Below are 103,696 nucleotides of genomic sequence, written 5' to 3' on the forward strand. Positions count from 1 at the left end.
CATGAATAAAAGTAACAGGTTCCTTTTTTAGGTGCATCATTATATTAAACGTAAGTACTTCAATGTAGACTCAATAGTTGGGGGATTTGATGTACTGATACCATTTTGTTGCAACAGTTTTAGTTTTCCTATGAGGAGATTCCTGTCCGTGAACTTTCCTTAAATCATGACACATCAGTTACCTCAAAGTTGGAGTCCAGTCTCATTTTGAAAAAGCAAAGAATTAATTGGTAGCCTTTGCTTTATTTGGCATATTTATTTGCATTTCTTTATTTTTGTAATGACCCAATTTATCCATGGAACTATAAAGGATGGCTTTGGGTGGATAAGGGGTCAGTGGAGAGCATGAGGGAGAGCGTTTTCTCCTGTTCCCTGGCAATGACACTATGCCTTTTATATTTCTATTTTTCGTGTGAAATTGTCTGCACTAACACCCAGCTCGTGATTATTAGGTGACTGAAAATGCATTACTAGGAGAAATGTTGTGGTTTCAGAGTTTATTCCTTTTGTCTCTTACAAGGTTTTCTTTCCATTTCTTCACGAATGCATGAGTACCTCCAGAATTTGAGATTCTGAGAACATGTTCCATGAGTAAACACATTGCTCACTCTCAAAGTACCAACTGGAAATTTCACTCTACGACAAGGACGCATAAAGGCCCCCTGTCCTATAGGAAACGACCACTTGATGGTCTGTTTCAGACAGACTCCCCTATAGGTTCTTTCCATGAGTATCCTCAAAGAGAACCCATGTTTCATTCAAAAAAGTAGAGAAAGGTATGCTGGAGCAGTTTCAAGGGCGTCGCTGGAGCTGTGAGAGTTGAACTAAATAGGGGTAGGGAAGAGTAAGGTCATTCAGTGGGAACAAGACTATGATCAAAGGCCCAGAGTGGGAGGTGGCCGTGGTATGTAACAAGGACAGAGGTTCTTCCTGTTAGACGAGCTGATGGGAAGAAATGCTTGTTTTCAAAAGTCATAGGAGATAACGGTAGGAAACGGACAGGGGGACCCAATTGTTGCAGTCCTTTAATGCCACACCAAGTTTACATTTTCTACTCTAGAAAAAGGAGGAGCAGTGGAAGTTCCCGAACTTGACTGTGGTGACAGAATCAGCGTCTGGGGAATCTTAGGAAGGACATTGGAGAGCCCAGTTAGATAGATTACAGCAATGAAACAGGCGTGAGGTTGCAAACACTTGGTCAGTCATGATTCCACCTCCGATGTTGTCTTTTCAAGTATTTAAAAAAATATTTTCTGACTGTGAGAAGAGTCACCATGTCTTTGTCATTCACAAATTGCTCCAACACCTTCGTTATCCTCACATATTTCATTCCGGCATAACCTCCTTATGTAAGACTTCCACAATTTTATTAAATAACAAAAGTGGTATTGGATCTTTTTTTCCTCTTCTTCCCTAGTTCAATAATTTTTAAAGCTTAATTTCCAGAAGCAGGGGAATATTAATTTTAAAGAGTCAGCATTTGCAAACATTCTTGGAGGAAGTCTGCTCTTGGTTTTGAGAAGACATTTCAGTGAGCATATTTGCCCAAGGGAAACATCAACACTCTACTCTGAAATTAAGATTCTAAACACGAGAAATATTTTTAAATTTTTAATAAATTTTCAAAAAGTTTTGCAAACTAATATAAAACATCATTTAGTGCAGAATTGCATCCCTGTGAGGTTGATAATGTCACCTGTGTTTAACGTAAATCTCTTCTTTTTCCTTCAACCAAGCTGCAGAGGAGAGAGTGGAGTTTGACTCCAAGTTATGAGGACATTCCCAAAAGCACTCCTATATGGACCAGAAAAGATGGCAGGCTGGGGACATCCAAAGAAAGAGAAGACCCATTCAAGTCTCCCAGGGAGGGGCATGACCTCTGGACTCCAGGAACATTAATAGTGGCAGCATCCAAATATGTTCTTGTCCACATTGTAATGTTCCTTTGTTTCCCCCAAGTCTGGATAAAAATCTAGAGCCTGGACTTGGCTGTGCTTTGGGAACTAAGGACGGGCCTCGGTCTCCGCTGGCCGTAGGGAGCACAGAGAGGACAATAGCCACCCAGGGAAGGCAGGTAAAGGATGACAAGGAGTCACTATCAGGGTCTCCCGGGGCAGCAGCTGCCTGGGTCGTGAATGACCACCAACACAGATTATTGGAAAGTGTAAGCAAGCTCTCCTCAGAATCCCCCACACATAATGGGGAGAGGAATCAGGCGAACGAGTGCACACCGTAGAAGCGGTAACACAAGGTGCAGAACACTGAACTGTGACCCTGGGATTTCAGACCCGAGTTGCCCTACCTTCTCTCTCCTGCCCACATTAAAATTGGTCACTTCCCTGCTGCAGTGTGTCCTAAAGAGCTTCAACCGTCCGTCCCTGGAGTTTGGAGTTTCCACACGTTTTAAGATTCACCTGACAATTTGTCAATATGTCCAATTTCCCATCACTTTTTCAGAGGAAGTTCGTTCAAATACCTGTGTTAACCTTTGTTGCTTGGCTTCAACCTGGTCTTGCAAACCTGAGGGTCACTCATAAGGACAGCAGCTAAAAATTAAAAATAGTCTATACGGCTCCCACATTTGCTAAATTTTTATAAATTTTGTTGTCAAATATTGTGAAATCCTATTTAGGATTTATTGATTGATTCCCAACTATCTACCTGACTTTTTGTCTTTAAAGAATGTCATTAAATTAGCTAAGCATATGTACCTGAAACTCAAATCGGGTTTCCCTTACATTTGGTAAGTTTTTAAGAATATGTGATGCTAATTAGCTTTTATTATAGTCACCATCAGCATATGCAGTTAGGAAGGTTACCCCTTCTGTTCTCCACTGAAGTGCTTCTCAGCAGAAATCCTCCACACCTTTTTCAAAAGTCTCTAGTGACAAGTTTACATTTGGAGGCCTTCAGTCACCCACTTTCACCCTCGTGCTCAAAGCTCTCAGGTGACTGTCAACTAATGGTGTGTTTTCACCATGAATCTTGATCTTCTGGCATAGAACATTCTGAGATTTGGTTCCCAGCAAATCTCATGACCTGGAAATTTACATAACTGAAGGCTTGATTTTGGATTGTGCTCTGAAGTTTAGTTTTGTTCCACCCCAAGTAATTAACACAAGCTTCTTGAAAACAGAAGCTAGGTCTTACTTAGCCTTCGTTTGTTCTCTTTTACTCACATAGGGTGGGCAGTTAGAAGAGGGACTCAGCGAATGTATCGTCAGGGACTGATGCTCAGGAACTTCCCTGAGACTCAGAACACTCAACTTGTAACACCACTGCCCCTGGGCGAGGTTTTGGTTGTGTCTTGCCCAGGAACTAGCAAGTAGCATGCGCAGAAGGAACCCTCCTGTTTTTAAGGTTGGCTCTGGTTAACTCGTTCACTTGGTCAACATTTACTGTGTACCGACAATGAGCTGGGCCCCCAGAGCTGAATAAGACACAAACCTGCTGCTCCATGAGGTCAGGATGTAATAGGGGAAGAGACACTTTCATCGATCGTGACTACACAGTGTGGCAGGTTCATGATAGAGGTCAGCATCTGTTTGTAAGGCTTTTGTTTCATTAGTCACTGAGGAAGAAGCCATGTTCTGGGCAGTTAAGGACATATCGATTGTCTTCCCGATCACTGTTTTTTAACTGAAGGCAAAGGCTCATGAGGCAGTGGAGCATGTAGATTCAGTCATACCTGGGGCGGGACGCAGGTTCCACCCCTTACCAGCTCTAGAGCAAAACTCTCTGGTCTCTGTTTCCTCATGTACGAGATGCAGGTCTCATATGGCAGATGGGAGGATTACATTAATTAAGACAATGAATGTAAAGTGTTCAGCACAGTGTCTTGCACAGAATGGGCAAAGTCATTATTATGTGTGCTTTGTGCTCTCTTCACAAATAACTACCACATCCAAAGTATTGTTACCTCCTATTGGGGAGGTTCCTATGAATTGTTAGTAGACAAAATATCAACTTCAATATAGAAAGTAAGGAAAAAAATGAAAGGAAATAACAAAATCCTCCAACATGAACTCAGCAATATGTAAGGGTCCCCTTAGCTCAGTTGCCTATCCCTGCCGCATGCACCCAGACCCCTGTGATCAGACCACCCTGGATCAGATATAGCCCCATCCAGAGAACCCTGAAATAAAGAAGCCCCAAGGACTAGGTTGCATGGAATCTGAAGTGATGCTTCATCTGAAAATAGCCTTTTATTTATTTTGAATTACCTCTATTTCATGAATAGAAACTGTCAGGGCAAATTAGATACTCAGTAGATACTGTCCCTAAAATAATGCATTATTGTGACTGGGATGAATAATCCAGTGATAGTAATATAGGTACAGATAATATATTTTATCAAACAAAATAGATGGAAGATCGTATGTCCTGAAAAATAATTTCAGCTCAGAAATGGGCCCAAATGAATCAAGACATTGATAGCAATAATGCATGAGAAGAGCTTAAATAAGTTTCATGAAATGGGAAAAAGCAAAAATATAGGATACTTCATGTGTGATTTCATATATGAATACATAAGCAAATTGCTAAAATGAATATTGTAAGCAGGGAGTTCTCTCCTCCCACATTCGTATGTTTCCATAGACTATAGAGTCCAATCTGAGCCACTGGAGCTATCAGTTCCCACTTCACCTTTGCCTCTCTGAGCCTCTTATTCCCACTCGGTGCTTGAAGTATTTCATGTATTTGGCTTCTTCCTCCACTACTCTTCTGCCTGTGGTTATTTCTGTCCTTCACCTCTTATGGTGCAGGCTGTTCTGGGGCCAGTGGTGGGGCCTGTGGGGGTGGGGCCTCCGGGGGTGGGGCCTGCTCCTGGGGTGGGGCCTCTGGGGGTGGGGCCTGCTCCTGGGGTGGGGCCGCCAGGGATGGGGCCTGCTCCTGGGGTGGGGCCTGCTCCTGGGGTGGGACCTGCTCCTGGGCTGGAGCCTCCGGTGGTGGGGCCTGCTCCGGTGGTGGGGCCTCCTCTGGAGGGGCTTCCTGTGGTGCCTCCTTTGGGACATCCTCTGGTTCGATCTCCTGTAAGGACTCCACAGTCTCCTCTGAGCTCAATACTGTGGAGCCCCCTGGCGTCTCTACTGACTCAATTCCAGCATTGAGGCTAATGATAAGTAATAAAAGTAACAATAATACTATAAGAAATATAGGGAGTATGAAAATTATCATGCCAAGACGTTTAACTTCATTCCCACGCTTAATTGGACTGCGACTTTCACCTGCACTTAGATTTTCAAACATTGTTTTGCCAGGAGGACCACTGTCCACACTACCCCCATTTCCAGGATCTCTGCAGTCAGGAGGGGCATAGCCAGCCTCACAATGGCAGTGCTTTAAATTGTTGCAAACTCCTTTCCCATTACACATTTCTGCTGGTTCACAGTCATAGTTGAGCACAGCGTGATCAGTGCAGGAGTAATTCATGCACACTTTGTGTGGGGCACAAAGAGTGCCAGTGTGCACATCTCCATCATCAGGGATATCAGTAGTGTTATATGCATCCATGCTCCAACAGAAGTCATTTTCATGAGCGACCTGGATCAGTGAATGTCCCGGTTTGACTCGTGGTACCCGTCTAATATTTGTACATATAAGTTTCCCACAAAATAAATTATCATCTACACACTTAACATATCTTGACCTAGCCAAGGTAGGACGGCCACAGTTTCCAAATCGGTCCCCTTTGCTGTTCATTGAAATGTAACAGTCTTCTGGCGCAGACCTTGCAGGGTGCCCATATATACCAATGCATTGATTATCAGGGTTCTTACACCGACCCCCAACACAATAGTGAATTAAATCACATGATGTACCATCTTGCTTATAGCTGTCTGTGGGGCATTCTCCAGAGGAACCATTACAATACTCTGGGAGGTCACACTCTCCCAAAGGAGGACGGCACATGAATCCTGTATTTCTCCATTGGCAAGCGAAACAGCAGAGTCCATCACTACACTGTGCATGCTCCCTCAGGTTACATGTTTGGTCACAGCACGGGTGACTGGCACAGAAAGAACCACAGTCACACTGCTCATCGCCTTCCACCACACCATTACCACATTCAGCATTCCTACGCATGCGGCCTTTGTGCTGAGGCTTGTTGAATAGGCAGGCGCCTTTGAGTTCAAGGAGGAACTGGTAGAAGTCATCAGAGCTGCAGTTGCTGAAGCCACTTTCTTTAGTGATATTTTCATGCATGAGGCAAAAGCGTGTATCTTTACAAATGCAGGCCGAGTGGTCGTGCTGAATACCCAAGTTGTGCCCCAGCTCATGGACCATGAGCGCTGCAAACAGGAGGACATCTTCATGATGGAAGGATTCAACAGCTGCTGCAAAGCCGCTTGAACAGGCACCGTTGAGAAATGCCTGTCCCATATCCTCTTCAGGACGATGTCCAACAATCATGTGGGCGACATCATGCTTCACACGTTGGAAGAGCTTCTCTTGTCTCCAGCTATTGAAATTCTTGAGTGTAACTTGCAAGTCCACTGGGACCTCTATGAGGTCCCCCTCGGTCCAAATCTCCATTCCAGCCAGCACCACCTCGGTGTTTATTCCCCTAGTGAAGCTGTTGGCCAGAGCAATGATGTCCATCACTCTCTGGACTGTCTCATTGATGTTACTGCCCCACATTTGGAACCGCTGGTTGTTGACCACGACAAACATCTCCACATACTTGGTGTGTGACCACAAGTAGGACAGCGCCTGTGGACTGTGAGGCTTCCTGCTCCCTTGTTGCTGGCTGGTGGACGCCACTTGGCTGTCTTCGGAAGTGACACTACAGGAGATTCCAGCTTCGTGTGCCATGGTGTACAACACGTGTTCAAACCGTTTTGAAGAGTCCATGGGCTCAATGCCATAGGATTTTCCCCCCTTAATCAGGATGCCCCTGAGGCCTGAGCAGGTGTTGACAGAAACAAAAGAACCTGGGATGCCTTCTATGTAGCCTTCGTAGTGACAGTCACGTGAGATGAAGGGCATTTCTTGTCCCAGGCTGCCATTGTGGTAGCTGAAGACTGGAAAGTTATCCACAAAATAGTCTCTCTTCACCTTCAGGTGAATCAGCTGCTTCTGGCCCTGCATAAATAGCATGTAAGATGCCTTTTCCACTGGGTCTTCCCTTCCCTTGACTGTCAGCTGCTTGGGAATAATTATTTCATAGAAAGTGTAATATACAGATCCCAGATCACAGTACATGCTTGGCAGAAAAATCACTAACAGCAACATAATCCCTAACCTGACACATGAAGAGCCTGGTGCTGGCCCCAGTCTCAAGTTCATCTTCTGCTGAGCCCAAGTCTGAAACTTTATCTTACCCTCTTTCAAGGCCACTTGGTTTTTCCATCGAGAAGGCAGTACAGAGGCAGAACCTCTCATAGAGGCTGCCACTGACATGTCCCCAGTGACTCAGTTGATGATGCAGGGCCTGTGTCCATCAGCAGCAGCTCTCTCTGGCATGCTGAGCCTCAGAGACTCAGGTATTAACCCCAGATCTATGCTGACTCCCTTATAAGTAGCTGCTGCCCGGCTCTAAGTCTTACAGACTTCGGGGCTATGTTTTCATTCTTGCTTCTCTCTCTCTTGATCTTCAGTAGTTTCCTTACTGTATGACTTTCTCCCAACAGCAACAGCTTTAAGGTTCCTTGGCTAAGTTCCCTTCACCCTCACAGGGAGATATACCAAGTACAAGCTTTGTAATGATTTAGCCAGTACCGAAACTCAGGCAAATTATCCTTATCCTCAGCCGAGGCCACGCTACTCCTGATATCCGTTAATCTGCTGATTCTTTGAAACCCAACATTCTGGCAGGAGGTTGGGGGGAGGGGACAGGGATTCTTTGGGGATCTCTGAGCAGGACAAAGTTCTCTGTTGCCCACTGCCTCTTTTCTTCATTTCTGTAGTATTCAGGGTACAGTTTCTCAGTCCAACCTTCTTTTGTCAGTGTCTGTTTTTTTCCTTTAATTCAAGAAAAATTGTATGTGGATGCACAGATTCTCCCTCATTAGCCTTTGTTCATAACAGATGAGTTCAGACATTTTATATCTTCATATAAACATAATTTTTCTCTACAAAGAAGTTTTCCTCAAAAAATCAAAGATAGAACTACCATATGATCCAGCTATTCCACTGCTGGGTATTTATCCAAAGAACTTGAAAACACCAATGCATAAAGATACATGCACCCCTGTGTTCACTGCAGCATTATTCACAATAGCCAAGACTTGGAAGCAACCTAAGTGCCCATCAAGGGACGAATGGATAAAGAAGATGTGGTATATAGACACAATGGAATACTACTCAGCCATAAGAAACGATGAAATCCAGCCATTTGTGACAACATGGATGGACATTGAGAGTATTATGCAAAGTGAAATAAGTCAGAGGGAGAAGGTCAAATACCGTATGATTTCCTTCATTAAGTAGTTAGATAATAACAACAATAAACAAACACAGAGAGACAGAGATTGGATTGGTGGTTACCAGAGGGGAAGGGGGGAGGGAGGAGGGCAAAAGGGATAATTCGGCACATGTGTGTGGTGATGGGTTGTAATTAGTATTTGGGTGGTGAACATGATGTAATCTATGCAGAAATAGAAGTATAATGATGTACGCCTGAAATTTATACATTATAAACCAATGTTACTGCAATAAACAAAAAATTTTTTAAAAAAAATAAAAGAGCAAAAAACAATAAAATAAAAAGGAGATAATACTCATCTTTCAGGATTGATATGAGAATTAAATGTGATGATAGCTGTAAACTGCTCAGCACACAGTGCCTGGTACATTCTAAGTAGTCAATAAATGGGAGCTATTATTATTAAAAAAAAAAAAGTTGTTTTCCTAATACATAGGCATAGTAAGTGTTAAATGAAATGAGCTCAGTTTCCCTATGGAGGTATATAAGTGACTAGGATCAAAGTTCAATTCCTCCCAACTGCCTCAACATAAAGACAAACTCTGGTGTAAAAACAAAGTCTGATTAACCAGGTTATCTAGTCACCATTTCATCAAGAAAATAAAAATGGACTCTATAAGAACTTTTAAAAGATTTCTTCACTTTTTAAACTAAAATTGAACTGTAATATCTTGATTTCCTGGTATATTTAACAGTACAGATTTTAAAGGGAAAAAAAACCCTATCTATCCATATTTCTTGCCCAGCCAGTTATTCTCCTGTGCATTCTAAGATGCACTAAAGTAAGACTCTACATCTTTTATCTTTCATAAAAATAACTTTATATTAAGTCAAATATTTACAATATAAAACCTTTAAAATAAGGTTATGTTTAAAAGTAACACTCAAAAATGGGGAAATGCCCTATCTAATTCAAAAAGGAATGGTATGGCACCACAAAATCTCAGATATGAGCATGAAAGCAGATCAACTCATTATCCCCAATTACTAATATTTAATTCCTAATACAGATGATAAAATTTATCATTAGCATCTAGCAAGAACATTCATACTGTCATATCACAAACCATTAAAAAAATTATACAAAAAAGATGAAATGATTTCTGGCTGGATTTCTTTTCTCCTTGTATTTTATATAAGAGTAAAGCCTCAAAATTATATAATTTGGAATTTATCATAGGCTTAGGGTGTTTCCCTGTGTCTTAACCAAAACAGACAGGGCAAATTAAGTCATTTTGTAGGATAAAAGAACCAAATCAATAATGAAAGAACACTTCTACTTTTTAAATAAATAAAAATATAATTAAAATTAAATATCCAATTTTCCAATTCTCAAATTGAAACACATTTTCTTCAATAAATACAGGCACACGCAAGCATTCACACACAAGATCTGATTTAAATCATTTGCCTTCTTTAACCAATAATTCCTTCAACTTGTTCTTTCTCAAATGAATACAAGCACAAAACTCTTTTTAAAAAGCAGTTCCTCCTATATATATGTTTGAAACAATAAATTTCTGACAGGTATTCTCCTATGCTTATACAATATATTAGCCAGAAAGACACACAAGTTGTTTTACATCAAGCAGATGTATAAGTACAGTAAAGTCTAATGGTATTTGAGTGATAAATAATGGTTTTAGTAAGCAGAGGGTTAGCAAATCATGTGGGAAAACTGGAAACTAACCTCCTGCCTGCGAGAACTGTTCTTAGAACGTGAACTTTCCACAGGTACAGGTGTTAGAGAGACAGGCCAGAGAAACAAGAATGATTTTTTTTTACTTCCAGTTACATGCAAATTTTGCTTTCTTAATAAACCTGACTGGTATGTGAAAGCAGAATTTGCTCCTAGCCTACAAACAAACTCCACAAACAAAACTCCAGTTTGAAGACCAAACAAAGACCACAAACAAAACTCCACTTTGAAGTCCTTTGGGAGCTATTGTTTTGTCAAGGAGCTCTGTCCAGGGTAGGACCCACTCTGGAGTTATAATGGCAGTGTATTCACATACTTCCAGCGTGGTGCTCATCTGGACGTGTCTGGACACAGCACTCATTTTAGGGGCCAGATTAGTTCAGCCTGAAGTGACTGAAACACAGGCAACTGCTGGTCAGAGTAAAAGGAAGCATCATTTGGAGACCCTTTTAGATCATGCCTAAAATTCACCACACATTGAAGGAAAAAAACCATCCTGAGCCTTTAGAAGACATGCAGATAACAAATCTGAGAAGTTAATGGTAGACTGCGCATGCTAGAAGGTTCCTCTGAAGAAAAAGAAGAGTAACAAAGTTAATTACTGCCTTCCTCTCCCCAGCAAATACTGAAACCTCTGCCCTAAGAAAAACGAGTGTCAGTTGTTCTACAAACAAGCGCAGAGTTTTTCCTGATTGTAAGAAGTGATTTGTAAGACCTGAAAAACAGAATAATTTAATTCAACCCTTAATTCAACTCTCAGCTAAGTTTTTTGGTCAGTAAGTAAGAAAACATTTTTTCTCTGCTGCCTAACTCATAGATTTTGCTACATTTAAAAGTACTGAACGCTGCTTACAGGGTATCTATTTTTACCAGTTATCAATCAGCTAGGATTAGTGAGCCTTACCTCAAAAAATACCCTGAATTATAAATTCTCCAAGATGAAAGGGAACCAATGCAATAAGCTAATTCTTAGAAGATACTTTGTGTTTTTATCATATATTCCCACAGTCAGTCATACACATATGAGCATACTAATCAAATGTCACCCTGAAGACATACTCAGCAAAGTGGAGGAGTTAGAAAATAAGTGAGCTCTGTGGGATTGATTTTGATTGAAGAGAATGTGATGGAATAAAACTGAATAACTGAGCCTACTGACCTTCTTCCTCTGCTCTGTGAACTGGAGTTTGCCTATTAGAGCTCTATTTGCCAACACAGGTACCCACCAAAAACTGCTCAAAAAATAAATAAATAAAAATGGTTTGTTATGGAAGCCCATATGCACAACAGAAAACTAGAATAGCATCCAGCTTTGTTTTCCATTGAAACAGCTGATCTCTGGGCCAGAACCATGCTTCCTGAAAATAAAAGGTACTAAACAAAATAAATGCAGTCCAGGGAATGCCAGCGTGAAACCCAGGCAGAAACATGACAGAGAAAAAGAGCAGCTTTTAGAGAAAAAAACTGGACCATTTTAGATGCTAATCCAATGGTCCAGTTTTTATGATATGTAACTTTCTCAGAAAAATCATCCCGTGGAGGAGGCCAGAAGAACGGGAAAGGAAATAAGAAGCAATGGAGCTGGTGAGGGCTGTGGGGAAGGTGAGAAGACAAAGTAGGACCTTAGGGGAGGGGAATCTGAAGCTCTGGTTAAACATGAAAAGAATAAACTCAAAAGATAATCCCATTAGAGTTAAGAAACACACCAATACCCTGTAAAAAATATGACGAAAAAAGAAATGTTATCACTTTTCCCTAGGGAATTAGGGACAAGAGAAATGAGGGCTCAGCTCCCTGTCTCTTCCATCATGGGAGTTGGCATCCTGTGAGTTCCAGCAGGCAGTCTGCAACATGGATCCACGAAAATTTCTTGGCACCAGAGCTAATCTACTGATAGTAAAGAAAATAAATACACAGGGCAATTGAAACCAGATTCCACAGTACTTGATTCAACTGTTTACTAAGCAGAAAGGTCAGTATAGTTGGTCCTTTGTCTACTGCTGGCAAATGGTTTCTGTATACATTACTACAAAAAAAAAGATCTTGCTTGACAATACCATCTGTCATCTTACAAACTTATGACTAAATAGTCCTAAAGTCATAGTGTATCTCTAGGAACTGAGCTTTTCTTAAAAACAAATAAATGAACTATACTATTAGTAAATCCTGTATCTAAATCTATACAGTATCTTTAAGCAATGTGGAAATGAAATTATGATTTATTAATTTACATAAAAATTACTTTATACATTAAAGAATAATATTTCAAATTGTTAAAAAACAACATCCGAAGCTGTCATTATTGAGATTCATGGGACATGGTTTGCTCTTCTATCACTTGCTTCACAATTTCTGCCAGTTTTAGTCGATCTACTTTATCTGTGAATCCACGACCTGAAACCCAAGAAAGAAAAATGTCAGTTTCCAAACTGTTTGGGAGGTGATGGATTCTTGACAGGGACCCAATAAAATATACCTTACCAGTATCAAATTCACCCTCATCAAGTGGGGAACCATCCCCAACACTGATCAAAAGCAGTTCAGATCCCCCATTTAAAAAAAAATTTTTTTTAAATTTGTGGTGAGGAAGATTGTCCCTGAGCTAACATCCATGCCAATCTTCCTCTATTTTGTATGTGGGACACTGCCACAGCATGGCCTGATGAGCAGTGCTTAGGTCCGCGCCCATGATCCAAACCTGTGAAACCTGGGCCACCAAAGTAGAGCACGCAAACTGAACCATTACGCCATCAGGCCGGCCCCAGATCTCCCATTTTTTAGGTAGCAATTGAGCAGTTTCATTTAACCCAGCAGTAAAAATCCAATCTTCACTACAACAGCACAGAAGGAAACCACAAAGAGGGAGAAGATCTTTGTATTATGTATGTCTGACAAAGGACTCGTATCCAGAATAAAGAACTCCTTCACATCTATGAAAAAGATACAACTCAATAGAAAAATGGGCAGAAGAAGAGGCACTTCACAAAAGAGGAAATCTAAACAGCCAATAAATATTTAAAAAGTGCTTAAGCTCAAACGTCATCAGGGAAAGGCAAAGTAAAATGACATTTCAATACCGATACATAATAACCAGAATGACTAAAATAAAAAAGATGATAGACAATAGCAAGTGTTGCTGTGGATGAAGAATAACTAGAACCCTCAAACACTGCTAGTGGAAGTATTATTGGTACAACCACTTTGGAAAACCAGTGGCAGTACCTACTAAAGCCAAACAAATGAATACCCCCATGAACCAGCAATTCCAATCCTAGGTACATAAGAGAAATGAGTTCATCAAAATATATACACAAGAGTGTTCCTGGCAGGCCTTTTCTTAATTACCAAAACCTGGAAACAACCCAAATGTCCATTCAACAGTAGAACAGATATATATATATCAAATATATATATTGATTTAGTCAACAAATATAATGTTGACTAAAAGAAGCCAGACACAAAAGAACACAGACTTGTCTGATTCTATTTACCTAACATACAAAACCAGGCAAAATTAATTTATAGTGCTAGAAATCGGGATCATGATTACTCTTGGGCATGGGAGGTAGTGACTAGAAGAGGGCCCACGTTCCACTACATGTTCTAGGTGCTGCTTACAGGGGAGTGTTCACTTTCTAAAAATTCATCCAAAGTGCACACTTCAAGAGTGATCACTTTTCTGTATTGATATTTCAAAATCTTAAAAAAAATCCCAGGGAAGCTAATCTCCTCCAAGTATGGGAATGGCCAGGCTCGTACTTTGGATTTCTCATGTCCAAGAACCAAGCCAGGCAATGAAGTCAAAGAGTTTGCTCCCTTCTCTGAGCATCCTGGAGCTTAAGTTTAGTTTAGTCTGCTAAATAGAAAGACAATACAAAAAGCAGTTCAAGAAATACATCTCTACTTTGTTTGCCTGGGGAAAAAAATTCAGTGAGCAGCAGATCTGGCAAACTCTCTACTCTTTAGTAAAACAGCTCTTCTCTAAGATAAGTAGATCAGCAGGTTGGACTCCCTGGTACTTTGCCCTCTTTCTCCCCTTCAGACTATACTGCTCCTTAATGACCTAGTCAACAGCCCAGGTATCTGGGAGGAGTTCTGAAATCTGAGGGGTTTTTTGCCCAAGTGGTGTGTGACAAGGGCTCTGCAGTGTTAAATTTGCAACACACAATTTATCTGAACTCTGGAAAACAAGTGAAAGGGCCAGATGTCCAGACATGCTTGGGCAGTTAATGTAGGGCTAATGTGGAGTCCCACAATACTCCACTCACTCTCCAGCCTCACTTGGTCTGAAAACAGCCCCGGCTTGGCCCCCAGAGATCCTACACATGTTCTATACATAATCACTTTTCTGCATTCCTGGGGAAAGGAGTAGTTCAGGCTCCTACCATTCCAGCTGAAGCTTTGCAGAGTATCTCTTAGGAGTTTGCATTCCCGGTTATACTTCCAAGCCTCCTGCATTACTTCATTCAGCTTTTCATCTTCATTCTCTCCTATTGATAAAATTGAAGAAGTTACGTTCTTCTGTAGCATTATGGGATTTTAGTGTCACAGATGGAAGGACATGATGTTCAACTTATTGAGAAGTGATGATTAAAAGTGCAAACTTTACCAGACACTGTCGTTAGTGCTAGTCCCTACATTACACGTACACCACTTCTAGTCTTTGAGCTCTTTCACTGTGACAGTCTCACACAAATCCTCTGATAGCCCCAGAGTCTTAGCACTGGGGAATGGGAAATAGGCAGTGTCAGACTCTATTGCTGAGCAAAAACACCGGGTTAACCCAAGAGACTAAGAGAGGAAGGAAGAACAAGGCTGAGTGGGCTCCCTTCTTTCTCCTAGGCTCATTTCTTACTTTGGAAGGCTATCTTAGGTACACTATGTGAGTTCTCTTAAAACACAAAGAATCTAGGAAGACAGGTCAACCCAACAGTTTTCTGGCCTACTTCTTGAAGCATCTCAATAAAATCTGCTGAGAAAAGCCCATCACACCCCAATGAGTGGAGAGAGAACATACTGCAAGAAAGCTGTCACTCAAAAGGACCCATGTATAAGTCACACTCTGCCCATGATACGAATAGCAGCAGGGGCCGCTTCTGAACTTGGAAGGTGTTCTCTTTATATTCACAAGTTAATGACAGCCTTGCACTCTAAAGGTTCTGGAAATGATGTTTCCTGACCTTCCCAACTTGATCCTGACCCTGCCACAATTTCTATTCTCCATCCTCTATCCTGTGCCCTCGTTAACAAACTAAGAAAACAGAAAATTATATGCTGTGCCTGACACTGGCAATTAAACCTCAACTAGAAATTTCACAGAAAACCAAAGGAGGGGGAGAACTTACCACATCTCTGAGTTCCCACTCACTGTCCACTATTTTTAGTGGGCACAGACTAATTTATATACTTATTTTCTTATAACACAAAGATGAAACAGACAACCTCAAATTAAACCACTCCTTTTATCATGTGCATGTGCACTTGTGTGCACACGCACGCACACACACACACACACACACACAGAGCATTCGTAAATGGCGTGACCTTTACCAGCCTGGGGGAGAATACACTGAGCAATCACATCTCGGAGCTTTTCCAAGGCAACATTTGAATCCTCGGCTCCATTCTCACGGTCATGGATATAAACACAGTCCTTTGGCTTGGTGCTTTAAAAGTTTGAGAGAGAGGTAATAACAAGGTGAGACCTCAAAACCCAACTCTCAACAGATGTTAACTCTAAACATAAGGCAACAGATTTTTCAGATAAAATAATTAACTATAGAGTATCTCCAACTTCTGATGCTATTTAAAGAGCTTATCCTTTCCATCTTCTTAAGAGGCAGAAAAAGGGCAGACCCCTGGCTGACCTTTTAGAACCCTACACTCAGCCACATCAGCCATGAAGGAAAATGGATGAAATAAGCTCAGTTACCCAAGTAATTTCCTCTTCCTCAGAATGGGGTTGTTCACAGAGTGCAGGGGTTTGAGGCTGACTTTCAGATCCTGGATTCGCATGTTGGCCAACTGTTCTGCGTGAGCCTGCTGGATTCCTGCAACCACCGCCTGAATGCAAACATTGTCGTCAGTTTTTCCACATTCATTTATGGGCACCTAAAAAGCCAATCTAAGAAAGTGGGAGGAGAGGCTCAAAGAACTAAGAAGGCAATTTCATTCTTATGCTGGCAGTAAACAGCATAAGGTAAGGCAGAGGACTCTTCCCCATGGATCAGCAGGGCCCAGGGAATACCAGGGCAACAAAAGGGCCACACAACAGTTAGCTAGCCCTTCTTCCCTGCAGGGGGCACAAAGGCAAGTAAGAAATACTACCAAGGCTCCTGCTCACAGTCACTGGCAAGGGCAAGTGTAAGGAGAGGCGTACATGTACAACAGGGAAAGGCTGGCAGGCTACTACCTGAGAAGCCTCCCAGAGTGGCATTTATTCACTGGCCCCACAGTGTAGACAGTCACCTCAGCCCTGAAGCTCAGAATCCCAACCATTTCACACGTTGAGCATCGTAAACCTTTAGGAACTGATCTATAAGCCAGTCAATTAATTTACAATGAGAAATAACTATCGTGGAGTCTAGAACTCTTGAAGTCTGTGTCTTTATGACCAGTGCGTGCTTTCACTAGGGGCAGACCAATGAGGGAAGGCAAATAATCAGCAGAAAACTTCTTACCAACAAGATGATCCCACTTTTGTATTTAAAAAAAGGACAAATTCTGTGAGTATGTCTGTGTCTCCCCAGAAAAAGATCAGGAAGGGATACATCAAGCCATAGATTACCTGACCTCTGAGGGGTGAGTCTGAGGCAGGGGAATGAAAGGGAACTTTTGCTTTTTATTTTATATACTTCTATATTGTTTGAATTTCAACAACAAAAGACCAAAAAAAAAATAGTTCCTTGGTAAGCATGCAGTTAGATCAGGAAGAGTTTGAACTCAATGAAGGGAATGTAATGGCCAGCCCGGTCTACACTACCCTGGACCCTCACATCTATCTCCTCATCAGTGATGGCTCAACCAAAAAGATGGAAACAGCTCAAGGTCATGAGCTCAGGCTCCATCTCCTAGGGAGGGCTTAGATAGAGACTATTCAACATCTGCATATGTGGCTCTTTTTCCTACATTTCCAAAGTTGACCAACCCACATCATGACCATATCATTTCTTTAAAAACAGGAATATACTGTCACATTGCAGTTCCATCTTGTAGACTTAGGAACCACTCTTTCTCATTAAGAAGATTCTACATAGCCATACTTGGCTTCATTATGCATTAATTTTAAAGTAACTCCAGATGGCAATCTTATTTCTTCATTTCCAAGATCCTAAGGAAAGCCACAGTGTAACCACCATGTGCTAACAACCAGAGGATCCAAGTAATCCCTTTGGGTTTTGGACTGACCAAACCACTCCTGGCCTACTGAGCATATCTAAACCAGGAAGACAACCACACGGCAGAGAAGTCTGTTCCTTCCAGCTTTCCTTTCTCTCCCATACTCCAGCTAAATTAAGGGAGGTCTAGCATTCTTTTTTCCTATTCGTTTATTCTTTCTCACCCTTCAACCCCATCCCTTGAGAGTAACACTCAAGTCTGTGTTACTGTCTTTACCTCTCAGCCACACTCTGGTCCCACACCACACATCTCATCCATTTGAATGTCCATCTGCCACCTTCAACAGTATCTAAAACCTAAGAGATGTCCCTTTACCCAAACCAGTCTCGTTCCTGATTTCCCTCTATTTGTCAATGGTATCACCACATATGCCACCCACTGTCCCCTTATATCTAGCAAGTCACCAAAAATTGTAGAAATTTGTCTTCAAAAATATTGAGCCTATTTATTCATCTCTACTTCTCTGCTCCCAGAGCCACCCCTTAGCTTCTAGGTTACTGTAGAAGTCTGAGGTTGGCAAGTCTGCAAGTCTGGCTGACCATCCCTAAATACCTTCCCTGTGGCAAATCTCTTATCAAAAATCTACAATGGCCTCTCAGTTACATCCTACTAAGACTTAAACCCCTCTCTCTACTTTCAAAGCCTGGCCCTGCCACACCTATCTCACCAACTTCCCATTAATGAAGCCAGGCTGTTTTTCCCAGTGATGCACTTTAGCTTCTAATATTTTGCTCATGTTGTTCACCACACTTGGGCATTTAAACTGTCTACTAAAATTCGTGAAGGCCAGCTCATGGCCAAACATGTGAAAGAGCTCAGAAACTGCCACACAATAGTTAATAAATGTGAGGGGGGTTGCCTGCTCTTCAAGAACCCTTCCCTAATTACAGCCCTTCAGGGATGTTCTCTTTTTCTGAATTCCCATAGCATTCACAGAAAATTTAGCATGCAAAGCTCTCATGTCTGAAATGTTCCCTCTTTGTTCCGTGTTTATTGGTCTTTCAAACGAGTCTTGTTTAAACCCCTTGGGGGAAGGGAGGATTTCCTATACTGCTCTGTGCCCCCAACCCCAAAGCACAAATATGGAGGATATTCCTTTGAGTGTTTCCTTAGTGTATATTTACTAGACCTTGATCTGCTCTTTTACAGAAAGAAACACTTTATTTCCAATCCTGATTTTCAGGAAACCAGAGATGTTTCTCTGGGAAAGACTGAGTGTTCTGCATTGTTTTGCCTTTAACCCCTCACTGAGTTGAGCCCCAGCATGCCTTCTCAACACATGCCTTTTCAGCCAACAAAATAAGCATCATTCAAAACCTTATCCATCATCAGTTGAGCAGAGGGTAGCACATTATCCAGGGCCTCGGTGGAGTTGAGCCAGGGGTGGTCCAACACTCCCTCGATGGTGAGTCTTTCCTCTGGTTTGACCTTCAAGAGCCTGTGGAGAAAAGGCCAACAGGGCTGCCAGAAGGCCAGGAAGTTCTGGTCTGGTCTGGCTCTAACCAGCTCCAGCTTCTGACTTTCTACCAATGCCTACAAACCTAGACTTTCCATCTGCAGGGCAGGGGTGGGGTTCAAATCCCTAACCACTAGTTGTGAGGGCACTGTGTCCCTGGGCGGTCCTTTCTGTACCAGACAGTGAGATAAAAATGGTAGTAAAAGGCTTGATCCAGTGATACTTCAGACTGAGTTCTAGGTTCAATGAGGTAATCCTACATATGACTTATAGTTCCTGAGACTTTGAACCTCTATAGTGATGTTTCTAGGACAGTGGGCTCTAATTTCCAAAAGGGACTCAAAGTGCTCTTTTGGCTGATAATGGCTGCAAAATTAGTTGAGGGGTCATGCGGTTCTGAAAATCCGATTACTACTTGGGATAAAACTCTTAGATGTGTCACCATATAGCAGGACATGAACCCTTTATTCTAAAGACATTCAAAAGCTAAAACTCTAGAGTCTCTGAGAAGGGGATGGCACTTCTTTCCAAGCCTAATGTATTGCTCTGTCCTGCTGCTCTTTGATCATACTTCTTTACCTCTTGTCCATTCATACTGACACAATCCCTAGCTCACCTCAGCACGTTCCCAGGGCTTTTTACAGCACCTCCTTCCAACCACATATCCTCCTATTCCAAATGTCAGAGTCAGGACAACATGCCTACTTGCTCTTTCAGGTTCTCTGCAACCTTCTGGATCATTCTGAAAAAACAGCTTCAGATTCTAAAGAAAAGATTATTTGGAAAAGAATCCCAAAGCTGAAAAAAGGTAATCAATGTTGCTCTAGGGACAGGAAATCTATTCTATAGAACTGATAGAGAACCACTTGGAGGATACTGATGTTTTGGTTAAATAGCTGAGAATACAGCATGCAGATAGCATGGGAAGACAGAGGATGATTTAATCATTACCTCTGCTCTCATAAAAAAACTTTTACTTGTTTATTTTAGAAACTAGTCCTTCTTTATATATATATACATAGGCCCCTAACCAACAGGACAAGCTCACTTTTGAAAGGGAGTGATCCCCATAGAGAAACAGCTGTACTGTCAGGAGACAGTTCCCAGTTAATGCTTATCTTCATTGCATACAGATGAAGAAACTGAAACCAAAAAAGGAGAAACTGCTCAGTGAAGACCAAGCAGTAGGAATATCAGAACAGCGCCCAAGTCCCAGGCAGCTGAGCCTCCCACAGGAGAGCGGGAAAAACAAATACACCTCAGATTTAGGTCTGACTTCTTACCTAGTCCTCCAGCTACCAAAGGACTCTGAATGTCAGCTCTCCCTCATCAACTCACTAGCCCTAATTCTTCTACATCTTCCCATCTTAATACATGTCAGAGCAACCACCTAGCAGTGGGAAGGCTGAGGAGCGGAGTCCAGACCCTACACAATCAATCATATACTCCCACAGCAGCCAAGAGATGAAAAGCCGAAAGAGTCGTCGTCGTCTTAGTACCTCACTTCAGTTCCTGGTGTCATGTCCGTCCCAGATGACTGGCTTACATGCCAGAAGGGCACACTGGGGGATTTACCATTTAAGGTCCTGAATTAATGCTCACAGAGTCACTGGCTACCGAGGAACCTGGGTTCACAACCCTGGGAACAAATTCTAGGAATGCAACAGGAGGAAGCAAAGCTCCATTTTCGCCAAGGTGTGGACACTGAGAAGTCTCATCTCAGGCTCCAGGGATAAGATTTCTGTGATGCTAAAATGGGAAGGAGCATGCCTGAGAAACAAATGACTTTTCTCTACCCAACACACCCTTGTGCTCCACCACCTTAAGGCCTCCTTGGCCTCCCCGCCCAGCAGCCCAGGGACTCACTTTCTCACAACATCTTTGGCCATCTCTGAGATCTGGCTCCACTCTTCCTCTGGGAACTCAAAACTGCCTGTCATGATCTTTCTCCGCATATCCTTTGGGATAGTCCGACTGTGGTGTTTGGAGTAAAAAGGAGGGTATCCACACAACATCACGTAGATAATCACCCCTAGGGACCACAAGTCACAGCTCTGAAAGCAAAAAGAAAATGGTCACTCATAGCCGAGGCACAGTCCCAAAATAAAGCCCCCAAGGACCAGCCCAGAAATAGGCCCTGACATACACAGGCTGATATCTCCAAGAATCACTTAACAGAGACCCGAAAAGTTTGAGTAAGTCTTAAGAGAACTAACTTTTCTCTCCATATTTTTTATATGCCACCAACACTACATATATATACACCAGCATACAAGCCAGTCTGGGGTAAAATAAAGAGTCATTTTTATTTTCACTGCTTAGGCCCAAGCTGCTATCTGATCCTTGGGTACAGGTGTAGGATACTTTGTCCCCAGTCAGAGAAGTAATAGATATAAGCCTACTGGTTGTAAAACATGTACTCTGTCAACCTGGGCTGGGTTGAGAGTGCAGGAATAAAGCAGCTAAGACACAGGCAGGCTGACCCCATAATATAGCACAAGTTATTTCGTAAAGCCCAAAGCAATTTGACACAGATCAGAGAGGCAGTGGAGGGAAGAAGAGGTCTAAAAGCATTGCTTTGGCCACAAAGGACTCACTGTGCCCATTTGCAAGACCGAACACTATTCTTGGGGGAGATATTCTGAAAGAAAGAAAACTGCCACCAACTACAATATCTGTAGGTATAAAGGTGACTCTGTGGCCTGTAGTCACAGCATGACTATTAATAAAGACAGACATGATTATTAATAAAGGACTCCTATTTTAGTTAAATGCAGCTCCACCTGCCCTGGAAACTGGGTCCTCAGAGGCTTCAATTCAAGCCTTTCTTGAATTGCAGGACAAAAGCAGTGTCTGCCTGAAAAGGGTGGCCCAGGGAACCTGCCACTGTGTCCACACACTCTTCCTCACACCATAGCTGTGTGCTCTGCTCTGAGAGAAACCTGGAAGATGGTGTGTCTCAGGTACTCTCACCCATGTTTTGCCATCATACTAATAGATATTTGTAGATGACATGACCCATGCAGTAGAACATAATTATTAAATTATAGAGGTGAAAAGGAGTCTTAAAGATAGTTCAAATCTCTCACTCTACACGAGGAAACTGATATTACAGAGATCTTATCACCTGTAAGGTCATCTGTCAAGAGTGAAACCAAGTGACCTAACCAACGTCACGCAGCCAAATAGTGGTGAAGCCAGAGCAAGTCTCCCAGCCTACTGCCTCTTTTTTTTTCAATTAAGGTTGACGTATTTATTTAATTTTTGAAAATTTAATTACATCTTATTATATATTTTAATTTAAAAAATTATTTGCAGGGGCCGGCCCAGTGGCCTGGTGGTTAAATTGGGTGTGCTCTGCTTCAGCGGCCCAGTTTTGGATCCCAGGCACATACCTACACCACTCATCAGCCATGCTGTGGCGGCGACCCACATACAAAATAAGAGGAATATTGGCAACAGATGTTAGCTCAGGGCAAACCTTCCTCAAGCAAAAAGAGGAAGACTGGCAACAAATGTTAGCTCGGGGCAAATCTTCCCCAGCCAAAAAAATAAAAAATTATCTGCAAATGTAGCATTCAGTTTTTATTTAGTTGCCAATATAAAGATTATATCTAGACCACCATATATACACATTCAAAAGTAACATGAACTATTTACTATTTCAACATGTTACTTATCTGCAGTATTTAATTTTTATGAATGCCATGCTAATTCATGAGTACCACTAGATTCACAAAATGGAACAGGAAGAGAAGAAAAAAATAGTACTGGGAAATAATATATCATACAAGAACCCACTGCATTCATGCTGAGGAGATTTTAGCGAGTAAGTTAATCTGTTATCTAAGAGCTTCTAGCACTCAATTCCTGCCTGCAGTGGGAAGCAAGGAGTAGTTTCTGACTCTGATACTGTAATCAGCACAGCCCTCAACCCTTTACCACATAAGGGCACAGCTGCCTATAGTTTTGAGTTTGTAGGGCAAGAAGGTGTGGAGCAGTGATTACTTGGGGACTGAACAGCGTTAATCATGAAGGTAGATGTTTACAGTTCTGGTCACGCTGTGCCAGTACCAAGTGCACGGTCCTGAGGGGCAGAGGAGCCTGTGTGTTCTTTGATATGTATGCATGTGTGTTAGGAATATGTGGGGCCCTCTAAAGTGTGGGACCCAGGAAGAGCCACCTACTGCCTTTTTATCATCCTCAGCTCCCTCTCTGTCATCTATATCCAGGCTTGAGTCCCCAAGCAGCATCATTTTTTTCAGATCTACTTGGCAACTCTAGGACCTCCAGGAAGAGGCTCTAAACCTCTGTGCTTTAGAACAGAGATGCTTGATGTGTAGATTACATATTAAGAACTGTGATAGTATCAGGTAACACTTAGGAGCACTTACTATGTGTACTAGACACTGTTCTAAGTTGGATATTTTATGGGGTAAGAAAGAATGGTACCATAACTGGCCATGGGATGTTCTCAGAAATAGCCTCTACCTCCAAAAAGCAAGACAACCACATCTTTTAATTGTGGTCACTGGACTGTACAGGTAGCCAAATAAATAACCTACAAGTGACCATAGCCCTTGGTTCTTGCTGCGAAACCTAAATTGGTAAGAACCTCATGTCATACTTCATCAGACAAAAACTTGAATTCCAAATACTCTTCTGCATGTGTGGCTACTTCCAGCCTTTTGGGCAGGAATGTTAAGGGCTTAAGAATGGAATTGGCCATATACCCAGAGGACCACAAACCCCTCCTAGAAGAGGGGCTCTACCTGAGGGGTGATGGTAAGTATCTCCTCCTTACCTTGTTATAGGTGTAGGGTGTTGGCGAGGTAGGTATGATGCCAGATTTCTCCTTCTGATGCCTCCTCTGTGCCTCTAGTACCTGTCAGAGTCAGACCACAGGGGATAATTTACTGAAAATTATACCAGTGACCTGCAACTTGAGACAGACTGCTGGAAGGCTGAAGAGGATAGACACTGGCAGTCAACAATGAAAAAAACTCCACATAAACACACTTTCAAAACCCTTTTTTCCCCTCTTACAACCAGCAATTTATCAGTGTTTGCCCAGATCAAGGACATGAAGATCAAGTCCCTAGAGGAGATTTAGCTCTTCTTCCTGTCCATCGAGACATCTCAGATCACTAACATTTTTCTGGAGACGTCCCTTAATGCCTGTGTAACAGCAGAACAGTGCTGGCCAGCGGATCAGGTTCAAGGTCCTTCTTGCCACTGGGGACTCGAACAGTCATGTCAGTCTGGGTGCTAAGTGCTCCAAGGAGGTAACCACTGCCATCCATGGGGCCAGCATCCTGGTCAAGCTCTCCATTGTCCTGTGCAGTGGGACTTCTGGGGGAACAAGACTGGCAAACCCCACACAGTTCCTTGCAAGGTGATAGGGTGCCGCCACTCTGCTGGTATGCTTCATCCTCTCACCCAGACCTAGTGCTATTGTCTTGGCCCCGGTGCCCATGAAGCTGCTCATGGCAGGTAATGACAACTGCTACACGTTGGCCAGGGGCTGCACTGCCATCTTGGGCGACTTTGCCAAGGCCACCTCTGAGGCCATCTCCAAGATCTACAGCTATCTTATCCTCAACCTCTGAAAAGAGACTGTGTTCACCAAGTCTCCCTATCAGAAATTCATTGGCCATCTTGTAAAGACCAACACCAGAGTCTCTGTGCAGAGCACCAGGCTCCAGCTGTGGCCACCACAGAGTGTTTTTACACAAAAAGAATAAAGTGAAAAGAAACTACCATTTATGACAGCATAAAAAATATTAAGGATAAATCTAACAAAAGACATGAAAGACCTGTACACTGAAAACTACAAAATATAGCTGAACAAAACTAAAGACAAAAATAAATGAGCCAATACAGCTTGCTTATGTTTCGGAAGGCTCAATATTGTTAAGATGTCAATGCTCTCATATGGAACCACACCTCTAAAACAACCCTACACAAAATCCAAGCAGGCTTTTTTGTAGAAATCAACAGCTGATTCTAAAGTACATATGGAAATGCAAAGAAATTTGAATAGCCAAAACACCTATGAAAAAGAAGAACAAAATTGGACAGCTAACACTACCTTATTTCAAGAATTATTAAAAAGCTACAATAATCAAGACACTATGGTATTGGTGTAAAGACAGACAAGGAGATCAATGGAACAGAATAGTAAATCCAAAAATATACCCACATATATACATTTAACTGATTTTTGACAAAGGCTCAAAAGCAATGTGGTGGAGAAAAGACAGCCTTTTCAACAAACGGTGCTTGAACAACTGGATATCCAAACTCTAAAAAATGAACTTTGGATCCATACCTTACATATTATACAAAAATTAACTCAAAATGGATCATAGACCTAAATGTAAAACCTAAAATTATAAAACTGGTAGGAGAAAATCTTTGTGATCTTGGGTTAGACAAAGATTTCTTACACAGGAAACCAAAAGCGGAGTCCATAAAAAATTTTTTTTAATTGATAAATTGGCCTTCACCAAAATAAAATCTTCTGGGGCCAGCCCAGTGGTGTAGTGGTTAAGTTCATGCAGTCCGCTTTGGCGGCCCGGGATCGTGGGTTCAGATCCCAGGTGTGGACCTACATACCACTCGTCAAGCCATGCTGTGGCGGTGTCCCACATACAAAATAGAGGAGGATTGCCATAGATGTTAGCTCAGGGACAGTATTCCTCAAGCAAAAAGAAGAAGATTGGCAACAGATGTTAGCTTAGGGCCAATCTTCCTCACCAAAAAATAAAATAAAATAAAATAAAATCTTCTGCTCCTCAAGAGACACTGTTAAGAGAATAAAAAGATAAGCCACACATTGGAAGAAAATCTTTCCAAAGCATATATCTGATAAAGGACTTATATCCAAAATATATAAAGAACTCTCAGATTCAGCAATAAGAAAACAAACAACCCAATTTAAAAAACAGGGAAAAGATGTGAACAGACTTCACCAAAGAAAATATACAAAAGGCAAAGAAGCGCCATGAAAAGATGCTCAACATTATTAGTCAGTAGAGAAATGCTAATTAAAACCACAATGAAATACTACTACATACCCACTAAAATGCCTAAAATTTAAAAGACTATCCATACCAAATTCTGGTGAGAACGTGGAGGACCTGAAATTTTCAAACACTGCTGATGGGAATGTAAAATTGTATAACCACTTTGGAAAACAATTTGGCAGTTTCTAAATAAGTTAAATATATCTACCATATATCTAGCAATTCCACTTCTAGGTATTTACCCAAGAGAAAAGGAAATAAATGTCATATAAAAAATGGTACACAAGCATTTATAAAAGCTTTATTTGTGATAGCCAAAAACTGAAAACAACCCAAATGTCCATCAATAGATGAATGGGTAAACAAACCATGGTATACCCACATAAATAAATGCTTCTCAGCAATAAGAAACAGAAGAACTGTGCCGGCCCCGTGGCTTAGCGGTTAAGTGCACGTGCTCCACTACTGGCGGCTCAATCCGGGGGTTCGGATCCCGGGTGCGCACCAACGCACCGCTTCTCCGGCCATGCTGAGGCCGCGTCCCACATACAGCAACTAGAAGGATGTGCAACTATGACATACAACTATCTACTGGGACTTTGGTGGGGGAGGGGAAGGAGAGTTGGCAATAGATGTTAGCGCCAGTCTTCCTCAGCAAAAAGAGGAGGATAAGGGCCGGCCCCGTGGCTTGGTGGTTAAGTGTGCGCGCTCCGATGCTGGTGGCCCGGGGTTCGGATCCTGGGCGTGCACCGAGGCACCACTTCTCTGTCCATCCTGAGGCCGAGTTCCACATACAGCAACTAGAAGGATGTGCAGCTATGACATACAACTATCTACTGGGGCTTTGGGGGGAAAAATAAATAAATAAAATCTTTAAAAAAAAAAAAAAAAGAGGAGGATTAGCATGGATGTTAGCTCAGGGCTGATCTTCCTCACAAAAAAAAAAAAAAAGAAAGAAACAAAAGAACTATTGATACATGCAACAACGTGGATAAATCTTAAAGTAATTATACTGAGTGAAAGAAAATCCCCCAAAAAGAAAATACTGTATGATATGCTACTTTATATCTAAATCTACAGAAAATACAAACTCATCTATAATGACAGGAAGCAGATCAGTGGTTGTCTGGGAATGAGGGGACAAAGAGAGGGGCAGGGAAGGATTACCAACGGGCCTGATACAACTTTTGGCGGTGATGGATATGTTCACTACTTTGTATGATGGTTTAATGAGTATGTATAAATATATATGTCAAAACTTACAAATTGTGCAATTTAAATAGGTATAGTTTATCATGTATCAATTATATCTCAATAAAATAGCCTCTTTAAAAAAAGATGGCTTCCTTTATAAAACAAGTCTTGAAAAGAATAAACACCAGCTATATAAAAAACAGATGACACTCCAGCCATGATAGATTAACAAGTACAACTTGGCGTTCCCACCATATACAACTAGAATATTGGGCAAAATATAAGAAATAGCTGTTTTCTGACACTGAACAATAGGCAATACAGGTCAGTGAACCCTGAGAGATAGCAAGCAAATGTGCTAAGCCCTATGATCTGCTAAGAGGCACTTTCTGGAATGCAGTGCAGGGAAAGAGAATCTAAACAGGGCATAGGGGCTCACAGAGTTCAGCAATGTGGCTAAAATTTGTGGAGCAGAGTACCAACTGTGGAAAAACTACACAAAAATCTGCATAAGGATCCCTTTGAGTCTTTGGCTAAATAGTAAGCTGCATACAGTAGAGCAAGACTCGGGCCAGCCCCGTGGCTTAGCGGTTAAGTGCGCGCGCTCCGCTGCTGGCGGCCCAGGTTCGAATCCCGGGCACACACTGACGCACTGCTTCTCCGGCCATGCTGAGGCCTCGTCCCACATACAGCAACCAGAAGGATGTGCAGCTATGACATACAACTATCTACTGGGGCTTTGGGGGGAATTTAAATAAGTTATTAAATATATTGAGGTACATAAAGGTGAACATGAACAAAATGAGAAGAGAAACAGATGATATAAATCTGAAATGAAGAAATTCACAGATTAAACAATGCAGAAGAAAAGAGTAGTGAAATCGAAAACCTAGCAATAGAACCTAGCCAAAGTGAAGCACAGATAGAAAAAAAAGATGGGAAAAAAAAAATATTGGAACCTCAGTGTCCTGTGTATGATCTAACATACATGTAATTAGAGTCTCAGAAAAAAGGGAGAGAGAGGATGGGCAGAAAAATACTCGAAGAAATGTGTGAAATATTTCCTAAATTGATAAATACTATAAACTGACAGATCCAAGGAACTCAACAAACCCTGAGAAAGAACAACAAACACCTACCCACACCATAATCAAATTGCTGGGACTTCTGTTTCTGTCCAGAATGTAGAAAGCTGGAGAGTGTCACTCTACCCAACCCCCAATAGCAAGGAAAAGCCAGATAAACTAAAAAAATCATCCCTATTCTTAAGCCCATCAGAGACCAGAGGTCTCATGACAATGAGTATTCTACAATCTAAAAAAAAAAGTCCCTTCCAAGAAGGGACAAGATGTGAAGATTGGCTCACCTGTGACAGAGCCCAGGAGGAAGCACTGTAGCATGCCATATGCGTAAAAGGAATCCAGCTAAATTTTTAACAAATTGCTAAAGGCAAAGTGTGGGCTAGCTTGAGGGGCTAGCAGACCCCCTAGGAGCCGTAGAAACAAGGAGAGTTTGCACCCACTCACGGGGTCTTCTGCGTGGACTTCCACCAGATGCTCACGAGACTCAAGAAGACATGACCTGCCCAAGACTGAGGCTGGTTCAGAAAAAGATACCTCCCCACTCCTCGCTCCTGTCACCCCCACCAGGCTAGCAAGCACCAAGTAATAAGTAACAGGAGTCTACTGCTAAGGGAGGAGAGACTGTGAAGCGAGAGCCCCTCTGAGGCACATGTGCATAGGCAAGGCCAAAGCTGAAGGTGGAAAAGGAACATTAAAAAAAAAAAAAACCCTGTAGCACCCCAGCCCCCACCCTAAACACAAGGTAACAAGAGAAGAGTCCCAAGCTGGTGGTGCACTGAAGATAACTACAGCAACAACAAAACTCAAACTCAGCTCAACTCCTGAGTAGACTGATTGAATCCCCTACCCCCACAACTAAAGGGCTAACAGCAAAAGCAGCAAGCCCACTTCCAGACATAAATACTATTCACCTCCCTCTCTACAGATCCTAAAGATATTTAAAAGGTTAGTAAGAGATTATCATAATTTTATACCAATAAATTCAACAACAGTCAAATTTCTTGAAAGACACAAATTACTAAAACTGGCTCAAGAAGAAATACAAAAACTCAATAGATCTATATCTATTTTTTAAATTGATTACATCATTAAAAATCTTTCCACATGGGCTGGCCCCGTGGCTTAGCAGTTAAGTGGGCGCGCTCCTCTACTGGCGGCCTGGGTTCGGATCCCGGGCGCACACCAACGCACCGCTTATCCGGCCATGCTGAGGCCGCGTCCCACATACAGCAACTAGAAGGATGTGCAACTATGACATACAACTATCTACTGGAGCTTTGGGGGAAAAAAAAAAGGAGGAGGATTGGCAATAGATGTTAGCTCAGAGCCAGTCTTCCTCAGCAAAAAGAGGAGGATTAGCGTGGATGTTAGCTCAGGGCTGATCTCCCTCACAAAATAAATAAATAAATAAATAAATAAAACTGTTAAAAAAAAAATCTTTCCACAGTAGAAACTCCCAAATACCAATCTTACATAAACTGTTTCAGAAAATAAAGGAGGAGGACACACTTCCCAACTAATTGTATAAGGCTAGCATTACCCTGATAGCCTGAAACTAGGCAAAGACATTACAAGAAAAGATTATGGACCAATATCCCTTTTGTTAAAAGACACAGAAATCCTTAACAAAATATTAGCAAATCAAATCAGGCAAGAAGATAATATATCATGGCTAAGCGAGGTTTATCCCAGGGATGTAAGATTGGTATAACATTTGAAAATCAATTAATTCATCATATTAACAAAATAAAGAAGAAAAAATATATCATCAGCTCAATAGATGCAGGGAAAGCATTGGACAAAATTTTAACATATTCTCTTTCAGTAAACTAGAAATAGAAAGAAGCGTCCTCAAACTGATAAGGGACAGCTACAAAAAACATAATAGTAATATCATACTTAATGGTTAAAGATTGAACATTTTTTCTATAACATCAAAATCAAGGCAAGGATGTCTGCTCTCATCATATTCAACTGGTGGTCCCACCCAGTACAATAAAGCACGGAAAAGAAATAAAAGCAAGGGCCAGCCCCATGGCTTCGTGGTTAAGTTCGTGCGCTCCGCTGCTGGCGGCCCGGGGTTCGGATCCCGGGCGCGTACCGACTCACTGCTTCTCCGGCCATGCTGAGGCCACGTCCCACATACAGCAACTAGAAGGACATGCAGCTATGACGTACAACTATCTACTGGGCCTTTGGGGGAAAATTAAATAAATAAATAAATAAATAATTTAAAAAAAAAAGAAATAAAAGGCAAACATACTGGAAAGAACAAGGTAAAACTGTATTAACAGATGACATGATCTTGTATGTAGAAAATTTTAACAAATCTACAAAAAATCTACTGGAATTAATAAATGAATTTAGTAAAATCCCAGCATACAAGGGATCAAAAATCATTTGTATTTCTATAAACTAGCAAGAAACAATTGGAAAATGAAATTGTTTAAAATATTTCCAATAGCATCTAAAAACATAAAATATAGGAATAAATTTAAGAAAATCTGTATAAGACCTATACACTAAGAAATATGAACATTTCTAAGAAAAAGACCTAAATAAATAGAGAGAAATACCATTTTCATTGATCGGAAGATTTTATATTAAGATGTCAGTTCTCTCCAAATTCATCTATAGATCAAACACAATCCAAATCAAATCCCAAGAGGTTTTTCTGTTATAGAGAAGTGAATTCTAAACTATGGAGAAATGCAAAGGATCCAGAATAGTCAAAACAATTTGGAAAAAAAATAAATTTGAAGGACTTATTACACTACCTAAGGTCAAGACTTAATATAAAGCTACAGTAATCCAGATGATATTGCCGTAAGGATAGACATATATATCAAATAAACAGAATAGAATCTAGAATAGACCAACACATATATAGTCAATTGATTTTCAACAAAACTGCAAGGTAATTCAATGATGCCAGGATAGTCTTTCGGCAAATGATGTGGAAACAACCTGACATCCAAAAAGAAAAAAAAAGAAAGAAACTTGACCCTGATTGTTACATATACACAAAAAAATAACTCAAATGGATCACAGTCTGCAATGTTAAAGCTAAAACTATAACCTTTAATAAGAAAACATGAGAAAATCTTCATGTCCATGGGTATGGAAAGACCTCTTAGACAGGAACAAAAAGCCTAACCATCAAAAAAAAAATTGGTGACTCAGATTCAACCAAAATTAAAAACTTCTGCTATTGAAAAGACCATTAAGAAAATTGAAAAGCAAGCCACAGACTAAGAGAAATATTCATAATGCATATGTGGTAGGCAGAATAATGGCCTCCCAAAAATGTTCATGTCCTAATCCCTGGACCCCGTCAAAGAGACTTTGCAGATTTGATTAAACTAAGGATCTTGAAATGGGGTTTATCTTGGATTATCCAAGTGGATCCAATGTAATCGCAAGGGTCTTTATAAGAGGGAGGCAAGAGCGTCAGAGTTAGAAAGAGAGATTGGAAGAAGCTACACTGCTGGCTTCGAAAATGGAAGATGCGACAAGCCAAAGAATGTGAGCAGCCACTAGAAGCGGGAAAAGGCAAAGAAATGGATTCTTCCCTAGAGCTTCCAAAAGGAACACAGTCTTGCTGACACCTTGAACCATTTCAGACTTCTGACCTCCAAAACTGTAAGGTAATAAATGCATGTTGTTTTAAGCCAATAAGTTTGTGGCAATTTGTTACAGAAAGCAGTAAAAAATTAATACATATATATGACAAAGAACTCGTATCCAGAATACAATAAAAAATTCTCATACCTCAATTACAAAACCAACACAAAAAAAGGACAAAATATTTGTATCCATAGTTCACAACAGAATGTTGTACCCATATTTCACAACAGAATAGCCAAAAAACACATGAAAAAATACTCAACAACAGTAGCTATCAGGAAAATGCTATAATTAAATCCATAATGAAATAACACTACGTACCTACCAGAATGACTAAGATTATAAATACTAACAAACGTGAGTTGGTGCTAAGAACACAAAGCAACTGGAACTCTTATACTTTACTGGTGCATAAGTAAAATGGTACAACCATTTTGGAAAAAGATATTATGTAAGAGGGGAAGAATATGTCCCCCAAAACTTGTAAATGAATGTTCCTAGCAGCTTTATTCATTAACAGCCAAGAATGGGAAACAACCCAAAATGGTCATCAGTCAGTGAATGGATAAACAAACATGGCTTAGTCATACGATAGAATACTACTTAGCAATAAAAAGGAACTAACTACTGATACATGCAGCCACATGGATGAATTTTAAAAACACGCTAAGCAAAAGAAGTGAAACACAAAAGCTACAGGAATTCCATTCTTATGAAATTTTATACAGGCAAAACTAACCAATAATGACAGAAAGCAGATCAGTGCGTTGCCCGAGGCTAGGGGTTAAGTTGGGAGGAGACTGACTGCAAAGGTGCACAAGACAGCTTTTAAAGTGATGGAAGTGTTTTCTATCTTGATTGTGGTGGTGATCATGCAGGAGTATCTCATCAAACTACACTTAAAGTAGGAGTATTTTATTGTATACAAATCATACCTCAATAAAGTTGATTTTAAAAGAATAAAATGCCTACCCCAAATTAAGCAGCTTGTTGGTTTCTGAAGCTGAGTTCTCCCCCTCCCATTTGTAATACACGCCTACTTGTGCTGTAGAACAAAAGAAACAAGAATCTACAGGCAGCTTAATGATACATCTTATGGCAGAAACAGCACATGCTTACCTGAGGTGCTACATAGTAAGGGGTGAACTGGGGTGTCATCAAGTCACCTTGGTCAATTTTGGCAAATCCAAAGTCACACAACTTCACTGGGGCATCCTGAAATAAAACAAATGGGAGTCATTGCTCCAGAGTTCTCAGTAAACATTAAAGGAAAATCCAAAAGCAAGACATGTTACCTTGCACTCTCATGAGTTACTGGCTGAGACCTGAGCCAATCAGTAGCACATCCTCAGGTCTGGCGACAATGGTTCATATTAAGGAATTGTTCTTAGTAATACAGAAGTAAGGAATTTTTACACTCACACTTAGCCTTGTTTTATAACTTATAAAGGCAGCACTGAAATCAAGAATTCAGTCAAATGTCCCCTAACTCTATCTATTGGCCCATTATCTCTCCTCAATTCAGGATGCTGCTTCCCTCTTAACATTAGCTTCATGATAGCCAGAGCAACTTATGTGATGGGACATGGTGCAAGGGGTGAGGCTGGAGAGGAAAACACACCTTATCAGGGTTAACAGCAAATACAACTATTGAGTTTCAAGGTAATATATAACGGCATATATAATAGCATATAACCCTTCCCAAAGTCCCTCCAAATAATATCCAAAACTTTAAGTCCTACAAATACATATCTGTATCATCCAAAATTATCAATGCCAGGGTATGATACAATTTCTCTGAGCCTCTAGCAAGGGAACAAGTAGGAAAAGTAAGCTCTTCACCATGGATTCAGAGCACTCCAAAAACATACATATCTACACACCCATTCCTGAACTATGTTGAAATCGGCAGCACTAAAATGCAGAAAAGCAAGTCATCTCACCAAAGAGTTATCCTTGAAGAGCAGATTTTCAGGCTTGAGGTCTCTATGTGCGATGTTTAACAAGTGACAGTGCTGTAGAGCCAAAGCTATCTGGAAAAGGACATAATGGAGCAACCACATCTTAGAAAAGAGAACTCTTCAATGCCCCTGGTTTAGAGAATGCAGGACGTTAAAAAAATGATCCTTAATTAAGTCAATTAAGACTATCGTCAGTTTTCAATTCTAAAGCAGAAATTAAGCAAGACTGTGTACCAAGAAACAGAAATGAATTAAGCTTAGTTTAACTGCAACCTGTATTTTGTTAAACAAAAAGAAAAATACAACAGTAAAACAGTTCTTTGTCAGAATAAACTGATAGTTAAATCCTGTACGAAATGGGAAAAATGAAATGCTTCCGTCTGCATTCATCTGAGGTGACAAGCACTGCAGAGCAAACACTGTGCAAGGCAGTCTGCAGCAGGCCTGGGCTCCCCTAGCAGGCAGCAGGTACTACCACCTGGCTCTGGGGAGAACGGCACTCTCCAGAGAGCTCAACTTCAAGTTCTGCCTTCAAGAAAAACGGAAGGCAGCTGACTACATTTTTCCACCTGATGTTCCAATTTGCTCATCCCACTTGTTGAAAACGTTGCCTGTTCAGGTGGATTTGAAGGGTTTTTATTTTACAGAAGAGTATCAGAGCTCACCCTTTAGTCCTAACATTTGAAAAATACAAGGTGTAATTTTTTAGATTAAATAGAAAGAACAAATTCTACCTGTTCTTCAACTCTCAGTATGGAATTGTCTTGGTATTTCAAATATTAGTTCCTCCCTACCAGAAAGGAGGCATCAAAAAATGCTTGAGGCTCATGGAAAATTTGAAAGAATTTTTTATTAAGAACCAATTGTGCTATGCTTCCTGCTTTTCTTTGCCTTGCTTGCTTGGCCTCAAAATAAGCCTTGAGGGTTTAGCTTTTCACCTCCTCAAGAGGTTATTATTTCCAGTTGGATTCCTAGTATTGTTTGTGACATAAACCATTTCTCTAAGCAATAAAATGTGATGTCAAAATAGAGAGAATATAATCAGGAATAACCCAGAATTACAAAGACCTATTAAAATACTACAGGATTTTAATAATAATACTACAGAATACTATTAAAATCTGATGAGAGAAAGATGACTCATAAGCAAAAAGTATCATATACACAATTGTCTTAGAACATATGTTTATACCATACAATCTTTCAGGTGGTATCAGCAGCATTTTATCTCAAAGTCCAATAACAGTGCTTGGAAGCTGCATGTCTAAAATATCTACAGACTGCAAAGGAGTAAGATTACCTTCCTTCCAGAGTTTATTTAAATCTGATAATAGACAAACAACTGACAACCACTTAAGAATACAGTCCCCCCCCAAAGAAAAAAAGGGGTCACATTTTCACATTTCTCCTGTCAAGGCATCTTTTCTGATTACATAACAAAGCAGGCAATGAGAGATCAAATAGAGCTTTTCTTCAAGCTTTCTTTTATTCCCCCCAATGAAATTGTGCTTGTTAACCAACACTGTTGGCGGTTTGATCGGTACCCGGGGTTAACTTGCCTGCTTTGTTACTTGGCTGGCTTGCTTCTCTGTAAAGTGCCGGTGCTGGCTGATTCTGTGAAATAGCTCTCCCCCTTCCATCATCTCCATTACAATTAAGAGTCGAGCCCTGTTTGAAAGCATTTGATTTTGTTAAGTTAAAAAAAAAAAAAACTGAAACATCAAGTAGCTAACCTAAAGATACCTCACCTACAAAGTGTGTAACTACTTCCTAAGTGTAGTCCTACCAAGCCCCTCTGAGTTAGAACCCTTGTCACTACCAACAAGACACTAAGGATAAGGAATATCCCTGACCTAAAACTTTCGAAGAAGCTAAAATGGAAGTAAAAGAATTAGTTTTGAAGACAATGATCCTTTTGAAGATACTATACTTGTCATTACTAGATCTTCTTAAAGAATGACTTGTTAAAGGGTGACTAGAACTTGTTAAAGAGGGGGTGATCTTTTAAGTGACATGTTTTGTATATATATTTTAGGGCAGCTAGACTGAAAGTGAATTGAAAACAGAATATGACTTTGTGTAGTTATCTGGCTGGGTGCTGGGCTGTCCTGGTTATTCATTCTCATTCTGTGTGTGTGTGCATGCATGTGTGTCTCTCTCTCCACTCCCCGCCCCCACTCCACTAGTATTCTGTGACCAGTAGCATGCCCAGCAAGACAGCTGGACGGGGTTACACAGCTATTAAATAAAAGCAAAAATTTTCATCTTGTTTTAAAAAAAAATCTGAATTTCAGTTACCATTCTTTGATATAAATGCTTCCAGCTTCCATCCAAATGCTTTCACCAACAGAGCACAGTTGTAAGAAATAATCATTTGATTTCCCACTTGTTTTTACGTATCTCCACCTGGAAAACTCCTACCCACCACCTTCAAGTCCTAGCCTCCACATCACTGCTCTGTGAGACATCTCACCCCCCAGCCTACAGTTAGCAGCTCTCCTCCTTTGTAAGCTCAAAATATTTTAAGGATGCCTCTCCTCGGTGCCTATCATATTGCGATGATGATAGGTTTACATGTCAGTCCCCTCAGCAGAAACCATACCTTATTTAATTTTGAATTCCCTGGAAGAGAGTTAGAATGCCACCCAATGGGCTTGCCAGATACTTGGTGGCTAAAAGAATAATACTGATTTAGTCCTTTAAAAGGAATGTCAGATTAAGCCATCAGGGCTTTTTCCCATATCAACCTCTAAGACACTGCCTAGAATGTTTGGTTCCCTTTCACTAATTTGAAATAGAATCTGTTTTAATTCCACATTACATGCTTTTTTAAAAAAGAGAAAGTAATCACAATAATCAGGGGGCCAGGAGGGTGGGTGGGGTTTAGATGAAACAAGACTGGCAATGAGTTGATACTGTCGAGGTTGGGTGATGGGTACTTGGGGATTCATTACATACTTCTGGCTGCTTTTACAAATGTTTGAAATTTTCCAAAATAAAAAGTAAAGGAGAGAAGAAAGAGAAAGCGGGGGGTGGGGGGGGGGGGGCCAAGGCAGAGAGGGAGGGAGGGAAGGAGACAAAGGGGTGGGGAGAGAGAGGGCACAAAAGAGAGGAAGACCCCACTACACCTTGGCCTACATATGGAGAGATGGGCATGTGATGATGACCCTGTGCAGTCTTACCTGGGGCTGGACTCATGAGGAAACTGTACACTGTTAGCAAACACTTCAATAATTTGAACTATATTTGAGTGTGTGGCACACATCATGTGCAGACGTACCTTAAAGAGAACAGAGGAAATGCTTCTGTACATAGGGGATGCCAACATTTTCTCTCCAAACTTCCCCCCAAAACTGACCACACTAGGCACAAGGGGATAAACTATTACAGTAAAAAAAACTTTATCACTTGGAATTATGTAAAAAAAAAAATTTTTTTTCATATACAGATTATCTCCTTAATGCTCTTTCCATGAATAAAACCTCAACAACAGATTTACTTTCTACTGTCCTATCTATTAGCAAATGAAAAATTTGGCAAATAATTCATTTTATTTCAGAAATTATTCATATATCTCTAAGCAAAAGAATAAGTTGTTCACTGCACATGTTGTTAACATGTCATCACCACATCCAGATAATCTGACACAATGTCTATTTTTAAAAACTAGAAACCCATCCTCAGAGCCCCCGTGCAGCCAGCACACTTTCTTTTTTTTTTTTTTTAAGATTTATTTATTTATTTCCCCCCCCCAAAGCCCCAGTAGATAGTTTTATGTCATAGCTGCACATCCTTCTAGTTGCTGCATGTGGGACGCGGCCTCAGCATGGCCGGAGAAGTGGTGCGTTGGTGCACGCCCGGGATCCGAACCCGGGCTGCCAGCAGTAGAGCATGTGCACTTAACCGCTAAGCCACGGGGCCAGCCCGCCAGCACACTTTCAAGATGCTTCACCAGACCCTCTTTGTACTATTTTATCTCCACTCTTCAAGGACCTTTTCCAATAAGCAAAAGCTGAAGTAAACCTGAAAACTTCAGGGTACAAGAATCACATTAAGTGAAAAAGAGCAAGAGGTGGTTGAAGGGAAATAAGACTAACAGCCTTTGGTACTGATAGACAGAAGACTGCTTTATGATGATAACTTGAATAGGGAAAAGGGATAAGTGTGGACATAAAACTCTTTGTGCATCTCTGCATTCTCTCCAGGAAGCTGCCTTACTTATAAAAAGAATAATTCTTAGGCACTTCAAATATTTAAGCAAGTCAAGGCAATAAAGGACCATACCTCATTTCTAGCTTTTGGACGATCAAAAAGAATTTTCAGTGCAAACCGTTCTTGGGTAGATTTCTTCACACAGACTCTAGATTTGGAGAAAAAATTCAATCAGAAATCATCTATGTTACAGTGAAAACTAATTTAACAAATTTGTTCTTTGAAAATTGTCCTTCTAAACAAGAATATATCCAGGTTCATCAGAATAAACTTGCCCCCAGGGCTAGCAGGTGGAAAGGCAGAGAAGCATCTCACCCACCCTTCACAGGCCTCAGATCCTGAGCCACATGAAATCAACTGGAGGCTGGCCAAGAAAGAAATAATGGCCTCTGCTGGCTACAGGTGACTCTCACAGCATCTCCACAGTATTGACATCTTAAATGAGTCTATCACAGACCATGTGACTCGGTCACTTAAATATATTTCTAAATGGAGGAGGAAAAGCCTATCATAAATACCTCCACTTGTTAAATTTAGGCTATTTTACAAATCTGGCATAGCTGATGCTTCTAATTTAAGATGTATTTCAAATGGCCCTTTTCAGAGCAATTTTGTCATAATTTGCACATAGGTTTCTTACCTAACTGGACCACTAATTCCAGCTCCCAGCTTCTGAGTCCAATTGATATTGTATTCCTCTAAAATGGAGGTTTCCTATTAAAATAAAAAAGGGAGGGGGCAGAGAATGATTCTCCAATTAAAAAGCTGAATAGGGGCCGGCCCCCTGGCCAAGTGGTTCAAGTTCCATACACTCTGCTTTGGTGGCCCGGGTTCGTGAGTTTGGGTCCTGGGCATGGACTTACTCCACTCGTCAGCCATGCTGTGGCAGCGACCCACATACAAAACAGAGGAAGACCGGCACAGATGTCAGCTCAGAGTGAATCTCCCTCAAGTGAAAAAAGAGAAAGATTGGCAGCAGATGTTAGCTCAGGGCGAATCTTCCTCAGCCAAAAAAAAGCTGAATAATTAAGCAGACATGGGACAACAGAAGAATTTATCACTCAACATCTCATCTTCTGAGACAATCTGATAAGCAGAGCTTTGTGTTCTGTAGGGCTTTATAATTAGACATTTTGTCTAAATGACTAGGTTAGGCATTGTTTTTTAACATAAGGAACAGCAAAAACTTTAGGATAAAAAGAAATTCTTCAGCTCATCTACAAGGTCCATTTGAGTAGACAATGTGGGGTTTTTGGGGGGTTTTTTGGAGTGTAGGGGGAAGATATTCTCTCAAAATGCTTACTACTGAATACTTATTTGCTAAAATGGTCAAGTGGGTTTTCTGAGATTTCAGAAAGACTGGTCTGATATATGCTGCTATGATATAGAGGCCTATATCCTTGAACAAGTTAATCAAATTTTTGGAATAACCAAATAAATTGAGACTTAAAAGTGCAAATAAAATAGTAGTAAATTTATCTAATTTTCAACAGCACCACTTTGAGTACAAAGATATTCTGTGACATTCATTGCATAACTGTATTTTCTGTAGTTTTCAATAGTTTTTTTTTAAATAGTTTTCAATAGCTTTCAGTAGTCCCAGATAGAGCCTCTATAGTTTTATGCAAGTTTTTATGGAATTCCTGTCTAGTCACTGTATGTTGAGTTTTTGTTGCCATATGCTTTTAGGCACAAAAACTATATATTGAAATGTATAAGCTAAAATTCATTTTTCAGAGTTCCACAGGTAGAACAGGAAACCACCTGCAGATCTTGAAAAATTAGGCCAAAACTCATGCGACTTTCAAATTGTTTTGTTGCAATGAAAATCTGATAGACCATATTTGGCACTAGAATCCTGATTCCTAGTGTATGAGAATAGGATATTTGTCCATGTAACACACACTTATTGAGCAGTTAGTATATGCTAGACACCAGACTAAGTTCAGAGATAAAAACCGAGCTTCTGCCCAATGAATATGCAAGTGTATAAAACAAACTTAGAATAGTGTTCCTCTCCACACCTTTCTGCTGCCCAGGTCATGATAAAGGTTCTCATCATATAGTAAATGCTCAATAACTCTGGAATGAATGACTAGAAAGGTGGACTAAAGCCTGATGATGGAGTGATATTGATATTGATTTGGGAGAGACCAGCAAGATCATTACACAAACTCACTTCTGAAAAACTGTACATCGAGGATAAGGAGCTTGTCAAGGTTACACAGTGAGTTACAAGCACTAACAAGACTAGAATCTATGGCTTTGGCCTCTTCTCCAGCACCATTCTGGCTATTGAGGGTAACCGCCCAGGCCCCGGCATGAAGATTAGGGACAAATCTTGCCCAATCAGGGAGTTCCCCAGGCTCTGTCTCCACTCACCGCCTCCTAAACAGAATTCAAACCTACACATTTAACCTGTCTACCTCCTTCATGTTTCCACTGCCTGGCCTGTTGGATTTAGAAGTGTCTGAGAATTCTGAGAGGAATACAGGATTGGGAAAGAGGGAGTTGGAACACGGTCTCAGCTTCATGGTAGAGGCAAATCATTTGCCAAACCTCTCCTCTCCTCTCCTCAACTCTAATGAAAACATACACTCATAGGAGACTCAATGGAAACAGAGATTTGTTCTATGGAATTGTTATAATCATATCAAAGGACTGTTCATATGCTCAGTTCCTGGGATGTGAACATAATGTTACAACAAATTCTTCACTGTACTGCTGCTTATTAAGATGGTAATCTACCTCAAGGACAGCGAAGATAGTTGAACTTGTAGAGCCTCTGACTGGAGTTTTGACACTTGGTTTTGCAGAAGGTAAGAGAGGTACTAACAGACCTCTCTACAGCCCTGATTTCTGAACCCCATTTTTCTTACACCTCTTACCCTCTTTTCCAGTTTTAATTCTCGCACTTTTGTTGATGGTGCCATAAACACTAACCAGTGCTAAGGCTTCACTAAGCCCAGCTGGGCAAGAGAAGTAACACTCGCACACTGTCAACTCTTCTATGTGTAGATGGCATATTTTCTCACGTATTTTAATGACAAAGGAGAAGGTAGGAAGGCATGGGTCAATTAAAACACTTTACTAAAGGAAATTATGGACTACTTAAAAGTAGTCCACATTGACTGGGTTCTGCTAAAGAAATATATACATTGCTTTCAATTAATAAGGATATAGATATACGGAATGAATTCTTGAGAATCCTTCTAGACCAGGGGCAGCAAATTACAACCCACAGGCAAATCCATCCATTGCCTATTTTTGTAAATAATAATACTGACAAAATAATAAGTAAATAAAATAAACATATTTATAACAAATATAAAAATAATAAAATTAAAAATAATATAGCAAAAAAATAATATTTACTGGATTAAAAAGAAAGATCCAACTATATGCTATCTAAAAGAGACACTTTAGATTCAAAGATGCAAACAAATTAAAAATAAAAGGATTCTGGGCCGGCCCCGTGGTTTAGCGGTTAAGTGTGCGCGCTCCACTGCTGGCGGCCCGGGTTCGGATCCCGGGTGCGCACCGACACACAGCTTCTTCCGGCCATGCTGAGGCCGTGTCCCACATACAGCAACTAGAAGGATGTGCAGCTAAGACATACAACTATCTACTGGGGCTTTGGGGGGGGGGGAATAAATAAACAAAATCTTTAAAAAATAAAAAAATTAAAAAAAATAAAAGGATTTCAACATCTGGTGCTGGGAAAACTGGACATCCACATACATGCAACAGAATGAAGTTGAGAGTCCGGCCCGGTGGCGCAAGCAGTTAGGTGCACATGCTCCACTGCAGCAGCCGGGGGTTCGTCGGTTCGGATCCTGGGCACACATTGACACACCGCTTGTCAAGCCATGCTGCGGCGGCGTCCCATATAAAGTGGAGGAAGATGGGCACGGATGTTAGCCCAGGGCCAGTCTTCCTCAGCAAAAAAAAAAAAAAAAAAAAGAGGAGGATTGGCAGATGTTAGCTCAGGGCTGATCTTCCTCACAAAAAAAAAAAAGAATGAAGATGAACCCTTACTTAACACCATATACAAAAATTAACTCAAAATGGATCAAAAACCTAAATGTACTCTTAGAAGAAAACATAGGGCAAGAGTTTCACAACATTGGATTTGACAATGATTTCTTGGATATGACACTAAAGGCAGAGGCAACAAAAGAAAAAATAAACAAAATGGACTTCATGAAAATTTTAAAATTTTGTGCATCAAAAAACACTATTGACAGAGTAAAAAGGCAACCTAGAAAATGGGAAGAAATATTCGCAAATCATACACCTGATAAGGGATTAATATCCAGAATATATAGAGAACTCCTAAAACTCAACAACAAAACCCCCAATCAACCCAATTCAAAAAATGGACAAAGGGGGATGGCCCGGTGGCTTAGCGGTTAAGTTCACACGCTCCGCTTTGGCAGCCCAGGGTTCGCAGGTTCGGATCCCTGGCGCTGACCAATGCACCGCTTGTCAAGCCATGCTGTGGCAGCATCCCATGTAAAGTAGAGCGATATGGGCACGGTTGTTAGCCCAGGGCCAATCTTCCTCATTAAAAAAAAAAAAAAAGACAAAGGACTTGAATAGACATTTCTCCAAAAATAAACGAATGACCAATAAACACGTGAAAAGATGCTCAACATCACTAATCATGAAGAAAATGTAAATCAAAACTCCAATGAGATACCACCTCACACCCATTGGGATGGTTACTATCAAAAAAACAGAAAATAACAAGTGTTGGAGAGGATATGGATAAACTGGACCCTTGTGCACTATTAGTGGGACTCTACAATGGTACAGCTACTGTGGAATACAGTATGGTGGTTCCTCAAAAAAATTAAAAATAGAATTACCATATGATCCAGCAATTCCACTTCTGGGTATATAACCAAAAGAACTGATAGCAGGGGGGCCAGCCCAGTGGCGTAGCGGTTAAGTTTGCACGTTCTGCTTCGGCGGCCCGGGGTTCACCAGTTTGGATCCTGGGCACGGACTTACTCACGGCTCATCAAGCCATGCTGAGGTGGCATCCCACACAGAAGAACTAGAAGGATATACAAGTAGGATATACAACTATGTACTGGGGCTTTGAAGAGAAAAAAAGAAAAAGAGGAAGATTGGCAACAGATGTTAGCTCAGGGCCAATCTTCCTCAAAAAAAAAAAACGGTCAGATGGCAGTGTGGCACCTGAGACCCTGGAGGTACAAATGAAGTAGCCCATACGACCTGCCTCTCTGGCTTGGGGTACAAATGTGGTCATATCTTAAAAAAAAAAAAAAGAACTGATAGCAAGATCTTGAAGAGATATTTGTACATCCATGTTCACAGCAGCACTATTCACAATAGCTAAAACATGATGGACGAATCGATAAGTAAAATGTGGTATATACATACAATGGAATATTATTCAGCCTTAAAAAGGGAGGAAATGCTACAATATGGATGAACCTTAAAAATATTATACCAAGTGAAATAAGCCAGTCACAAAAAGACAAATACCATATGATTCCACTTATATGAGGTACTTACAGTAGTCAAAAGTATAAAGACAGAAAGTAGAATGCTGGTTGCTAGGGCCTAGGGGGAAGGAGGCAATGTGGAGTTACAGCTCAATGAGGATAGAGTTTCAGTTTCACAAGATCAAAAGAGTTATCGAGATGGATGGTTGGTGATGGTAGCACAATGTTATGAATATATTTAATACCACTGAACGATATACACTTAAAAATGGTTAAGATGGTAAATTTTGTTACGTGTATTTTAGTACAACAAAAAAAGATGAAAAAAAAATTAAAAGAATGGAAAAAGATACACCCATAAGTAACCATAAGAGAGCTGGAGTAGCTACACTGACAACAGACATAGACTTTAAAAGATGTTAGAGAAAGAGAGGCATTTTTTTTTTTTTTAAAGATTTTATTTATTTTATTTTTTCCCTCCAAAGCCCCAGTAGATAGTTGTATGTCATAGCTGCACATCCTTCTAGTTGCTGTATGTGGGACGCGGCCTCAGGATGGACGGAGAAGTGGTGCCTCGATGCGCACCCGGGATCCGAACCCGGGCCACCAGCATTGCAGCGCGCGCACTTAACCACCAAGCCACAGGGCCGGCCCAGAGAGGCACTTTTTATGTGCCTCTTATCATATCTTCATCAGGAAGATATGATCATTATAAACATATATTGCATCCACCTAACAACAGAGTCCAAAAATACATGAAGCAAAAATTGACAAAATTTAAGGGGAAAATAAGACAATTCAAAAATAATAGTTGGACATTCAGTACCCCCGCTCTTGACAGAAAGAAAAACTAGACAGAAAATCAGCAAGGATGTACGAGACAACACTATCAACCAACTTGACCTAACTGACATCTATAGAACACTCCATCCAACAACAGGGAAATATACATTCTTCCCAAGTGCACATAGAATATTCTCCAGGATAAGCCAATGCTAGATCATAAGTCTCAAAAAATTTTTAAAAATTGAAATTATATAAAGTTTTCTAACCACAATGGAATTAAGCTATAAATCAAAAGAAGAAAATTGACAAATATTTAGAAATTAAGTAACACACTCCTAAATAACGAATGGGCCAAAGAAGAAATAACAAGGGAAATTAGAAAATATTTTGATCTGAATGAAAATGAAAACACAATATGCCAAAATTTAGGAGATGTAGCTAAAGCAGTGTTTAGATGGAAATTTATAGCTATACATGCCTACACAAGAAAGAAAGATCACAAATCAATAACCTAAGCTTCTACCTTGAAACACTAGAGAAAGAAGAACAAACTATACTCAGAGCAAGCAGAAAGAAGGAGCTCATAAAAAACTACAGCAGAAATCAATAAAATAGAATACAGAAAAATCATTGAAAACCAAAAGTTGATTCTTTGAAAGCTCAACTGGGAAAGAGAAAAAAACATAAATTATTAATATTACAAATGAAAGAAGGGACATCACAGTCGAACTGAGAGGAATCAAAGCATTCATTACAAGGGAATACCATAAACAACTTTATGCCAACAAATGAGACTACTAGATGATATGGACAAATTCCTAGAGAGACATAAATTACCAAAACTGACTCAAGAAGAAATAGAAAATCTGAACAGACCTATAAGAAACTGAATTAATAAATAAAAAATCTTCCCACAAAGCAAAGTCTAGCCCCACAAGGCTTCAGTGGGGAATTATACCAAATATTTAAAGCACAGTTTCTCAACCTCAGTATCACTGACATTTTGAACCAGATAGTTCTTTGTTGTAAGGTTGTCCTGTGCATTGGTAGGATGTTCAATAGCATTCCTCTCCTCTACCCATTAGAGGGTATCTCTACCAGTGTTGACAATCAAAAATTTCTCCAAACGCTGCCAAATGTCTCATGAGAGGCAAAAATCACCCCCTGTTGAGAACTATTGATTTAATGAAATAATACCAATCCTCTACAAACTCTTCCACAAAATAGAAGAGGGTTTAGTACCCAACTCATTCTGTAAGGCTAGTAGTACCCTTATACCCAAGTTAAAGGCATCACAAGAAAACTACAGACCTGTATCTCTCATGAATACAGATGCAAAAATCCTTAGGAAACCGAATACAGAAACATATAAGAATGATTTTACATCGGACTAAGTGCAGTTTATACCAAGAATGCAAGATTGGTTTAATATCTGAAAATCAATTAACTGTATAGATGGTCCCCAACTTACGATGTTTCAACTTAAGACTTTTTGACTTTACGATGGTGCAAAAGCGATATGCATTCAGTAGAAACCGTACTTCAAACTTTGAATTTTGATCTTTTCCTAGGCTAGTGATATGTGGTACAATACTCTCTTGTGATGCTGGGCAGCAGCAGCGAGCCGCAGCTCCCAGTCAGCTATGTGATCACAAGGGTAAACAACGATACACTTACAACCATTCTGTACCCATACAACCATTCTGTTTTTCACTTTCAGTACAGTATTCAATAAATTACATGAGATATTCAACACTTTATGATAATATAGGCTTTGTGTTAGATGATTTTGCTCAACTGTAGGCTAATGTAAGTGTTCTGAGTGCATTTAAAGTAGGCTAGGCTAAGCTATGGTGTTCAGTAGGTTAGGTGTATTAAATGCATTTTCAACTTACGATATTTTCAACTTATGAAGGATTTATCAGGACGTATCCCCATCGTAAGATGAGGAAGATCTGTATACCACATTAAGAATAAAGAACAAAAACCATTTCATCAACTCAATAGATGAAGAAAAAACATATAACAAAAGCTTAACACCTATTCCTGATAAAAACTCTCAGCAAACAAGGAATAGAAGGAAACTCCTCAATTTGACAAAGGGTATCTAAAAAAAAAAAAAAAAACTTACTTAGTGATAAGTCTTTAAATGCTTCCTCCCTGAGATCAGGAACAAGGCAAGATGTCCACTTTTGCCACTTTCATTCAGCATTGTACCTGAGGTTCTACCCATGGAATAAGGCAAGAAATTAAAAGCATACATACGGTAAAGGAAGAAGTAAAACTGTATTTGGTGAAGACACAATTTTTATATGTACAAAATCCTAAAGAACCTACCAAAAAAAATCTAGCATAAGCAAATGTAGTAAAGATGCAAAACACAAAATCAGAATACAGAAATCAACTATATTTCTATACACTAGTAACAATCCAAAAAAATGAAATTAAGAAAACAAAAATTCCATTCTTAATAGCATCAAAAAAATAAAATATTTAGAAATAAATTTATCAAAAAAAGTGCAAGATCTGTACACCAAAAACTACAACACATTGCTAAGAGAAATGAGAGAAGCCCTAAAGAAATAGAGAGCTATACTATGTTCATGGATTAGAAGATCATATTGTTAAGATGGCAACTGTTCCCAAATTGATCTATAGATTCAGTGGAATCTGTCAAAATCCCAGCACACTTTTTTGTAGAAATTGATAAGCTGATTCTAAAATTTATTTGGGAATACAAAGAACTTCCCCAACTTAATTTTGAAAAAGAACCAAGTTGGTTCTCACACTACCCAATTTGAAAACTCACTATAAAGCTTCATTAAGTAGTAGATAATAACAACAACAAACAAACACATAGAGACAGAGATTGGATTGGTGGTTACCAGAGGGGAAGGAGGGAGGGAGGAGGGCGAAAGGGATAATTCGGCACAAGTGTGTGGTGATGGGTTCTAATTAGTATTTGGGTGGTGAACATGATGTAATCTATACAGAAACATAAGTATAATGATGCACACCTGAAATTTATACAATGTTATAAACCAATGTTACTGCAATAAACAAAAAATTTTTAAAAAGCTTCAGTAGTCAAATCAAGTGTGGTACTGGCATAAGGATAGTCATAATGATGAATGGAACATAACAGAGAATCCAGAAATAAACTCATACACTTATGATCAATTGATTATCAACAAAGGTACCAAAATAATTCAATGGGCAAAAGACAGTGTTTGGAACAAATGGTCCTGAAACAACTGGATATCCATATTAAAGACAAACAAACAAAACTTTAGACCTTTATATCATACCAAACACAAAAGTTAATTCAAATGGATATTAGACCTAAATGAAAGTACTAAAACTATCTAGAAGAAAACATAGGAGAAAAATCTTGTGACCTTAGACTAGACAAATATTTCTTAGCTATGACACCAAAAGCACAATCCATAAAAGAAAAAACTTTGATAAACTGGACTTCATCAAAGTTTAAATGTTTTGCTTTTCAAAAGAGACCATTAAAAAAGATAAAACACAGATTGGGAAAAAATATTTGTAGATCATATATCTGATAAATGACTTTTATTCAGAGTTTATAAAGAACTCTTACAACTCAATAAGAGAAACTCAATTTAAAAATGGGCAAAAGATTTTTATACAGTTCACCAGAAAAAAATACACGAATGGCAAATAAGCACATGAAAAGATGCTCAACAGCATCAGTCAGTAGGGAAATGAAAATTAAAACCACAATGAGATACCACTAAAATGGCTAAGATAGAAAGCCTAACAATACCAAATATTTGTGAAGAGGGTAAAAAAAACTAGAACCCTCAAACACTACTGGTGGGAACTAATAATGATAAAGCCACTTTGGAAAAGTTTCAGTTTCTTAAAAACTGAAATGTTTCTTAAACATAAACTTAACTGAGCATACTACCCAGTAATTCCACACCTAGGTATTTGCCCAGAAGAAATTAAAATATTCACACAAAAACTTGTACAGACAAGTTTTATTTATCATTTTATTCATAATAGCTAAAAACTGGAAACATTCTAAATGTCCACTGACTGGGGATGGATAAAAAATAAAAAGATTACTCAGTAATAAAAAGGAATGAACTACTAATGCATGCACCAACATGGATGAACCTCAAAAGTATTATGATATGTAAAAGAAGCCAAACACATAAGGCTACATATTATACAATTTCTTTAATTTGGAATTTCTAGAGAAGGCAAAACTATAGTGACAGAAAGCAGATCAATGGTTTTCTGGGGGAGGGGGGAATGGGAATAGAAGCTGACTACAGAGGCAGAAGAAACTTTCTAGGCGAGATGGAAATATTCTAAAACTGGATTGTGATGATACTTGCACAACTCTATAAATTTACTAAAAATTATACACTTCCAGTGGGTGAATTTTATGGTATGTAAATTATACTGCAATTTAAAAAAATGTTTTTAAAACCAAGGAAATGAATTTTCACTAAGTTCATCAAATATTAAGAACTCTACCATATACAATAGAAAACAAATATGTAAGACAATCCCTAATCTCAAATACTCATTCTCCAGGTTTAGCTAAGTGTCTTGGGAATAGTGAAGTCATGAGGCTATGGGAGCAGAGACAGAAATGAGAAGACAGAGCCTACGGCTGTAGCCATTTGACCTTATCCTAATATCTTGTTAAGAGTAATAGGATGAGATCTTCAAGTCCAATCAGCCCACTCTCACTCAGGTAGTCAGGCAGCAGAAGTTTAAGTGCTGTGATTAGAGCCCAGGAAAACAGCTTTTCCAGCTGAACTCTAGAGATCTCAGTTCTCACATTTGAGGGACGGCCTCCAAAAAGCAAAACAATTAATACAACACAATACCACAGACCTAAAGTTTTATTTGATGTGATGAGTCTTGCTTCCAAGGGAATATCCTAGTCAGTACTGGTTGTCAAATCAGATATTTTCAACTTCACTAATTTGTATTGGCTGGACACACCCAAATTAGTAGGAAGAGTCACTAATGACCTATCAAGCATGTGAAAAGCTAAAAAAAAAAAAAAAATTTATGAAAATGAGGTTGGAGGAGAGTGAACAAGTGAAGAAAACTACCACTCTTTCTAAACCCCTCTTAATTTGCTATATGCTAATATTCAACGAGCTCTTACTAAAAGTTAGGCATTGTTGTAAGCACATTTAGATATATTTGCTTACTAAATCCTCAAAAACATCCTATGAGCTGGGGAGTGTTTTTATCCCCCTTCTATGGATGAGGAGATTAAGGGACAGAGAAGTGAAATGACTTAAGGACACAGCTAATGAATGGCAAGGCTGAGATTTCAACCCATTAGTCTACCTAGAGAAACTATTGTAACTGCTAATTAACATTGCCTCCCCATTTATATATTTGCCCACTAGAACTATGTCCTTCTTCTGCTCAAAACTCTCCCCAAGTTCCCCTTCTACTCGGGGTCAAGGCCAAAGTTCTTAGAATGGTCTACAAGGCCCTATGTGCTCTGGCTTCCCATTACCTAATATATTCTACACTGACCCACTGCATTCCAGCCACCTTGCTATTCCTGGATCACACAAGACCTGCACCTACCTCAGGGCCTCTGTACTTGCTGTTCCCACTGCGTGTAATATTCTTCCCTGAGACAGTGGAAGTTTGCTCACTCATTCCCTTCAGAGCTCTACATGTCACCTCCTCAGAGAAGCCCTCCCTGACTATCCTTCCTAAAATAGTATTCCCCACCCTTTTTATACTCCTTAATGATAACCACGTGACAATGTTTATTACCTAATTCCACCACCTAGAATATAACCTCCACGAGAGCAGGGACATCTAGGAGTCTGGCTTTGCACCAGTAGTGCCTAAGACAGCACTTGGCACAAAGCAGACAATATTTGAATTTAAAAATCTGCCCATATGCTTTACTTCACAACCCAGTCATACAACTTTAGGCAACAATTCATGACCCTGTACCAATAAAATCCAAACCAAAAGAAAAAAATGGATATATCAAAGCAGTCTTTTAGAATCTTTATTTCTATTATTTAAAATTTTATCTTCCTTGGGCTGGTCCCGTGGCATAATGGTTAAGTGTGCAAGCTCCCCTGCTGGCGGACGGGGGTTCGGATCCCGGGTGCGCACTTCCGCACCGCTTGTCAGGCCATGCTGTGGCAGCATCCCACGTAAAGTGGAGGAAGATAGGTACGGATGTTAGCCCCAGGCCAGTCTTCCTCAGCAAAAAGAGGATTGGCACAGATGTTAGCTCAGGGCTGATCTTCCTCACAAAAAGAAAAATAAAATAAAATTTGATCTTCCTTAATGTGTATATTTTGATGCCTCCTTTAAAACGTGAAGTTTCTTTGGAATGATTTCTATAAACTTTACTACCCAAGAAATTGTTAGAAGTGTAAGTTCTTAATTAGTTACTGGTAATAGTGATTGTGTCTCGAAGAGGAAAATAACCCCAAGTTGCCAATGGATGCCTGTCCCTCAAGAGAAAATGAAATTCTGAAATGCACTGAGTTGACTAACACTGCAAAATAACTAAATAATGCATATCAAACTTTAAACTTCAGTGTTCAATTTATATAAGATTCTGATTTCCTAGCTACAGCTAGATAACTTTGATTTAGTACCTTGGCGCCTCAAAGTATGCCTGTTAAAAAAGGAGTGAAAAACAGGTTTTAGAAACTTGTCATTTTATTTAGATAATTTTGGAACACACATATTTGCTTTTCTTTTGGTTAACAGAGCAGTAAATCACAGGACACAGTTAGCTGTTCCTAAACTCAATGCTCCCTGGGAGAGGGAAGCGGAAAGAGGAAAAGGGAAGGGGAACACAGGAAAAGTGAGAACCACCTATTTGCCAAAGGACAGGTTTTGTAAGAAGGCGAACCACCTCCTGAAACTGCAGATTTCCAGGCTAGTTTCAAACAAATGGGGAGCGACGGGTAAAGTCCAACTCTCCCAGTGCTGTTGCAGCAGATCATCCGGAAGCAAATGCTGGCGGCACTTGGGCAGTGATCCAAAGTCGAGTACTAGGGCCCTCTCCGTCCCACTCACATCAAGTACCTCAACGCCACTCACCTTCCCTTCTAGCTAAGCGCAAGCACCTCCCGCTTTAACCAGGGAAGTACGAGGGATTCGAACATCCCTCCCTACACAGACCCTTCGCCCCAGGGCTGTACAACGCAGTCCGCGGAATCCGGGGAAGACCGAAACCCGGGAGTCGCTGGAATCTCACTGAAGTTCTCTGCGCTTTCTGAGGCTGGAGCCGAGAGGAATGCCACAGGGACAAAGCGGGGAGGAAGGGGGCATCTCCCCCTTACCTTGATGGCTTTCTCCATGTCGCTCTCCTCCGACATGCTCCGAGAGGCCCCTACGGCCGGGAGCGGTGGAGGCTGCGCAGCTGCCCGGTCCCACCGCGGCCGAGGGAGCAAGGGGCTCGGCGCTCGGGCCCTTGGGCCTCGGGAAGACGGGCAGTGGCCGCCCCCGGGGACCGGCGGGGATGAGGGCCCCGGAGCCGGCTCGGCTTCGGCGGGTGGCTTTAGGCTGGCGGCGGCGGCGGCCCCCGGAGAGCCTTTGTGCTGGGCCCCGCGCCGCCGCCTCCCGGCCTCATCCCCGGCCGGGGAGGCAGGCTCCCGGGGCAGGGCGAGGCGGGGAGGGCCCCGGTCCGGGGCGCTCTGCAGGGGCCTCGCGGGGCCGCCTATTAGGCCCTGGCTCGCCAGGTCCTGAGGAGGAGCCTGCGCCTCCGCCTCCGCCGCCGGCACCGCCGCGAAGCCGAGGCCGAACCCGCTGCCGCTTCAGCGCCACACATCGCCGGGACACCCGCGCCGGGCAGCCCCGCCAGCCGCCCGCCCGCCGGCGCTGTGCCCCGCCTGAGCTCGGGGCCGCCCCTCCTGCCGCCCGACTCCGTGCCCCCACGGCTCCACGCGACCCTCGCCGCCGTCCGCTGGGGTTTCCGGGCCGCCCCCGAACCACGCAGTTGATTTGCAGGCGCCCGCCAGGGCCTCCCCAAGGTGCGCCACGCCCAGGACAGGCCCGCGGGGCCCTACGCAGCGCTGGCGCCGCGTCGATGACGTCACGGGGCGGGCCCGGCGGGGCGGGGCCTTTAGAGATCTCCGCCGGGCTCCAGGAACTGGTTGCGGAAGTGCTCGCGCTCCTTTTTTTCCTCCCCGAGCGGAAGAGGAGATTGATGCCGCCGGAAACACTCTGCGGGAGGGAGCCGGAGCTGTCAGCGCGTGATAGAGAAAAGGAAACAGGCCCCGGGAGGGTCCTGCAGTAAGAGAACAGAATTATGTATAATAATAGCGCTAATGGTTATGAATACGGAGCGTTAATTTTATGTGAAGCTCTTATCCTCCATCAGTTCCTTTCTTTACAAAGTAGGCATTTGGCTCTGTGAGGTGAGTATGTTCTTATCCCCCGTTACAGATTAGGTAACTGAGGCTCAGAGAGCCCAGCTCGCTTGCGCGCAGCTGAGACGTGGTCAAGGCGGAATCGGAACCCAGGGTTGTGCTCCTTACTCTGCACCAACAGCCTGCCTTGCGGGGGCTTTGGGCTGATCACCTCTTGGTGGTTCTTCATTCATTCACTTGTTTACTGGTCACCAGTATGTGCCAGGCCTTCTCGACACTGGGGAAACACTAGGAACTAGACACGGTACTTGCTCATGGATCTTACTTTCAGGAAAGGGAAGCAGAAAATAAACAGGGAAAAACAGAGTTTGTAGATGCTGAGAAGAAAGTGAAACAAGATGCTGAGGTAAGAGAGTAACTGGATGAGGGGACTTTTTTCCGTTAGATGATCAGGGAAGGTCTCCCAGGAGGTAACATTGAAGCTGAGACCTCTGAGGAATGAGAAGGAGCGGTCTATTGGAAATTTGAAGAGATTTCTGGGCATTGGGAACAGCAAGTGCAAAAGTCTTAAGGTGGAAATAAGCTGAATGTGTTCCAGGAGCAGCAAGAAGGTCATTGTAGCTGGAGCAGAGTGAGAAGGAAGAGAGAGTGATAAAGGAGGAGGTTGGAGAGGTGGGCAGGGCTGTATCATATACACCCTTAGGGGTCATGGTAAGGACTTTGGATTTTATTCTAAGCCATCACTGAAGAGTGATGTGATCAAAGTTATATTTTAAAAGATCACTGCTGTATAGAGAATGAAATATGGGCAAGCAAGAGTGGAGACATGGAGAGCTATTAAGAGGCTATTGGAATAATCCAGATGAGAAATTATGATGATGTTTGAACTGAGGAGGTGGCAGTAGAGAGAGAGTAGATGGATTTATGATATGTTTTGGAGGTAGAGTTGACAGGACTTCCTGAAGGATTCAACTTCCTGAAGGAAGGTGAGAATAAGAAATGAATTGAGAATAACTTCAAGGTTTCTGGCTTAATTTAAGCAATTGGATGAGTGATGGTGCCATTCAGTGAATCAAACATTGATGAGGATGAGGGTTGGGGGGGAATCCAGAGTTCTTTTTCCATCCAGGTTAATTTCAGGTTCTTGTGCCATAGACCAAAAGATAAGTCAAATAAGTAATTGGATATATATTGTGGTGCAGACATAGTTGTCCTCTTTGTTGGCTATATGCCTACTGTACATTCCTCAGCCCCCTTAAAGTAGGTGTGGCTATGTGCCTATGCTCTCCCCAGTGGAAAGTGTGCAGAAGAGATGTGCATAGTTTCCTGGCTTGGCCCAGAAAATCCGTCAGCAGGTAGTCTTATTTACTCTGCCAGTTGGAAGATGATGACCAGCTTCTGGTGAATGCAAGGCCTCAAGATGGAACATTACTGGGTGGAGGAGAACTCTGCCCCATCGACCTAATCTTACACCCAGGACTGTTACATGAGAAAAAAAAATAAACCTGTATTTTATTGAGCTTTTACATATTTGAGTCTTTTTGTTATAGCAGCTTTGCCTGTGCTACCTAATACAAATAAGAACAGTGATCCTGGGCCGGCCCTGTGGCTTGGTGGTTAAGTGCACGCGCTGCAATGCTGGTGGCCCGGGTTTGGATCCCGGGTGCGCATCGAGGCACCGCTTCTCCGTCCATCCTGAGGCCGAGTCCCACATACAGCAACTGGAAGGATGTGCAGCTATGACATACAACTATCTACTGGGGCTTTGGGGGGAAAAAATAAATAAAATCTTAAAAAAAAAAAAAAAAAGGATGTGCAGCTATGACATACAACTATCTACTGGGGCTTTGGGGGAAAAAAAAAGGAGGATTGGCAATAGATGTTAGCTCAGAGCTGGTCTTCCTCAGCAAAAAGAGGAGGATTAGCATGGATGTTAGCTCAGGGCTGATCTTCCTCACCAAAAAAAAGTTAAATGTAGAATTACCATATGATCCAGCAATTCCATCCTAGATATATAGCCCAAAGAACTGAAATAGGTATTCAAACAAATACTTGTATACAAATGTTCACAGCAGCACTATTCACAATAGCCAAAAGGTGGAAGCAACCCACATGGCCATCAACAGGTGAATGGATAAACAAAATATGGTCTATGCATATAATGGCTATTATTCAACCATAGAAAGGGGTGGAGTACTGATTCATGCTACAAAATGGATGAACCTTGAACACATGCTCAGTGAAAGAAGCCAGACACAAAAGCCGCATAGGGTGCGATTCCGTTCATATGAAATGTCCAGAGCAGGCAAATCCAGAGAGACAAGCAGCACGCTGGTGGCTGCCAGGGGCCGGGGAGAGGGGTACGGGGAGCGACTGCTTAATGGGCGCAGAATTTCTTTGTGGTGTGATGAGAAGGGCTTGGAACTAGATTGAGGCAATAGTTGCACGAAATTGTGGATGTGCTAAATGCCACTGAGTTGTACACTTTAAACTGGTGAGTGGTGGGGGCTGGCCCCGTGGTGTAGTGAAGTTCACGTGCTCTTCTTCGGCAGCCCAGGGTTCGCAGGTTTGGATCCCAGGTGGGGACCTACATGCCACTCGTCAAGCCGTGCTGTGGCGGTGTCCCACATACAAAATAGAGGAAGATGGACACAGGTGTTAGCTCAGCGACAATCTACCTCAAGTGAAAAGAGGAAGATTGGCAATAGATGTTAGCTCAGAGTCAATCTTCATCGCCATAAAAAAAAAAGGTTAGTAGTCAATTTTACGTTATGTGAATTATACATAAGAATAAAAATAAGAAAAAAAACCCAATATGATGCTTAAATAACCCCATTACTCTCAAAAGGATCTTTCTTTTTTAAACTGAATTATTTAATAACAACTTAAAAGTCTGTTTAAAGTATTAGCAGACCCAGGCTAGTAGGTGAATTTTCTAAGTGCTTAGAACAAGGGTGGCGAACTTCTGAGTCTTAAATGTTTCATCACCTGACATCTTCGGTAATCTGCTTGAGTAATTGCCAGGGAAGCCTGTCCGCGCTGTTTTCCCCTGGTGGCTTGGGATAGCTCTCATTCCAAGTGGAGCCTTTGAAGATTTGAGACGACAAAGCAGTTGAAAACCATGCAGTCTTTCTCCCTCCCCTCCTATTTTTTTTCCCTTTAGTGAGGTTTCTTGTCCAATTTCAAAAGCATCGTGTATGTCATTATTTTTTAAAAGTTGAACAATGTAGGAGTTAATTCAGAAAGTGAAAATCTCCTACAGTTCCCCACCAGAGGCCACTTTGGTTAACAGTTTTCCAGTACTCTTCTCTGAAACCAAGTTTGCATTTACCTGCCTGCCACATAGCACCTTATAACTACAGGCAGCTTTGGGGGAATCACAGCATATCTCCTTTCCAAAAACTCCACAGAACCCAAGCTTTACTCCATGATAGGAACTAACACCTCTACGGTAACTTTCACCTCTCTTATCTCATTAACCTCCTAACAGCCCTCGGAGGTGGGCACCATGATTATCATGATCCCCATTTTACAGATGAGGAAATGAAAACTAAGAGGTTAACTAGACTCAATCAGTTTTTAGTAATTCATCCAAAAATATTTACTGAGGACCTACTGTGTGCCCAGCAATGGGCTGGCTCATTCAGCTGGCTAAGCGGCAGTTAACTCTAGAACTGAGGACAGACCCTATTCTCTTGCCACTACATTTCCCTCCCAGGCACCCACTGCCATAGCTGAGGTGAGGGTCGCTGCAATGTGCTACTGCACCTTCCTCAGGGGTCACATCACCTCCTCAGGATGAGAATAAAATCAGTTGGTCTGAAGGTCTGGCCATGCCTCTTCTAGTGCAGCACTTCCAGAACCTTGCTATGCAGACAGATTCCCAGCAGATCTTGTTCAAATGCAGATTCGCGTTTACTGGGTCTGAGCTGGGGCCTGAGTTTCTGCATTTCTAACAAGGGCCCAGGTGACGTCGATGCTGCTGATCTCTGACCCATCCTTCGACTAGCAAGGTTCTCATGCTCCCTTAGTCACCCTCTTCAACCTTGAGAGTCCGTTTTCCACACCTCCATATCCCAGGCCCACGTTTCCTGAGTTTAGAATAGCGCAGTCCTGCAATAATGCCCCAGTACCATTTCTTACATATCACTTCGAGCTATTCTAACACACATTCACTGAGCATCTGCTCTAGGGATACAGAGTTGGGCTCTACCATCAAAGGCTTCACACTCTAAGGAAGGAAGCAGATCGAATACAGCATAATATAGCAATATGTAGAAGTGTGTAGTAAGTACAAAAGTAGTTCAAAGGAGGAAGCAATACACTTGGGGCTGGGGGTAGGATACCCCGTGTCCTAAAGGAAATGAGCTCTGAGTACCATTCCAAAGGCGACATGGGGTAGGGACCAGCCCTGATGATACAAGATATTGTAATGAGTAAAAGGAGCTACACGTTTGCTGGAGCAAGAATGGACGAGAAGCTCCAGGATCCAGTGCTCGGAAGAGCTGTGGGGTTATCAGATCCACAGGATAGCTGGTGCTCAGTTGCAATCAAGCTGTGCTCAGGCTGGGACAAGTCCTGGAATCCCTTGGGGCAGTTAGAGACTCGGGAACATCATCAGGCAGTACACAGATGCTTTGCTCCATTTTATGGAAATAACAGACGCCCAGAGGCCCTATGACCCTCACACTCCAGGGGGACTCCGCCTCCAGGTTACGTGAAAGTTCCAGGAACGAACTGGAAATCACCATGAGAAACCCACTGGAATACTGGTTTTCTGTTGTGATAGTGTGTTTTCTTTTTTTAACTATGATTTTTCAAAGTGAAAATCTCCCTATTGTGTTTGCTGGTTATAAAAGTAATATAATCTGAACATCCATTAATAGGAGGTTGTTTCAATAGCTTATGATCTGGGCCGGCCCTGTGGCTTGGTGGTTAAGTGCGCGCGCTGCAATGCTGGTGGCCGGGGTTCGGATCCCGGGTGCGCATTGAGGCACCACTTCTCCGTCCATCCTGAGGCCGAGTCCCACGTACAGCAACTAGAAGGATGTGCAGCTATGACATACAACTATCTACTGGGGCTTTGGGGGGAAAAAATAAAATAAATAAAATCTTTAAAAAAAAAATAGCTTATGATCTGTTTATACATTAACAGTGTAGCCATTGAAAGGAACGGGAGAGGCCTATTATACGCACTGAAATGAAAAACGCTCATAGTAGAACAAGTGAAAAAAAGGAAGTTACTAAACATTCCGGATAAAGGCCAACTTCTCATTGTAATTAATAATTAATGAAGGATTGTATGAAAGAGAAAGTGAAGTCTAATTATTGACACACAATTTAGTGTTCTTCAGATGTTTTTATAGGCACTTGTAAATGTGTGTGTTTGTTGTATGTGAGATAGTCAAGGATGTGCAGACTAGCAGGAACTACAGTTGTTTGTGGCAGGAAAATTATTTGTCATTTACAACCACCACCGTTCCCCAAGAAGGGTTCCTGATTTGCTGACAAGGTGGGAGTGTGTGAGAGGGTGCAGACTGTACCTGGCTGGTTTGCTGTGCATTAGGGAAGGATGGGGCAGGGGAGTGGAGGGAGATAGGAGGAGGAGGGCTGTGGAGGGAAGAACAAGGAACAGAAACCCCTGGGCTGGGGAATGGGGGTGCTCTTGAGGAGAGGATGCATGTCTGAGGGTGGGGAAGGACAGGGATGACAGGCTGAGCCCCAGGTGATGTGTCACTCTCCTTGACCCTCCTGACATCTGCAATAAGGCTTGCTTTCAGGCATCTATTTGCTTTGGAAAGGATTTAAAATTCTGAGTCCTGTCTCAAGGTTAGCACTGGGCACTATCAGAAGCTGCCAAGTAGGGCCCAGTCACATCTGAGTTTCTGTTATGTGATTTTTTCTTTCTTTTACAAAAATGGAGGTCTAACCCAAGAGAAATGAAAACATATCCACACAAAAGCTTGTACAGGAATGTTCTTGGCAGCATGATTCATAACAGCCAAAAAGTGGAAACAACAGATGAATGGATAAACGAAACGTGATATATCCACATCGTGGAATAGTATTCAGCCATAAAAAGGAGTGAGGTACTGAAGCATGCTGCACCATGCACGAATCTTGACAACGTTACACTAAGGGAAAGAAGACAGACACAAAAGGTCACATACCGTATGACTCTATTCATGTGAAATGTCCAGAACAGGCAAATCCCTAGAAAGAAAGTAGATTAGTGATCGCCAGGGGCTGGGGTGGGAGGAGTGGATGGGATCAGGGGATGACAGCCAAGGAGTACAGGTTTCTTTTTAGAGCAATGAACATGTTCTAAAATCTGTTGTGATAGATGCACAATTCTGTGAACGTACCAAAAAAAACTGAATTGTACACTTTAAATGGGTGAATAGTATGGTAGGTGAATTATATCTCAATAAAGCTGTTTTAATAAGGAAAGGGAGGGAAGGAAGGAAGGAAGAAAATGGGAGCCAGCTGACCTTTCTCGAGATAAACCAGTGTCTCTCCGACTTTAATGCACATACCAACCCCTGAGGACCTTATTAAAATCCAGATGCTGATTCATTGGGTGTGGAGTGGAACCTGGGATTCTGCATTGCTAAGAAGCTGCCTGGTGATTCAGATGCTGCCAGTCGGTCCTGAACCACACTGAGGAGTGAGTGTAGACACCTTCAGGGTGCCCATCACCCAACAGCCCCTGCTTAGGGGATGGGGTGGGCCTGTCTACACGTGAGCTCCACGTGACCCTGTCCTCCAGCCACAGCTGACTGGCTCAGGAATGGACGTCTGGCCCGGGCTGGGCCTCCCATCGGAGGCTCCTGGGAATCGAGACTGGAACGTGAAGCCAGTGTGGGTCACGTAGTCCAGGCTGAGGCAGTTAACGTGGTGAACACCAGCCTGCAGAGAGGAGAAGGCTGCAGAGAGAAGCAGAAGGGAGCAGCGTTCCTGTCCCTCCCTGTGCTTCCTGGTCCACACCCTTCCCCAAACGTCTCCCTTCTGCTTCACGCTCAGAGTGATGTCACACCCCTCTGAATGCCTCCGAGTGCTCACTGGTTTCTTGAGTGGACACGTAAGCTGTTGGACGTTTCCTGCTGTTACAGACAGTGCCCTTTCCTAACAGGCTTTGCACGCTTGTCCAGTAGTTGTCTTCGATATGTCTTTAGCAGTGGATTCCTACCAGAAAGGTCATATCCAGTTATATTCTTTTATAGTGTGAGAGCATGCACTGGCTTTTTTTACCTATATTTCTGTTCCTCAAATATATCATAGTAAAATTGGACAATCTGTGAATGGAAAGTTCTAGCCTTTGCTGAACTTGACTCAGCTCAAATCCTTCAGCCTCTCAGAGTTGGAAGGGACCCCAGCAATCATCAAGCCCAACCCCGTGCCCGCAGTGCAGCTGTGCATTTCCACAACATCCCTGCTGGCGCTCCTCAGGCCTCGCTGGGACACTTCCCTTGACCTGGCCTGAACCATCCCACCCACAGGGCTGCCCACTGCAAGAGGACTCCTGCGTGCTTCCCTCCCTGTTTGCTGACTGGCTCAAGTCTCCCCTTTGGGAGCCACAGAAACATCATCCCTCTCCTGGGACAGCTTCTCAGATGTCTGACTTGGCAGCCTTTTAAAAAATTATTTTCTTATTGTGGTAAAAAATGTATAACCAAATTTACCATCTTAACCATTCCTAAGTCTACAGTTCAGTAGTTTTAAATATATTCACATTGTTATACAACCAATCTCCAGAACTTCTCATCTTGCAAAACTGAAACTCTATACCCATTAAACAACAACATCGCTTGGTAGCCTTTTGAAGCCCAAATGGAAAATGGGATTCTGAAAGGGCACCATTCCCAAAGAATTATAATATCTCATTTGATAACTGAGTCCCACTTTCCAGCTAAGATGCGCGACACAGAGATTACCTCAAATGTACAGGTACATGACATTTTGATATAGCTTTATTTTATTTATTTATTTATTTTTTAAAGATTTTATTTATTTTTTTTTCCCCCCAAAGCCCCATTGGATAGTTGTGTGTCGTAGCTGCACATCCTTCTAGTTGCTGTATGTGGGACTCGGCCTCAGGATGAACGGAGAAGTGGTGCCTCGATGCGCACCCGGGATCCGAACCCGGGCCACCAGCATCGCAGCGCGCGCACTTAACCACCAAGCCACAGGGCCGGCCCTGATATAGCTTTAAAAATAAACCATCATTATTATTATCACTATCACCATTACTATTGTTATCATTATCATTACTGTTGCCAGGTCGCATACAGAACTGCTGTCCTTGTCCCACCGCTGCAATGGGATTGGAGAGAGGAGTCCGTGGGAGTCGGAAATGAGCGCACGTCGGGAACTGTCTTCGTCCGCGCCGGCTGCTGCAACAAAACCCCAGAGGCCGGGCGGCTGTAGTAACAAGTGTATGTCCCCAGCTCTGGACAGTGGAAGCCCGAGAGGAGCGCGCCGGCGCGGTTGGGTGAGGGCCCCCTTCCTGGTTCATAGCCAGTGTACGAGGGTCTCCAAGGGAGCGGAGGAGGACCAGGAAGTGTCACCTGCTTCCCCAGGATAATCCTGTCGCTCAGATATTTCCAGCGTCAAAATCTCCCACAAGTATTGTATCAGTGTGCAGCAAGTTAAATTTCCTGAATTTGGTAAGTGAACTGTGGTGACGTAAGAGAATATCCAAGGTAAAAGTTCAACTACAATAAAGTATTAAGAGGTGAATGGGCATGATGCCTGCAACCTACTCATAGATGGTCCAGCAAAAAAGAAAATATATATAGGAGGTGAGAAGGGGAGGAAGGAATGCTAGAGCAAATGGGGAAAAATGTGAAATAGATGAATCCGGGTAAAGAGTATATGAGAGGGGCCGGCCCCGTGGCTTAGCGGTTAAGTGCGCGTGCTCCGCTGCTGGCGGCCCGGGTTCGGATCCCAGGCGCGCACTGACGCACCACCTCTCCGGCCATGCTGAGGCCACGTCCCACATACAGCAACTAGAAGGCTGTGCAGCTATGACATACAACTATCTACTGGGGCTTTGGGGGGGAAAAAATAAATAAATAAAAATTTAAAGAAAGAAAAAAAAAGAGTATATGAGAGATGGTTGTACTAGTCTTAAAACTTCTGTAAGTTTGAAATAATTTTAAAGTAAAAAGCAAACAAACACGAATTTTTCTGAAGGAAGTTTTGATCCCTCTCATATTAAGGAGATGAGGGTTTCCATGGGGAAGGATCAAAGAGCGACCGAATGTAATTTTTTCTAGGGCAGTAGTTCTCAAAGTGTGGCCTCCAGACCAGCAGCATCAGCATCGCCTGGCACTTAGTAGGTGCACAATAAATATTTCTTCTTGGGGCCACAAAACTGGGAGCCAGATTTATATTTCACTGAAATGTTTTTTACCATGTGTATTTATTTCCTTTTCAAAAAAGGTTAATAAAAATCAATATAAATAAATCAATATCAGCTCCCTTTTATCTTTCACAAAATAGCTGGATGAGAGCTGGAAATGACTGTAGGGATCGTGAGGAAATGGAGGCCCAGAGGTTACACAGCTTGCACAAGTTACCCCAAACAGCTCTGTGACCCTGGCTGCTTTACTTTTTTTAATTGAGGTGAAATTTACATAACATAAAATTGACCCTTTTAAAGTGAACAATTCAGTGGTATTTAGTACATTCACAATGTTGTGCAACTATCATCTCTAGCTAGTTCCAAACCATTTTCATCACCCCAAAAGGAAACTTGGTATTCATTAAGTAGTTACCCCCCTTTCCCCTTCTCCCCAACCCCTGGCAATCACCAGTCTACTTTCTGTCTCTCTGGATTTACCTATTCTGGACATTTCATAAACGTGGAATCATATAATATGTGGCTTTTGTGTCTGGCTTCTTTCAATTTGCATGTTTTCAAGGTTCATCCATGTTGTAGCAGGTGTCAGGGTTTCATTCCTTTTTATGGTTGGATAATATTCCATTATGTGTATAACCACATTTTTTTTTCACATTTTGTTTATCCATTCATCTGTTGATGGACATTTGGGTTGTTTCTACCTTTCGGCCAATGTGAATAGTAGTGCTGTGAACATTTGTATACAAGTTTTTGTTGGAGTCTGTTTTCAATGATTTCGGGTAGGTGACTCTGGCCTCCTGCTTCCCTCACTGCATTGCCTGCCAGAGGTTGCCGGTGTACAGCTGTGTCGTTTATAACACCATCTTTGACAGACCCCAGAAGGTGGGTCTATCCTATCACCTCTTGGAGAGGATAGCACTGCAGTTGTAAGTATTGCCCACGAGGTGGCGCCTACACCCAGAAAACACCTCCTGAGCCCGGTTCTCCAGGTTGCTATAAGATCCCGGGGTCCTGTACTCGGCCAGGAGCGGCACAGGTCCACTTGGGCACTCGGCAAGGCTAAAGGCACAAACGGCAGCTTTACACCCAATACTCCTGTGACTGACCCATATCCAAATACTCAGAGAGATCAGGTTGTGCATAACCTGAGAACTGTTTTTGCTTCAAACAGCTATTGAGGTTCTAAGTGTTTCCTGTCACTAAAAGCACAAGGAGACTGGTGTCTAGGATGTTCAAGTCAGCATTACAGACATTTTTTCATAGCTAGCATTTCCTTTGTTATTCAACAGTTTAAGGAACAGATTCTCTTACAATGACAGTGAGTCTGATTCACAGGGCTCAGAGGCAAAAACATTACATTTGGGGCCAGCCTGGTGGCACAGTGGTTAGGTTCACGCACTCCGCTTCAGTAGCCCAGGGTTCGTGGGTTCGGATCCTGGGCACGGACCTACACCGCTCATCACGCCATGCTGTGACAGCGTCCCACATACAAAATGGAGGAAGATGGGCACAGAAGTTAGCTCAGGGCCAATCTTCTTCACCAAAAAAAAAAAAAAAATCCTGCCTTTGAGGAGCTTGTATTCTAGTGGGGGAAGACAGACAATAAACAAGATAAATAGGAAAAAATATATATATGGTAAAAGCTGGTAAATGTAAGAAACAAATTATTAAAAAAAAACATTACATTTCTCTGATTTTTCCCATTTGCCCCTAATGGGTTCTTGGCAACACTGTTTGGAGCACTATAGGGATCCCACCAGTGGAATATCCCGTTATTGCCGACTGGTCATAAAATCCTAGTCTCCTCCCTGAGGCACACTTATTTCAGGTATGAACAGTTGGGTTGTAGAATGATTAGATTTATTCATATATTATGAATATAATATGAATGAATATAATCAAAATAATTAGATTTAGTTGTATTTCATTATTTTAAATTTAGTAACATCGTTTTACTTTCGTTTTTGTAATGCTTTCTCTTTAAGGCAGTTAAATGCTATCTTTTTATGTATGGCAGTAAAGTGTTTTCTAAAATTTTTATCTAAATAAAAGAGCTGATTTAAAGAAAAAAGTAAATAATAGTACAGGTATATGCACGTTTGACAAAAATCGTGAAGCGCTATTCAAATAAGTCAAACTAGTCTTTAGTGGAATAGGGATCGTTTATCAAACATGTGGCTTAGCCCGAGGGAAATGAGGCCAGGGGTCAAGCGACGAGCTTCACCACCCCCCTCACAGTATCTACAAAAATTAATACAGGTGTGTTTTTCCTAGGAAAAGGTCCAACTTTTCCTCAAATTCTTAAAGGAATCTGTGACCCAAACATGATCACAAACTATTACTGCGATTCAACTCTTTTTGCTCCAATTCCACTGCTCACCAAGGAATCTTTTCATTCCTAATTTACTAACAATACTAATTGCTAATTTGCCAAGTACCTTGACTAAAGGAAGGCAGTGTTCTGGATAGGAGGTTCAGGAGATCTGGTTAACTTGGAAATACACACCTCACTTAAAATGAGCAAACCGACATCTGGTTTCCAAATTAACCTCTTAACGAAATTGGTCCAGCATGAACCTGTCTCCTGTGGTCTGACCAAGTTTTTTTAACTTAAAACACTGAGACCCAACCTTGGACGGCAAGTGTCTTTTTCCCGGTTTACCTCTCCCCCTCTCTGAGGGCAGGGGCTGGGGTCTTGCTTAGGTGTCATCCCTAGTGCCTAGCACAGGGCCTGCCAGGTGGACAGGCCAGGGAGATCTGTTCATTACACACAGGAAACAAAAGCTCTTTACGCACAGTAGGGGAGGGGCAGGAGTTGTACACAACATGGCACTCAAAGAGGGGACGGGAACACCCGTGTGGTAGCATTTCCTTGGGTCACTGAGATGGAAGAAGTTACTCAAACAGTGAAGAGCAGCACTGTTTTTAATGAGTTTTAGTCCAGAATACAAAGCAAGGTGCTAGCTGTTGCCTCAATGTTAATACAATTTTAAACAATGGCTTTTTCTTCCCCCATAAAGGCAAGTTACAGAAGCGAACCAGGTGGACAGGATGAGACATCTGAATCTATGTTTGAAAAATCACCCTGAAAGCTAGTAGCACTTTTTACCCCACACCCACCCCATTTATTAATTCAAATTCTGGGACTTTCTTGATCCAAGAGATTTTGTGGGAGAATTTCCCTTTTGAGACTTTTAGCGTGCAAGAGTCATCTTTCTTGGTTTTGTTGCTCATCTCATTGAACTTTCTGTCACTGGAGGAGTAAGGAAACCGGCCTGGTTCTTTATGAGTTCTTCTGAGGAACTTTGATTGTGACCTGGAAGAGGGTGCAGAGAAGTAGTTAAATCTTCACGTTTCCCTGTGGTCTGCAGGCACCCTGTGCTGGGTGCTGCCTGCCTAGGAGCAGAGGGCTTTCCTTACTTCTAACATCTCCATGGCCCACTGGCCAGTCCCAGGAACCGCCAGGGCTGTGTTCTGCATGAGATCACACTCTGCCTCCCCTTAACCCAGTCATTTTTGACTGTCATGGGGTGGAGGGGGGTGGGGGTGCTACTGGCATCTAGTGGGTAGAAGTCAGGGATGCTGCTCACCATCCTACACTGCACAGGACAGCCCCCTACAACAGAGAATTATCCAACCCCAAGTGTCCATACTGCTCAGGCTGAGACCTAATCTAGATCCATATTTTCCTCCAAAAGAATCAAAGCAAGGAAAAAATAATGTGCTGAAGCTCACAGGTGTCTCAATGTGTTAAGCGGGAAGATTCCAGATTCAGATGGATTTGGGGTTAAATCCCAGCTTTACCTTCTGTGTGCCTCATTTCCTCAGCTATAAAATGGGATAACAACAGTATCTCCTTCATGGGGTTGTTGTGAGCAGTAAATGAGATAACACACATGAGAAAATCCAGCACAAATTCTGGCACAAAGCAAGCACTTGGTAAAAATTAGCTTAGGGGCCGGCCTGGTGGTGTAGCAGTCAAGTTCGCGCGTTCCGCTTCAGCGGCCTGGGGTTCACCGTTTCGGATCCTGGGCACAGACCTATTCACCCCTCATCAAGCCATGCTGAGGCGGCATCCCACACGGAAGAACTAGAAGGACGTACAACTAGGATATACAACTAGGTACTGGGGCTTTGGGGCGGAAAAAAAGAGGAAGATTGGCAACAGATGTTACCTCAGGGCCGCTCTTCCTCAAAAAAAAGAAAAAAAGTTTAAAGGAAGAAATTTTCTCATCAGACCCCCTTGCAAACTTGACTTCTCCTCTGGAAAATCTCTATTGTTGTTAGTATCATCACTTGAGTTCCCAGAGCTCAATATACAGGCATCTTTATCATGAGCACTAAGCACAGTGCCTGGTGTGTGCTGGGCTGAATCAGCTTGGCCTCCTTCCCCTGCATCCTATACCCCTCCCAGCCATCAAGTCCTGCCCCTTATAGATGTTAGCTCAGAGCCGGTCTTCCTCAGCAAAAAGAGGAGGATTAGCACGGATGTTAGCTCAGGGCTGATCTTCCTCACAAAAAAAATAAATAAATAAAAAGTCCTGCCCCTTCTATCTTCAGAAGCTTCCTCCCGTTCTCCCCACATCTCAGTTCCTGAGGCCTCCAGACTCAGCAGCTCACCCCTGATTCCTCCACGAGTCACCTCCATCACGCCTCTCCTTTCAGGCTCTCCCACAGCCTTCCAGTCAGTCCTTAGATACTGCAGTTCCTCGGGGCTCGGTCCTGGCCCTCCCTCCCACCTCACTCCACACCTAAATAATCTCGTTCATAACTATCGTTTTGATGAACAGTCACAGGCCAATGACATCTCAATGTCAATTGCAAATCTGGGTTTCGCCTCTTGTATCTATTGGAAATTTTTCAATAAATAAGCAAACATGTTTATTTTATTCCAGTGAGCTTCTTGAGAACAGAGTTTGAGTCTTATTGGTCTCGTTCTTCTCAGGCTTACCACTGTAGGACTGAATGAAGATCACTGTCTGCCTTTCTCACCTGGCCCCCCCTTCTCACCCTGCTCCCCCTGGCTGGTTTGCTCGCCCTGAGCCTTCTCTTTTCCAATCCTAGGAAAGCCCAGCTCAGCCCATTTATCACTTGCAAGTGAGAAATACTTGCATCACTTCCAAGTATGTTTTCTGGTTAAACTGTAATTAGTGTTCATTGTAGAGAGAAGATCATTTTCACTTCAATGTCTTTCTTTCCTGTCTTTTTCATATGTATAAATAAAGATATCTGAGTATCTATATATATGCATATATAGTTTTTAAATTGGACTTATACTGCATCTATTACTTTGTATCTGCTTGTTTACTTTAAAGGATGAGCGTTTCCCATATCAAATATTCTGCAAGCTATTTTAATGGCTATTTAGTATTCCATGATTAGGATGTTCCATAATTTACTGGGCATTTAGGTTACAACTGAGTTCTCCCTCTTAGAGAGATAATACTGTGATGACTATTTCTGGAAATAACACTTTCCTTATATTTCTGCTTAGTTCTTCAGGCTATATTCCTACCACTGAAATTGCAAAATCCCTATGGGTTGGATTTGGGTATATTTACAGCCCTTGGCATCTAATGCCTCGTAACTTGATTCTCATTAGAAGCTTTTCCTCGCTGTTTCGCCCACTGGGTCTCTCCTTTCTCTCAGGTTTTACAGAGCGTGGTGTCTAACAAAGCCCAGCGAAAGACTATGTGGGCAGAGTGGTCATCAAGTGTTGGGTATTTCTCCCAGGACAGAGCAGAGACTGAGTCTTTGCCCTCTTTTGCAGCTTCTCTGGCTTAAAACAAGAAACTAGTGATAAATACTGATGGACTCTCACGACAGAGAGGGCTCACAAGGGGCCCATACTCACAGTTTTCACTTCGGTATATGCCTGCAGACCATACTCTCCCAGCTCGCGGCCGTTCCCAGACATCTTGTAGCCACCAAACGGTGACTGGGCCCCAAACACGTCATAGCAGTTGACCCTAGAGTTTGAAACAAGATTTCAGAAGTAACTTCTGGAGAACCTATGTCATACCCCACAGACGGCCTGTATTGCTCTAAAATTTTACTGAGAAAAAAACGGATGGGTAGAACCACAGCAGTAATCAGCAATGTAGGAGTCGAAAGCATGCCACGTGAAATAAAGCTGTAAATCATCTTCGTCCTTCCTGATGTGGTCACAGATGGACATCAGTAACAGGGTGCACCACAGGACATCTTCCCATTTTAATGAACCGTTTTTTCTAATTCGGTGCTAAACTTCTTTTGCAATTTTTAAAATTTATTAAATTTTAATTGAATTGGAAACTCATCATTTTAAAGTGTACACTTCAGTGGTTTATAGCGTATTCACAATGTTTTCCAAGCTATCACCACCAATTCCAGAATATTTCTGTCACCCCAAATAAAGACTAGTTCTATCACCCCCAAAATATTATCATGAATAATCTGCTGTGAACATTTGGGTACACTTTTTTGTGCGGACTTATGTTTTTATTTCTCTTGGGTATATACCTAGGAGTAGAATTGCTGGGTCCTATGGTAATTCTATATTTAATTTATTGAGGAACTGCCAGACTGTTTTCCATAGTGGCTGCAACATCTTACATTCTCACCAGCAACGTGTGAGGGTTCTAATTTCTCCATATCCTCACCGACACTTGGCATTTTCCGTATTTTAAAATTACAGCCATCCTACTGGGTGTGAAGCAGGTGCTAAGCTTTTAAGACCAGTGTTACACAGGTGTAGGCCCTCAGCCCTGGTCTCCGGCAGAGCTTGATAAGGAGCCCCAGTCATCCATCTGCCCAAGAACAGCTGCATGGCATATGCACTGAAGGGCAGTTTAATCTCCTGGAGCAGCGGGGGCAGGAAATCTCTAACCTATCGCTGTACCACACCCCGGCCCAGGAGGAACTGAGCCCAGCACCCCTGGGATGTGAGCACTGGATTCCAGAAGATCCTGGCTTTGGGGATCCCTCCTGGGTTGTGGGGGCTGCAAGGGGGCTCTTACCACACAGTGCCAGCCTGCAGGGCTTGGGACAGATAACTGGCTTTGTCCAAGTCCTTTGTGAAGACAGCTGCAGCCAGCCCATACTTGGAATTGTTGGCTCTCCCAACAACTTCCTCTACGGTCTTGAACTTCAGGATCTGCATCACTGGCCCGAAGATCTGGGGTGAGAGAGCAGAGTGGGGGGCGTGGCAGACATGGAAGCAGCTGCTGTCCAGCTTTTGCAGCACCGAGCACATGATTCCAGATGTGGTAACGAGCCCCCAGACATACCCTCACAGTTCAGAGAGAGACGACAGCCCCCGAGCTCACTGAAACAAAAGGGAGGCAGGCTAACGGGCTCTGGTTATTGTCTGTGTGCTGCATGCTTTACACACCTTACCTTATTTCTAAACAGGCCTGCAAGGTGGGGTTCCTGGCACGCCACACGTAGATTTAGCGTCAAAGAATTTAAGTCAGTCGTTCAGCAGGGCACACACTAGACACTGAAGAACCAACTGTAAACAAACAGGGTCTCTACTCTCAAGACATTCCAGGTTATCTGGTACTTTCCCTGCCCTATTCCCAGAGTGAGCCATTTCTTCAAGGGGTCCTGGGTTCTTTCAGTGGACAACAGTATTCAGAAACCAAGACGTCAGAGCTGGGTGTGCCTGTTGCTCTCAGGGTGTGGCTGCTCTCAGCCCTCTCGGGACAGCACTGGGGGGAACGGGCTGTAAGTGATCACAGTGTAATCAGTGATTAGAATGTGCCCATTCCAAGCAGTGTAATGAGTGGTGGGAGCCCAGAGGAGATACCTGGTTGGACTTAGTGGGGGAGGAGGGGTAGCAGGGAAGGCTTTGCAGAAGTGACAGGACAGAAGCAGAAACTGGCCAAACCAGAGTGGGGGAGAGGAGCAGGGAGGAGGAGGGAACCGGAGTTCCAGGCACAAGTGCCCCTTCTACAAGGTCCCCTTCTCCACTAAAAGGAACTGGGACTTCTTGGAGAAATGGCTGACTCCAGGACTGGCGACTGTCAAGACGGAGGTGGGAGAAGACTGCCAAGAGCTCAGCACAGTGGAGCAAGGACTGTGAGACGGGGCATCATGTGCTTCGGGCACTGGCAGGGCAGAGGCACCCACCTCCCCGCCCTTCCAGAAGGCTGATATTTGAGATTTCAAAAAACAAAGCAGCAAAGTGTTCATGATGGGAAAAGAGGCCGAACGCTGTTGGACTTGCTTACTCTGATGTTGCAACTAACATTTTATTTTGACTTATATATGAAAACGGATGACACTATAATATTTTCTCTACATAGGGCCCCTAAAGGGCTTAATCCAGCTGGGGGAGGTGAAGCAAGTCTGAGCTCTGCAAGGGCAGAAAATTTTGGATACCTCTGGATCCCCAAGGTCTGAGACTGGCACACAGTAAGCATCAGGTAAATATTTGTGAAATGAAGGAATGCAACAGAGCTGCTGCCCTGTGTCACGAGTGCCGAGGAGGAGAACACCAAGGGAATCTTGCCGTGTGGGGAAATCAGCCCTCTGGTCTAGTCCAGTGTCTTACTTATTTGAAGACTGTGAGAAAGGCCAGGCAAAGTCATTCTTTGACTCATGGCTTGGAGGAACCAGAACACAATGGGCCTGTAGGCTATGCCAGCAAATTTAGAAGTTCTCCCAGACAGCGGGTAGCCATAAGAGGCTGCAGAGAAGAGTGACAAGATCAAATGTGAACTGTAAATAATCTGTCCTAGGCATAGAGCCAGGATTTGGCCCAAAGCCATTGTCAAGATACTGGACTGAACTGTCCGTTTCTCCTCCTGAGAACATTCCCCAGGGTGCTGGCCCCACGCTAACCTCCTCCTTTGCGATTGTCATGCCGTCTTGCACGTCTCCGAACACAGTGGGCTGGATAAAGTAGCCACGGTCAGCAGCCGCCCCTCCACCACACAGCAGCTTCGCCCCCTCTTCCTTTCCAGATTTGATATAGCCAAGGACCTTCTTAAACTGAGTTTCATCCACCTGTGAGGTAAGGAGCCCAGAGTTACAGAGATGCTAGAGCCAGACCTTTCCTAGCTTCAGGCTTAGCGCCACACAGGCAAGGAGACAACTGGGAAATGGGCCAAGGTCATGAATAAGCCAGGCTGGATGAGGAAACATGAAGGGCCAAAAATGTAAGAAAAAAAGTTCAACCAAGCTCATCAGCCCTCAAAGAAATGCATTTCAAACCCAGTTTTTATTTTTCAACTATGACATTACTAAAATTTATTTATTTTTTTGATGAGGAAGATGGTCCCTGAGCTAACATCTATGCCAATCTTCCTCTGTTTTTTTTGTATGTGGGACGCAGCCACAGCACGGCTTCACGAGTGGTGTGTAGGTCCTCACCCGGGATCCGAACCTGCGAACCCCAGGCCGCCAAAGTGGAGCGCGTGAACTTAACCCACTATGCCACCGGGCCGGCCCCTGAAAATTTTAAATAGTAAGAAAATACATTGATGGCAAGGGTATATTACATACACTGTAATATTGATACACTGTTAGAAGGAATGTTATACATCAATTATATCTCAATTTAAAAGATGGACTGTAAGCTGGTATAGCTCTTTTGGCAGGTGGTTTATTAATATTGGTCGAAAAATTAAGAACCCATACCCTTTGACCCAGCTATTGAACTTCCAGGAATTTATTCAACATGTGACAAAGGGACTTGAATGAGGATATTCACTGGGGAGCACTTTGTAAAAGCAAAAAACGGAAACAATTCTAAGTATACATCAGTTGAGGGGCTGGTTAATATAACTATGGTTCATCCATATTCTGTGTTGTCATCAATAATAGATCTGTGAACTGTCACAGAAAGACAGCTTAAGATATTCTGTAAAGGGGGAAAGCTTGTACAACAATACATATTATATAATCCTATTTTTGTTAAAACAAACATACAAAATGTAACTCTGTGTGTGTGTATGTGTGGTTACCTATGGGTAATGGACATGGAGGGGAGCAAGGGGGTCTTATTTTTCACTTTAAATACTTTTTTATTAAATTTTTTATACAAATTTGTATTACCTTAATAATTAAAGAGCCACAAACCACAAAGAAAAACAGGACAGAAAAAGATATAGGGATCCATAGCAGCACTATTGACAATAGCCAAAAAATGGAAACAACCCAAGGATCCATCAACAGACGAGTAGGTAAAGAAAATGTGGTACATCCATTCAATGGAATAGTATTCAGCCATAAAAAGGAATGGGCTATCAAATCACAAAAAGACATGGAGGAAACTTAAATGCACATTGCTAAGTAAAAGAAGCCAACCTGAAAAGAAAAAAAAAAGACAGTCTGAAAAGGCTAAATACTGTGTGATTCCAACTATATGACATTCTGAAAAAGACAAAACTATAGAGACAGTAAAAAGATCAATGGTTACCAGGGGTTGCGGGGAGAGAGGGATGAAGAGGTGGAGCACAAGGGATTTTTAGGGCAGTGCAACTACTCTGTATGATACTGTGATGGTGGATACATGTCTTTATACATGTATCAAAACTCATAGAATGTACAACACCAAGTGTGAACCCTAAGGTAATAAACTATGGACTTCAGTTAATAACACTATATCAATATTGGCTCATCAATTATAACAAATGTACCACACTAATGCAAGATGTTAATAATAGGGGAAACGGGGTGGGGGTGGGGGACCTAGGGGTATATGGGAACTCTGTAATTTTAGCTCACTTCTATAAACCTAAACTGTCAGTTAAAAAAAAAAAGGCTGCCTTGGCCAGCCCTAGAGGCTGGGGAGTGGATCCCAGCAGTGCAGCACCCTCAGGACGATGGGGCCTGCAGAGAGGCACCCCTGGGCCCCAGAAGTGGGCTCAGGGCCACGTGGGCAGGGACTTGTGGGAGATGAGAGCATTCCTGACCCCTTGGACGCCTCAGGCCTGGGAGGGGGTGGCTGGAGGAGGCCACCGCAGGGCCCTGTGGAGAGTGAGCCCAGGGCAGGCTGGGTCTAAGGACAACGCTGGAAAAAGGACCAGGATGTGAGAGGAAATGGTGGAGAGAGGCACTATATTTCTTTTTATTATAATTATTATTGACTATAGCTCTATTGATTAAAATGAATACACTCTCATGGCAAAAAAAAAAAAAAAAATTTTGTTTAAATCCAATGGGTCAGAAGAGTATAAAGGGAAATCAAGTCCCTCCACCACCGCTGCCGTGGCCCTCTGCCCCACTCCCCCAAGATAACCACGGTGAACATCCGCGTGTGTCCAGGCTCATGCATTTTTATGGTGGCCAAGGTCCAGGGACCATGCCTTCCCTTTTGCACAGACACTCTTAGTATTTATTATGTGTATGTAATCTACAAAATGCTTTCCATGGTTAATTTCCACTGCACAACCACCCTGTGAGTTAGGAGGGGCGGGTGTTAAGGATGAGAGAATGGCGGCTCAGAGAGGGCATGCGGTTTCACAGACACACAACTGGTCTGTGTTGTGGGCAGAGCTGAGACTTGAAGCCAAGCCTGCCTGACTCTGGGTCCAAGGCCCTTCCTGCTTCTCCATGCTGGCTCAGGACACCCAGACCTCCCGCCAGCTGCTGGGCGTACCTGTGGCCCCTGCTCAGTCTGGCTGTCAAAGGGGTTCCCGACCACACGAGACCTGGCCCGGGCGACGCTCCGCTCCACAAACTCGGCGTAAACATCCTCCTGCACAAAGGTCCGGGAGCCCGCACAGCAGCACTGGCCCTGGTTGAAGAACAGGGCAAAGTGGGCCTGCTCCACAGCCCAGTCCACTGGGGAGGCAGAAAGGCAACTGTGAGGAGAGCGCCCTAGTGGCTGCCTCAGCGCCTGCTGGGTGCCAGGCCCCGTGTGGGCACAAAACAGACCCAATCTCCCCCTTCTCGGAGCGTGGACACACAAAGAGCAGCGGTCATAACCCACTGTGGTAACGGAGCCGAGGGTGGCCAGAGCACCAACCCAGCCGACCTGTGGTGGTCAGGGAAGGCTCCCTGGAGGAGGGCAAATCTGGGAGCTCCTAAGCAGGACCAGGAAAAAGGATGTGATGGAGGAAGAGCAGTCTGGTCTGAGAGGAAGCGTGCGGCACAGGTGGGCAACTAAGTAGCTCAGCCTGGCTGGATCGCAGGGAGCAGAGAGGAGGGAAGCTGGGAGAGGGGCCGAGGCCAGCTCGTGCAGGCAGAGGGCCGTGTTGAGGAGTTGGGCCTTCACCCTGCGGCCCTGGGGGCAGAAATCGATTCCAGGGGATGCTGAGGACTGGGGAAGTGAGGAGAACCACTGTATGGACAGCTAGTGGCTGCCTTCAATGCCAGAGCTCCTCCCCATGAAAGCTTACTATCAGCGTCTGACATGATGATGTTGGGGCTTTTTCCTCCCAGCTCCAGGGTCACTTTCTTGAGGTTACTGCTCCCCGCTGCAACCTGGATTAGGTGGCCAACCTGTAGGAAAGCAGAGACAGAGACACGCTCTCAGTGGGGGTAAAGAGCCAAGTGCTCTCAGAGACACAGACAGAGGACCCCACCACTTGAGGGAGCAGCTGGATTACAGCAGACCTGGAGAATTTCACCAAATCTGGCCATCACTGCCCCACCCCCCGAGCTCCTAGGATGACAGTGACAGTAACAAAATGAGCAGAGTCACAGCTGTGTGGCTTCTATGTACTAAGCACCTCGTACAGAGCAGGCACTGTGCTAAGTACTTTGTGTGCATTAAATTCAATCCTCGCAACGACCTCAGAGGGTAGGGTGACTCTTTTCCTTGATTCAGAAATGCAGGAGCTGCGGCTCAGCGTGGTCAAGTCACTTGCCAAAAGTCACACAGCTGGTAAATGTGGAATTGGAATTCACACTTGGGCACCCTGAGTCCAGCACCAATTCAGACCCCCTATCCTGCCTCCTTCCCGTGGTGTTTTGAGTGTGGTCCCCCAGCACATGACACCCTCCGTGAGGGCAAGAATGAGTGCTTCTCACCTCCATATTCCCAGAGCCTGGCACAAAGCTACCTCCGTACTTATTTGTTGAATGAACACCTGTGTCTCACTCAGGAAACCATCCCCTCTGCAAGATGCTCAACATCCCCTTGAGGCATTAAGGTCACTGGTGACTAAGCAAGGAAAGAACCACATTATCTTGGCCACTGTCCTGCCCTCCCGGAACTGCCCTCGCTGCAGACAGACTGAGTGTTTGAAGGCATCTTTATCTCAGGGGGACTGTGTGAAGATCACATTCGCTACACCATTCAGTGTGCCTTAGCTGAAGTCATGCGATGAAGCCTTCCAAAAATTCAGGGATAGGAAAAAGTTACCTCTTTAGAAGGAATTTTTTCCCTGATTTCAAGGAAATTATGTTAAGGAATTACCAGGGATCTATTCATCTGTGTCTCTCTGGGGCCTGGCATGGAGCAGCATAATAGTAGCCCTCACTCACTCACTCATTTGTTCACTTATTGAGCATTCACCCTGGGCTCCACCTTTGCCGAGCACTTCACCAGCTTTGTCTCACTCACTCCAACCTGGTGAGGTGGGCACAGTTATCATCCCCGTTTTACAGATGGGGAAACGGAGGCTTCAGGAGGCTAAGTGACTTGCCCAGGTTGCACAGTTAGTAAGTGCTGCTGAAACAGTTAGTTATCTTCTCCGCTACACCATACATATTGTCTCTGCTGCAGAAATACTGCCATCCTCATTTTAAAGACAATGAACAGAGCCCCAAAGACATTCAGTGAATCACCCCATGTCATCACGGCAAGGCTGGGATTTGAACTCATATCCTTCCAGACCCCACGCTCTTTAACTGCCAGGGCAGTACAAGTCAAGGAGCCTGACGTGGCAGAGGAGCTGTGACCTTTGTGAAGTCTAAACAGTCACAGACCATTTATCCCACGTGGGACACCGGCCCTACAACAGCAGCTGGAGTTGGCTGGTCAACCAACCCACAAAGGGCTCAACCCTGCACGGTCCCTCCTGGCACACGTGGGGCCCCTCATTCAAGCCACTCAGAGGCAGCCCTGGGGCAGACCCCCACACGGTACCCAGAGGCTATTCTTGAATGCATCATCCTTTTTGTTTTTTTAAAACATTTTTCCTTTTAAACAAACTTTACTGTTTTGGTAGGACTTTTTTTTTTTTTTTTTTTTGAGGAAGATCAGCCCTGAGCTAACATCCATGCCAATCCTCCTCTTTTTGCTGAGGAAGTCTGGCCCCGGGCTAACATCTGTGCCCATCTTCCTCCACTTTATATGGGACGCCGCCACAGCATGGCCTGACAAGTGGTGCGACAGTGCGCGCCCGGGATCCAAACCCGGGCCGCCAGCAGCAGAGCGCACGCACTTAACCGCTATGCCACGGGGCCGGCCCCGAATGCATCATCGTTTGAGGACAGTGGGAGCTTGAGCCAAACGTACCACAAGGTTGAGGTCCTGGGGATGCCTTACCTCAGTGGAGCCTGTGAAAGCCACTTTGTCCACATCCTCGTGGGAGGCGACGGCAGCCCCAGCTGTGGGGCCAAATCCAGGAACTATATTGACCACACCAGGGGGAAAGCCAGCCTGTGGGCAAACAGCCGGGGACACTGAGAGTCATTCTCCCGTTCCAAACAGGCTGGACAGGGGAAAACACATCCCTTCCCGGAGAAGCTGAGACAGTGTGCCCAGGACACAGGGGAGCAGAAGCCAGTCTTATGGGGTACCGCTCAGGAATTCTAAGTGGTACAGCAAGGAATCTGTTTTGCGGGGTCCCCTGTGGCTGTTGCCCTTTCCACCATGGCATTCACTCAGAATTATTTTCATTCTTCAAAGGGGGCTTGCAATGAAACCCAATGTAGAAAACAGGTAGGAGGGGGCCTCTATGGCTGAAGTGTGCTGAGAAGGGGTTGGGGGGCGGCGCTCAGTCCCTCTCTACAGATACCCACCTCCCTTGGGTATCTTTGGCGCCCCTGAGGCCCCTCCTCAGAACTCCTATAAAGCTAGCCCATACACGGGCATTTAGACGTCAAGACGGACACGAGCCACACACCTCCTTAACCAAGTTGGCCACGTAGAGGGCGGTGAGTGGAGTCTGCTCGGCCACCTTCATCACAACCACGTTTCCAGTTGCCAAGGCTGGGCCCAGTTTCCATGCTTGCATCAAGAGTGGGAAGTTCCACTGCAATAAATAACAGCTGCTCCCGAATCTAAGCCGAGAGCTACACTGGCCAGCAGAAAGCGGCACCCCAGAGGAGAAGGAGCACTGAGTTCTTGGAACCCCTTGTGTTCCCCCCAGCACTCAATCGTAGGTCTAAGACAGACGGACCAGGCAGGTAGTGGATGATGATAGTAGTGGCTCACATTCATTAGTGCTCTTTACATACTAGGCACCATGCTAAGTCATCACATTCAATCCTCCCTACCGCCCAAAGACAGGTACCATGTTCACTTCCACTTTTCAGATAGGGAAACCGAGTCTTAGGGGGATAAGTGACTTGCCCAAGGTCACAGAGTTCACCCGTGGCAGCAATGGCTTTGTCAAAGCCCCTGTTCTCAACCCAGGCCACCTTCCGATGCTACCCTGCTGACCCTCCCACCTTTACAGTGAGCCTGAGACTGCTGCATCTCACGGCACTCCTGATAAACCTTCCTTTGTTTATTACGAGGCTAACACTCACCGGAATGATCTGCCCACACACCCCCACGGGTTCATGGCGGGTGTAGCTGAAGAAGTCTCCATCGATGGGAATGGTTTTCCCATGGTACTTATCAGCCCAGCCAGCATAATAACTTAAAAAGAAAATATCCAAGCTGAATCAATGACTCTCAGGGACCCCTGTAAACCCCAGCAGAAACAGAAGACCCAAACTGGTCCAACTGGGTCTTTCTGATAATTGCCCTTGCTGTTGGCTTGTTCCCAGGAAGACTTCAATAAGCGCTAGGGTCACAAGAATCTACTTTGGGTAACTAACCTCTAAGCCCCAGAATCACCGGAGTACGTGTAAAAAACACCAAATTGCAGGCGCCCACCTCTGACCTACTCAATCTGTTTCTCTGGGGCAGAGGCCCAGGAATCGGTATTTTTAATAAACATTCAGATTATTAAACTGTGATTGTTATACCAGCCCAGTACCATAGATTATCATCTGAGAACCACGGATCAAATCTGGTGGAAAAGTGCAAACCTATCTAACAGTGGGCACGTCCTGTGTGCGGAGCACTGTGCTAAGATTGAGTGAACCAGAAACCAATCCTCAACTGGGCCCCAACTATCTAGACACACAGGGACACCAGTGACAGAAAAGCCCAACAAATGAGAGCTAGGGAGATCACAACAGTCATGCGTTTACAGTATGTAATGGTTCTCAGGGAAGTAGGAAAATGAAAGAGAGGGAAAGATGAATCATGTAGGGTAACAGACGGATTTCTGAGATGAGTGCGTCTGGCAAGGTTAGCCTGAGACCAACGTTGATCTGGGTTTGAACACGGGTTTGTGGACCTGGGGAGAAACATAGCCAAGGAGTTGCCAATCCCCATAAGTTAAGGCATCGCTGCTCCCTTCCCCCCAGGTCTGTATCACATGCATTTTGCACGCCCGCCTCGGAATAGTTCTTGAGTCAGCACAAAGGCATACAGCTCAACCTCAGGAAGGAGTGGGGCTCTGCCTGAGATTCACCAGGCTGCTCTCTCTGGGGCGTCCTCGCAGAGCGTTCTCGGTCTTGGCACTACTATCATTTGGGGCTTGAAAATTCTTTGCTGTGGGGGCTGCCCTCTGCATTGTAGGATGTTGAGTGGCAGCCCTGGCCTCTACACACTAGATGCCAGTAGTGCCCGCCCCGCCCCCCCCAGCTGTCCTCCAAAGATGCCTCCAGACACTGCCCGCTGTCCCCTGGGAGACATGACTGACCCGGTGGGAGGTAACTACTGTTCTGTTGTCCAACTCCTACTTTTCTGGCACTGCTTCTTCCCCTCCATCTCTGTCCACATGGTCACAGGGGAGCAGCCATTATTTGCACAAGGATCTGTCCACCCGGACCACAGCTGGTCAGAGTGGAGGCCCGCCGATCAGGGTCCCTCCCCCAGGAACCGGCATTAGGACTCAGGGATTGCAGCTTAGTCTGGCTGGGATCACGCACACAGAAGCAAAGCTCAGATGCCGCCCACGTGGGGCAGCCAGCTTCCCAGGGTGGTCAAGAGAAGCACGAGGCCGGGGGGCGGGCCGGGCAGCCGTGAGACTCAGGGGCCTTCTGATGTGAGACCCCGACTCTCTGTACTGCCCGCGTTAGGCTAAGTCTCTAAGTCTCTGGCAACCCAAAGGGCTGTGACAAAGCTCTTAGTCCTCATCTTGTATTTCCTGCTCATTAAAATGTTTATGTTTATGATTAAACTAAACCCAAAGCTAGCTAGAGGAAGGAAATAATAAAGACTAGAGCAGAGAGATGAAGTGGAGAGTAGAAAAACAATAGAGACAATCAACAAAACCGAAAGTTGGTTCTTTGAAAACATCCGCAAAATTGACAAACCTTTAGCTAGACTAAGGGAAAAGGGGAGAAGACGCAAATAACTAAAATCAGAAGTGAAAGTGGGGACATTATGACCGACCTTACAGAGATAAAAATTGTAGCCAACAAATTATATAACCTAGATGATATGGGCAAATTCTAACTAAATCATAAATTACCAAAACTAACTCAAGAAGAAAGAGAAAACATTTATGACTAAATTACGATTTTGGTACTGAGGGGTTTCCCCATGAGATGGAGTCTAACAGAACAAGTTTCTCCAACTCCTGTGATCCTTTCACATTATGCTATTTCTTCCTCCCCAGCAACACCCCGGCCCCTTCGGCACAGCCAGAACAAAGAACAGGAAGCCTGAGCCCATACCGTAGACATTTGAGGACCATGTCCAAATCCACCAGGTAAGAGATGACGTAGGGCTTGCCATTATCCAGGGTCTCCAAGGCCTGAGAAGAGAACAAGATCAGCACAGACACGCTGGCACAGGAATGAATCAAAGCAAATGGGGTGACAGCACGGAGGCCCAGTGTGGACAGAGAAGGGCTGGTGGCCCCTCTGTGCCCCTGAATGTTGCAGCATTTCTGGGCCACTGCCCCTCGCTCTCCGGAGGTGGGGAGAACGAGGAGGGGGATGGGAGGAATGATGCTCCCAACTTCTCATCAATCATTTCACAAACATGTTGTCTCACGCTGCTGCTTTAGGCTAGATCCAGGAGCTGGAAATACAGAGACGAACACGGAGCCTACAGAGCAAAGAGCCAGTGGAGAATGACACGAATCATTGATCACAAATGTCAGGAGAGCCAGAAGGTGCCCAACCCAGTCTGAGAAACTCTAAGCTGAGATGCACGCTTTAGCTAAAACCAGGATGTGTAGGAGGTAACTAGGTGAAGGGAAGGCACAAATGGTGATGAAGGGAAGAGCACCCCAGGCAGAGGGAACAGTATACGCAAAAGCCTTGGCGCTCAAAGAACCTTGGCAGTCAAGAAGCCGAAGGAAGGCTGGTGAGCTGAGCTGTGTCCAGCATGAGTTGGGAGACGCAGCCCAGGCAGGGCCTTATAGACCATGTGGAGGGGACAGGACTTTATCCTAAGGATACAGGATGCCACGGAAGGCTTACGAGTAGAGTGCCATGGTATAATCTGCCTTCTAGAAGGCTGACTCTGGCTGCTATGTGCAGAATGGACTGGAGACAGGGCAGGGTATTCCCTCCTGGTTCCTTCTGCCTCTGGCAGCCAGGGAGAAGGCCCACACTCAGAGGGGCTCAGGGAGAGGGGGCATCCGGGGTGGGGGAGGGTCTCTCTCCTGAGAAGCCCTCCCATCATGGCTCCCTTCTCTCCCCTTGGTCTCCTCCTTTCTTAGCCAAACCGACAGCATCAAAGGGGACACTGAGAGGCACCTCTGGTTGGTGCAGGGGCGTACCCCACCGGTGCCCAGCCTATGCCATTCTGACTAGTTCCTTGTCAGCAATGCAGCCCCTTCCTGGTGGTCCAGGGGATGCTCTGAGCCCATTTGCCATGTGGGTTGAGAGGGGAGAGGGCTGGGAACTCACTGCCAGGTAGGTGCGGTCCCGCTCAATCAGATCGGCCAGGCGGTTGAGCAGCCGGCCCCTGTCGGATGCATCCATGCGGCGCCAGGGCGAGCCCAGCTGGAAGGCAGCCCGGGCAGCCTTCACTGCCCTGTCCACATCTTCCTGGAAAACAGCCACCGAGGCAGCTCAGGCCTTCTGAACAATAAGCACCTCCAAATACCACCCACCTGCTGCCAAACGCACCCACAGGGGCTTCAGTCAATGCCTGTGTCAGACCCTGCCGCCAACGCTCCCTCCCAGCCTCGAAGGCCTGGATGAGCTTCAGAGTCTCCTCTCCAGCAGGCACAGTGGGAATGAGGACCCTGACAGCTTCCCTTTCCATATTTTCATTTCAAAATCCCCCAAACAGTTTTGGAGGGAGAGGCACTCAGGGGTCGCTGCTTAGAATTTGACCATTTCCCTTCTTCCTAAGAAAGCAAGCCTAGCGAACTTAACCATTCCTTCTGAGACGACCGGCAGTCTCCAACAAAAGCAGACTGAACCAGCCTCCCTCTCCTCGGGGAAGCGGTCAAGTCAACACAGTTAGTATTTTTCATATAGAGAGATGTGTACTAGGAGGTGAGGAGCATGGTTTTCATTAATATTAAGCACATTTCCCATCAGACCACCTTATAAGCCAGAAAAGTATTCACATTTGCTTTCAGCAAAGGGAATGAGGCCTTATTCATGAATGTAGAAGCCTGTCTCAAAGTGGAGGGCAGGAGGCATTCCTGAAGTATTTTTAATGCCTTTTCTATTTAAAAAAACATATTTTTACTAAAAGTCTAATTTTTAAATTTTAAAATTACTATTACTATTTTTCAATTACTACCAGTCTATATAATTGAAACAAAACAGACTACCAACAACACAGTTAGATCTCAGGAGACCCAAACTCTACTCAACAGGATTTCCATCTAGCTGTGCACCTCCCTTCTCTGCCCTCCAACTCCCAGGTCTGGGAAGGAGAGACTGGGTTAGATGTCCTCAAATTCAATTCTGAGTCTACAAGTCTACAGCTGTATGAAGTACTGAAGCCAGGTACCATCTAGCACCTCTGTCTGCAAGGAAGAGATCCTATTGATTCATTTACTCAAAAATGTTCCTTGGCATTTTTTAGTTGTAAAAGTAATACACACATGGTGAAGTTTCCATCATACAAAAACATACAAAGTGAAAAATGAAACCACCCCCACCCGGCTCAGCCTCGCCCCAAGGAAAGTCACCACTTCTCACCTTGTCCCCTGCAGCTACCTGGCAGATGACCTCCCCAGTGGACGGATTGACGGTGGGGAACGTTTTCTTGCTGACAGCGTCGTGCCACTCATTGTTGATGAAGATCTACGATGAGAAGGAAGAAAGTTCTCAGGACCAGCTCTCAACCCAATACTGCCAGCAATGTAAAAAAAAAAAAAAAAAAAAATCAGAACAAATATGAATTATCTTCAGAATGATGTGCCCTAGAGGTTAAAAGCACGGCCTTGGAGACAGTCTAAGCTGGAGTGCACACTCTGCCAAGTGACCTTGGGTGAGTCATTTGACCTTTCAATGCCTTGGTTTCTTTGACCTGGAAAATGAATAGAATGTTTCTACCTTATCAGTCATGTATATCTATTGCTGTGTAACATCAGCTCAAAACTCGGCGGCATAACGTGATTCCGTATTCTCTCTCACAGTTGTGTTCGTTGGTGGGGCTCAGCTGAGCAGGGCTCGCCGGGGCTGGCTCATGGGGCTGCAGAGTGAGGGTGCCTGGGGCTGGGTGTGCAAGACGGCTTCTTCCCTCACGTCTGGCACCACATGGCTGCGTGGGCTTCCTGACTGCATAGTGAACTCAGGCTGGTCAGACTTCTCACACGACAGCTGGCTTCCCCCGAAGGAGTGTTCCAAGAGACCCACGCAGAACTGAAAGCTTCAGAAGTCACAGAGCTTCATTTCGACCACCATATTCCACTGGTCAAAGTCAGTCCCAGGCCCAGTCCAGACTCACCGCAGGGGAGAGAGCCTCCACCCCTCCTTGGGAGGAGCAGCAAGGAACCTGCAAGCATCTTTCTTCTACCACACTGCCGCACAGCGTTGTTGTGAGGACTGAGCTAGGTTACTCTTTCATCCATTCAGCAAAGATTTAGTGAGGACCCGCCATGGGCCAGGCACTGTTCTAGGGCTGAGGGCACAGTGGAAACCAAACCCAACAAGGACCTTTCTCTCATGGGCACAGAAAATAAGGAAGCAATCAAATACGTGCAAAGGAGAAAAACAGGGTCCAGAGAGAGTACCAAATGGGGAGAGGATAGAGAACTTTAGCTGGGATGGTTGGAGAGTGCCTCTCTGAGAAGCAAACATTTGACCTGAGCCCTGAATGGGGAAAAAGAGCCAGCCACGGGAATAATGGGAGGACAAGCAGTCCAGGCAGCAAGAACAGCAAGTGCAAAGGTCCTGGGGCAGGAATAAGTCTGGTGAGTTTGAGACAAAACAAAGGCAGCCAGAGTTACTGGTGAACCAGGAAGGAAGTGCTAGAAGATGGAGTCAGAGAGGAGAGCGAGTCCTGTGAAGCCCTCAGTTCAGGACCTAGTGGCCTTCACAGTTGTTGTTGTTGTTGTGAAGATTAACAGTGACCAAGTCCGGGGAGAGACTGTATGCTGTTTTAATGAGGCCGATATCAGGAAGACAGAATCCTCTTCATTCGCTCAGAGAAAGGGTCCTTACCCAGAGCTGCTTAACCAAGTGCCAAAGTTCACTCTCTGCTCCCAAGAGCCAGTGATGGCGTCAGGGGAGCACAGACAAGAAATCTCCCAGCAGGCTGCTCCCCCCAGGCTGGGGAAGCTGGTCCTTCCCCAGGGCTCGCCAATCCACTCTCTGCCTTCCTTCCTCAAGGGCTCTCCTTGGCCCCAGCATCCCAACATGGCCTGGCTCTGGCTCAGGACCCAGGGGAGTCGTCTCCAGTCACTCTGGGCCAGAGCCTGGGACCATAAACAAGACCAAGCCACCAAGCAAAGCCCAGAGCCTGGCTCACGCCAGGGCCAGAGATCTCAGGGCCAGCGGGGCCTGGGGAGGGCTGGCCTGGCTCAGTGGTCATGAGCCAGGGTCAAGACAAGAACCCGGATGAATCCGGGCTCCTTTGCCCCTAGTTGTGTCACATGGGGCAAGGCACTTCACCTCCCCCCGCCATCATTTCCTCATCTATAAAGTGGGAGTCACTACAGCACCCCCTCATCAAGTGGCATGTGAGGGTTCCTAGTGTTTGCGCCGAGCCTCGCACAGAGTAGGTGTGCAACGCTATGACAGTGACAGTGGTGACCAAATGGGTGACAAGGAAGGTGCCAGTCAGGAAAGGGACTACCAGGGGTCACTTTCTCCAGCTCAGATTTGGTATTTTGGAGCACCCCCTATCCCCCCATCACAGTGGAACCCGCAGCTGCGCACATACAGTAAGAGGCTTTGGGCGTTTGGCAGGAGAACGTGGGTAAACATCAGCTAGATGCTTTGAAATGTGTTTGTGTAGTTGCACGTTAGTGGGTCGATTACTCTTGAGAGAAAGAACACCTTTGTTTCTCGCCGCAGGAGGGCTGGGAAGCAGGTGATGGGTCGTCCCAGTGGGGGAACAGGTGTGGCAAAGAGTTCAGGCTTGAAGCCAGGTGGTGCCGAGCCCTGCATGAGTGCTCCCCTCTCTGAGAATCAGCCCCTCCTGCTGGCGAATGTGGAGGAGGGGACGCTCATGGGGAGGAGCAGAGACGACACCCGCGGACCAGGGAGCAGGGCTTGGCACGCTCTGCCTCCACCTGGTGAGCATCTGCTCCCATGGCCGCCCTGGGGCCCAGGCGCGGGGTCAGGTTTCCCAGCCTCACACCTAACTTCACTGAAGCACGGAGGCAGGAGGATAGGGAGCGCACAGAGGAGAGGCAGGCGGCTGCGGGGGAGGTGAGTCTGCTGGTCCTGCACTACTCACTACTCCCTCCAACCCCCTTCCCGCAGCTGACCAGGAGGACGGTCCACCCAGCCACCTGCCTGTGACTAACATGGCTAACATTTACTAGCTACTCATGATGTGGCAGCCCCTGTACCAGGAGCTTTACGCGCTTGGATTATTCCCATTTAAACCTCACAGCAAACCTAGAAGGTGAATTTCATCCCCTCCTCACAGAGAAGGACAGTGAGGCACAGACAGGTCAAGCCACTTGCTTGAAGGTCACACAGCAGTGAGGGCAGAGCCCAGATTTGAACCGAGGTCTTTGGAACTCCAAGGCCTGTGCTCTTTGCCCAGTTCTTCCTCCAACCGCAGCTTCCAGTTAGAGCCCAGGTCTGCCTTCAAGTAGGTCAGAACTCTTGTTTCCTCATCTCCATCTTTATGGTTTACTTACTGCTCTACTGCAGGTTTGATTTTGAGATTTTATTCTGGGCACTGTAAAAAGCACCAACCTCTACGCCAGACAGACCTGGGTTCGAATCCCACCTCTACCCCTCACAGGCTGTGACCCTGGGCCAATCCCTGCACTTCCAGATGCTTCACTGGTCCCTGGGGATAATACGTCTGGGGGCTGGTGTGGGGATTAAACGCACCAGCGAGTGTCAAGTTCCTGCACCAGGACCCCGCACACAGTGGGTCTCACTATCACAGTTAATACATTACTCGATCCTGCAGCTCTCAGGTTAAAGACTTTTAGGAGCAAGGACCAGGGAGGTCTGTATACCTCTTTCTGTGCTGTTCCCTGCACAGCAGCATGCTAAATTAGTTCGTCCTGAAAAGTTTTGTTATTTTGCAAAGATCAGGAAGTATGAAGCAGAGAAATGGGCCAGTCTGGCTAAACTCCCACTAGCCTCACCCCCTCCTCCCTCGGCAGCGCCCACGCTGTCCCTTTGATCTGAGACTAGGACTCTGGCAAGTCCACGCCTTGGCATCTGTCTGCCTTTCAAAGCCCTGAATTTGCTGAGTCACTCTCCACTGCTGCATTTCAACAATCCATCCTCCCTTCTCGAGTGATAAAATAAACCTGGGTTTGCCTAAGCAGGAAGCTGGAGTTCCTGGTTCCCTTTTCCCAGAGCCAGACTTCAGTGGTCTCCCCTCTCTCCCTCAGGGAGGGGGCCGGGATGGGCACTGTTCTCACACCGGGCCTCTGCCGAAGTTCTGCTTCAAGAGAGGGCAGCTTCACAGAGACTTCTCTTGAATAAACAGACAGACAGACTCCAGGCCACAGGCTTCAGAACCTCCTGGCCGGAAACCCAAAACCTGACTTACAAAACATGCTTACACTGCTCCCCCTGGGGGGCGGGGGTGCCTCCCAACTCACACTTCCTCCTTAGAGTTTCTAGAAGCAGAGAGACACCAGGAGTTGACGCTTTGAGTCTGGACTGTTGGCAAAACTCAAAGAGCTTTTCCATCAAAATGCTCTATTTTCTATACATTTTAATAAATATTTCTCACTTCGTCTTGTAAAAGTTGGATTTGCTCATCCATGCAGTCAGTACGTTTTAACTGAGTGCCCTCGCCATGCCGGGCACAGAGTGAAACAGCAGAGTCCCGGCTCCTTGAGCTCAGGTCCTGGGGAGGAGGGGCGCGACCAACAAAGGGAGACACAAACGCACAGGCGGCAGTGACACGTGCCACAGCGGGGACTCGAGGGAGCTTGGGGACAGGAGGACCCGAAAGGGCCCCCGGGGCTGCAGGGCGAGAGTGAGGGGAGAGCAGAGAGGGCTCTGGATTCCGCGCCTACTGTGTGCCAGGAACAGCGCCGGGGTCCTGGCGGGAATGGGACAGAGGCGGGGAGCAGCCGTGCTCTTGGAGATCACGGCGTTCACTTCATAACTTGCTTTTCTTGGTAACAGTTTCTCTTGGACATTATTCCACAGGCAGATCCGCCTCGTTTTTTTGTTTGTTTTTTTTTCGGGGGGAGGGAGATCAGCCCTGAGCTAACATCCATGCTAATCCTCCTCTTTTTGCTGAGGAAGACCAGCTCTGAGCTAACATCTATTGCCAATCCTCCTCCTTTTTCTCTTCCACGAAGCCCCAGTAGATAGTTGTATGTCATAGCTGCACAGCCTTCTAGTTGCTGTATATGGGACGCGGCCTCAGCATGGCCGGAGAAGCCGTGGGTCGGCGCTCGCCCGGGATCCGAACCCGGGCCGCCAGTAGATGAGCACGCGCACTTAACCGCTAAGACATGGGGTCAGCCCCCCACCTCGTTACTTTAAGCAACGCAGCATTCCTCCATGCGAACTGACCACAGTTTATGTAACCATTTCCTACAACGCACTTTTAGGATGAGCTTTCCCTCTTCCCGACAGAGCTGCTGCAGCAAACCACCCCTGACACGCACCATGGCAAACTTGGGGCAGATTCCCATATAAAAATTAGACTTGCTGAGTTACAGGATAACATGATCTTTGGCTGCCTTGGGTATCTTGTTTTCCACGCCCTGGTGGATTATGAACTGTAAATAGACACTTGGCCGGGTGGCTACGAAGCTAGGGACAGGGACAGCAGAGCTGTGAGCGTGACAGCAGGACGCCTGGAGGAGGCCTGACCCAGGTGAGGACAGAGCCATATTCTAGTGCCACCTCCACTCCGTGGCAGCAGACAGTCATGATCTGCCCAAGGTTTCCAATAAAAGGTTAAATGACGTTCAGTAGCTCCGATTTAAGGAAGTATTCTTCCTTAAATTCCTTCCATTCTAGGAAGATTTTAGTTCAAGCTTTGATACGTGAAAGAATTAGGACTCTGTTACCTGGGAAATCCACATCCCTGGAATATGTTATTTTCGACAAGGGTGAGTGAGCAAATAGCTGTGGGTTTCTATCCTGGGGTGACTCCTGCTGGCACTGGCTTTTTCTGTGGCAGCAGGTAACTTCTGTCAGATAGAAAGCAGGTGCTATCTTTCATAATACAAGATCCCAAGGAGAAAAGTTCAAGATGAACATGGAATGCTACACACATTCACACTTTTCCACACAATCATCTAGAAACCTTGGGGTTAGTTTGGGGTTAAGGCCAAGGGCAGCCACCTCCCCCAGACTTGCTGGAGACATCGTGGCACCTGACCCCAGCCCTCCCCACCTCTCCCCACGCCCCAGGGCCTTTGTTTGCTCTGCATTCCTGTATTTTCACCACTTCCAAGATGGCACAGTGGAATTCTACTGTAGACTGTTTGCCAGGCGGGCAGTTTCAATATGTCAGTGTGCCTATGGGCTTATGTTTTGGCAACCTCTCTCTTGCTGCAATCGTTTCCCCTGGCCAACTTCAGCACTCCCTGCGTGTCCCCACATTCCTGTTCAGTTAACTCCCCAGTTTTTCACAAAAAGGCCCTTTGAGTGGAAATACTGGGTTCCCATTCCTGCTACAGGAGCACAAAATTGTAAACATAGTTTCATAAATGGCAACCATTCATGCCTTCAACAATTATTTACTGAGCAGCGATTATATCCCGATCTCAGTGGTAGGAATACAAATGTGAACACAAACACAGCTCCTCCCTTCTGATTCCAAATATTCGATTCAATTGTCCCTTAAATATTTACCTCTTTGTCTGACCAGTGGGCCTGATCATGAGGCAGCACAGCATGTGGCTAAGGGCATGTTAGAGTCGGACAGAGCTGTCTGAACCATGGTTTCATACTTGCTACTTAATGTGACCTCCCTGAGCCTTGGTTTCTTCATCTGTAAAATAGGACAGCACAAGACCTGGCTTACAGAGTTGTTGGTAGGGTGCAAGGTGAAAATGTAGGGAGAGGTCCTCAGCACAGGCCCGATTGATCATAAGTGATCAATTACCATGATCATTGGATCGGGGTACATATGCATGTCCACAACAACACACCTGGTCTCAATACCACAAACGTCCTTATAACCCAGTCACCTGTAACTCAGCGTGTTCCCAGAGATTCTGGGCGGGCAGGAGGTACTGAACGGCATTGGTATTCCCTGATAATCAACTGTTGTTAGAAGCAGAAGTAACCCAGGTAGGGCCAGTGAACCCTCAGATTCTCTGGGTTGCCTGAATCTACTATTTCTACCAAGGATCTTAAAACTCCTAATCAGGCAATAAAGCCAGTGGCATCAGTATGGGGACATTTCACTTGACTCACTCAGCACACAGCCACCCCAACCCACCACTTAGCCCAACAGAGGTTTTGGCTCATTCTGTAAGAATCTCCTGAGAAAAACAAGCAAAATCAAACTCCTGCTCTGTATATACTACCTGCTAGCAGGATTACCAGCAGGGGTGGATTATCGGAGGACTGTCCCTTTCTTTTTATATTTGCTTACAGGTTACTTACTTTTAAAGAAATAAAACATTTAAATAAAGCCAAAGTCCCGTTTAATCACTACCCACAAGCAGATTCCCTATGCAGCCCCGCCCGGGCATTGACCACCCTCACGCCAACGTGCATTTCTCTTCCAGAACATTTTTTATACATTTTACGGGGAGGTATATCTATCCACATTCAATGGAAAGTTCGTGTTGAGTAGTTTTAATTAGTTTCATATCAGGCAGAGTGCTGGACGTTTTCTCCCCTGAAACACTGTTTTCGAGATCCATCATTCACACATCTCCAGCTAATTCCTTGTAACTACTGCCTGCATAGCATTCTTCCTTCCTATCCCTGTAACATATGTTGTTCATCTGTTTCCCCATGGAAGGCAAGCTGGCTTGTTTCCTAGGTTTTTGCTAATATAAAGTAGGAGGCAATGAACATCTGTGCGCGCCTATGTGTATTTCCGGTGAGTTTCTACCTCACAGACTTCTGGAATGCTTGACTTTTTGTACTGAGGATGTATTACTGTTGTAATCAGAAAATTCTATATCGGGAGATCCTTTCTTATTGCCCTTTTCGTCAGTTCTCTCTTCAGTTCCTGAGTGTTGGGGCCAAGAGGCTAAGAATAAAGACAAAAATTTAATTCACCCCAAACTCCCATTCACAACCTAGCTCATCCCTTCAGGAAACAAATTACAACTACAACAGCACCCACATAAAATGGAGTTGTATCACCATTATCTTGTAAGCTCAACAGCACCATTGCCATCCCCGCTCTTATTTAAGGCTGCAGTAAATACAGAGCCATGAATCAGGCACTTGCTGAGGGCTCTACAAGGATGACCCCACTTCACAGCAACCCTATAACAAAGACAGGGTTTTCCCCCATTTTACAGACGTGGCAGCTGAGGTAGAGTTAAGTCATCGTACTCCCTCCATATCCCCTCTTCCCTAATTTTTCTCCATAGCACGGACCACCTTGCACCAAACTACCCATTTCACTTGTCTGTCTGTCTCCACTTTCCTGGATGAAGCTTCCCACGGGCAGCAATTCTTGTCTGTTCGTTGGAACTGAGGGTGCTGAGGACATGTCTGTTGAATGAATGAACCTGCCCAAGCTGATACTAGTGAGCGGCAGGCAGTCTGAGGCCAGAGGGCGAAATGGTGTCTAACAATATTCTTGTCTTATTATTATTATCTACCAACATGAAGTGGTGATGCTGCTGAAGGTGGAAGTGAGCCATCCAGAGGGGTCACGCTGCTGAGACCTCAGTCCCGCGGGTTTTCCTTTGAGTTGTCTTTCTAGATCTTAAGTACTCTCCAAGTCAGGGAAGAAAAGCAGAATGAAAAATGAAAATCAGTTTTATTGACAGAGGTGTGTCCCTGAAACCCACCAAGGATGAGCAATATTGGTCTTCAGGAAGCCTGGCCGTCTTCAGCTCCCCTGTCGGGTCCCTGCTGATGAATCAGGGAAGAACTCCTCCTAAAACCTCCTTAACTAGCCAAGAAGTTGGCACCACCTTGCAGTCCCACCCAGGACAAGTAGACACAAGAGGACCCCAGGAAGGTGGGCCAAACCACCCACTCTTCCTCTTTTGAGTTAAGAAATAGAGGGGGAAGGAGAAGACCTATTGCCTGTCCTCGCCCCCATCCAGGTGAGACCCAACAAGCTTGAAGAGCTGCATTCCCCCAAAAGCCCTCCGGCAGGAAGAGCCAGCGGCTCAGACGCAACTTCAAAGCCTGTGCCAACAGTTCCAGACTCCAGCACAGTTCACTGAACTTCAAGGAAACAATAACTCCCAGGGAAATGTCCAGGTATGTGACCTATTTTGTACCTAGAGCCCCTGGTAAGAGACTCAAAGTTTTAGGATTAAACCTTGGCATTCTTGCCCACAGGGTTTGCAATAATGCAACACTGAAAACAGCCCAAAGAGCTGTCAGAGGAGCCAGTTCCAGCACGGTGGAATGCTTTACAGACCTCGGGAAGAATAAATCAGATCCGAATGTGCTGACTTAGAAAGATAATCCAAATATCTACGAAGAATATTTTACTGTTCAGTGAGACCCATCTTCAGTGTGAAAGATGACATGAGTGGAGCCACGTTAAAATAGAGCCAGAGCAGCCATTCAGAGGAGTTGCCTTGTTTTCCGAATCCTCAAATTGGACCAAACCACCAACATTACAGGAAGACAGTAAGGACAAGAATAACTTGTTTGCAAGGACTGATGAAACTGGACTTTGCTGATGACCGAATCGCTAACCAATCAATGAACCACAAGTCCAGCCTTTTGCCTGATGACAGAATCCCAAACCAATCTATGAAGTGCAATCCTAGCCTCACCTCATCCAGCACCAATGAACTCTTTTTTTTTAAAGCTAATCAGCTGACTTTTTTTTTTAACTTTATTTATTTATTTTCCCCCCAAAACCCCAGTAGATAGTTGTATGTCATAGCTGCTTCTAGTTACTGTATGTGGGACGCGGCCTCAGCATGGCCGGACAAGCGGTGCATCGGTGAGCGCCCCGGATCCGAACGCAGGCCGCCAGCAGCGGAGCGCGCGCACTTGACCGCTAAGCCACGGGGCCGACCCGCAACGATACTTGTTGCACAAACAAAAGAAGCTCTTTCCTAACCAATTTCCTTCTCTGTGAATTTGAGTACTTTACTCAAAGATCAAAAGAGAACATTCCTAAGTCCTGGTTAAGCAAGAAATCGGCCACTGGGAATCAGCGTCATCCTGGAAAGGCCTTCCTTGCTTTGGTCAAAGAATGCCAGCTCCTTGTGAGACGCGGACACCACTTGGGGACTGCGCCCCAGAGGAAGGTCCCCCCACCCCTGCCCAATTCCCAGCAGCAGAAGCAGCCGACTGGCCTTGGCCTCTCCCTCAGGGAACTGGAGAACCGTAGCCAAAAAGGACCCCTCCTTCTTTGTCTTCCTTTTAGACTTCCTTGGACAAAAACATGAGTCAAAGGGTAAAAGAAAGAAAAGACGGGAAAGTGCCTGCAAAGAGGGATTTGGATAGACGCGTCCTCTCGGTGGGTGATGGTGAAGACTCTGCGCAGACACGGAGGCGCCTAAAAGGGCACGAAAGCCGAGGACGCTCCGGGGGAGAATGGAACCCCGAGAGCTGGCGCTGGAAAACGCGCGGAGGCCGAGGACGCATAAGTGGCCAAAGTCACAGCTGGATAACGGACCCGCGGCTGACGGAGGCGGCGAAGGGGCCAAAATGCTCGCCGGAAGGGAAGGAGTGCGGAAAGACCAACCGCACCAATCCCTCGAGCCCCAGCTGGGTAAACTGAGGCCCAGGGCCTTCCTAGCCGGCGGGTCCCCCGGACAGAACAAAGCGCGGGCCGGCGGCCTGACCTGGTTGTAGAAGACCTCGGGCTGCTGGTTGGGGGCCGGCACGGCCTGGGTGGCGGCGGCCGACAGGAGGCGGCGGCCCAGGCGGGGCCCGAGGCCGGCGGCGAGCGCGGCGGCGCGCAACATGCTGCGGCGGGAGCTGGCGTGCGGGGCGGCGGGTGCGGGGCGCCGGCAGGGTCACTGCGCCCGCGGCCTCTCCCCGCCCCCGCGCGGCCGCCAAGGGGCAGGCGCGGGGCGGGGCGCGGGGGGCGTGCCGCCGCCTCCCCCACGCCCCGGAGGAGCCGCCCGCGGCTCCCCCCTCCACGCCCGGTCAGTGCGCGCGCCCGCCCACGGGAGCGCAGCGCGGTCTGGTGCCCGTGCCCCCCTCCGTGCCCCGCCGCGTGTGCGGAATGCCCGGGCTGGTGCCCCTGCGCCCGTGCCCCCTCCGTGCCCCGCCGCGTGTGCGGAATGCCCGGGCTGGGCCCCTGCGCCCGTGCCCCCTCCGTGCCCCGCCGCGTGTGCGGAATGCCCGGGCTGGTGCCCGTGCGCCCGTGCCCCCTCCGTGCCCCGCCGCGTGTGCGGAATGCCCGGGCTGGTGCCCCTGCGCCCGTGCCCCCTCCGTGCCCCGCCGCGTGTGCGGAATGCCCGGGCTGGTGCCCCTGCGCCCGTGACCCCTCCGTGCCCCGCCGCGTGTGCGGAATGCCCCGACCTCGTGAATTCAGCGCACTGGTTGAAGCCCTAATGTGTACAGGCCTGAACCGGAGCGACCCTGCCCCTGACTTGTGGGGCTTACACTCTAGTGGGAGAGACCGACCGTAAACCAAACAACGAGATAATTTCAGATAGCGAAAGGGGAAATGAGCGGGGTGAAGAGATGGTTGGGGCAGAGGGCACTGCTTTCAAATCCCGTGGTCAGGAAGTGACACGTGAGGCCGGCATTGTGAGGATCTTGTGAAGATCTGAGGGAGAGCGTTCCAGGGGGAGGGAGCAGAAGTGCAAAGGCCTGAAGCCGGACCGCCCTGGCGTGTGTTGGAGAAAGGGACGGAACGGAGCCCAGCGAACAAGGCGGAGAGTGTGGGGAGGTGAGGTGGGCGGGGCCAGGGCAGGAAGGGGCCTAGAGGCAGTGGTGAGGAGGTGGGAACAGAGGACGTCTTGCTTGATTTGCGTCTTAAACTCATTGGTTGCTCATTCTGTGGAGAGTGGACTGCAGGAGGGCAGGGGTGAAAGTAAGGATCTTGCAAACTGTTTTATTCCACAAACAGGTCGGAGCTGGGCTCTGGGGACGCAGGGAGGAATGAGAGAACATTGACCAGGAAGGGGGATGTAGACAGGGTCAAGTGTGTGCATTTCAACCAGATAAATATCAGCAAAAGCCCAGGGAGGAGTGAAAAAACCTGGCAGGAGAAGCCGAGCTGCGCAGATAAGTGTTTAGACAGCAGAGAAGCGGAGGAAAGGGGCACGTCTAGGCAGCAATGTCTGGGGAGCTGTTTGAGGCTCGAGCCCCTAGTGCTGAGGCCAAAGAGATTGACCAAGGCCCAAGGATGAAGTACCAGGCAAAGATGTTGATCCAAGGTCTGACTGAGACCAACAGCGTGTGTGTGTTAGTTTTGCTTTGCTTTGCAGAGCTAATGTGATATCAAAAGGATATTGTAGTAAACAGCTGTTAAAATAGATATGCCATGAAATCTGGTAGCTAAACACAATAAAGTCCCTGCTCCATTGAATGTCACAGATGTTCCTCTCCAGGCAGGAACTCAGGGACCCAGGCTCTTTTCTTTTCTTTTCTTTTCTTTTCTTTTTTGTGCTGAGGAAGATTTGTCCTGAGTTAACATCTGTTGCCAGTCTTTCTCTTTTTGCTTGAGGAAGATTCGCCCTGAGCTAACATCTGTGCCAGTCTTCCTCTATTTTGTATGTGGGTCACTGCCACAGCGTGGCTGACAAGTGGTGTAGGTCCTGGCCTGGGCCAGGCCACCAGCTTAACCGCTACGCCATGGGCTGGCGCCCCAGGCTCTTTTCTTTGTGTGACTCTGTATTGATACCTGGTTCCCAAAGTCGCCCTGGGGCTGTGCACCATTCCAGACAACTGGAAGAGGAGAAGCATGAAGGATGGCACTCGGGAGGGTTTTATGGGCTGAGCCTGGTTCATTGGCTAGAATTCAGTCACGTGGCCATTCCTCCACACAGAGGAGTCTGGGAAATGAGCTGTGCGCCCAGGAAGAGGGGAAGTAGGTTTGGACATCAGCTGCAGAGAGAAACTGAAAAGTGAGCCTCCCTCTCTTGTCTGAATGCAGCGCCCAGCCCCCACTTCCCCTTTCCCAAGACGTCTTGCTTTCCTCACTTAATAATGTGGGGGGGAGATCTGTAACGGCACACAGGAAAGTGTCCCCATTCTCTTAGATGGACGTTTAGGTTGTTTCCAGTCTTTTGCCATGACAATGCCACACTGTCTATGCTTGACTTGAGAAATTCATAGAAATGGAACTGCTACGTCAAAGGATATTTACAATTTAAAGATAGATATTGCTATACTACCCTCCACAGAAGTTTGATTTACACCCTATCATATCTGAGTCTCCTCACATCCTCACCATTAGCATTAGCTTTGCTAATCTGATAGGTGAAAAATAGCATTTCACTGTCACATTAATTTGCATTTCTCTTCTTATGAATGATCTTGAGCATCTTTGCCTGCATGAAGTCGTGTTTTTCCTCTTTTGTGAACTGTTCATGTCTCTTGTGCAATTTTCTATTGCATTGGTTGTCAGTTTGTTTAAAATTGATTTGGAGGTGTCTTGTGTATATCAAGGCCATTAATCTTTGCATCTGTTGTATGTGGTACAAATACTTTCTGCCAACCATCTTTTATCTTTTTACTTAGTTTGTGCCTTTTTTTGTTTCTGTTTTACAGGTTTTTTTGTTTTGTTTTTTGTGGGGGTGTTTTGGCCAGTGCTTTCTTTTGTTCCTTTCTGGCTTTTATGTCATGCCTAGAAAGCCTTTTCCACTCTGAGATTATTTTTAAAATTTCTCCTGTATTTTTTCCAGCACTTTTTTCCAACTATATTGAGATATAATTGACATAATAAAACTGTGTAAGTTTAAGGTATATGACATGTTGATTTGATACACGTATACAATGCAAAATGATTACCACCTTAGCATTAGTTACCACCTCCATCACGTCACATAATGACTATTTCTTTTTTGTGGTGAGAACATTTAAGGTCTACTCTCTTAGCAACTTTCAAGTATGTAATACCAGTATTGTTAACTATAATCACCATGCTGTACGTTAGGTCTCCAGAATTTATTCATCTCATAAGTGGAAGTTTGTAACCTTTGACCAAAATCTCCCTGTTTCCCTCCTCCCCCAGCCCCTGGTAACCTCCATTCTACTCTCTGTTTCTATGAGTTTGGCTTTTTTAAATTCCACATATAACTGAGATCATAAAGTATTTGTCTTTCTCTGTCTGACTTATTTCACTTAGCATAATGCCCTCGAGGTCCATCCATGTTGTCACAAATGGCAGGATTTCTTTCTCATGGTTGAATAATATTCTATTGTATATAAATACATCACATCTTCTTTATCCATTCATCTGTTGACAGACACTTAGGTTGTTTCCATATCTTGGCTATTGTGAATAATGCTGCAATGAACGTGGGAGTGCAGATATCTCTTCAAGATCCTGTTTTCATTTCCTTTGGATGTATACCTACAAGTGGGATTTCTGGATCATATAGTAATTCTATTTTTAAATTTTTTTGTGTGTGTGAGGAAGATCAGCCCTGAGCTAACATCTGCCAATCCTCCTCCTTTTGATGAGAAAGATTGGCCCTGGGCTAACATCTGCGCCCATCTTCCTCTCCTTTATATGGGACGCCGCCACAGCATGGCCTGACAAGCGGTGCGTTGGTGCGTGCCCTGGATCCGAACCCGGGCCTCCAGCAGCAGAGCATGCACACTTAACCACTACGCCATGGGGCCGGCCCCTATTTTTAATTTTTTGAGGAACCCCCATGCTGTTTTCCATAGTGGCTGCACCAAGTTACTTTCCCAACAACAGTGCACAAGGGTTCCCTTTTCTCCACATCCCCACCAACACTTGTTATTTCTTGTCTTTTTGATGATAGCCATTCTAACAGGTGTGAGGTGATATCTCATTGTGATTTTGATTTGCATTTCCCTGATGATTAGTGATGTTGAGCACCTTTTCATGTACCTGTTGGCCATTTGTATGTGTTCTTTGGAGAAATGTCTGTTCAGTTCCTCTGCCCTTTTTTTTTTTTTTTTTGGGTGAGGAAGATTGGCCCTGAGCTAACATCTGTTGCCAATCTTCTGCTTTCTGCTTGGGAAATATTGTCCCTGAGCGAACAGGTGTCCTAATCTTCCTCCATTTTGTATGTGGGACACTGCCACACATGGCTTGATGAGTGGTGTGTAGGTCCATGGCTGGGATCCGAGGCTGTGAACCCTGGGCCACTGAAGTAGAGCATGAGAACTTAACCACTCCCCCCTGGGCTATCCCCTCCTCTGCCCATTTTTAACTGGGTTATTTGGTTTTTTGCTATTAAGTTGTATGAGTTCTTTATATATTTTGGGTATTAACCCCTTATCGGATATATGATTTGCAAATATTTTTTCCCATTCCATAGGTTGCCTTTTCATTTTGTCAATTGTTTCTTTTGCTGTGCAAAAGCTTTTTAGTTTAGTGTAGTCCCACTTATTAATTTTTGCTTTTGTTCCTTGAGCTTTTGGTGTCATATCCAAAAAAATTGTTGCCAGGACTAATGTCAAGGAGCTTTTTCCCTATGTTTTCTTCTAGGAGTTTTATGGTTTTAGGTCTTATGTTTAAGTCTTTATTGCATTTTGAGTTAATTTTTGTGAGTGATGTAAGGTAGGGGTCCAGTTTCATTCTTCTCCGTGTGGTTATGCAGTTTTCCCAGCACCATTTATTAAAAGTTTATTTACTTTCTGGTACTTTTATTGCTCATATTTTACCCAGTAAAAGTTGATTCTTTCACAATTTTCATATAAGGAAAGATTTAGAGGTCCAATTCTTTTTTTTTTTAGATGTTACTCAGAGTGCCTAACAGCATTTATTCAACAATCCTTCTTTTTCTCCCCAATATGAAAAGCCATCTTATTGTATACTAAATGCCCTTAAGTGATTCTTTTTAAACCACATTCTGTTTCATGGATCTCTCCATTCATTGGTGTTATGAGAGGTTCAGGGATTCGATTGGAGACATAAAAGAAACTTTCCACTCCAAACAAATGGACTGAAGGTATATTTTATTATATAGAGGAGAGTAAAGGCTATAGTCTGCAAACAGATCCGAATAGGTCAAATAATAAGAGGGAAAAACACCAGCTCGATTGGAAAGGGAAACACCAGATCGACTGAACGGAAATGACACAAATCAACCAGAAAGACAAACACTAGGTTGACCAAAAAGAGAACACATCAGATCAGTTACTCACAGCATCCACGCCCCACTGCCGGAAGAGTCCCTTCAATTGACACGGCTGGGTGGGAATCACACATCTTGGGCAAGGCGTCCCCTCCACAGGTGGAACTCTCACCAGGCCTTGGTTTCCGGGTAGTTTATATAAGCAGTTACAGAGTTTACAGAGCAAGCATTCAGTATTCCCATGCACAAATGGTTATCAGTGGCGTACGTGCGCTGAGCCCCCTGGCTATCATCCCAGCCTGGCAGTTGTGTACATGCATTGTTTTCCCTGGTTATCGTCCCAGCCCAGCACAGATGGCCAGTCTGCCCCAGGCCGTGATGCCCAAAGGACCTTGAAATTCTTACAAATTGCAACTATCTCTGTGGGAGAAAGGCCAGTTTCCGGGAGAAAGGCCAGTTCCCACCACACAGAAAGCAGCTTTATATTTCTTTGTGTGCTGGTGGCTGTAGGTCAATGGAACAGCCAAACATGGCTGCACTCATGTCAAGACAATTGGCCAGGACTATGATGCTGTTTTGATCACTGTAGCTTTCTTGTAAGTCTTAATCTCTCAGACTATCATTTCTCTTGACCATGATTTTTAAGCCTGGAAGTGATGAGTTTGCATATGTGCTTTGAGGATCCCTCTGGGAACAGCATGGAAAATCGGTTGTAGAAAGGAGACAAGTGGGAAGCAGAGAGCTGACAGGAGAGATCATGAAGGCCTGGTTAAAGCAATGGGGATGGCTGGGAGGGAGAGCATAGGCGTAGAATTGACTCCACACAGGTCACTGTGTGGAGATGAGGGTGAGGGAGAAGTGGAAGATCGTGCTGAGGTTTCTCCCTTCTGCTCTTCACCAAGAAGGGGAAGCCAGGAGAAGCAGTAAATTTGGCTGTGGGGAGGAGAAGGAGAAATGTGCTAGCTTATAGACGTTCACATATGTTGAGATAGTGTGCAGTGACATGCTTGGGTCCCTGTCGGTGTGCACGGTTGTGTGTCTCAGTATAGCACACACGTTGGTTCACAGGTTCATTTATGCTGGTTTGTTCGTCAAGCCCCCACCAGCAGCTATCTTGCCCCTGGTCCCCTAGTTTTGGGGGCCTATCTTCCTCATGCCCATCCTACCCTCTCTGCTTAGGGAAATCTTTCCTATCAAGATTCAGCCCAAATCCTGTCTTCTGAGGAAGTCTTCAACACTAGCCTCCTTTAGCTGCTTTCACACAATTTTCAATTCAAGGTCCAACAAACACTGCAGACCACAGTCAACTGAATGTGCTGAAACCCTAATATAATTGTGGTTCCACGTGGCTCAGTCTGTCCAAAGCATTAAGTACAATTTAACTCTGAAACTAGATTTTTCCCTGACAATCTGTGTTGGTTCTTTTCTCTCTTCCATGTTTCTTTCAATCTATTTTCTTGCTCTTAAGTAAGTTTTTCTTCTGATTAAAAAAAATCTCTTTTTCTCTAGGTCCAGCCTTCTCTGTTGTTCTCCATTGCCCCTTGTCTGTGGACTCATTGCCAGGACAGAGCTGACATAAGCAGAGTATCCTTAGAGGGCAGAAGAGTAAAGCAGGAGGAGAAACTAAACAAACAAAATCTAACTTCTCTTTAGAGAGCTGTAGAGGGGAGAGAGGTGAACGCTTTGAGATGAATAAATGTCCTCCTGTTACCACACTAGGTCCGTTTTTGCCCGCAGCCCAGAAAGCCAATCACCAAGACAACAAGATTGCAGAGAGAGAGGGTTTAATCACAAGGCAGCCAAGTGAGGAAAACGGGAGAACAAGTCTCAAATCCACCTCCCTGAAAATAGGGACTCAGGGGTATTTATGGAGAAGGGGGCAAGGTGGTCTGAAATGATGGGAGCTGAGGAGAGGTGAGGTAATTGATGATCTGCGCAAGCGTAGTCAGACTTCATGTCTCTTCATAGGACACATGTTCACAGAATGGCTGCGTTAGCATGCCCTGAGGGTGGAGTTCCAACCTCTTGCCATCAAAAGGGCCCAGTTGATGGGTTGGTGGTCTCAGTCTGGCCTGAAGTGGACAAAGGGCTCAGTTCCTGAAAAAAATAGCTAAAACACCCATTACCATGGTAACCCAGGCTCCAGGGAGATGTCGTCTATAGGAACCTAGTGGGAGTCAGACAGCATATTGTCCAAACAGCGCAGTTAACACTGAGTAAGTTTATCATGCAGATGTAAGTCCTCGCCTTCCATTCTGCCAAGTTTCTAGATAAGGCCATCCCACCTTCTTCCTGGTGCAGGGAAGAAGATACCTTTACAAATGGAGATTTTCTTTACAAATGTAAATGTATCTCATAAAGGATAACCAGAACTAAGAATGGGTTTAGCACGACCCACCCAGATACTGGGAGAGGTCTATAGTAATGGCCTTTTCTGGGGGCAGGCCTCCCATCCCAGACTCCTTTGGTCAGTTAGTGGGGGTGGGGGTCAAAACGGCATTCAGGCCGAGACATACATTTTGAGTTGGCAAATTCCAGTCCCCCATAATTACTAGATGCTCAGTCATCAATGGCTGCTTGCGTGCTTCATTTCCACCATGCTGAGATCATTGGGAGAAGCACCGAGGTGAATAAGAAATAGTCACTTCACTTCCTCTAGGAAGATATACAAATTCTTACTCCCAAACATTTCATTGTGAAAGCCCAATTGTGTGTTTTCAGGTTGAAAAAAATCTAGTTCCACCTGCTCTCTAAAAGAGGTGGTGACTGAGGTATCCTTCAGGGTCCCTGAATGGTAAGATTTTAGATATCCGGTTATTTAGGCCCCATTCTAGAACCCTGACGCTATCTAATGGAAGCTTTTTTCCTTTTTTTCCCCCCCGCAAACAATGGATGTGGGTAATTCAAAGCAACGTGTAAACAGGATGACATTCTCCCTCAGAAGCAGGACGAACAGTGTGTTCCAGCCCTGTGCCCAGGCTGCTCTCCTCATTTGCACACACAGGAACTTGTGACACACTTGGCTCACCACGCCCCATGTGCAGCCAGACCCCTGGGCAGACACACCGGCCACCCCCTGGGGGTAGTGGGGAAGTACTCCCGAGCCTCCCTGGCTTTGGAAACAGAGTCATCAGGAGGAACTCACGTACTTTCTTCGTGGCAGGGCCTGCTCTCCTTGGCCAGATGGGGCTTCTTTTTCCTCCTCCTCCTTTCCCAGGTGAGGCAGCCTGTGCGTCTCAGGAAGGCCCTTAGAGATCCTAGCATCCGTGCCTCAGAGTAGAAAGAGCTCTGCAGTCTCTGAATTTAGGTTTGAATTCACCAATCAGCTGTGTGATCTTAAGCGAGTCATGGAACCTCTTTGAACCTCAGTCTCCTCACCTCTAAAATGGGCAGAAAAAAGTATCTGCCAGTTGCTGTAAGGATTCAAAATAATATATCTGTATAGTTCTGGCACCTAGCATGGACTGGATACCTAGTAGCTGTCATTGCACCCAGGTGGTTCCCCCCTCCCTCGCAGGTGATTGGGTGAGGGAGTCTAGCCATTCTCCTCAGCCTTGCTTCCCCAAATGGGGCCCCCAAACAAGCAGCCTGGGCTGCGAGTGTGTTAGAAAGGCAGACCAACTGACTCACACTCTGCATTTGAAGCTGGGTATCTGAGGGGTACTTGTAGATATTAAACCAATTTGCTGTTTTTCCTGTTTAACTTGAGGGGTGACTCAGGAGTCTCGAGGATTTGTGAGCTTGTTTTGCAGGAGAAAGAGAATGCCTTTGGGGAGGGAGGTTGCGATCACCAATCACCGGAGGGATGGCCGACCCTCAGCAGCTGTTGAAGCCCAGAAGTCAGATTGCCCAGAGGCTTATTGGGAGTGACCCCTTTGTTTCCCTGAGGCCCCTCCTGCCAAGCACCTTAGCTCTATAAAACCCCCCTGCTTTCTATTCTTGGGGAGGTGGATTTGAGCGAACCCAGGCTCCCACCTACTGGTTTTGCCAATTCGAATAAACCTGTCTCATCTCCAAGCACCGATGTCTCAGTGTTTGGCTTGCTGGGCATGGGGCACATGAACTTGAGATTAAGAGGTTCGGTATCACATTTAACCAGATCCCCAGGTTAATTTGTTTGCACATTATAGTTTGAGAAGTGTTGCAGTCTTAGCTGGTCCTCAGCCTTGATGAAGCCCCCACAGGCCCATATCTCAACTTGAGCACAGCCTTTCTTTAGCCCCCTCTGGACTCCAGCCTTATAAAAAGCTGTTATGGACTACAGGCTCCTTATAAACCGTGTGTCATCTCATTTAGTCCTCAAACAATCCCAGGAGGGGAGTGCTGTTCTCTCCACTTTTCAACTGAGAAAACCAACTCTACGAGATGACCCATTGCCTCCCAGTGTTGTCCAGCTAGTCTGTCACAGAGCCAGGATTCAAACCCAGGGCCATTTGAATCCAGAACCGTAGCTGACAAAGATTCTCTCCTTGACCAAACTCTAGCTAGGCCTCTCTAAGCTCTCTTCTTGACTAGGCCTCAACCATGACCCATAAAACCTGCAGACTCGCAGCACAAATGATGTAGCCTACCCCCACCACATCAAAAGATTTGAACAAACGTTAACACAGTTTTTAACAGCTCAAGGCTGCATCCCTGGGATGACCCCAGCCTCCATGCAAGTCCCTGCCTGAGAAAACTCAAAGCTGCCCAAAGAAGGTCCTGTTTGTTCCAGCCAAGATAGGGCCCTTGTCTCCCAGGCTCTGTGGGAGGCTAGGAGCCTAATTTCCATAAGCACCAGTTAGCAACCCCAGATGGACCAGCGCCGACTTGCGCCTTGTGTAAATTTAGGAGGAAATTCCCCCACAGCTCCCTCTCCCCGCTCCCTCATTCTCCCTTTAGAGCGCCCTCCCTTTAGAGTGCCCTCCCTTTAGAGTGCCACATGGAAGTTGGTCCGTTCACGCGGGCCCTCTTCCCTGTTGCAATAGTATGTTACTGATTAATATCTGTCCTTGCCACTTGAACTAGTGTCCATCTTTGTTTGTCTGACAGCTCTTGACCACTATGTTATCTAACGCTGATGTGACAGAATTCCCAAAGCCATTGCTCTACTCAGCCATCCTGATTAAAAGAAACTCTGCTCCTCTGCTCCCAGAGTACTTGTCCAACAGATGGTCACCTGTTTGGACCCCAGGTCGCTGGAGTCTGGGACTCCTCCATCTGTCTGCTGTGATGGTCACAATTGGTGAGGTCCACAGACGGGAGAAGTCTGTAGTCACATGCCACCACGGAGGGCAGTGTATATACCGACCCGGATGTCTCAGAGATGCTCTGTCAGTGCTTCAGCCCTGAGCCTGCTCTGGGTTTTGCTCTGACTGCAGAGAGGCAAGCTGCGACACTGCTCTGGCATCCCCAAGGGCCCCCCTGGGGAACTCTGATGCCCTGGGTGGTGAGACAGGGGCCGTCTCTGGGCAATCCCCAGGGACTCTAAGATGGGTTATGTGGTGGACACTGGAGCCTTTCTTTCAGCATCACCCCCAGCTGCTGTCTGGAAGGGGCCCCACCCAGGCGAGTTGCCTGGGATTCAGTCTCTTTCTTTCA

General features: G+C 44.5%; 4 protein-coding genes and 1 pseudogene across 6 annotated transcripts; 2 read left to right on the plus strand and 3 right to left on the minus strand.

Moving 5' to 3' along the window:
* Window positions 1–2,019: 2,019 nt before the first annotated feature.
* LOC106801749 (disintegrin and metalloproteinase domain-containing protein 1-like) lies at window positions 2,020–9,563 on the minus strand. Its single transcript, XM_014787234.2, has one exon. The coding sequence runs from the start codon at window positions 7,402–7,404 to the stop codon at window positions 4,756–4,758; it is 2,649 nt and encodes an 882-aa protein (XP_014642720.2). The 5' UTR covers window positions 7,405–9,563; the 3' UTR covers window positions 2,020–4,755.
* A 2,508-nt stretch (window positions 9,564–12,071) lies between these two features.
* Window positions 12,072–51,890, minus strand: MAPKAPK5 (MAPK activated protein kinase 5). 3 transcript variants are annotated; one of them, XM_087424208.1, is made up of 15 exons: window positions 51,683–51,748; window positions 46,480–46,573; window positions 38,726–38,799; window positions 38,158–38,233; window positions 37,056–37,153; window positions 35,433–35,541; window positions 33,856–33,945; window positions 33,032–33,127; window positions 23,786–23,866; window positions 20,848–21,035; window positions 18,843–18,963; window positions 16,060–16,190; window positions 15,672–15,793; window positions 14,513–14,617; window positions 12,072–12,521 (listed from the first exon to the last, which is right to left on the minus strand). In XM_087424208.1, the coding sequence occupies exons 5-15, from the start codon at window positions 37,139–37,141 to the stop codon at window positions 12,427–12,429; spliced, it is 1,224 nt and encodes a 407-aa protein (XP_087280334.1). In that variant the 5' UTR covers window positions 37,142–37,153; window positions 38,158–38,233; window positions 38,726–38,799; window positions 46,480–46,573; window positions 51,683–51,748; the 3' UTR covers window positions 12,072–12,426. The 3 variants fall into 3 exon arrangements, with proteins under 3 accessions (XP_087280334.1, XP_014642590.1, XP_004430029.1); XM_014787104.2 differs by lacking the exon at window positions 46,480–46,573 and having other exon boundaries at window positions 51,683–51,890; XM_004429972.3 differs by lacking the exon at window positions 46,480–46,573 and having other exon boundaries at window positions 15,678–15,793; window positions 51,683–51,888.
* On the plus strand, window positions 23,896–24,730 carry LOC106801744 (small ribosomal subunit protein uS5 pseudogene; annotated as a pseudogene).
* Window positions 51,862–52,638, plus strand: LOC147912473 (uncharacterized). The gene has a single exon (XM_087423596.1). It carries the CDS (start codon window positions 51,862–51,864, stop codon window positions 52,636–52,638), a length of 777 nt encoding a protein of 258 aa, XP_087279722.1.
* Window positions 52,639–64,982: 12,344 nt separating this feature from the next.
* ALDH2 (aldehyde dehydrogenase 2 family member) lies at window positions 64,983–92,894 on the minus strand. The gene is made up of 13 exons (XM_004429973.2): window positions 92,729–92,894; window positions 82,356–82,460; window positions 81,102–81,242; window positions 79,917–79,996; window positions 77,709–77,820; window positions 77,081–77,209; window positions 76,501–76,614; window positions 74,405–74,507; window positions 73,663–73,847; window positions 70,902–71,066; window positions 69,074–69,231; window positions 67,930–68,044; window positions 64,983–65,391 (listed from the first exon to the last, which is right to left on the minus strand). The coding sequence occupies exons 1-13, from the start codon at window positions 92,849–92,851 to the stop codon at window positions 65,359–65,361; spliced, it is 1,563 nt and encodes a 520-aa protein (XP_004430030.2). The 5' UTR covers window positions 92,852–92,894; the 3' UTR covers window positions 64,983–65,358.
* Window positions 92,895–103,696: the final 10,802 nt, after the last annotated feature.

Source organism: Ceratotherium simum, chromosome 35 (assembly GCF_057802395.1).
Source record: "Ceratotherium simum simum isolate JZ-2026a chromosome 35, ASM5780239v1, whole genome shotgun sequence".
NCBI lineage: Eukaryota > Metazoa > Chordata > Mammalia > Perissodactyla > Rhinocerotidae > Ceratotherium > Ceratotherium simum.

Coding starts and splice junctions, on each gene's coding strand:
- MAPKAPK5 (XM_014787104.2), bottom strand. CDS start 51,718: ATGTCGGAGGAGAGCGACATGGAGAAAGCCATCAAG. Junction 38,800..51,682: donor ACATGGAGAAAGCCATCAAG/GTAAGGGGGAGA, acceptor TTATTTTAATAG/GAAACCTCCATTTTAGAGGA. Junction 21,036..23,785: donor CACCCTACACCTATAACAAG/GTAAGGAGGAGA, acceptor TTTTGCTTTCAG/AGCTGTGACTTGTGGTCCCT.
- LOC147912473 (XM_087423596.1), top strand. CDS start 51,862: ATGAGGGCCCCGGAGCCGGCTCGGCTTCGGCGGGTGGCTTTAGGCTGG.
- ALDH2 (XM_004429973.2), bottom strand. CDS start 92,851: ATGTTGCGCGCCGCCGCGCTCGCCGCCGGCCTCGGGCCCCGCCTGGGC. Junction 71,067..73,662: donor AGACTGAGCAGGGGCCACAG/GTACGCCCAGCA, acceptor CTTACCTCACAG/GTGGATGAAACTCAGTTTAA. Junction 65,392..67,929: donor CATATACCGAAGTGAAAACT/GTGAGTATGGGC, acceptor ACCCTCTTCCAG/GTCACAATCAAAGTTCCTCA.
- LOC106801749 (XM_014787234.2), bottom strand. CDS start 7,404: ATGTCAGTGGCAGCCTCTATGAGAGGTTCTGCCTCTGTACTGCCTTCT.